At 38.7% G+C, this 137854-nt stretch overlaps 19 protein-coding genes, 3 non-coding genes and 1 pseudogene across 38 annotated transcripts in view; 10 read left to right on the plus strand and 13 right to left on the minus strand.

The window, feature by feature from the left end:
• The first annotated feature begins 10648 nt into the window (after positions 1 to 10648).
• Positions 10649 to 13537, plus strand: LOC110764904 (Homeodomain-like superfamily protein). Of its 2 annotated transcripts, none has more exons than XM_021967951.2 (3): positions 10649 to 11597; positions 12127 to 12168; positions 12868 to 13537. In XM_021967951.2, the coding sequence occupies exons 1-3, from the start codon at positions 10898 to 10900 to the stop codon at positions 13143 to 13145; spliced, it is 1020 nt and encodes a 339-aa protein (XP_021823643.1). In that variant the 5' UTR covers positions 10649 to 10897; the 3' UTR covers positions 13146 to 13537. The 2 variants fall into 2 exon arrangements, with proteins under 2 accessions (XP_021823643.1, XP_021823642.1); XM_021967950.2 differs by having other exon boundaries at positions 10652 to 11597; positions 12859 to 13537.
• A 296-nt stretch (positions 13538 to 13833) lies between these two features.
• Positions 13834 to 15643, minus strand: LOC110764909 (uncharacterized). The gene is made up of 2 exons (XM_021967958.2): positions 15275 to 15643; positions 13834 to 14978 (listed from the first exon to the last, which is right to left on the minus strand). Exons 1-2 carry the CDS (start codon positions 15527 to 15529, stop codon positions 14070 to 14072), a joined length of 1164 nt encoding a protein of 387 aa, XP_021823650.1. The 5' UTR covers positions 15530 to 15643; the 3' UTR covers positions 13834 to 14069.
• Positions 15644 to 17725: 2082 nt separating this feature from the next.
• Positions 17726 to 18950, minus strand: LOC110764903 (uncharacterized). The gene has a single exon (XM_021967949.2). The coding sequence runs from the start codon at positions 18785 to 18787 to the stop codon at positions 18089 to 18091; it is 699 nt and encodes a 232-aa protein (XP_021823641.1). The 5' UTR covers positions 18788 to 18950; the 3' UTR covers positions 17726 to 18088.
• Positions 18951 to 21417: 2467 nt separating this feature from the next.
• Positions 21418 to 22584, minus strand: LOC110764900 (uncharacterized). Its single transcript, XM_021967946.2, has 2 exons — positions 22456 to 22584; positions 21418 to 22230 (listed from the first exon to the last, which is right to left on the minus strand). The coding sequence occupies exon 2, from the start codon at positions 22222 to 22224 to the stop codon at positions 21637 to 21639; it is 588 nt and encodes a 195-aa protein (XP_021823638.2). The 5' UTR covers positions 22225 to 22230; positions 22456 to 22584; the 3' UTR covers positions 21418 to 21636.
• Positions 22585 to 33945: 11361 nt separating this feature from the next.
• LOC110764907 (exopolygalacturonase pseudogene) lies at positions 33946 to 35172 on the plus strand (annotated as a pseudogene).
• Positions 35173 to 40370: 5198 nt separating this feature from the next.
• On the plus strand, positions 40371 to 48867 carry SFC (ARF GTPase-activating protein). Its single transcript, XM_088253358.1, has 19 exons — positions 40371 to 41179; positions 41923 to 41999; positions 42321 to 42421; positions 42710 to 42780; positions 43236 to 43298; positions 43407 to 43451; positions 43964 to 44029; positions 44137 to 44184; positions 44273 to 44368; positions 44449 to 44490; positions 44625 to 44840; positions 45001 to 45132; positions 45242 to 45466; positions 45589 to 45675; positions 45759 to 46094; positions 46708 to 46853; positions 46947 to 47040; positions 47691 to 48181; positions 48345 to 48867. The coding sequence occupies exons 1-19, from the start codon at positions 41135 to 41137 to the stop codon at positions 48457 to 48459; spliced, it is 2496 nt and encodes an 831-aa protein (XP_088109484.1). The 5' UTR covers positions 40371 to 41134; the 3' UTR covers positions 48460 to 48867.
• A 1287-nt stretch (positions 48868 to 50154) lies between these two features.
• CRN (Protein kinase superfamily protein) lies at positions 50155 to 53695 on the plus strand. The gene is made up of 3 exons (XM_021967953.2): positions 50155 to 52224; positions 52940 to 53256; positions 53333 to 53695. Exons 1-2 carry the CDS (start codon positions 51365 to 51367, stop codon positions 53247 to 53249), a joined length of 1170 nt encoding a protein of 389 aa, XP_021823645.1. The 5' UTR covers positions 50155 to 51364; the 3' UTR covers positions 53250 to 53256; positions 53333 to 53695.
• A 1964-nt stretch (positions 53696 to 55659) lies between these two features.
• Positions 55660 to 56533, plus strand: CCL (CCR-like protein). The gene is made up of 3 exons (XM_021967936.2): positions 55660 to 55950; positions 56048 to 56206; positions 56300 to 56533. The coding sequence occupies exons 1-3, from the start codon at positions 55757 to 55759 to the stop codon at positions 56373 to 56375; spliced, it is 429 nt and encodes a 142-aa protein (XP_021823628.2). The 5' UTR covers positions 55660 to 55756; the 3' UTR covers positions 56376 to 56533.
• A 23-nt stretch (positions 56534 to 56556) lies between these two features.
• On the minus strand, positions 56557 to 58369 carry LOC110764889 (tRNA dimethylallyltransferase). Its single transcript, XM_021967935.2, has 7 exons — positions 58081 to 58369; positions 57855 to 57990; positions 57701 to 57744; positions 57485 to 57595; positions 57311 to 57403; positions 57110 to 57216; positions 56557 to 56981 (listed from the first exon to the last, which is right to left on the minus strand). The coding sequence occupies exons 1-7, from the start codon at positions 58269 to 58271 to the stop codon at positions 56857 to 56859; spliced, it is 807 nt and encodes a 268-aa protein (XP_021823627.2). The 5' UTR covers positions 58272 to 58369; the 3' UTR covers positions 56557 to 56856.
• A 287-nt stretch (positions 58370 to 58656) lies between these two features.
• Positions 58657 to 62893, minus strand: AK-LYS1 (aspartate kinase 1). Its single transcript, XM_088253361.1, has 13 exons — positions 62292 to 62893; positions 62102 to 62184; positions 61969 to 62009; positions 61656 to 61810; positions 61354 to 61503; positions 61132 to 61227; positions 60758 to 60874; positions 60129 to 60248; positions 59913 to 60005; positions 59670 to 59786; positions 59254 to 59370; positions 59091 to 59153; positions 58657 to 59010 (listed from the first exon to the last, which is right to left on the minus strand). The coding sequence occupies exons 1-13, from the start codon at positions 62700 to 62702 to the stop codon at positions 58858 to 58860; spliced, it is 1716 nt and encodes a 571-aa protein (XP_088109487.1). The 5' UTR covers positions 62703 to 62893; the 3' UTR covers positions 58657 to 58857.
• A 125-nt stretch (positions 62894 to 63018) lies between these two features.
• Positions 63019 to 65880, plus strand: RARE1 (Pentatricopeptide repeat (PPR) superfamily protein). The gene has a single exon (XM_021967927.2). The coding sequence runs from the start codon at positions 63143 to 63145 to the stop codon at positions 65435 to 65437; it is 2295 nt and encodes a 764-aa protein (XP_021823619.2). The 5' UTR covers positions 63019 to 63142; the 3' UTR covers positions 65438 to 65880.
• Positions 65881 to 66357: 477 nt separating this feature from the next.
• On the plus strand, positions 66358 to 70181 carry LOC110764888 (protein NEOXANTHIN-DEFICIENT 1). 4 transcript variants are annotated; one of them, XM_088253381.1, is made up of 12 exons: positions 66358 to 66645; positions 66771 to 66933; positions 67011 to 67171; positions 67271 to 67354; positions 67596 to 67659; positions 67840 to 67886; positions 68290 to 68344; positions 68446 to 68484; positions 68688 to 68856; positions 69105 to 69168; positions 69265 to 69321; positions 69498 to 70181. In XM_088253381.1, the coding sequence occupies exons 3-12, from the start codon at positions 67131 to 67133 to the stop codon at positions 69736 to 69738; spliced, it is 861 nt and encodes a 286-aa protein (XP_088109507.1). In that variant the 5' UTR covers positions 66358 to 66645; positions 66771 to 66933; positions 67011 to 67130; the 3' UTR covers positions 69739 to 70181. The 4 variants fall into 4 exon arrangements, with proteins under 4 accessions (XP_088109507.1, XP_021823626.1, XP_021823625.1 ...); XM_021967933.2 differs by having other exon boundaries at positions 66360 to 66645; positions 67011 to 67175; XM_021967934.2 differs by lacking the exon at positions 66771 to 66933 and having other exon boundaries at positions 66359 to 66645.
• SCPL45 (serine carboxypeptidase-like 45) lies at positions 69960 to 72991 on the minus strand. 2 transcript variants are annotated; one of them, XM_021967929.2, is made up of 10 exons: positions 72552 to 72991; positions 72341 to 72442; positions 72147 to 72242; positions 71566 to 71658; positions 71400 to 71473; positions 71028 to 71309; positions 70811 to 70938; positions 70638 to 70730; positions 70411 to 70528; positions 69960 to 70310 (listed from the first exon to the last, which is right to left on the minus strand). In XM_021967929.2, exons 1-10 carry the CDS (start codon positions 72811 to 72813, stop codon positions 70161 to 70163), a joined length of 1398 nt encoding a protein of 465 aa, XP_021823621.1. In that variant the 5' UTR covers positions 72814 to 72991; the 3' UTR covers positions 69960 to 70160. The 2 variants fall into 2 exon arrangements, with proteins under 2 accessions (XP_021823621.1, XP_021823622.1); XM_021967930.2 differs by having other exon boundaries at positions 70811 to 70935; positions 72552 to 72981.
• A 4299-nt stretch (positions 72992 to 77290) lies between these two features.
• On the minus strand, positions 77291 to 82857 carry LOC110764897 (myosin). Of its 2 annotated transcripts, none has more exons than XM_021967942.2 (17): positions 82310 to 82857; positions 81649 to 81815; positions 81133 to 81208; positions 80953 to 80994; positions 80798 to 80860; positions 80659 to 80708; positions 80541 to 80568; positions 80261 to 80335; positions 80027 to 80137; positions 79836 to 79896; positions 79453 to 79569; positions 79215 to 79336; positions 78983 to 79052; positions 78832 to 78873; positions 78462 to 78502; positions 77933 to 78059; positions 77291 to 77600 (listed from the first exon to the last, which is right to left on the minus strand). In XM_021967942.2, exons 1-17 carry the CDS (start codon positions 82676 to 82678, stop codon positions 77479 to 77481), a joined length of 1683 nt encoding a protein of 560 aa, XP_021823634.1. In that variant the 5' UTR covers positions 82679 to 82857; the 3' UTR covers positions 77291 to 77478. The 2 variants fall into 2 exon arrangements, with proteins under 2 accessions (XP_021823634.1, XP_021823633.1); XM_021967941.2 differs by having other exon boundaries at positions 81649 to 81824; positions 82310 to 82855.
• Positions 82858 to 84040: 1183 nt separating this feature from the next.
• On the minus strand, positions 84041 to 86144 carry LOC110764908 (protein NETWORKED 3B-like). Its single transcript, XM_021967957.2, has 2 exons — positions 85143 to 86144; positions 84041 to 84764 (listed from the first exon to the last, which is right to left on the minus strand). The coding sequence occupies exons 1-2, from the start codon at positions 85249 to 85251 to the stop codon at positions 84190 to 84192; spliced, it is 684 nt and encodes a 227-aa protein (XP_021823649.2). The 5' UTR covers positions 85252 to 86144; the 3' UTR covers positions 84041 to 84189.
• Positions 86145 to 86284: 140 nt separating this feature from the next.
• CPL3 (C-terminal domain phosphatase-like 3) lies at positions 86285 to 92365 on the minus strand. Its single transcript, XM_021967940.2, has 9 exons — positions 91347 to 92365; positions 89800 to 91230; positions 88927 to 89508; positions 88680 to 88826; positions 88317 to 88585; positions 88106 to 88217; positions 87724 to 87981; positions 87241 to 87287; positions 86285 to 87139 (listed from the first exon to the last, which is right to left on the minus strand). Exons 1-9 carry the CDS (start codon positions 92025 to 92027, stop codon positions 87076 to 87078), a joined length of 3591 nt encoding a protein of 1196 aa, XP_021823632.2. The 5' UTR covers positions 92028 to 92365; the 3' UTR covers positions 86285 to 87075.
• A 2148-nt stretch (positions 92366 to 94513) lies between these two features.
• LOC110764901 (uncharacterized) lies at positions 94514 to 96221 on the plus strand. Its single transcript, XM_021967948.2, has 7 exons — positions 94514 to 94774; positions 94882 to 95046; positions 95138 to 95203; positions 95293 to 95361; positions 95479 to 95568; positions 95655 to 95810; positions 95894 to 96221. Exons 1-7 carry the CDS (start codon positions 94763 to 94765, stop codon positions 95957 to 95959), a joined length of 624 nt encoding a protein of 207 aa, XP_021823640.1. The 5' UTR covers positions 94514 to 94762; the 3' UTR covers positions 95960 to 96221.
• Positions 96222 to 96714: 493 nt separating this feature from the next.
• Positions 96715 to 96787, minus strand: TRNAK-CUU (transfer RNA lysine (anticodon CUU)). Its single transcript has one exon. It is a non-coding gene; the product is annotated as a tRNA-Lys (tRNA).
• Positions 96788 to 96898: 111 nt separating this feature from the next.
• On the minus strand, positions 96899 to 96971 carry TRNAK-CUU (transfer RNA lysine (anticodon CUU)). The gene has a single exon. It is a non-coding gene; the product is annotated as a tRNA-Lys (tRNA).
• Positions 96972 to 97082: 111 nt separating this feature from the next.
• Positions 97083 to 97155, minus strand: TRNAK-CUU (transfer RNA lysine (anticodon CUU)). The gene has a single exon. It is a non-coding gene; the product is annotated as a tRNA-Lys (tRNA).
• Positions 97156 to 97183: 28 nt separating this feature from the next.
• Positions 97184 to 100454, minus strand: LOC148297739 (uncharacterized). Its single transcript, XM_088247603.1, has 6 exons — positions 100029 to 100454; positions 98676 to 98765; positions 98381 to 98481; positions 98242 to 98288; positions 97937 to 98013; positions 97184 to 97856 (listed from the first exon to the last, which is right to left on the minus strand). Exons 1-6 carry the CDS (start codon positions 100314 to 100316, stop codon positions 97329 to 97331), a joined length of 1131 nt encoding a protein of 376 aa, XP_088103729.1. The 5' UTR covers positions 100317 to 100454; the 3' UTR covers positions 97184 to 97328.
• Positions 100455 to 114557: 14103 nt separating this feature from the next.
• LOC148297740 (uncharacterized) lies at positions 114558 to 116294 on the plus strand. Its single transcript, XM_088248066.1, has one exon. The coding sequence runs from the start codon at positions 114558 to 114560 to the stop codon at positions 116292 to 116294; it is 1737 nt and encodes a 578-aa protein (XP_088104192.1).
• Positions 116295 to 128466: 12172 nt separating this feature from the next.
• Positions 128467 to 137854, plus strand: part of LOC110760202 (putative disease resistance protein At1g50180) — a 9814-nt gene continuing 426 nt past the window's right edge. The window contains exons 1-8 of one of the 11 annotated variants that reach the window (XM_088247562.1): positions 128467 to 129009; positions 129211 to 129266; positions 131741 to 132814; positions 134749 to 136517; positions 136822 to 137100; positions 137318 to 137429; positions 137558 to 137643; positions 137839 to 137854. The exon at positions 137839 to 137854 is cut by the window's right edge and continues 426 nt beyond it. In XM_088247562.1, coding sequence (XP_088103688.1) covers positions 131773 to 132814; positions 134749 to 136517 — 2811 coding nt within the window. In that variant the 5' untranslated portion in view covers positions 128467 to 129009; positions 129211 to 129266; positions 131741 to 131772 and the 3' untranslated portion in view covers positions 136822 to 137100; positions 137318 to 137429; positions 137558 to 137643; positions 137839 to 137854. Of the gene's footprint in view, positions 129010 to 129210; positions 129267 to 131740; positions 132815 to 134748; positions 136518 to 136821; positions 137208 to 137317; positions 137430 to 137557 lie in introns of all 11 variants that reach the window. The other 10 variants (XM_088247555.1, XM_088247561.1, XM_088247558.1 and 7 more) reach the window with 10 other exon arrangements.

Genomic DNA, 137854 nt, shown 5'->3' on the forward strand with positions numbered 1-137854 from the left:
TGTACACTTCTTCTTGTAGTTCACCATGTAAGAATGCATTTTTTACATCAAATTGTCTTAGGGTCCAATCTAGGTTTACTGCTAAAGACATCAAAACTTTGACAGTATTAATCTTAGTCACAGGTGTAAACGTATCATGATAATCAACTCCATACGTCTGAGTGAACCTTTTAGCTACTAATCTTGCCTTGTACCTCTCCACAATACCATCTGCATTATATTTAACTATAAACACCCCTCTGCATCCCACAGACTTCGTTCCCTTTGCACTCAGGAGATAACCTGTGATCAGACACATAATGGGCAATAGAATATCTTGCTTTGCCTTTTGGTGAGTAACGATCTGGTGGAACCCAACGATTCCTTCTATATGGTAAAATATAAGATTTATCTGCAGTAGAAATAGAAGTACTTACCCCAAGAATATCCATGGGGGCTTGATTAGGTACTATTGGAGAAGCATGAGGAATCAGTTCAACAGCATTAGTAAAAATAGCATATTCACCAAGGAAGCAAGCTCAATTGGTTCAGCCAAACTAGTAGTTTCGACCAACTCATAGTTTCGCCCAAAGTAGTAGGCTCAATTGGTTCCACCATTTCTCCCCCTTGTATTAAACCATCCAACACCACTTCTCCTTATAAATCTAGCCAGTCATGTCCTGCACTACTAGTCTCCCCTTGGAGGACATGCTCGGGCATATCAGAGAAGAACAGTTCATTCTCAATGAAGGTAATACCATAGAGACATACAAACGTCGGGTAGCAGGATGGTAGAACCAATTGCCTTTTTAGTGAGGAAACATAGAAAGACATAGTGGAGAGCACAAGGATCCACCTTACTCCTCTGATTCTGATGGAGGTGAACATAAACGACACAACCAAACACTTTTGGAGACAGAGTCAACATAAAAGAGACATAGACATGATGGGTCAGTACTTGCATAGCAGTTCGGAAATCTAGAACTCATAAAAGTAGACGATTCAAGAGATAGACTGCATAGGTAAGAACATCCATCCAGAACCGCTTTGGAACTGACGCACCAAGCAGCAAAGCACGAGCAATGGCAAAGATCTGCCCATTTTTACGTTCATCTACCTCATTATGTTGTGGTGTCTAAGGGCAAGTAGTCTCATGGAGTGGACACCCTTAGTGTGAAAAAATTGGGATAAACCCGAATTTACTATTATCTATCATTATCATATCGAAAAACCTTGATATGGAGCATAAATTGAGTTTGAATCATCTGGTAGAAACGCTGGAAGATAACGACCATGTCACTTTTTTTTTTCATCTCATATAACCACATCATACGAGTGCAATCATCCACAAATAACACAAACCAGCGAACACCCAAGGCAATAAAAAGAGGGGAATGTCCCTAAACATCATAATGAACTAAATAAAATGCCATAAGGCGTTTATTACAACTCCGAGGATATGATACCAGATGAATCTTAGCTAAAATACAAGTCTGACATTGGAAAGCAGACTCGTTGACACCACTAAATAATCTAGGAAACAAATGCCTTAAATATCCAAAGGAGGCATGACCAAATGAGTGATGTAGCAACCAAATCTAGCGATGTAGAGAAGTTTCGGCGCTACTAGCACGAATAACCCGACTAGTTGCCATGTCATCCACATAATAAAGGCCCCCTTTTTTAGTACCATGACCAAAGATCTCCCAAGTCTGGTTATCCTATAGTAAGACAACCGACGGATAAATCAGTACAACACAATTTAACTGCTCAGTAACATGTGGCACGTATAATAAATTGCTAGACAAAGATGGAACCAGTAGCACTTTGTCCAATGATAAAGTATGTGTCAAGTGTATAGAACCATTCCTCATGACAGGAGCAGCATAATTATTAGCAGTCAGAACATGATTGCAATGAGGCGGGATAGTAGTAGAGAATAAATCAGAATTATATATCATATGGTCAGTAGCTCCTGAATCAATAATCCAACATGTATCATGTGCATCATGAGCAAGGGTGGCAGCCAAGTGGCCTTGCCTAATAGTGACGTCGGCTATAGAGGTCGTAGTGTCAGCCACATGTGCTTTGATGCCTAGTTGTTCTTTTTTAAGTGCCTCAGTTCTTTTTCCCAATCTGAAATCCCATGCAATGCCCAGCAGGTGTTTATAGTATGCATTTTATTACCACAGTGACCACACTTTAGTTTGTCTTTTTTTTTTTTTTTTTTTTTTTTTTTTGTAGAAGTCATTCGACAAGGCGGAACAACAAAAGAGCTAGACCTTGAAGGTCGAGAAACCAGAGCAGTGTTTTTGGAAGCAAACACAACAACAAATTCCCCAGTCTTGGTACCAGATCCAAGCATAGTAATATGACGTTGAGCTTCTCGACATACCATAAAAACCACTTTCTCAATACCTGGAACCTTATCACTCTGTAGAATATCACTGCGAACCTCATCATAAGTATCATCAAGGCCATGCAAAAAATCATACACACGATCGGCCATAATAGTAGCCTGAAAAGTTTTCATATCATTAGCACACTTCATTTGAAAGGGACATCTCTTGTCCAATTCAAGCCAGATTGCCTTAAGTTCGGCAAAATAGGCGGATATGGGACGACCCCCTTGCTTGAGACGAGTAGCCTGGCACCGTAGTTCATGGAGCTGAGATATGTTAGGGCCATCATAAAATATCTAATTAACAGCATCCCAAATATCCTTGGAATGTAGGTAGAGTATGAAACATATTCAACAAACTGGGTTCCATAGTTCGCATCATCCAACTTTTCACAATAGCATCAACAATTTTCCACTTCCCAAATGGTGGATCTTGGGAATCTGGGGCATCAGTGTTGGCAATAAGGTAACCCAATTTGCCTTGTGTAGTAGCATGGAGTTCTATCATCGAAGCCCATATCTCATAATTGGATCCATTCAATTTGAATCTCATACGTATATTGGTGGACGATTTAGTAGGAACCGTCACAATAGGGGTAGGAGAAGCAGTAGGTGAAGTAGAATCAGAAGCATGTGAAGGAATAAAGGCATCAAAATGTGGCATGGTGATGGATAGCGGCGGCGATGGAGGCTAGACGGCTGCAACGCAAAGAAGACGGCGACAAGGTAGTAGGTGCCGGCAGTAGGCTAAGTGTATAATGCAGCGGGTATTGTTTAGGGTTAGGGGTTTTTTATGTTGTGGAGTCAAAACCCGCTCTGATACTAACTCAAAAGTAATTAGGGATAAACTGATATGTTTATTCTTTTCTCAATGAGTGATATATGTACTACATACATAGTGAGAATTCAAACACGTGAACTCAAATGCAGAGGTAACTGCTCTTAGAGCATCCACAATCATGCTCTCTATTTTTTATTTAAAATTTAGCTAAAAACATATAAAAGTTATTTTAGGAGCTCCCTATAAAATTTAAACTCCAATCATTCTCTCTAGTTTAGGGAGTCATAAATGTTATAACTCTTTTTTAATTGGTCAATCTCTATTAAAAAAATAATATAAAAAAGGCCAAATGTCACTTTTGGTCCCTGTAGTTTGGCACTTCAACCACTTTTGACCCTGTAATTTCAATTCTGTCAATTTTGCCATTGTAGTTTCGTATTTGTAGCAATTCAAGGACATGTTAGTATTCTTGTCAATTTCTTTAACGATGCAAGGGGCAATTTCGTCAACCCAAAACCTTTGAGTGTAAAAGCTTGTCTGAAATTCTCCCCATTTCATATTAGGGCTCGAAATTCAACCACTAATCCTAATTTTTGAAGAACCCTAAATCCAAATGACCAATTTCAAGCCCCAATATGAAATTAGGTGAGTTTCAAACAAGCTTCTATGCTCAAGGATTTTGGGTTGACGAAATTACCCCTTGCACTATAAAAGAAATTGACAGGAATACTAACTTGTCCTTGAATTGCTACAAATACAAAACTACAGTGTCAAAATTTACGGAATTGAAACTGCATGGTCAAAAGTGGTTGAAGTGCCAAACTACAGGGACCAAAAGTGACTTTTAGCCTATAAAAAATAGTTAGCATTAATTAAAGGTTTGAAATACTCATTAAATTATATGGAGCCACTATGAATTCTTTCTCTCTCCTCAGATTTAGGAGCTCCTAGGCCCCTTTTGGTTCATAAAAAAGGAAGCTTGGAGATGGGAAATCAATTGCTTTCCCATGTTTGGTAAGTCAAGCATGGGAAATCGTTGCCTGGCATATGGGAAAGTAGGGGGGAAAGTGAAGCCATTCTCCTTGGGTTTTACTTTCCCTTCTCATGGGAAAGTAAGGTCAACATTAAATGCACATTTTTTCTGACTAATTTGTCCTAACTAATAATTTATAATTACAATGTTATCCAACAACTATTGGTATTCTTTTTTGTTTTTTTAATTATATTTCTTAAAATCCTCCCAGCAACATTCTATTTCCCCAGAACGTATTTCTCATAACTCTGTTTACACAAGGAAGGCAAAACTTCAACCTCACCAAAGTTTTCACATTCTCATCCTCAGAGCAACTTCAAACAAGGTGGGTATTATACTTCGATTCATCACCCAATATTTTCCATTTTTATTTTTCTTCTTCCTTTTTCTTTCCCACTTGAGCACCCAAATATTCAATAAATTGACTTGAGTTCTTGGTCAGTTGGATTATTTGATGTCTTTCTACTTTTTCTTTTTCTTTTTCTAGGTTTAACATGTATTTTGCTCTAATACACCGTCTGAAATTTTGGTTGAACTAAGACTAGATGTTGATATCTCACACATATATCTCTCACACCATATGAATATTGAGGGAAAGTTGCAATCTCTCTAAGCTCACTTGTATCAATTACAAGTTGTGTTAAATACGGCACTCTCTCACCAACTAAAGAGCAAATTCTTTTTTATTTGCATACAACCAAAAATAGCTACAATCAATCAAGAGATTATAGAGACAGAGAAAAAAAATTAAAGAGAGTGGCTTGGTATTTGCTATTTCCTATTGTGAGTGGAGTAGTGGGTGTCTATGAAAAAGAGAGGAATTTTTTTATATTTGGTGTCTATTACTTGTTTCATTTTAAAGCCTAAGCTACATACCCAAATCACACTAATAAACTTTGCTTAGTTATGGCTTGATGTTTTTATGTTAGTTTTGTTATTTGGGTTCCTTATTGATTGAGGGTATTCCTTTCTTACTATAATTGATTATGTTATTAATGGTTATTATGCAGTTATAACGCGTATAAAATTGTCAAAGAGGAAAATGACTCTTCTAATGTTGGACTCTATTATGTGTTTGTCTAATATCATGATCATATTATACATTATAATGTATATCATTGTAGAAAGGCATTATAGAAAGTACCTCTAAACAAAATGAACAGATTTTTCATATTTTTAACAGGGGTACAATTGGAAAACTAAACAAAATTTGTTTTCCACTCCTACTCAAAACAAACATGGGAAATGAAATAAAGTGATATTTCCGAGTTACTTTCCCAATATTACCAAATATAGGAAAGGAATTACCATTTCTCATCCCTTGGTAAATGACTTGGGAAATGATTTCCCATCAAATCCGTTCCGTGAACCAAACGGAGCCCTAGAGGTCTCCCTATTTTAGGATGTGGATAAGGAACATGGTTAGAGTTGTATTTTTTCAATTCCTCCCTAAAATTTGTTTAAGAAGATAGTTTAGGGAGCTGATTGTGGATGCTCTTACCACTTAAGCTACAAGCCTTTTGCAAATGTTTTGACATAGTTGCAAGGATGGTATGAACATGCTCATTTCTCTTATGTGGGCAAAGTCAATAATAACCTAACCTATGAATGAGAGCATATCTAGTTTTGTTTAGTATTGGTAATTTAGTTTGTCCGCCACTCCAAGACCCTGTAGTTTAGACTTGGAGGAGGTCAAGTGGGTGATCACAGAAAAGTAAAACGTGATTATGCGTAAGAGAAAAGAAAACCAATCTTAGATTAGACTTTGGTTAGGATCGATGCCCTTTTGATAAAGATAAGCTATAATCTAGGTGCCCTTACTTTTGTACCCAAATTTTTCATTCATACCCTGTATTATGTGATGTCAGGAATATTGGGAATTTGTTTGTAATTTTATTTATTCCATGTATTAATTAATGGAGTGAGTATCAAATGATTAAGCTCTTTATTTAACTGTTGATAAAGCAAAGACAACCTTTTTTGACTTGCGACTCTTTCCCTCTGGTGGACACCACAAAATCCCGAACCAAATCAAATGAGAGTTCATGGGTTTGAGGAAATTACATATATATCAATGTGAACCGTATAATAAATTGTATCTAACGTTGATTATTTGCTATTTTCTTTTGTAGCAAGATCATCTCGGAATCTTTTATAACGTCCTAAAAAACAATCAATTATGTCGATAAATGAGATCGAAGTTGAAGAAAATTAAATAGAACGTCGTGAGATTATTAATGTGACATCTTCAACATATCACAAATTAATATGAGAAAGAATATTAATTTATCCTATAGGAATCTTTAGCCTTGTGTGTACTAAACAATTAGGTTCTTCTTTAAATTAATTTTATAACTCCAAAGCAAAAGAAAACAATCACAAATTGTCACATTCGACCGAGTTTGAGTCAAAATGACTAATGTTATTAACTGTGCCATAAGTTATAATAAGTCCATATTTTTATCATTTTTCTTCTTTTGGCCTTTTAAACCAGATGGTCAAACAATGAACTATTTTTACCCAACCCTTCATCCTCAAGAAAGAAGGAATGTTGGTCCATTTTTAAACCCATCAATTTGATTGATGGCTTTGAGTATTTCTTTATTGAATCCCTCTAAACACATGCTATACAGCTTTGCATATAAAACTAAACCTATTGAAGTAAAGTACCCGTTAGTGTAGTGATTTGGTGTAATTGTTCTCCCAGAAAAAGTTTTGGGTTCGAATCCTAGCATCCGTGTAATGTGTGTGAATTTAATATGTTATCGCCCCTCTCAATAAGAGAGATTTTCATATAAATTAAAAAGTGAATTGCGTGTGCGGAAATTTTATTCTTTGTTTGAGAGAAATAAAAAGTTTGCAAAGTAGGCGGTAGGAAATCGACACGTGTTTTTTTAATTATGTCTCATTACCCACCTAATATCGTATCCTATATGTGCGATTAATTGTTGAAAGGGATAAAATGAGGCTGTCATGGTCCATGGGAATCCCATTGAAGTTTGACATGCTACCAAATGCTGATATTCTTTCAGGTTTTCAAAACTATATGCCACCTTTTGTTGGTTCCCACTTGGCTATTTGTAAATTGTAAATTGTTATTAGGTTTTCAGAAATTCTACCAAATAAAATAAGCCATATGATATGATATGATGCATGGGACTCGAAGCCCGTCGTTATACAGATGGAACAGAGTCGAAAAATTGCATCCCTATAAGTCAATGACTCATCTACTTTTGTATTTGTTTATAGTTTTATAGCGCTTTCTATAACTAACTGTTTTAATAAATGATAAGGTTTTGATAAGGTTTTTCAAATTAGTAATATCAGGTGATTTCTAAGAAGTTAGTATCTGTCATGGGGATGAGTCAAAGATGAAAAGATTTTAGTAATAAATATCACTTCATTTTTCTCTTCTTTATACTGTTAGAAATAACAATCTTAAGGGAACGGTGGTACTTTATCAGTGGTTAGGTTTCTGCTTTCGTTTTATGATTAAGCAAGTAAGGCTACTCAGTTAGTCTGATGACCGAACCCGTATGTATATTGTTTTAGTCAAGAAAATTACGTTGTGTGTTTGAGATTGTAGCAAATTTTATCGTCAAGTGGAATTAGGTTAATTTCTTAATCTCTGGTGATCGATCGATCGATCGGATCTCATTCGTTGTAGCTGTCAAGACTCAAGCTGGTATTTTAGTCATTGGGTGATGTAAAATGACGCAATTGTCACCCTACGTATTTTGACATGCTGAAAAGACCTGGTTAATTTGTGGGAAACTTTGTTAATCAATTTTCTGCACTGATGTGGAAGCCACTTTCCAACTGTATACCTGAGATGTGATCAATTCCAGTACGCCCCAAAGCCACGCGTTTTGTTATCTCGAATTCCTTTTACGACACGGTAGCTGTCATCTGTTATTGACGCACTCTAAGAAAATATTCATTTTACCCTTTTAATGTTGTAAAACACATAAAGAAGGATTTTCATTTTTTATTTCTAAGGGAAATTTTAGTCCATGAATGTAACATCTTTACATACATGATGTTACTAATCTATTCATATAAGAATAAGTATATATATATTTTAATTCTATAACTTAAAATACAAATGTTTTTCTATACGTGAATTAGCAATACATACTATAATATCGTCATATGATGATACTAATTCACTCATATAAGAATAAGTGTATATTTATTAATATTATAACTTTAAAATACAAATAGTTTTCACCCACGAATTAACAACACATACTATAACATAGTCATTTGATGGTACTAATTTACTCATATAAGACAAGTGTATATTTATTAAGGGTGCTGATTTTTCCACTCTCTTTTTGTTCACTTACACTTATTTTTGTTTTTTTTAAATACTTTTTACTATAACAAAAAAAGGGAGTGTAAGTGGACAAAAGAGGAGTAGGAATATAAAATTTCGAACAAAGAGAGTGTAAATGGACAAAAGAGTAAAACTTGAGATACAGAAGGTTTTGCCAATGAACGGTCTAACCCAGTGGAAAATGGTATTAACTTGTAAACTAGTAGTTTTAGGCTTAAACCACCATGACACTTTGACTGTGTGTGGGAGCCCCTCCTTCCTAACTTTGACAAAAATACAAACGGTTTCCCACATATTTGAATTAGCAACACCACATGAAGATGTTACGATATCAAACTAAAGTCTCTTTTTAAGAGACACCTCATGTGTGGGAAGTCATTAATATATGTAATTAATTACCCTTAAATTATGAATGCAAAACGCATGAAATTTTTCTATTAATTATTTGTTGTCAATATGATTATTGAATAAAAGTGAGACCAAAGGATAGAATTTCATGGATTTTGATAGAAAATGCATGTGAGAGCAACTAGTAATGAGTCCATGCAGAGACGCCCTTCGCGTGCTACAAGAATACCAAAAATTGGCAGGCCTTGGCATAATAGGGATCGGCCTTTTGTCCCCACTACATCACACCCAGAATATGACCCCGTGCTAACCAACCAACCACCCCTCTCTCTCTCTCTCTCTCTCTCTCTCTCTCTCTAATTACAATCCCTAATCTCTCTTTATAAGCTTCATATTATGATTTTTTTTAATGGTGTGTTTATTAATTAGAAATTGGAATTCTCGTGAATTGAATTCCACCTATAGAATATTCCTGCATTTACTTCATATCAAAGAATTAAAAAAATAAGTGGAGCCCACACAAAATTAAGAATTGAATTCCTGATTTTGGAGGAATTTAATTCTTGGATGAGAGGTGGTATTTTAATTCTTGGATAACTAACCCATTAGGAATTTATTTTTTTTACCCATTATATCCTCATACAATTTTAAAAATTCCAAATTTGTCATCTACTTTAACCCAACAACGAGGACATTTTAGTAATTAGTATCACTTCTATCTCAATTACATATAATTTAGTAAACAACTTCAATAGAAATCCAGAATCTAATTCTCCTCAATTCAATTCATCCTTAATTCAATTACGGATTAGTAAACATATGGCATATGATTACTATGTTCCTAATCCTCTATTAAAACTTAATAGAAAAAAAAATTGATTTGATTATTAGAGAGAGAAAGATGCATGTTTAGTAGTAGGAGGAGAGAAAAAGGTAGTGATTAATTAGTGGTACCCTCTTCAAATTTTTGTCCAAACTCTACACAACAAAAAAAGAAGAAGAAAATAAAAAAGTGGCTTTAATATTGGAGGGGCCATCCATTATCATAAGCATTAGCGATTAAGTAAAGATTAGGGCAAATGATTCAATGGGATAAGACTCTAAGGGAGGTTGAGAACGAAAGGAGAGGTGGAGAAAATTTTACTTAAGTGGTAGGGTAGGATGCCCTTATCACCTTCTTAGCCTCTATATTCCACACCATGGATTGGAATTGTCATTAGCCACTTTCTTTATAATTGTAACCCCCCCAAATATTTATACACATATTCCAACTCTTCTAAATCAAAATCCCATGAATTTGTTTTATATTAAAACTTTGACCAAAGCTTTTCAGAAACATGCCCCCCCAAAAAAATAAAAAAAATTTCAAGCAAAGGTAATGAAAACAAATTTTAAAAAAGGAGAAACAAAAAGGATAAAGATGGACCCCCAAAAAACGCGTTTTATACCATATTTTACACAAAAGAAAATGACCCATATGCACACAAAAAAGATTTTTAGAGTGGTTGTAATGCAAAAGAGTGCCCTTAGAGATTCCATGGTCCAAGACAAAGCAATTAGGGTTAATTAACCCTTGTATGGTAAGAAATTAAAGAAAAAAACAAATCCCATTGATTAAGATTTAAAATAAAAAAGATATGGCCTTCCCAAATTAATTATAGCTAAAACAACCTTAACAAGGGGTTAAGGGTCAATAGCTGTTATATTATAGCAGTAAAAAACAGAGAAAACCCCACCACACTCTCATAATAAACCAACAAAAGCCCTCAAAACTTCTCCCCCCTTTTCCTTTTCTTTTTCTCTCTTCCTCTTTCTCTCTCTCTCTCTCTCTCTCTCTCTCATCTCCTCCCTAATTGTTTTAGGTAGAGAGACTAAGAGAGATATGAGCTAACCCCTCATTCCTCTTAAACGGCGTAAGAGGGAACCTTTCCCCCAAAACGCCGTTTACTTTCAACGTAAAATCACCATTAAGTCACGTGCGTTTACTCTTTTCCGTTTCAATTTTTATCGTTATTTATGCTCATGGCCTTGGAGCAACAGGTCAGCCTGAACCCCGTTGACGGCGAAACTAACGGCGTTGACGGCCGCCACCCCACGTCAGCGGAGACCGGAGATGACGCCAGCAAGGCGCCGAGGCTGCCACGCTGGACGCGGCAGGAGATTCTCGTCCTCATAAACGGGAAGAGGTACGCCGAGAGTCGGGGCGGGGGGCGGACCCCGAGGTCGGACTTCGGGTCGGGTCAGGCGGAGCCGAAATGGGCCGCGGTCTCGACGTACTGCAAGAAGCACGGGGTGAACCGGGGACCGGTCCAGTGCCGGAAGCGGTGGAGCAATTTGGCGGGGGACTTCAAGAAGATCAGGGAGTGGGAGGTGCAGAGGAAGGACGAAACGGAGTCGTTTTGGGTGATGAGGAACGACCTGAGGAGAGAGAGGAAGTTGCCGGGGTTTTTCGATAAGGAGGTTTATGATATAATGGAGGCGGTTCCGGGTGCTCCGATTTCGCTCGCTCTACCGGGTCCGAGCCGGGTGGAGTCCGAGGAGGTGAAGGAGGAGGGGATGGCTGAGGAGGCTGAGAACTTGTTTGATAGTATACAGAGGCCCACGGAGGACGGGTTGTTTTCCGACGATGAGTCGGGCCGGAGCCCTGATAAGGAAGTCCGGTTCAAGGAGGGTCCGGGGAGTACCACGGTGATTTCAGGTCCTTTTCCAATATCAGGTAATTCATAATTCAATTGACTCTAGCAACAGAAAAAAAAAAGATGTGAACTTTGGGTGGAAATTTCAAAATATGGTTACAAGTTGGCGCATTTCATTTGGGTTTTGTGGAATATCTTTGGTGTTTGAAATTTTTTATTTTTCGGTTGAAAAATAAGATTTTTGGGGAGTGAGTGATGAGTGATGGTACAGAGTTGGTGATAGAATTTCAAATGGGGACGTTAGCTGAGTCTTTTTCTTCAGTTGTTTTCTTATTGAAGGATGCTTTTTGGGGATTTGGTGAAGCAGGGCCTTGGTGGTGTCTGCTGTGCTCAAAAGTTATTATAATTTGTGGTGGGGTGGGGGTGGGGGTCAGGGTGGGGTGAAAAATCAAAGAGACTGTCTTTCTACGAATTTGGAGTCGTGGATTGGTTTAGTGCTCTTGAGGCTTGGGTTTTAGGGGGCAAATTGACAGGGAATGCGTATTTGTCTGTCTGTTGGAGACTGTTGCTGATCTTTCAAATGTCTTTTTGTTGTGTTATGATTAACAGAGAAGCAGTACAAACCAATACCTCAAGGATGCCAAGGACAAGGTACTGTTGTCTGCCTCAACCCTTTATATTACTGATTGTTTGCCATAAAAGAGAAAATTAGTAGATGAGTCGTAAAACTAATTATCATAGTTATGACTATGTTCTAAAACAATTGAAAATGAAATGACCATCTCATCAAACATCCTTGGATTAAATCTGAGATATATCTACATATATTGCCAATTTTTTGTCAACTTTGCCCATCACAATCTTTTGTTGTGGGTTGAATTGAACTTGCCCTAGAAGGCACTTACAATTTACAGGCTCAAATTCATGGTAGATACCCACTTTAACATATTATACTTGAACAAGAATATTTGAACAAATTTAAGGTATCTTCCATGTCAAAAGGAATATATCAGGGGCTGGTATTGAAAATCTGTCGTCATCTGCTTCCAAGTTTCTTTTCTTTAAGCTTTCCACCAAGAATCTGTTAAGAATATCATGCCAGGGATACAGTTTATCATCCTATTGAGCTTAGTTGAGGGTTTAATTGAACAAGTACTTAGTTTGAGTAACACTGGTAGATATGCCCCCAGAACTTAAGCTTTCCTACATTTCTAAGTTGAAATAATTCAAAGTTTAAAGTGGTGTCTAAATCCACCATAGTTCAGCATCTTGGCCGAATGTCTGGGTTGGGCGATTTCTAGATGGAAACTTTATGTGGTCAATTAACATTACCACCTGCAGGTGCAGCAGACCAAAAAGAGCCAGCTTCAATACCTGAGATTGGATCTACTTCTCAAGACCGGAAGCGGAAACGTTTTACAATAGATGTAGACGAGGAAACATCCAATATGCAGAATCAGTTGATTGATGTCATGGAAAGGAATGGCAAAGTGCTGTCTGACTATCTCCATGCTCAGAATTCCCATTCGCAACTCGATCGGGAGCAGAGGAAAGAGCATTCTGATAGCTTAATTGCTGTTCTTAATAAGCTTGCAGATGCTTTTATGAGAATCGCTGAGAAATTGTAGCAGACAAGCAACAACAAATCAGTGTACATAGACAAGTCATCTTCAAGACCCCATAGATGTTAGCAGAGGCTGAGAATTGGTGGATTAAATTTGATCATTCATATCGTGGGATGACAGCATTCAGTAGGGCATTTACAAATCACACCTGTTATTCCACTTTTTATTAAAATTTAATTTTCTTCTATTTGTCTTTTTGGTGTACGCCACCCTTGTGGCATATTGCCCCATTATATTTGTAGAGTCTATACACAGATAAGGTTTAGAAATTTCAAAGAGTTAGCACATTTCTGCTGCTTTTCTTTCATATATGCCCAGCTCACATGGAATTTTCATGTTAGAATGTCTTTGTGACTGTACAGACTCTTGATATCAATAAAAAGCATACTTAGTTATTTGGGACCTCTACTTGTCTTTGTCATTAAAACATTGCATTCCAATACATCAAGTATAATTACGGTATAATTTTTTTGAGACAACATTATAAATTTCCGTCTGACATATTTGAAATGCAATATTTAGTGCATTGTGGTAAATAAATCGAATCCCTCCTCTTCAATGGATTGTATCCAAGGCCTTAAATGTGATTTAACATCAAAATAAGGTAAACAAAGCATATGTACAGCCTTATACAGTGAACTTGAATTTCATAATGAAATATGAAATCGAAACGGGAATGGGAAAAATTCCATACACACCAATTCAGTGAGATTGATATTTGAAACGAAAACCTTATCAAATGAAGCATTCTTACACACTCTCATACACTATGTTGGATAACCCATAATTTCACAAAGGTTAAGTCATGAGGGTACTTGATTATGTGGTTTTAAGTTGACGAAACATTGATCAGGAGAAACCAGTAAAAACAAATCAAACAAAGAAATTTCAACCCAGCAATGCAGACTATCTGAATCTCAGAAAACATCAAGAATCGGACTCATCCGATATTGATTTGGTTCGATACTTCCGACCAGGTGTCTCTAAACAACCACTAAAATCTGCTGGGTTTGGTGCCGACCCTTCTTCCTCCACTGCACTATCTTCACTTTGGACTTCAACAGCTGCAATGCCAACAGGGAAGCTTGCTCGGTTTAAGGACTGCTTGCTGTCATCTTCATTGTCTTGCTTCATATTGTTGATATCGTTTACTGCATTACCATCTCCTGTCTTTTTCTTTGAAACAAAGGTCACAGACTTGGGCAGTTGAGCTGAAGCATCCTCCATCTCTGATCTTGAATCTGTATTTGAACTCTTAGGCTGACTAAGGTAGTCCATACAAGCTCGGGTGTTGCCATCTTCATCAACTTCAGTTGTTGTATCAAAGCTATACCGTGTATACTTGGAAGGATTCACTAAATAATCAGGAACCCCAGAAGCATTTGGAGCCAACCCAGAACCATTGTCTGAATCCATTCCATTTACATCAGAAGAGCCCATATCAAAGTCTTCAAGTATTTCTGGTGACTCTTCAGAATCACAATGAGTTACACAACCAGGATTAAACCTGACACGTTTCTGCGCCTTCACAACCGAGGTATTGTCTTTCCTTTTCAATATAGACTTTGGCTGGCCACCATCTTCAGGTGATTTAACAAGCTGCTCTTTAACTTGTGAAGCAGAAGCCACAGGAGAATTCAATTTTCCAGCTTCAGCATCATCCTCTTTCAGCCTAAGTCTTGCAGCCAGAAAATTGGCACGTGGATCTTTATTGCTACCATGAAGCACATTGTGAGAATTTAAATAAGACCCATGATGGGTAACCTCATTCATGAACAATCGGTCACCAAGACCTTCTGTGCCCGCAGCCACTTTGTCATATTCATCTTCCTCTTCCTGCAACCAGTAGGAAACAATTTAGAGGACCATAATAATAGTTTAAAGAGAAAGAATATTAATTGGATAGTTTCTTGAATCAATTAGCAAAAAAGTACAAGAATTCCAACATATTCTTCTGATTGGGACCAAGTTCTAGTGTTCTTGACCAAAATACACGAAACCCATTACAAAATAAAGCACTTAGGCTATCAATTTCCATAAATAATGTATGTGTGAGTGTGACAATTACTTCTTATAGCTCAATTTTTCTAATGAATTATCAAATATCTTTAAAAATAAAATAAAAAACTAACCTCGTAATCCAGAGTGGGATCCAAGCCTATCGAAGCTCTGATTCCCCATTCGTCTTCCAAAAACGACGATGAACACGGCGTTTGGTCCCTGTCAGATGAGTCGGCGTCCGTACCGCGTCTCCATTCTCTGCGCTCGACCTCGTCGCCGGTGACGGACCAGGGAGAGGATTGCACTTGCAGAGACGAAGTGGTCGAGGTCGACGAAGGGAGCGATCCGAAAACCTTCTCTGCCCGGACTCTGAAGCTGTCGTCCATCGATTTTGAGGATTTGATTCTGTATCTGTGTAAGAATTTCACTATTTTGAGGCTTTTATGCAACCATAACCCGTTATCATATGGGAAACGGAGGAGGCAAAAGGCACCGCCCCCTGAATTTTTTAATTCTTGTTTCTTTTCCTGGTCTTTCCTGGTTTGGGCCAGATGAGATATATTGGATTGGCTCCTTGGAGACCTTGTTCATCTAATGGGCCCAAAAGGTTTAATTTGATCCTCAAAACTAGGCTTGGATATTTAAACTGCCAAATCAACGTACCGACCCAACTGGATCGGTTGGTTCGGTTTTTTAACTTTTTATTTGTTAAGAATCGAATTAAATCAGCCAAGTTGGTCCAATTTACGATTCAAAGAATCTCACAATGTCGTTTCGAACGAAACGAACTGACTTTCATAAATGACCCAAAAATTGGTGCCAAGGGAAGTCAAACCACATTCATCGGTACCATGAGATATGCAAGCGAGCCCTTAATGCATGTAAGACTCGCAAAACACATGATACTACTTCATTGAATAAGAATTGTGTCCTGGTTTTATATTTTTCCAAATAATCCTAGTTGAATAAGGAATGTGTCGTATAAAAACACTTTCATCTAGAGTTTGGGTGAACAATTAGGATTTGGACTGCACTGCACATATAAGAGCAAGTCCAGCGGACAGCCTAGCCCAAGGCTGGGGGAAAAAAAAAAAAAGGTTGTTCCAGCTGACAGCCCAGGCCTGGGGGAGGTGTGGGACCCACCAACTCGGGCTGGCCCGAAGGCAGCTTCCGCCCGAGGTCCAAAACGAGGGCGGTGACGTCACGCTCAACGTCAGGCTGACGTCAAGCACGCGGGGTCAACCTCTGGAAGCCACGTGGCACGCCCCAGCGCTCCGATTTGCTTCTACAGCCTTCATCCAATGGCTGGCGTTTTTTCAGCAATAAAATTATGAAAAAAAATTGAAATTTTTAAATAAAAAATACTTTAAAATTCTGATTTTTTTTCCTATAAATACCCTTCACTTTCAACACCAATTCTCATACATTTTATTCTACTTCTACTATTACTCAACATTTTATTCACTCTTCACTCAACATTTTCATCTCTTTCACCTTGTATTTTTATTTCTTATTTTTATGGCTTCTTCTATTGAAATTCATCCGAAATTTGAACTCAAAAATCTTATCCAGAAATTTTATCCGATTATGAATAGTCTTGACATATAGGAACCCGGAAATCTTATCCGAAAATATTATCCAAATTAATTATTGAGGTAAAAAAATTTGTGAAAAAAACAAAAAAATGAATAGTAATTGCCCTTAGCCATGGCAACGGGTGGAAACACAAAATATACTATTTGCAAGGGCAACCACTATTCACATGAATAGTGGCTGCTCTAGCTCCCCCCTTGCCATGGCTAAGGGCAAATGGGTGGAGTTGCTCTAAGAGTCTCCAATACCTATCCTGCTTCTTTGCCTGTAAGCAATTCGAATTCCAAGTAAGCAAGCGTGGCGATTTCATAAGCAGACATGTCCCGATGAGGCTCTCCTGCCAACCTCTGCAACGACCCTTGTGCAAAATTCAATATGTGCAATGATATTTTTTATGGGCCCCTATAGTCCAATGAGACGAGCAACAAAAGTAAAGACGTGCAACAGTTAGGATCTTAATTAGCTAAAAAGTACTCCAACGAGAAAGGACAGTAGAAATGGAAATATTTTTGCCACTTTAACCCAAGATATATGCTTATCAACCTTCTTAATACTAGACACGTGTTGAAAATAGTGATGAGCATACACCTTGGGTTAGAAAGTGATGAGCAAAAATGCAGCTGATCAAATGTGATTTAACAGCAAAAGAAGCTAAATGGATGGAGATTCTACCTATGCATGAAATGATACTATACCTTAATTGTTATCACTACTAGACTCACTAAACCTTAGGGTTTAAGGAGATTAGGGGTTTGGGTTTGAAACCTAAACAGTAGTCACTAAACCTTGATTCTGTCATGAAATATATAAAAACCAAGCATTCTCACACAAATGCACAGGCTGATATCCACACACAATTGCAATCGGATTATAATATTTGAAAAGAAAACTTCCACGGGATGAATCAAGCAAGCATTCTCAACAACAATTGTCTTTGTCTGATAACCCATACATATATAATTCCACAAATAAAGCTCTAGGGAAGGGAACAGAGTTAAGTCTTAAGTGGCACAACACACAAAAACAGGGCTCATAGGCCAACACAAATGAAAACATTGATTTTGTTAATTATGATGACAACGCATGATATAAGTTTTGAAATTTCTAACCAACCCAGAAGCTTGTTTGGTTAACCAAAACATTGAGAGAGTTTAATTTCCAAAATCATGTTATAAGCTCTGTATATACAATCCTTGGGCAACCCAACTCCAAGAAGCTTGTTTTGAAAAAAGAAAAAGAAAAGAAAAACACAAAACAGCTAAGGAAACTCCAAAATAAATAATCTAAGGGTTGCCACTGTCAATGCCCTTGATCTTTGCTTGCAGATATTGCATCCCACTGCCAGCACCTGATTAGAGCAAGGGATGGACATTGCCTCTTGCAAAAACCATAATAAGTAACGGTATTAAAGCCACCAACCAGTTCAAATGGGCGTCGACGTCCCCGGCCTTCACTTGCATCTGCAGGAGCTTCTCCACCAACTCTCTAGCTAGCAGCTGATTGCCTCGAACTTGTCCGATTCCGGCTTCTGTAGGGAACCGGAGGAGAAGGTGGTAAGTAGACGATACTCCCCGCAGTGCGCTTAACCCCGGTATGCCAAAAATGGCGTCGTATGCTGCAAAGGAGTAGCTCACATGCACCCAGAAGTCCACCATGACCGTGCTCGATCTCGGCTCGTCCCCAATCGTCACCGGGAGAGCTATTATCCCCAAAAACGACTTAGGGTCTACATAATCACGGGGAATCTCCACCTTCTCCACGTCTCTCTCTGTAAAACCTAATCGCTTTAAAGCGTGGAAGAAAAGAACGTTGGCTGAAGCGCCGTTGGCCACGAGAATCTTGTCCAGTCTTGTAGAGTTTGCGACGGTCATGGAGACCACAAGGCGGTCGTGGTGAGGTACTTCAATTCCCCTGAGGTCTTCGTCCGTGAAGGTGATTGTGTTGCTCTGTGGGCCGTCGTTGTCGCTTTGTTTTCCATGGAGCACCGGAAGCTTGCATAAAAATAATGAAAGGGAGAGTAGAAAAAGAAGTGTTTCGGCCTCCTTCTTCATGTCTGCTGACGAATTCAAAATGTGCTGCCGGGACCACTGGCCATTGAAATGGAGAGAAAAATGTGCGGCCAGGACCACTGGCCCCTTTGAGTGTTCTTTATAAAGGACTCACAAAGAGAAGCCCTAAATTTTGGCACGAGCGAACCGCGTGGGTCGTCCGTCGAACGAACGACGCCCAACTGCACGTCCGTACAGGGCGTTTTGAAGTTTGATCGTGCAAACTGCAGGAGGATAAAGCAAAAAACCGCGCCTAATTAATTGGAATATTTGAGTTTTATATCTTTTTCCTGCGCAGTTTTTTGGTAATTTTGAGATTTGGGCTTCTGATTTAGAGTATGTAGTCCGCAAACAACAGACTTAATAGGCCCAAATATTTCTTTTTGTTTTTTGGACGATGGGCCCAAATATTTCTTTGTTCTTCTCCGATGGCGCTAACAAAAATTGGAGTCTAAAGTCAATGTAACGACACTTTTTTTTTTCTTCCAGGAAAATCAAAATTTATTAAAAGGAAGTACTGGAGGTCCAAATATATTAGTAAATCAATTTTGGTCATTTATTTTCGTGGATAACATATAGTTAGTAACTTTTTGTGTTACATATGTCCACCATTGTAATTTATAGGTGATGTGACTGATACCGACTGGACAAGGTCTTACTAATGAAATATCTTTTATATTACTGATTGTATACAATTATGTGTTTATTTAATATGTGATCGAAGAGATACAAACGTAATTGTATAAGATTGAGTTCAGTGAGAGAGAAGACTATTGAATAGTATTCATGCATGGGCGGATCTACGTGTGGGCTAAAATGGGCTCCAACCCAGTACTAAATTTTTAGATTATTCAACTTAGGCTAAGTTGTCTACGGCTAAACTAGGTAAATCAAAAATTAGCCCACCTCTGTATGTAGAAATAAGTCCACCTCTGTATAAATCCCAATCGTTGGATTAACTAGAATCCATGTGATGCAACTTTGGAGCCCGTGTGATGCATTTTTATAATAAAAATAAATACTTTTTCATAATAAAAATAAATACTTTTTCATATAATAAATGTTGTTGATATGTGGTCATGTTGGCCTCATCACCTCCCAAAGCAAGGCCGCGTGTGCTACATAAAGGTAAATATAATATATTGTTTAGTATAAAGATAAATGATAATTTCTTCTTTGTTATGCTCCATTTTGTCTGTTGCAACTCATTGTTTTCCTTTAAATTGCTTTTTTTAATTTATGAAAACAATTAAATTGTTCATTGGAGATTGAAGATACAAATATAAGCATGAGGTTCTGGTTTTTTTCTATGAACCTTTTTCTTTATAATTTTATTTTTGTTGCTACAATCTTTCTTCACCTCAATCCATATTGTTATAATGGTATTATAGCCCATCTCAATAATTTTATAATTTCTCATATCTTTCTTTCAATTTCTACTTTCTAAAGCTTCGTTATGCAATTTGGGCACGAAGCCTTTACTAAAATTTTGAACTTATCAATTTCTCTGAGATTCTTTTGTGTTCTTTTCTGAATTTATGGTTCTTTTAAGTTACTTTTGCTTCCAAAAACTTGGCTTATCTGATGATGTTATGATGGTTAACCATAATTATATGGGGGAAAAACACAACCACCGTTATAATAGATATCCCAAAAAAAAAATTTAGCCCATTCCTATAAAAATTCCTAGCCATTGAATTCATGCAAAGCCAAGATCATATTGCCATAACACATCTAGGTGATTTACCATACAAAGGGCCAATTTAGGTTCAATGGACATATTATATATTCTTCAAATCCAAATATATTAGAGTCAGTTCCTTCCGATATATTATCGCTGCTATATAGTGGTCTTAAGTGAAACTATAATGACAACTGGGTTGCTGGATTTTCAGCTAAATTATATGGTATATTGGTGAAGTTCTATGTGCTGAGTTGTGGGCACTGTTGAATTGTTTAAAGTTAGCCTTGAGCCTTAACATTGATAGTGTAATTTCTAAGATCATGTTATAAGTTCTATTGTATACAATTGTTGGGCACACCAACTCCAAGAACCTTGAGATGGTTTTGAAAAACGAAATACAAAACAAATAGGCTAAATTGTAGCAATGGTCCCTAAACTATACCCCTAGTTATATTTTCGTCCCTAAACTCCCAAAATAGTTGCTGTCATCCTCGAATTATCAGTTAATTAGCTAAAAGCACTTCAATTAGAAAGGGCAGTAGAAATGCTAGCTTCATGATCATGAAGATGAAGCCTTAATTTGTCTCTCCTTGGACATTGAGAGTGAAATAAACAGATACCAAATCAAGTAGCTGATCATCTACAGCCTTAATGTGATTAAACAGCAAGAGAGAAGCTAAATGGATGGAGATTCTACCTATGCATTAGATGATGCATGCTACCTTTGTATCACTACTATAGACTCACTAAACCTTAGGGTTTAAGGAGAGTAGGGGTTTGGGGTTGAAACCCAACCAATAGTCACTAAACCTTGATTCTGTCATGAAATATATAAAAACCAAGAGTAGGAAGAATCCAACATGCACAAGCATCCACACACAAATGAAATGAGATTAATATTTGAAAAGAAAAACTTCCACAGGATCAAGAAAGCATTCTCAACAAACTATTGTCTGATAACCCATATATAATTCCACAAATAAAGCTCTAGGGAACATAGTTAAGTCGTAAGTGGCACAATACACAAAAACAGGGTTCACAAAAAAGCAGGGTTTAGGCCAACACAAATGAAAACATTGATTTAGTTAATTAAGATGACAACATATGATATGAGTTTTGAAATTTCTAACCAACCAAGAAAGTGTGTTTTTGTAACTTCATAACAGAGTTATGGTCTTTCCACCTTGACTGATTTGGTTCCAGCGGTTCCTTGAGAGGCCTTGCGCTCTGCAAGTTCCTGGAGAGCCTTCTCACACTCTCTAGCCTTCTTCTGATCTCCTCTGACTTCTCCAACTCCAGCATCTGTATGGAAGCGGAGAAAAAGATGGTATGTTGATATAATTGCTTCCAATGCTTTCAGCCCTCTGTATCCAAAGATGATGTCATACACTGAAGGACAGTCCACAACCATAAAATCCACCATGAATGTACGGACTCTTGGGGGCCTATCACCAGCTGTGACAGGGAGAGTGATTGTTCCAATACTTTCAGTCTTTTCCCCATAGTTTCCCATAACAGTCTGTTTAACGGGAAGAATATCGTTCCGGCTGAGCCCCAAGACTTTCTCCAGAGTGGAAAGGTAAAGAAGACAAGGTCCAAAGCCAGAGGAGACAAAGATCTTGTCCACCTTAGCGTTTGCCACCATCATGGAAACAACAAGTGCATCGTTGTGAGGGAGTTCAACTCCCTTCAAGTCCTCATCTGAAAACGTTATGCCGTCGAAATCTACTTCACTAAAATGCTTAGAACCAGACATGATCACCTGCTTCTTGAAATGAAAAATACCATATCTAAGACCAAGATGTACACACTAAAATTCTCCTAGATGAAAAACCATGATCAAAATAGGCATCAAATTCTAAGACTGAGAGCAAAACTCACACGGTTCCAAAACACCACGGTTATATTTTATCTGACAATATAGAGCTAATACAGAGGCATAAATTAAACTGGTTAATAGCAAAGAAGCTGCATAGTATTTTCATACCTTGGGAGCTTGAGCTTGAGCTTGCCTGCAGTGATGAAAAAAATGGAGAGAAAAATATGCCGCCAGGGCCACTGGCCCTTGAAAGTTCTTTATAAAGGACTCACAAAGCCCTAAAATTTGGCACGAGCTAACCGTGTGGGTCGTGCTTGTTGTTCAATGCCCGTCGAACGAACGACACCCAACTGCACGTCCGTACAGGGCGTTTTGAAGTTTGATCGTGCAAACTGCAGGATAAAGCAAAGAACCGCGCCTTCTGGAATATTTTAGTTTTATATCTAAATTCTAAAGGAGTTTATACTCTATAGGCCTAGTTCTTTTGATGGGCCCTACAGTCCAATAACAACAGACTTAACGAGCCCAAATATTTTTGCCATTTTTCGATAGTGCTAACAAATATGGTCAGTTATCTGTCGGATTTAAACTAACAGTTGCGCCAATAGCAATTGTAAGTGAAATTGTAGTACTAGAATGAGGCTTTGTTCTCTCTCCTCCCTCCAAAACGTCCCCTCCAAATAATAGTTCGCTTTTTTCAATTATAAGGCCTTTATTTTTTTATTTTTTTATCTCCTTTGATATTCTCTTTGAGAAAGAACACTGAAGAGCGCCCCTCTAATTCCCTTTTTTCTTTTCAGTTTTTTGGCTTGCTCATTCAGGGGAAACAAACCAATCTATTCTCCTAAATAGCGCATGTACTAGTACTACTGTAATTTGATTTTATATTTTCATCTTTGTGGTTTGGTCTTTTTGGTCCGAACATTCGTCAATTCTTGAGCAACGTCAAAACTGGCTTTGAGTTGGAAACTGGTGACCGCGACCTTTATGGTTCAGTTTTCTTGGTTTTGAAATCCTTGAGCATGATCAAAACTGGGGTTGAGGAAGTCAAAACTTTTTGGGGTTGACGTTTAGATCTAAATGGGTGACATTGTCATTTTTTGAAATTTTGAAGTTCGAAATTACTTACGAGGTAAGTGATATATTGTATTTGTCAATTTTAGTATTGGGCATTAGCACGAGTTACATTAGTTTTTTAAATAGAGATTGACCAATTAAAAAAGAGTCATTGCATTTATGACTCTCTAGAGTATAATTGAAGTTTAAATTTTATAGAGAGCTCCTAAAATAACTTTTATATGTTTTTAGCTAAAATTTAACTAAAAAATAAAGAGCATAATTGTGGATGCTCTAAAGCGTCATATTTCAATTCATATGATGTAGAAAGATAACAGACTACAAAATCCCTCACCATAGCAATCTCAGTATATATTGATTCGATCAAATTTCAAAAACTTAATTAATTAATGAACACAACAACATATACCGGGTTATTCTCTTCAGTCACCCGTTAAAGTTATGGAATTAAATTGATAGGCTGGAAGGTAGTATGGGGCTGCTAAAGTTGCAATGCATATATCTGAGAGCAAAGCATCTAGGCTGGGTTTTTTTTCAACTAAAATCATGACCAACTTATATATACAAAATCAAAAATTAATTATATATATATATATATATGATTTCGAATTAAGAGATAATTAATAAACAAACTTGATAGTTGGAGAAAATAACTGCATAATGTCGCTTTATATCAAAAGTTGGGATTACAACGTTAGTCAATGTGTCGAGCAAATGCTTGTCTTCTAGTTTTTCCTTCAATAGTTTATGTAAATACATCATATTTGGGTCCTCCTAAATGTTTCAAATAATGTGCGATATTGACGAAAAGAGAGCTGTTGTACAAGGAATATGGTATGCATACGAAAAGTACATAATACAACAATGTGGTCTCTATGTGAACAATTAACTGTACCTAGATTGGGGGGAACTTTTAGGGCCGTGTTCGAGATAAAAAGAGAGGTTATCTTCAGCAATATACAAGGGACGATTATTTCATTTGTGGTCGTAAGCATGGCTGCCACAAGACCACCTGTGCTCGCCCCTGCAACCACATGAAAATAATCTGCGAGTCTTACATGCTTACCATCCAGCTTTGGCATATAGCCAACAAGTAAAGCAAAAATTAGTCGTGTTAGATACACCAACTGTGAGAAGTGCGGCAAACTTTCTAGCTAGGAGTAGCACCACGTGATGATGTGACTAATCCACTCATATTGTAATAGGCATATTTATTTATCTATACTATATGCTCCATAACATATAAATCTTGTGTTACACATGTCAGTATATTATATCCTAGAACGTCTTATAGCATGCTATCAACTAACAAAAATACAAATTAGACTAATATATTTTAATGAATGAAACATTGTTTGGTCAACAAAGTCTGGTACCACTACTACAAAAATTGAAATAGACGACGGGGAAACGCCGTCGTATTTTTCTTTTTCAAATCGTCGTTAAATCGACAGTCGTCTTTTTGAAAGTCAAACTACGACGGTAATTCACCGTCGTCTATTATATGTAAAAACGACGGTTTTTAAAAGAACCGTCGTCTATTATATGTAAAAACGACGGTTTATAAAAGAACCGTCGTCTATTACATGTAAAGGCGACACTTTTTCTGAAAAAACCGTCGTTATTGAATGTAAAGACGACACTTTTTTTTGTAGAACCGTCGTCTATTAAATATAAAGACGACACTTTTTCTGAAAAAACCGTCGTCTATTTAATGTAAAGACGACACTTTTTCTTAAAAAACCGTCGTCTATTTAAATGTAAAGACGACACTTTTTCTGAAAAAACCGTCGTCTATTTAATGTAAAGACAACACTTTTTCTGGAAAAACCGTCGTCTATTTAAATGTAAGGACGACACTTTTTCTGAAAAAACCGTCGTCTATTTAAATGTAAAGATGACACTTTTTCTGAAAAAACCGTGGTTTATTATATCCAAAGACGTCTATTAAATCTAAAAAAGACGGTTTTGTTCCAAAAAATCACCGTTTATTATCTGTAAAAATGATGTACTAATTTCATTTTAGATATCCTAAAAAATTATTTCTTTCATAAAACTTGAAGATTCAATTGTAATTACATTGTTTACCAATCTTGATTCCTACTATATCCATACAAAATACCATATTTATAACATTATAACCTATAATTACAAAATACCATATCCAAAGCATTAACCTATGGTTGTTGTATCTTCCACAATTTGTACTTGTTCTCCACATTCAGCTGTCATCTTGGAGTAGTGTTCTAAGTCATCTTGGTCAAATGGATCTTATATTCTTCTAAGTTGTCATCTTGGCCTTTGAGCTACACTTGATATAAGTTGCAGCACCTATTTGCCATGTCATCTTACCTGAGCAATCAAAAACCACAATAAGATTACATTATCTTGCTGTCATTTTAACTAACAAAAAATATGCATAAGCTTATGCAGGAAAAGTTCATTTGTAACACAATACAGAAGAACATTTTGACTAACTTAGAGTTTCTTTTGTGACGTGGATGGCGAGCTCACCAAGAGGGCGCGATGGAGATCTGTCATCGAACCTCAAGCGACATCGAAGACCAAATCTGATGTTCTAGGATTTTCCCATCTCGCAAGGTCTCTAGATATGTTTTGCAGGACATCGTCGTCGTTGACTATGAATATGGCGTCGATGGCGGCTAGTGATGACTGATTCGAAGAACGATGGCGTTGATGGCGTCGCTGCGTCGATGGCGTTGACGGCGTCGCTGCTTCGATGGCGTCGATGGCTGGTAGGTACGTATGAGGAGTAGAAAGGTGAGAGATGGAGTGTTTCAGATAGCTCAGGAGGGTTTCAAGAAGAGAGGAGCTCATGAGGTTTCAAGGAGGGAGAGATAAAGTTTTCAGAGACGGGGGAAAATCTGAAAATTTGTCGAGCGCGAATTCACTTAAGTGGCTTTTTTTTAGCGTGTTTTAAAAGACGACGCTTGTTAATGAGAGATAAGGTTTTCAAAGACGGGGGAAAATTTGAAAATCGAGCGCGAATTCACTTAAGCGGCCTTTTTTTAGCGTGTTTTAAAAGACGACGCTTTTTTATTAAAAAAAATCGTCATCTTTACATATAATAGACGACCCTTTTAAAAAAAAAACCGTCATCTTTACATATAATAGACGACCCTTTTCATAAAAAACCGTCGTCTTTACATAATCCGTCATTCGTTTGTTTTAAAATTAAGTCGTTTATTATGATTTACAACGTCTTTAATTTCTTAATGCCGACGTGTTTTGTGGGTTTTATTAATAATATTTTATTCTATTTAATTCGAAATATTCATAATAAATTTAAAATAAATCCAAAAAATGCAACGTCAACTCCTATGAAGTCATTGAGATATTTTCTTCCCCCTTAAGCTTTAAAAAATTAAGTTTGAGTTATACAAATTTAAAATTACCACCAAAAAGAAAAATATTTTCATGAGTCACAACATCACTTATACTTTAATGGTTTAGGGTTTAGGGTTTAGGGGGATAAAGGTTTATTTTTGGGGTTTAGGGTTTATGGTTAATATATATTAGGCCGTAAAACCATAATCCCTTTTCTAAAATTATTTAAACATATATATATATATATATATATATATATATAATTTAGGGTTTATATTTTATGGTTTAGGGTTTAGGGTTTAGGGTATAGATGTAATAAGCGTCATGTTTATTTATATTGTTAACGACGGTTTTTTTGTTTTCCGTCGATGATTATCGAAGAGCGCATTTCTAAACCATGATTTCTTTAAAATGACGTTGTACACACATAAAAACGTCATAGTTTTTTAAAAAGCGACGTAAAAGGTTTTTCAAACGACGCTATTTTTCAAACCGTCGTCTTTACATATAATAGACAACCCTTTTTATTAAAAAACCGTCGTCTTTACTTTATAATAGACGACCCTTTTTATAAAAAACCGTCGTCTTTACATATAATAGACGACCCTTTTTTATAAAAAAAACCGTCGTCTTTATATATAATAGACGACCCTTTTTATAAAAAAAACCGTCGTCTTTACATATAATAGACGACCCTTTTTATAAAAAAACCGTCGTCTTTACTTATAATAGACGACCCTTTTTATAAAAAAACCGTCGTCTTTACTTCATAATAGACGACCCTTTTTATATGAAAACCGTCGTCTTTACATATAATAGACGACCCTTTTTATAAAAAACCGTCGTCTTTACTTCATAATAGACGACCTTTTTTATATGAAAACCGTCGTCTTTACATATAATAGACGACCCTTTTTATATGAAAACCGTCGTCTTTACTTCATAATAGACGACCTTTTTTATATGAAAACCGTCGTCTTTACATATAATAGACGACCCTTTTTATATGAAAACCGTCGTCTTTACCTCATAATAGACGACCCTTTTTATAAAAAAACCGTCATCTTTACATATAATAGACGACAGTTCTTTCAAAACAACCATGTCTTTACCAAAAAAAGGACACTTGATTTTTAAAAGACGACGCTTGTCATACCTGCTGTCGTTGTTTTTTGGTCATATTTTAACTCTAAAGAAAAGCTTTTTAATAAAACGACGCTTTTTTATTTGTGTGCGTCGTTATAAAAAAATTCTCAACAGTATCTCCATTTTTTAGTTGTTTAAGTCACTTATCCACGACAGTTTTTTGTTACCATCGTCTTTTTAAAAACAACGACGGTTTTTTGTTCTACCGTCGTCTTTTTCTGGTCGTCTTTTGCCCTTTTTGTAGTAGTGTACTCTATATTGCTCATAATTAATAATCTTGCTAAACATATATAGAGTTCTGATTTTGATCTTTTTACCTGAAGCTCAGACTCTAGGAACTTGAGTAATCCCTCTTATTCCACCTCTCTTTCTTTCTCAATGTTGCCATGTATCTCTTTCTCTCTCGCTCATTCAACTCTCTCTCCTCCAATGCATATCCAGAGGTTCTAGGTATTGATTTTAACTTTATTTTCGTTTCGGTGTAATTTGGGGTTGAATCTTGGTGAGTTTTACTCGATCTATTAAGTTTTATATGGTTCATGTTTTTATTTTTTTTAGATGCTCTTGATTTGGGGGTGCTAGGTATTGTTATTATACATACATATATAGTCCCCCTTCTATTGAGGGATCAATCAAATAATTTTATTTGGAGACACCTTTTAGGGTCCCCACCGTCTATTTTTCAAGTATTTATTCATAGATCATCCTTGCAAAAAATCATTAAGGAATTTAGTTAGGACCAACAAAATAGACGAACGGTGCTTTAAGCAAAGACTATAATAACAACCATCTAATTGAGTGGTTAAATGATTTCGACTTTAAGTTATTTTCGTAGAAATTATCTTATTTGAGGGATCTCCCAACTGAAGCTCTTTGTGTGTGTGTGTGTGTGTGTGTGTGTGTATATATATATATAGTCCCCTTCTATTGAGGGATCCCTCAATTAATTTTATTTTAGGGACACCCTTTAGGGTCCCCTATGAATTTTTTTTCAACAATCCAAACCATCTATTTTTTAAGTCTACATTCATAGATCATTCTTGCAAAAAATTAGATAAATCGGAAACCGTTTCGACATCTAATTGTGTCCCTACAAAATCAATGAATACAGTGCTTCAAGAAAGTACTAAAATTTCAATAATTCAATGGAGTGGTCAAATGTTATCGGATTCAAGTGATTTTTTTGTAGAGATGATCTTTGAATGAATATCTACAAAATAGATGGTTTGGATTAGTGAAATACAATATGGAGTGGGCCCTACAAGGTGTCCCTCAATAAAAGCTCATTGTGACGTCCGAACATTATTACCATGCGGACTCCATGTATTTTTGACCACCCCTACCTCATTTTCTCTTTGTTTACAATGGTGCCAGCACAATAATAATGGGCAGACGTCCGCATGAGAGAATAAATGTGTGTGTATATATATATATATATTCAGTTTGTCTGATAATCTTCAATTAATACAATGGAAGGATCAAAATAAAGCTGGCATACTAATCCCAGCTTCAATTGACCAAGCATGGGGAGAAAGAATGCCCTCTTGTTGGCAGCAGGGGGGCTTCCACATAGGGGCAAGAGGGTCAATTGACCCCTACAAGCCTGGAATCCGCCATTGGAGGCGAAGATGTTGACCCTTGCAAATTGCCCACAAACTGCTTGATGAAATACTCAGAGGGCGCAGCACACCAGCACAGCAGATTACCTTATTTCCATTTTCAACATTTAAGTAAATGGTTTTGTCATTTTACTTTCATTTATTTTTATATTACTCCATTTACTTAAGTTTACAATGTAAATAAGGAAGTAACCCCCATTTGGATTCAAATAAAAATACTAGAAAATCAAATTCCCACCAAATCAAAATACGAAAAATCGGTTTTAGTGCAAAATACGATTTAGGCTAAAAATGATGGCTCATTGAGTCAATATATACTTCATACTAAAATCTCATAAAATCAAGTTTTCTTACACTTCAACACAAAAACCCTTCTATTACGTCTGATTTGCGTCATGGAAGGCATTTAATGACGCGGATCAGGCATCGTAACCCGCGTCTTTGAAAAGGGGGGTCATGGAAACTTTTTCAAAACACGACGTCTGTTTCGTGTCATGGAATGGGGTTTCAATGACAGGGATGGCGTGTCGTGGAAACTTTTTCAAAACACATCTGTTCTGCGTCCTGAAATGAGGTTTCAACTACGCAAATCGTGTGTCATCCTCTTGTCTCCATGACGCGAGCTCGATGTCATGGATGAGGTTTTGATGACGTCAATTAGGCATCATGAAGAATATGACGTTTTATTTGACGTTGTCTTTTAGGACTTTACATGACGCAGAGAACGCGTCATTGAACTTAACGACGTTCATAAGACATCATTGAAATATTTTTCATGACACAAATCAGACATCATATATATCTCTTTCATCATTTTAATTCTACAAAAAGAAATTAATATATAGAAGCAAAATTGAAGACATAAAGGCTAATATACTTAAATTAATATTACTCAAAATGATTCTATTACATCATGACATGTTTAAAAATTGTCTTTTAAGTTTAACTAATCCCACAAAGTCAATCCTATGAAGTTTGAGAAAATTTAATACTTGCACTGTCCAAAACAAAGTAGACATCCAAAAAGATGAGCCCCATGATAGTTTGAGAGGAAGTGATGCTTCATGTCCAAAAGAAGGTGTAAATGGTACAAAAATAATTACAACCACCATTACCTGCATTAAAACAAAAGATCAGAAATTGGGAATGAAGGTCTAGAAATTACAAGTATGCATGAATGAGAATGATCCAAGTGTGTAAATTCTTGGTCCAAATGGGAAATTTCATTGCATAGAAATGTCTTGCCAAACCAAATGCCAAATAAAACAAAAGGAATAAGAGAATCCAACAAAACTAATTTTAAGGACCAAAAATTCGTGAATGAAGTCTGACCAAGAACCCAGAAAAAGAAAGAAAAAAAAGATAAGAAAAAGGTTTAAGCACAGGGAGGGATGGCACAAGAGACTAAACAATGAGTTCACAAAGAATATATCTAACTTGCCCATTCTTTGTTTATTTGTGGTAACTTTTTTCTCACTGTCAAAGACATACTTCCAAACCTCAGCATACAACAGTATATGCTATCTTCTTCCTTAAGCTGATTTTTCGAGGTTCACTGCTAATCTTCTTCCTTAAGCAAACGACATGCTCAATGCTACAAAATAGATTTTAGATGCTCATGTTTGTCAACCTAAAGGCATGATATCTACTCTTTAAATTATTGATTTCCCTAAGCAACAAGTTAGGCATGGGTATCTACACTAACTCTTTTCATTCTTTAAGTGTTTAGCATGGTATCTACTAAGTTGCACTTTAAGAACGCATAACACAATGGAAATCGACAAACACACAACTCCTAGAATATGGTATCTATTCTAGTTATTCATGATGATTAGTTTCAAGAACTTATAACTAGTTCTTTTGTTACTCTCTCACAGGCACAAGACTCGGTCATCTAAATTTACCTATGTAACAAGCTCAATACACATCATGCATATGGTGATCAAGCATAAGATAACGTATGTAAAGAGTAAAATATAATTTGAAATTAATCAATTAAGCATCACAAAAGTAGTTTACAATAAATGCATATTGAAACCCTTAAAGAAACATGATTAGGGCTTCAATCAAACCCTAACTAAAGTACTTAGTTACCCATAATTTAAATAGACAGCAAGAACATACAAAACAGAAAATAAAAAGAGGAAGAAGATAGCTCTTTGATGATGTGTTGGTCAACCAGAGTGATTGGATGACGCCTTGACGTTCCTCCTTCCTTCCTAAGCCTTTAAGACCTTGGAACCTTGAAGGATGGAGGAGAATGGGATGGTGTGGCTGCCCTCTTCTTCTCCTTTCATTTTTTTATTTTTAAGACTCAAAAATCAGCTCCCTCTCGCACAGCAGCCGCCTTTTTTTTTTTTCTCAAAAAAGTTTGTTGCTCCTTGTATTCTCCATGTTTTTATTCAGACATATAAACGCTTGGGAAATAGGAATATTCCTCATTGGCCCAATTGATGTGATTTGGGCATCAAAACTTGGACTTCATAAAAGATTGCAGATTCTCGCGCAGCCCAAACTACATGTACTAAAACCACCATAACTTCCTCTAGAAAAATGATATTCACGAACCGTAAAATTCCCCAGAAAATAGACATCTGTAGCTTTCCAAGAATATGTGGCTCCGCTTCTAGTTCTTCCTGAGTCAGTACAGTATAATCCGTGAACTTGACTGATCTGCACAGGCCTTTCAAACTCAACTTTCTCTTTTTAGCTAATTTTCCACCATTTGCTTGTGATTGACTAACAAAGTAATAAAAGAATGTAAAACCTATATAAAAGAGTAAAACAAATATGTAAACATGGAGAAATATCATAGATAAATGTCGAATTTATGAGCACATCATGTGTAAAGAATAAAAACCGCCAAAAATTATCTTGAGAAAATGATTATTCCAAAAAAACCATTTTTCATACTTAGCCAATATTTTCACATAAAATAATTTTTCATGTATGATATGAATGCATGAAGGGACCTAAGGTCAATCTAGATAAAAAGCCTTAGATGTTCAATCGACAAAGAGTTTTACAAGAATAACCTAACTCTTACGTATTGAAGAAATATTTGCTTGAATAAGCTCCCCTTAAGACAGTACTCATAAGGGTCCAAAGTTTGAGAGCTAGAGCTCAAAATAAATGCAGATAAAGCCCAAAATCAAAACGACGACAGACCTCAAAAATGACTTAAATGCCTTAAAATGAGCAAGATTGCGCTAATATATGCCAGCTCTTATGTAGAATAGGATGGGATGCCTTAGGAGGTGAAGAGGATTGTGCTAATTTTTTGGTTTATTATCACATTCTTAGAGATATTTCTGGTTTATTGCAGTGTATGTCTATTATTTGAAGTTGATGCAGTTCTCTTTGATAATGAACATGAGTATTTTGTATGGTTTTATCTATTAACTACGAATTAGAATATTATCATTTCATTTTGATGGGTTTATTTTATATAGAATTTTTTTAACCTTTTACACGTTGACCCCCGGAATGAAAATTCCTAGATCCACCACTGGTTGGCATCGGACTGGTTGTAGGCCAAGAAAAGTATATAGAGTAGAAACTGATGCATTATCTGGACAATGATGAATTAGTGAATGAATGTATGTTTTAACACAAGCAATTTATTTGCAAAGATTAAATATATTAGTATTTTATAGCCCATAACATGTGAAGGTATCTAACCGAAGAAAAAAGACCGGTACATGCACCACAAAATCAAAAAAATCAAAGAACACAACAATTTATCTTTACTACTTTCCACTTCGTTAACCCAGCAGAGGTAGCACAGGCAAGAGCTTTCGTCACGCGAGTAATGGTGGGCTTGACATTAGAACATTGAGAGGTAAGAGGGCCTTTGTTTCCATTGTAGGTGAGATCAATGTCACCGGTAGATAGTAAGCAAAACCTTTGGATTATAAGAAAAATAAAAAGAGTATGGTCAAAAATAGATGAACTAACCACCACAATGGTGCAAATGGATTATTTAAGCTAAGTAGATGAATTAAAGTTGTTAAGATGAGGCACTTTCTAGTTTGACGATATTAGAAAAAGTATAGATATCGATGGGCCAATAGTTTAAGCATGGTCTTTTCCTGTTGATCTTGTTAACTCTATCCAGGTATGTATGCATGGTTTTGGTCCTCCTTTTCTAGAAATTTTAAGTGATATATATGTTCATATATTGTGTGGTGTTGAGGAGGACAACAATATTACAAACAGCTTAGCACGTTCTAGATAGAGATTTGGTGATGAACATTCTTAAGGCTAAACAGCTTACTAATTAAAGGATATATAGTTGAACTAGAATGCAACTTCGTATAAAAATAGTTAGTGATTGGTTGGATAGTTTGATGGTGTTAAGCCTTCCCAACCAGACTATAAATTGGCCTCAACTCAAAATGAAGCTCCATCATCCTTCCAAAGAAAAAAAAAACCGAGAACAAAATAACAAAGTGGAAGGAAAATCAAGATGGCTATGAAATTAAGTTTCTTGGCAATACTTTTGTTCTTATTGTTAGCATCTACAGCTAAAGCTCATCCTAGTGTGTTTGACGTGACGAGTGCAACATACGGTGCAAAGCCTGGCTCCGATGTTAGTAAGGCCTTGGCCAAGGCTTGGAGTGATGCATGTGCATCGCCATCAACGAGTAAAGTTGTTGTTCCGAGCGGGACATACAAGTTAAAAGAAGCAACTTTCAGAGGCCCTTGTAAGGCTCCTATTGAGATGCAAGTTCAAGGCACATTGCAGGCTCCAGCAGACGCTGGCCAACTCACAAGACCAGATACTTGGGTTGGTTTTCAGTACATTGACATGCTCACCTTATCAGGTGGTGGGACTTTTGATGGCCAAGGAGCACTTGCTTGGAGTCAAAATGATTGCCACAAAAACAAAAATTGCAAACCGATTCCCATTAATCTGAGGTTCGAATTCATCACCAATTCCAGAGTTCAGGACATAACTTCACTTAACAGTAAAAATTTCCACATGCATGTTTTCCGGTGCAACCATACTACATTTCAACATCTTACCATCACAGCACCTGACGAGAGCATAAACACAGATGGAATCCATATCGGGGCTTCGACTGGTATCAACATTACTCATGCAAAGATTGGAACTGGGGATGATTGTGTTTCTATTGGTGATGACTCCCACCAAATCACAGTGACTGATGTTACTTGTGGACCAGGCCATGGAATAAGCATTGGAAGCCTTGGAAGATATAAGGAAGAAAAGGATGTGACCGGGATCATAGTTAAGAACTGCACCCTGACTAATACGCAGAATGGTGTGAGAATCAAAACATGGCCAGATTCTCCTTCCCCTAGCACTGCCTCAGATATACACTATGAGGATATTATCATGGTTAATGTCAGTAACCCTATCCTCATAGACCAATTGTACTGTCCATATACTCGGTGTGACCAAAAGCCTTCGTCAAAAGTTAAGATCAACAATGTCAGCTTCAAGAACATTAAGGGCTCATCTTTCACTCCACTTGCAGTCAAGCTTGTATGTAGTAGGGGCGTACCGTGTGAGAATGTGGACTTGGCTGGCATTAATCTCACCTACGGTGGAGACCAAGGCCCTCTTACCTCTCTGTGTTCTAATGTGAAGCCCACAATTACTGGCATGATAAAGGCTCTTGGTTGTGCTACATCGTCCTTGGCACCTCTTCCTTTATCCAAGAAGTAGAAAGTACTAATTAATGTTCTCTATACATAAATTGTTGTGCTCTACTTTGCTTTTGTGCTACATGTTCTCTCCATTGTATCAAGATAAATAAATAAATAACATGTAGAACATGTACAAAGGAGAGAAGCATTAGTCCGGAGCAATTAACATGGAGATGGTTTCGAAAAACGAAATAGAAAACAAAACTGGGAGAATTAAACAACACTCCAAACAAATAATACTTAGGGTTGCCACAGAGAGCCTACAAGGGATGGACATTTTCGACCAAAACAAAAACAAAAAGGAACAAGGGATGGACATAATTGTCTGTAATTGCAAAAACCGAAAAATATAAACGGTATTAAAAACATCAACCAAGAAAAACAGTTGTAACAACGGGCCTCAATGTCCCTTGCGATTTCGAATAATAGAAGGGAGAGTCAAAGAAGTGCTGTGGCCTTCTTCATCATGTCTGCTTACGAATTCAGAAGGGCTCGTTTGCTTATATATATGCAGTACGAAACGAATTGTTCTCCAAGTAAAACCAGAAAGTAAATCCAACCCTCAGCTTGTACACAAATCATAGACAATATTAGGCCCAAATTTTAGAATAAATAAGTAAAAATATGAGGCCCAAATTTTGTACACAAATCATGTCTACGTTAATGCAAAAATTAGATGTCACCTTCCGAACTTTTTAATTTATGATTATTGGTCGAGTGAGGTGACCTTTGGTGCGCATGCTTTTGTTTTGGTAGAATATTTATATGTGGCCAAAACGAAAATATTGTTCTGGTTGATAAGAATTTGGGAACCCAAACATGGCTGGAGAGAATACGACCTCCCATACCTTTACTGAAGCAGCCTAATAATTCTGGTTTTGGTTTTGGAGTTTTGCAAAGAGACTCTTCTGCCAAAAAAAATTGAATAAGGACAATGAGACTCTTTGGTTGGTTCCGTAGAATTGGCTCAATAACATAATAGGCGGGCCGCTGAGATTTGAGATGGCTCTTCATCTAGTCCATGAACGACAAGTGAGGGATTCTTAGGACCCCATCCGGCCATATTAAAGGGGCTCAAATAGTTCGAAAGTTAGCGATGCATAGGAGAAGTTATTCGGTGACACACTAAGAGCACTTCCCCACTCATTTGTTTTTGTAAGGGTGGTTATTGTTCACATAAACAGTATCTGCCCTAACAATATATTTTTTGTTTTTTCAACCATTGTCATAGCAACTCAAGAGTTATTACTATTCACATGGGATTCATTTTATTTATATGTATGAGACTAATAAATAAATAAATTGCTAGGTATGTAATTTTTCTTCTTCTTTTTTCAATTTTTTTCTTCACTGACGTCAATGCCCTCAGGCAACAACTCGAGTTGTTCTTGCCTTCGGGCCTGCTCAGTCTTGATGGAGCCCACCATCTGCTCAAGCTGGATTTGATAGCTGGAGAGTGTTTTTGGAGCCCAGGGGGCCTTTTGCCCTGGCAATTCCAACCGGTGGAAATTCTCTAATGGTCACTTTATTGCATGGTGTTATAGCCCCTTATGTTATAACATGTGTTTTATTTATAATTTTTTTTTCAAAATAATAAATCTAACATGAGTTGATAACACTATATGACCTGTGACAATCGTATACAACAACTTTTTGATGCATTCAATTTGATATTGGGAAGGTGGTCTAGACCACCTATTAAAAAAAAAGTTGGTTTAAAAACTAAAACATATTTAATCAATGTCATCATCTCAAGGAAGATATGCAGCTAGAGGCGAAGGCAAATTGAAATATTACAGCCTGATTAGGCGGGGATTAGTAGTTTAAGGTTTGAAAGCAACTTGTTGAACATATTCATGTATATATAAGAGAAGAAAAAGCAACACAATGTTTCACTTTAGTTCCTTCTTCATATGGGATGTCCCTGTCTGTCGGTGCTTTAGCTTCTCTTTCACTTCTTTTGCTTATTTTTCTTCTCCTTTCTTTTTCATTTCAATTTATGTGCATCGATCCATTGGCTTTTGAGTGTACATCCTCAGGTATTGGTTGTCACTGAATGCATCACACGTGTTTAAATTTAAATTCTGGCTCCTCCTCCTCCAAAAGAAGATGATTCTTGGATCATGTTGCACTGTGTATGTTCTTTTGTTAGCCGAGCAATATTGCTATAAATTGGGCGACAGTAAAAGTTTAAGAGACGTTAACGAGAAATGTTAAGAACAGTCGTGCATATGAATGCGTTTGATATGCATGCGATTGAAAATCACCTCCTCATTCATGCGCAGATGAGCGAATTCACTTTTCCAAGCGTAAGCAACGTTCAATTAATAATTTTATCAAAGTCGAAAAAGATAATGCACTATGATGTATTGTACTAACCTAGCCTTACATCTATATAATAATTCAAGGGGGCAATGATCAGCGCACTACATGACTACCAAGTCTATAAAACTTGCTGCTCCTCGGCAACTTTCTGCCTGTGTAATTGTACAAAAAAGATTCTCTAAACCCTTGTGTCATATTGCACATGGCTTGGTAAAACTCAATTGTTTTGTCCACCCGTACAAAGTGGTCAGTTTTATTTCACATTCAGTCATTTTGTTAAAGTATTAATCAAAATGCAGAGAAAATAATAATATTACTGGAATATTTAATTGTAAATGAACACTAAAGTGACGGCAACTTCACCTATACGAAGAAAAAGAATGGCAAAATGGTCAAAAAGAGGCCATAGTCGTGATCGTAAAGTTAAAAAGTACTTCCATTTCGATTCTTCTTTTTACGAAGAAAATTGCCATCCACTGTGGAAAAAAGCATATACTCACAACTAACTTCTGCAAGTGCTTCTCCAAATAATTTTCATGGCTGCTTACTTTTCTGCCGCACCTTATCTGACCGGAAGGGTTATTGTTAATATTGATGTGGGTTTTGATAGAGAAATTAATAGATGATGCAATTCCTAAAGAGTGTTTCTATTTCCACCCACCTGTTCTATTTTCTCATCCACCTTATTTTCAAAATTTTAAAGACAAATTTACCCATTTGTAAAATGACTTCTAAGGACAAAAACCTCAACCCATCACAAACTTTCTCCATACCATGGAGGGATATACCCAAATGTAGTGCCGAATCCCAAAGCAACAACACCAACGCCTACTGCACAGGTGACAGTGATCCTTAGAAAGGCTTGGAACATCTTTCTGTTACTCAGTAGGTGCCTTGCCTGCCTAACCCAATCTAAGAAGTAAAATACATGCCAACACCCCCACACACCACCAAAATAAAATGAATAAAGAAAGAAGTAAATGAATCGGGGTAAGTTAATTCACACCATATACACTGAACAGAAGAGGAAACACACAGTACAATTCATATAATTGATAAAGAGTAAATTGAATGTGCATGGAAAAGCAAACCTGCATAAAGAAGAAGACGCCCATCGCAACCATATGCTAGCCAGACTGCACCAAAACGTAAAGCAGAATCAAGCTGATTATAAACGACAACCTCCCCAACCAGATATTCCAGCTTGGGTTATGGGTTAATAATCTGATTTGATCGCTTGATTTTTGCAATTTTTTTTTTGTCTCTCTCGAAGAACTTAAAGTATTTCATTGATTCTTGTTAAACCCACAAGTGATCCACGTTGGTGGCAGGAGGAGATGGGGGAGGTGGGTCATCGATGAGGGAAGTTTGTGCTGGTTTTTTATTTTTATTTTTATTTATTTATAAGTTTCAAGTTTTTTTGCTTGAATTAATAATTAAAGGACATTTTAGGAAAATTGGTGGGTGGAAAAATAGGATTGTGTTTTTTCAAATCTATATAGTGGGTGAGAAAATAAGGTAGGTGGAAATAACAGCACTCTTTCTAAATGACATACATGTATTTCTTACTAATCAAGCTGCAGTTAATTACCAAAAGCAACGCATTTTGTGCAGCAATTTATGCCATCATATTTTGTTTCATCAAAGGTAAATCCTTCTTCTGGTCTCCTGTAAGCCTACAACCCTACAAACCCTAGCTAATCCTCAAACATTTTTTTTTCTTCTTGTTGGGATAAAAAAAGACCATGATGAAATGTTTTATTTTATTTTTGGATTCACTTAGGTGCCAAATGGAAAACTTTGAACCTACCACCCTTGGCAAAAAATAAACCACACACAAATATATATACCAATCGGAAAAGTCTCTGCGTTGGCAGCTATTGGTTATCATATTCCTTATCGACACGTTTGGCTTGCTTAGCTGCCTTCTTTTGCAACAAGAGCTGCTAGTTGGGATTCCTTATCTGTTGGTTGTCATTGTGGCTTTGTGTTGTAATTTTCCTTACCTTATCCACAAAGAAGAAGAAAAATCGAAAAAGTCTCTATTAACTACATAAAGGACTTGTATGATACATATTTAAAAATATTCAACCCGCTAACATATCTGATGAATGACTAAGATTAAAATTCATTAACTAGTTTGTAGCAAAAATCATTATTAAAAAACTCCCTGTGTTCATCTTGCGTCGCCAATATAACAAATGTTCTTATCACACATTTTCAATTTCATAGATTTTAAATTGACGATAAAAGAAGATAGGTGATATGTTGCTTGTACTCTAATGTTGTACAGGAAAGCGTGGTCAGTCGGAGCGTTAGCCGGGAATATTTTCCAGCCCATATAAGGACCACATCACTGGTCCATGAGTCACCTGAGAAAAAAAAAATCAATTTTATTTTATTTTTCCAATTTCCCCAAAATTTTAGATCTGAGAAAAAAAGAGTGATTTTCGTTGTCTGATATTTTATTATTGGTAATTGCATAACACTTTTATTAAATACTATTGTAATGTTTTGTTTTCTGCTTACTGTTCGAAAGACCAGTCCAGTGTTGTCTGTCGGGCATGGATATGGAGGGAAATTTCACGGCGGGCCCCACCTCAATGAAGTGCCCATAGTGTGCTTGACAGAAGCATCTCTCAGATTGAGTGTCCAATCCCCACGCTCCTCAACTGCCAGCCTTAGAGCGTTTCAGCAACGGACTTCCATCGGGGGCCGCTGGATCCAAACGACGAGTCGTCCTTACAAATTTCAAACGACGCGCGGAGAAGGTTGCGTTGGGACGACCAGTCGTCCTCGTTTCTCGTACCCCTGTAAAGTTAACTACTGTCAGAGAGAGAGACGGTGAGAGAGTCGCAGAAAACTGTTGGAAGAGAATACAAGGGCCCGAAACGACGTCGTCGTCCCCATGGGCTGCTGATTCTTCTCATTCTTTCCCAACAAGTAACAAGGAAGTCAAATCCCCGCAAATAAAAGCAGAGAGATAAAAAGAGAAAGTGAAAGAAAGCGAGAAAAAAAGGAAAGAGAAGGGCTTTTTGGGGAAGGAGGTGTTATTTCTCGCATTTATCAAAGAGAGGTTTTTGGGTTTGTCTGTCTCTTTCGACATTCTCAGGTTTAATGAAATTGCCAAGAGACTGAGTTTCTCAGTGCTCTAAATCTTAATCTTAATTAGTTTAGTGTTAATTAAGTGGGTGTGGCGCTAAGCTTAACCAAAAGGGCTCAAAGCCTCATGAAAATGTTTTCTTGCCTCTTTCTTTCTTAGGGTTCCTTCCTTCTCACTCCCTCTGTCTTTCTCTCTCTTGTTTTTGTTTGGGGTGGGCCGTACTGCTACTTCTAGGGTTTTGAAGCTGAAACAAAAATAGTAAAAAAGGAAAAATAGAAAAAAGAGTTTGGAGGCTCTGTAGCTTTGGAAGTGGGGGGTTGAAATCCATGCAGCTGGAGCTGAATCAGCTGATGATATAGATGCTGGGGTTTGTTTGGATGTGATTTCTACTGGGTTTTGCTTAATCGTGGGTTTTGGTAGATTGGAGCAAAATCTAAAATGTGCAAGATCTTGATGAACGAGGTTAAGTGCTTAGAATCAGCGAAGATGGAGTATTGTCTTAGTGCTTATTGATATTTCTTGGCAAGTTGGAAGAGAAATCGCGCTCTTAAACATGCATTTCACAAAGCTCGATGACTCTCCTATGTTCCGCAAGCAGGTTTTCTCTTTCTCTATCTCTCTCTGCCGTTTGGCTGCTTATATCTCTCTTTGTTTGCGTGGTTTGGTTATCACATTTTGTTCCTCATTCCAATGCCATGTTTGGCCGCTGAGAAATTCCGGAAGAGAAACTAAAGTTTGGCCATTGGCACAAATGCCATCTGCCATATCCCTTAAATTGCTGAATTATTTAGCATTTGCCAGTTGTATAATTTGAAATGAATTGATGTGAGTTATGCAAGTTAAAGTTGAAAAGGTTTTAGTTTGCTCCTGTTGTTTCTGAGTTGCAAGACAGTCCAACCTAATTTGTTTTTTCAATAATATGTCTCTGTTTAAATTCCACCGATTTCACATTCTGTAGAAGAACAGAGGGTTAGTTAGTTGTATTTGTATTTGTATTCTCTGCAGAGGGCTGAAAATATGAAGCTTTGCAAAGATGTGTGTGTTATAGTTCCCTGACTTCTTAAATCTGCTTATACCCTGCTCGGGGTTTATATTACGCAGGCTCTGAAAATGTAGAGTGTAGCGAATGTTAAATAGCACCCCCCCTTCCCCTTCTTATCGTATTTACTTTGTGATGCTTGTGAATAATGTTGCTATCTCCATTCCTGTCACTGCATTCTGTTATATCCATTATATGTGGGCAGTGAACTTTTGCTATCAGATGTTCATGACATAAACATAATTACTAGTTATGGACTTTGCTGCGGTATGTAGTCATTGATAATTCTTTTGGTGGAGCAGATACTGTGCATGGAGGAAAATGCTGAATCATTGAGGGAGAGAAGTTTAAGGTTTTACAAAGGATGCCGAAAATACACGTATGTCTACAAATAACTGTTCGACGGAATTTTTTGACTTTGCCAATTGTTGTGTATTCAATTACATTGCTGATGATATAAAATGTAAATTTCATTGGCACCATAAAAGACTTGACCACTTAGTAACTTATGCTTTTTGCACTTCCTATAACTCTAAAAAATGCAGAGCATATGAAAATTCGATATTTAACATACATGTTGTCAGGTGGTTTTGGATCTTCCTTATCTTGTTTTTGCTGGATGGAATCAACCTTTGCTAAACATGTTTTGTTTGTCAGGGAATTACTTAAAGTTTTTTTTTCTTTTTGTTTTTGCTTGCAGTGAAGGACTTGGGGAAGCATATGATGGGGACATTGCTTTTGCTAGTGCCCTAGAAACTTTTGGCGGGGGGCATAATGATCCAATTAGTGTGGCTTTTGGAGGTATGTCAATTTGTCATCATAAAGAGTATCAAACATTGGTGATTTTCTTTTCCAGTTGCTTCATTGGTGGGTGCATTGGGGTCACCCAAGTGCACCCAATTCTTTTCCATTCTGACCAAATTTGAACTATAATCTTTTATTTGTTATCAGGATTTTGTGTGTTAGCCAAAAGAAAATTAAACAAAAAGGAAAAAAATTCATAGATAGTGCATGTTGTTGAAACGACTATTAGAAGCAGGTATAAGCTGCTTTTGGCATTTATTAATTGGCTCCTGTCTTCTTCTCTAGGCCCTGTTATGACCAAATTTACGATAGCACTGAGAGAAATTGGGACATACAAGGAAGTTCTTCGATCTCAGGTGATAACTTTGTTTTATCTGTTGCTGCAAGCTAAAGGCTTCCTTCTGTTTTTGCAATCACAATATTTTGGCTGCTGTTCCCAGAATATCAATTCAATATGCTGTTTGAGAGATGTTCGTTATTAGTTGAAATGGTTTCTTCTCAATTTAGGCTTGTGAAGAATTCCATTTTGAAGCTTGATATCATTTCCATCTTTTGAAGTTTTTGCTTTACTATGATGAGGCTTTACTTGAGCAAAAGTAACTCTAACTGCATACATGTTATGGCTGACAGAACACATTGTGGCGTATGCAGTCACAGGGAGTTTAATATGCTTTAGATTCCCTAGTCAAATGGCTTTCCATGATCCTTTTTTTGTAGCTCTCTGTGTTCGTTGCCTGTTGGATTAGCAGTTTATTTTATGTCATGCATAATGTCAAGCTATTGTATAACCTGTTTTTCCTCTCCTTTACAGGTTGAGCTTATGCTAAATGACAGACTGTTACAATTTGTGAATATTGATTTGCATGAGGTCAAGGTATTGTGAAAAATTCCTGCATCAGGCGATTTAGGTTTATCTCTTTGTTTTTGTCAGTATCATTTGTGTCTTGTAGTTAGCGTTGAATGGAGTATTGTCTTTGTGCAGGAGGCCCGGAAACGTTTTGACAAGGCTAGCCTTATTTATGACCAGGTGTGTGCTGCAGATCCTAAATTAATTTCCTTCTTTTGTTGAAGGAACTTCCATGCATTTAGTGACTATTTTCTCATGTGTTGAATTTAGAAAATAGAATGATCTGTTCCAGTAAAATATTGCTAGCATTTTTTTTAATAATAAATGCAGGATCTCCTGCAACTGTAGAAAGATTTTTATTTTATTTTTCATGTTCTAATCAAGTCTGAGGTATCTTGAAAGATAGTTCTGTAGGTTAGTTGAAATCTAGTAGAACCACACCAGATTCATTTGTATTTTTTGGGAACTTGTTTGGGAGAGATTTATTGGTGTAATTTCTTCCTGTATCTTTGATTTGTTAGAGCTTGCCTTTTTCTATATTTTTTTTTGCAGTTGTATATAACAACCTTGTTTTTCATAATTTAATCTGGGATTTGAATCATTGATAGATCTTGCAGCTAATTTGGGATTAATAAGACTCTTTGAAATTAATTGAGTATGTCATACGTAGTTTGATACTTATGTTACCGCAGGCTCGCGAGAAATTTCTCTCATTGAGAAAAGGCACAAAGAACGATGTAGCTTCCATGCTAGAGGAGGTACTATGCAGTGCAAACTCTAATTATATTTGTTAATATATGTTCTTATCTATGGCATTGAAAATTATCCATTCTTTACATTCTAATACAGCTTAGAGATATTGCAGGAACTTCATAATGCAAGGTCTACGTTTGAGCAAGCTCGTTTTTGTCTGGTAAGTTTCTTGAAGCTGTCCTTTTCAAAATCAATGATTTCATGTAATTGAAACATTGGCGTTATGATTTGGACCTTTTTATTTGCAGGTGACTGCTCTTTCTAATGTTGAAGCAAAAAAGAGGTTTGAATTTCTGGAAGCGGTCAGTGGAACAATGGATGCACATCTTCGTTACTTCAAACAGGTGAATTGGAAGCCAGGTTTTCTGTCCTTTTCACATGCTTTATCACTAGTTTGTTGACCTTAAAGCTTTTTCATGTGTAGGGTTATGAGTTGTTGCATCAAATGGAGCCATATATTAATCAGGTTTGTTATAAATGTGTATGTTAGTGTAATATTTAAGCCAAATCTAAATCATATTTGAGATTCTTATATTCCTAACTTTTCTATTCTGTTTGTAATGAGAATAATTGAAAATTTGACCTCTTATTATTTCATAGGTCTTGACTTATGCTCAACAATCAAGAGAAAGATCCAACTATGAACAGGCAGCTCTTAACGAAAGGATGCAAGAATACAAAAGACAGGTTGATCGGGAGAGTAGGTGGTCTTCCAATGGTTCTAATGGATCTCCTAATGGAGACGGGATACAAGCCATTGGTAGAAGTTCACATAAAATGATAGAGGCCGTTATGCAGTCTGCTGCAAAGGGAAAGGTTTGAAGAAGCTTTTTTTTTTTTTTTTTCCCCAGTTATTGCCTAATTTATTTCCCCAGTTTTCCCCAGTTATTGCCTAATTTTTTTTCCCCAGTTATTGCTTTTGTTTCATGTCTACATTTAATACTACAGACAGAATATAACAGTAATCAATAATCAGGTTCAAACCATTAGGCAAGGTTATCTCTCAAAACGTTCCTCGAACTTGAGGGGTGACTGGAAAAGAAGGTTTTTTGTTCTTGATAGCCGAGGAATGCTTTATTACTATCGAAAACAATGCAGTAAACCATCTGTAAGTAATTTTTACAAGAAAGAAGTTAGGATGCAGAAGGCTTAAAGTTTGTCCCGGGCTTGATTTTTAATATCAATGTTTTGTTACTGTGTTTGTCTATAACTTGTAGGGGTCTGGTAGCCAACTTTCTGGTCAGAGGAATAGTTCTGAACTTGGTTCTGGACTTCTGAGTCGGTGGCTTTCTTCTCATTATCATGGTGGAGTGCACGATGAGAAATCTGTTGCTCATCACACAGTGAATCTTCTTACATCAACTATCAAAGTTGATGCTGACCAGTCAGATCTGAGGTTTTGTTTCAGGATCATTTCACCGACAAAGAACTATACTTTGCAGGTTCGATTCAGTGTAGCTGTCCCTTGTGAGCTTGGATTTAATTTTATGTTATGGCGAATATGTGATGGTTATTTGTATATAGGGGTTCCTGCAATGATATTTATTTATGCTTGTCAGTGCAGGCAGAGAGTGCACTTGATCAAATGGATTGGATTGAGAAGATAACAGGGGTTATTGCTTCATTACTTAGCTCTCAGGCTCCTGAGAGGGTAATTATTGTGAAGTTTTGCATGATTATGATGCCATTGATTTTCATAGTCGCTTTGATGATTTTTGTCCAATTCCTTTTCAGTTTCTGCCTGCTAGTCCCATGGGAAGCCATCGTCGTTCAGCCAGTGAGAGTAGTTCATTTGAGAGTTCTGATTTTGATCACACTGGAGTCGAAGAACTTGCATCTGAGAGGAGTCTTCCTACTGCACATTCTGACCGCCCATTGAGAAGCTCACAACAGCAACGGTCTTCTTTAAAAAGTGAAAAGACAATCGACATGCTACGACGAGTATGTGGGAATGATAAGTGTGCTGATTGTGGTGCCCCAGAGCCAGATTGGGCATCATTAAATCTTGGTGTTCTCGTTTGCATAGAATGTTCTGGTGTTCATCGTAATCTTGGTGTACATATCTCAAAGGTAATCATTCTATTTTCTTAGTCTTTTTACATGTTACATCTGTGAGCCGTGCACTCTTAAAAAAGTGTTGTGTAGGCATGCCTATCAAATAACTATTATGTTATTTCCTCTACTTTTTTACACGTACTATCTCAAATATTTATAGAGTAGGAATCTAAAGAACCTTCCTCGTATGATTTTTACTAATGTGGTTGTTTTTAACTGACCAGTAATGTGGTTTACTTTTCTAAAGGCAATAAGAATAGTTTGAGATATTTTTTTCTAAGAAATGACTCACATGTTAACTTGGAATGTGTAAACTGTCCAATAATATTTTAAAATCTTTTTTCTGAGATTCTCTCCTCTGACCATGAATTCGGTGTACAATTACAGGATAATTCAATAATTGTTCACATGATGACTTGGTAAAGTGGAAACTATTATTTGCTGGAAATTACTGAATTTTGTTTTGGTTTGTATGTTATATGGACTGTAATATCTTCATAGGAACTTTTTTGTTTATAACTGGGTAAAGTGTCCATGGGAATGATATATGTACCGGTCCTATAAAAAAATGATATATGTATCAGTTGCTCATTTTTGCAACTTTTTTTCTTGGTGACTTTTACTGCAGGTAAGGTCTCTTACACTGGATGTCAAAGCGTGGGAGCCTTCTGTTATAAATTTGTTTCAGTCTTTGGGTAATGCCTTTGCCAACTCGGTCTGGGAGGAACTTTTGCAATCAAGAAATGCTTTTCAGGTTGATCTTATATCCACAGGGTAGGGATTCTTTGTTACAACTCTTTCGAGTATCGTATATGTTTCATCTTTACTTGACTGTTGTGAGCATTCACTGCAATTCTTCTGGTGAAGGTCATACAAGTCTGATAAAAAACAGCTAGTTTTTATCAGCAAACCCACTCAGAGTGATTCTATACCAGTAAAGGAGAAATTCATTCATGCAAAGGTATGTCCCTTGCTGTTGCTAATTGGATGACTTGAAAACAGAAGGAATTGCTCTCCTTTTTTAAATTTAAATTATGATGGATAATGTGTGAATATGATCTAGATAAGTTGATACATCAAGACATTAGAATTTTTTTGGTCTAATGGCTAAGATTGCAAGTATTACATACTAAGTTGATAGGGAAGCAATTCCTTTTCTGAAAAAAAAAAAAAAAAAATTGATAGGGAAGCAATAGTTTTAGAACATCAGCCCAATCTAAAGAACACGTATTTTCTAATATTAAAGACAGAAATTTTGTCTAGAATATATTTTGATTAGCTCTAAGATGTGGAGAGTAGTTTGAGATTTTGAAACCTTATCAGCTTATTGGAATACTTGTTATCCTCTTGTTTATCGCTTTTAGGTGATCATGGTTTAGGCATCTTGCAAGAAGGGCTGTACGTAGTGTATAAAGGCATAACCTCATTGTTCCTCCATAATGTGGATGAGGCTAGCTTGAATTCATCGTAGTTCTCACAATACCAATGATTTGAGAACCAATTTTTATCAACTTTATTATATATGAGTGTTCTCGAAGATCTCCTATGCTACCTGATGTTATTCAGACTACAGAAATGTGGAACTAAATGTTTATTTTATTTCGATCATAGTATGCAGAAAAGCTTTTTGTTCGGAAGCCAAAAGATGCACAATATACTCATTTGATAGCACAACAGATTTGGGAGGGTGTTCGTGCTAATGACAAGAAAGCTGTATATTGTCACATCGTTAATTCTGAACCAGATTTGAATGCGGTGTATGAGCAAGCATCATGTGCCTCTTCATTAACCCTTGCCAAAGTAATGCTGATGCATGAGCAGACTAGCCTTGACCAAACCTCTAGCTGCTTAGCTGGGGATTCATTGGACAGGTCGTCTCCTAGCTCTTCAAACTTGAGTGGTACAAGTGAAGGCCATGCTGTGGAAGATCTAGATGGGTGCACTCTTCTTCACCTTGCTTGTGAAACTGCAGACATTGGAATGCTTGAACTCCTCTTACAGTATGGAGCAAATGTGAATGCGACTGATTCAAGAGGTCAAACACCACTTGACCGTTGTATTCTCAGAGGCAGAAACACATTCGCAAAGTTGCTTCTTTCAAGGTGACTATTGTCTTATGGTTAGATTTGCTGTTTTTCAAAACACATTTATTACATCTTTCCCAATTTCTGCATATTTAACTAATTAGCCGTCAATTTCTTTTAAATGCTTCATTTTTACCTCTTATGTATGATTCACTACTGAGGGGTTCGACTGCATCTGCAGGGGAGCTGATCCACGAGCATTAAATGGGGATGGTAAAACGCCCCTTGAGCTGGCAGTCGAGTCAAACTTTGATGATGGTGAGGTCCTTGCTATATTATCAGAATCCAATGGATGACACTATCGAATTAGCAACCATCCGAAGAAAACGGCATGGATGCTGGATAATTTTCGTTAAAAGAAACAAAAGGTATCGCATTTGTATAATTATAGTTCATAAATTTGAAAGCTTGTTCTCCTTTGAATGAAATGGCACAAAGTGTTTTGTGGGTTTCAAGAGTGGTAGAATGGCGTGCCTGCCCCATGGGGGCACCGTTGCAAAATGTCTTCCAGGGTTGTAATTTAAAATGGCTCCCGTGGTCTGAGCTGAAAGGCATCTGGTAGCTTTCAGCCAAGGGCTCTGTAATGTGTTGTCTTTTGTTTATTCAGTTTTCTGCTTCCTTTTGGGTGAAGCTGTGAGGATTTAGTTTAGGCCATTGTGTATTTGTACATTGATTTCTTTTAGTGAAGCTTTTGGTTGTTGTAACTCTTTTGACTGAACAAACTTCCAACCAACCCTATGTTATTCCAGTTTAAAGATTCCGAAGGGGGAAAGAGGAGAAAAGAGGGAGAAGATGAAAGTAATACCCCAAAAAGAAAGCAAAAAATTTCCCGGAAATTGATGACTTGTGATGCTTTTCTTTGCAAGGAAGGATATTTATGATATGGAGGCAAGAAATATTTATCTGGGTTTGATTTTGTGTAAAAGAGTTGCTTAATCATATTTGTGAAAACAAAAGAAAAAATAAATAAATATGATGATCTTCAATCATCTAATCTTATCCACGTCAGACTAAGATACAAAGATCTGAAATGACGAAAAGACTGCACTGACATATCTTTTGATGGGTCAAGCCTGTGCAGCGGAGCCTATGATGTTACGCTCCCTTGTCATGGCATGGCATGTCAGTCAAATGTAGCAGAGCCCATCACGTAAGACACAACAGACAGCTTGGTCTGCGGGTCTCCCTGCAAGTCAAAGGGCTACTGAATCAAGCACTATATTTACGCAAAATGTCGTTCGCCCATTTTACAACTTTGATAATCCTCGTAGCATCATTTATGTCATTTTATCTTTCTAGTTTTAAATCGCTCGCAATGCATAATAAATTTGTCAAATTCCTTCCAATATCGTTCAAAATACCCTCCACACTTACTATGTTCCGAAATTAAAAGAAAATTTGTACGTATCTTTAAATATAAGTGGTATAATCAAACCTCATAGATCAAAATGAAAAATCCAACAAATACAAGAACTAAAAGTGATTTTATGCCATTGAAAAAAGAAGAAGGTAATGTTATGCCTTTTATTTACTTATTTACTTATTTCAAGTAATTTAGATAGAAAAAAAATGAAGCAGGTGATTGATGGTGCTGACTCAACTGCCATGAATAACTCCGTTGATTTATGAAACACAAGATGATTAAAAAAATGTTTTCTCATTTCAATTTTCAAGACCTACTTTATTTTTTGTTTTTGTTTTTTTTTTGAAAAGCCATCCATGCTTCCTGTTGGGCCTGAAAAGGCAAAGGCCCACACGTGCACGCGTGTTGGTGTTTCGCTCGTCCCGAGACCCATCGATTCTTTAGAACCACCGGAAAGCGGAAACCAGACCAACCACGAACGACTGGAACGACCCCAGCGAACGTGTAAAAGATAATATTCCATTTTCATCCCCCCAAAAATTAATAATTATATTCCAAAGCATCAGTTTATTTAAATTTTTGTTGTTGTTGGGAATTACTTTAATTAATTTAAACAACAAACAAACCAAAAGCGCAAAAAAGAAAAACACTTTACTAATCAGCATTTGGCTAATCTGTAATCTCCCCCATCTATTTTTTATATAATCGGAATAAATTCCAGCGGTGGTTCCTTCTCAACGGTTGGGATCTCTTCCCGGACCAGCCAACGGCGGATATGTATTTGGCGTTGCTCGGGCTTGTCTCACACAGTTCGATGTTTCGCTTTCGGCCCTCGTGATAGCGACACAGTGCCAACGTGGCGCAGTGGACCCCGGGGCTTGGTAGTCTGAAAGGCGGGAAGCCCAGTTTTGTCCTCCGCATGAGAGAGAAAGAAAAGCAAAAAGAGCCAGAGAAAGTGTGTGTAAAATGTACCTCTCCTCTCAGACACACACAGAGAGAGAGAGAGAGAGAGAGAGAGAGAGAAATACAGTGAGAGAGGTAGGGAGTTTTGTTTGTATTTTTGAATTTTCTTACAAGGGACGATAATAATAGTGGTAGCCAGAGGCAGGAAGAGTACCGGGTTGTTGTTGTATTGTATACTTGTGTAGTTTGTGAAGAAAAGGACTTGCTTTGTTTGGTGAGACTCTGTGTGTGACTGTCTCTAACTTTGACTCGGCAAAGTTTTAAAACTTGCCCTTTCTTTTCTTCTTGTCATTTTTGGCAAGCATTTTGGGTCTTCTAAGTTCTTCAATTTCTGTGTCTCTGCTAATGAGTAGTGGGGGTTTGTTTTTGTTATTTGTTTTTTGGGCATGTTGAAGGGGTGTAAATGAGGGGCTTGAAGAGAAAAAGATGCGAATCGGTGACGAAATGATTCTTTGCGTCTTTCTTCTGAGGATTTTTGCGTCAAAAAATTCGATTTTTATCTGATATTCTCCTCTTTCATGTGCCCCTTGAAGCTTCTCTCATGGGTTCTCCCCGCACTTTTCCCCACTACTTCAAGCATTTCTAGACTGGGTTGCATTTTCTGCGTCTCCAAGCTCCATGGAGGCTAAAGCCTTGAGAAAAACAAAGCAAAAATTTGAGCTTTTGACGCCAAAGCAGCTGCTACTCTGAGTTTGTGTGGTCAATACTCAAGAAAGATTTGAGCTTTAAGATTGGTTTTGTTTATTTTCATCTGGGTTATTTAACTTCAAGCTCTTGGTTTGCCTACTATATGTAACATGTGGGTTTCAGTTCAGCTTTTCTGAGCCTTTGCTCTCACTGTCTTGCTTTTGAGATTTGTGGCTTTCTACTCTCTAATGGATAGAAGAAGTACTTCAAAATTGAACAGTAGGCTTACTAGGCTTCTCCTTTTGCTATTCATATTCTGCTTTCGCCAAGAAACTGTGCAGTGCCAAGAAACTGACCCTCCATCGCCGTCAAAGCAGCCCCACTTCAAGAACCAGCTTCAAAGAATCATTCTCAGCATTGTGTTGGGAGTAGTGACAGGACTAATTTGTGCCCTTCTCACTGCTTTCTTGGTCCGCTGCTTTCTCCGCTACATTAGCAGAACCCCAATTCTAAAAGGCCCTGTCATATTTTCTCCGAAAATCGATCCCAAGACGCTCCAATTGGCATTAACTAATGAAAACCAGTTACTGGGTTCTAGCCCAAATGGCAAGTACTACAGGACTGTTCTTGAAAATGGGCTTATCATTGCAGTCAAGCAGCTTGGACCCTTTTCCGAGTGTAGCTCGCCAGAGTCTCAGAGCAAGTCGGTGAAGAGGCGAATACAGCAGGAGCTTGAAGTTCTTGCTGGCCTGAGGCATAGGCATTTGATGAGCCTGAGGGCTTATGTTCGTGAACACGATAGGTTCTCTTTGGTTTATGATTTTGTGCCCAATGGGAGCCTAGAGGATGCTATGAATAGAGTTAGAGAAAACCAGTTGCAGCTTGGTTGGGAAGTTCGGCTTCGGGTTGCAGTTGGGGTGATTAAGGGGCTTCAGTATCTTCACTCGTATGTTCCTCAGATTATGCACTACAACTTAAAGCCTACAAATGTTATGTTGGATTCGGAGTTTGAACCAAGATTGGGAGATTATGGGTTGGCCAAGCTTACTCCTTATTTGGATGGAGCAACATCTGGCTACAGCGCTCCAGAGTGTTTCCAGAATGGCAGGTACACATATCAAACTTTGATAATATCCAAACTTGGTAATGTTTCGTTTTGTACAATTACTATGCTATTCTGTTGAGGAAGCCATATTGATATATTTGTGGAACTTGTAATTGGGTTTAATGATATTTGTGCACAGTTCCTACTAATTTTCTTGCTTTTACAATACTTATCAGGAGTTTGGTATTCCACATCACAAATGTTTAGTCTGGGGCAGGATTGGATTATGTCTGCTTCCTTTTAATTTCCATTAGCCATTTAGCTTCTTCTTTTTCAAATGTCTCGCTCTCCTGCACAAGGTGATGGATACTCGAAGCGCACGGCCAATACAGGGGTGTGTGTTTTGTGGGTGGGATTGAAATCCCACACGCTTTGTCGCACTTTTTTTCGCCCCTGTATGGAATTCTGAAAGTTTCCCTTGGAGCTGGATTATTCTCATATTGTTAAGATATAAGGCTTTGTAGAACTTCAGAATATTGATGGTTTATTGATGTTTGCCTTAACTTTGATGCTATGGGGTTTTATATGTAGCAGTTGTGTTATACTGACTAGCTTGTAGTATAGAAACAAAAAAGAGAAATCCCCCCCCCCCCCCCCCCCCCCCCTTAGAAAGGAAGAGTGAATGGAAAGAACAATTACCAACAGTGGATAATTTCTTTTTCCTTACTGAAAACGGATATACTCTTAACACTAAAGGCATTATATTCAATTTTGACAGGTACAGTGATAAGAGCGACATTTTCAGCTTTGGGATGATATTGGGTGTTTTATTAACTGGTAGAGACCCAACTGACCCCTTCTTTGGGGAAGCAGCTAGTGGTGGAAGTTTAGGACGGTGGCTGCGGCACTTGCAGCAAGCCGGGGAGGCACGGGAAGCATTAGATAAGAGTATAATAGGGGAAGAGGGGGAGGAAGATGAGATGTTGATGGCAGTGAGAATTGCTGTTGTATGCCTATCAGATTTGCCAGCAGAGAGACCCTCAAGTGATGAGCTTGTTCACATGCTAACCCAACTGCACAGTTTTTGAATCAGATGTAAGTATTTTGTTGAGTTGAAGCTTCTATTTCTGTAGATTTTGGGGAACTAGACTTCAGAAATGTTTGCTTTCAGGTTTTGGTCTGCAATCTGCACGTCTTTTCAAATTGTAAGCTTCCCTGTTGTAATGTATGTACATTGACTGTGGTGAAGAAGTCAAGGAAATTTCTAACTTTGGAGTAAGTATGAGCAGATAACCCATGTGGGGCCCATCTCTATTATTGTGTTTTTCACCTCCTGATGGTAGGGATTTGCTGGCTATCTTTTTCCGGACATTACTTTTTTCAAAATCACGGGTCTTTTCAACCTGTGAAGTTGGACTATTCTCTACATGCCTGCTTCAATAACCATTCTGTGTGGATGTGCAATCTGTGAAAAACCTCCATGTCCATTTGCTATTTTCAACCAATTATATTATATCATGCTGAATAGTTACAATGCGTGGCGGAACGTGATTGGTTGGAAATATCAAAATAGTGCTATCTCAGTGATATACAATTCTTTTTTGGTACGTTAATGTTCTTGTAGGCATGGATTCAAATTCTAAGGTGGATGCAACCAAGTAACACGCAGTCTACATAATATTTCATAAAAGAATCAAATAGCAATATGAGTATTTTAATAACCTTGCTTATTGGATTAATAATTCTTTTTAAAGGTTCCTTTTACTTTCTTGCTGTGATCCCCATCCCCATGGTTCTATTTTGGAAGATGTAAAAGCCATTATTGGTTGAGTTTGTCTCTCCTAAAGTGTGTCACAAATTGTATCCACATGTGATGTACATGACTAGGAAGCAAGAAGAGACTGGAAAAAGCATGTGGTGGGGATACTGAGAAACCAGGCAGCTCATGCAATTTGGGCCCAAAATTAGCATGCTTGAAAAGAAAAAAGAAAAAAGAAAAAAAGCGAGTTAAAAAGCATGGGAGGGATTAGAAAAGATGACCTAACCACTTCCAGCTGTGACTGTAAGTAGAACCCAACCTTCCATTCTTTTAATTATTAAGAGCATCCGCAATGGGCTCCTTAAACCACCTCCTTAGATAAATTTTAGGGAGGAATTTTAAAAATGCAACTCCAACCATGCTTCCTATCCACCTCCTAAAATAGGGAGTCTTCTAGGAGCTCCTAAATCTGAGGAGAGAGAAAGGACTCCTAGTGGCTCCCTATAATTTAATGCTTAGTTATTTAATGAGTATTTCAAACCTTTATTTAATGCTAACTATTTTTTATTTTATTTTTTAATAGAGATGGACCAATCAAAAAAGAGTTATAGCATTTATGATTCTCTAAATTAGGGAGTATGGTTGGAGTTGAAATTTTTTAGAGAGCTCCTAAAATAGCTTTCTTATATTTTTAGCTAAATTTTAGCTAAGAAATAGAGAGCATCATTGTAGATGCTCTAAGAGCATTAATAATGGGCTTTCTAAACTACATTTTAAGACAAATTTTAGGGAGGAATTGAAAAAATACAACTTCAACCAGGCTCTCTATCTACCTCCTAAAATAGAAAGACCTCTAGGAGCTCATAAATTTGAGGAGAGAGAAATAACTCTTAGTGGTTCTCTATAATTTAATGCACCTTTATTTAATGAATATTTCAAACCTTTAATTAATGATAATTATTTTTTAAAAGAGATGAACCTATTAAAAATGAGTTATAGCATTTATGACTCCCTAAACTAGAGAGTACGATTGAAGTTTAAATTTTATAGAGCTCCTAAAATAACTTTTATATGTTTTTAGCTAAAATTTAATAAAAAAAATAGAGTATGATTGTGGATGCTCTGAGAGAGAGAGAGAAAGAGAGAGAGATATATTATTATTATTATTATTAAGAGAAAATTATTTAAAGGATAAGAATTCTTTTTCTTCTCAACAGATGAGAAATCCCCCAAGTCACAAGGTGAGGGTGGGAGAAAGACTTCCATGAAACGGAGATAAAACCATTTTTCTATTTTTGGGTCCCAATCAATAACACTATGATATGCGGGATAACACTTCCACATGACATATCATTATTGGCAGGAGATAGCAAAATAGTGCTATTTCTATTGCAACTAAATTTTTTTTGAGGGTCAGGGGTATAGTTTGTTAGCTTTTTGGACCTTGGGCTTCATGTTATATACAAAAACTACTGTTGGGAAAAATTGCAATTGTTTGGGCCGGAAGGTGTTTGCTTTGTCTCACTTTGGGCTGTGGGTGAAATATCAAAGAAAGACAAAAACTGGAGTTGGAAAACGGCGTGTGGGAGAAAAATCCAAGTATGAGCATCTCTCAATCCATTCATTTAGTTTTGTTTTTGTGGACGAAATCTAAATCCATTTAGTTCACCACCAAATTCCCATTCAAGCAGAAAGCTAACATCTTATCCGGTCTCAAAAAATCTATGCTACCTTATCCAATATCCATCCAAGTCATTGCCCGGGCTGATATATTGTAGTGGTGAGCTTTTGCCCCTCTTAACTCGAGCAAATCAAAACCAACTTACTTCCAACAAAATGCAGGCCATTCTACATCTCCCACCACCATATGTATCACCCCTTGCCCTTGCAACACCCACCACCACCAAGTCCCTTGCCTTGCCATGCAGCTCCTCCATTCCAAGGCTACTAAAATCCCCAAGGTGCCCCCCACTCAAGGCAGCCAATGTCACAGAAGACCCTTCTGCTGTTGATTACAGCTCCATCACTTCGTAAGTCAATACCATTCTCAGCTCTTTCTTCTGATTGATCTTAATATTCTGATCAATTGTTTGCTCAAGCATAAGCATTAATTTGTGAAATTTACAGTGTTTTTCCAGCAGAGGCTTGCGACACAATCGGAGGAGAAGCTTGTGATGTCGAAATGTATCCTGAGGTGAAGCTCAAACCAGAAGACAGGGACAACACAGCCAAGACTACTTCTGAGCAGTTGGATAGAGATTATCTGGAGTATGACAGCCCCAAGACGTAAGATGAATAATCTTTTATTGGTTTGAGGTCTGTAATTTTGTGTTTTCTTTTTGATTGCCTAAAATGGTTTTATCTTGATGATTGCTGCAGGGTCTTTCCTGGAGAGGCTTGTGATGATCTGGGAGGAGAATTTTGCGAGCCTGAGTATCAGAGAGGGGTTCACTAGGCGCTCCATGAGATCTTTTCTTCTCTTCTCAGCTCTATTGTTGACTAATAATTTTGTGAATAATTACTAATTGGAAGGGTAGCTGGCAATGTTCTTGAATAATAAATAATGAACATGAACATGTAAGAATAGCCCAGTTGGGAAATTCTAGTTGCAAATTCTGATCTTCACAATTTTCTTTGCTTCAATATTTGAAAAACTCTGAATCAGGGATGCTACCTACAACTCCAAAACCAGATAATTGATGAATCAAGTATATTCTCCAATGATTAGAACTAAGAAAAGATTTGTTTCTTGAAATTTGAAATGCTATTTACTGATCATATCAAGTTTCAGAGCTTGCACATCACACAGTTCTAAGGGTTTCTACAGAAACTCACATTATGAACAAGAACAATGAAGCAGATATTAACACTGACATGTTTAGGCATCAAATGTCGCAGAGCTTCGAGTAATTTTGAGCCTAAATTCGATACACCTACTATTCACTCGCTTCAGTGATCTCCTCCAGAAAAAGATACTGGAGAGCAATGGAATACTTAGCAGTCTTTGTTCTTCTCCCTGAATTGCTATAGTCTTTTAGAACAAACGATCCAGAGCCATCACCTTCAGCACACACACAAACACCCAATTATAATATGTTGCAAAGATCATATACCCAAAAAAAATAAGAACACTTATTCTACAATTCCATATAAAATTATAATGCATAACCGTCCCATTGCTAAAAAAACCTTGAATTGTAAAAATGGTTGTGACCCATCTTTTGTAGATGAAGAGCAACCTTGGGGAGTCTCCATGGTGTGTATCAGACAGCAGAAGCTTGCAAGGACTCGTTTCACTACCATGAAAAATTAAAGCTTACCATACTATTTTTGTTACTAAACAGAGCAAATTAAGTCACTAATTATAATTAAAAATGGTTAATTACTCACTTGGCATGAACCATGGCATTGTGACATAAAGCTAGTGTCCGAACCATTGCTAAGTCTCTTCCACGTGGGTTACCATATCTTTCTTGGCAGCTCCTTTAATTGCAAGTAAAAAAATTAAATTAAATTAAATGAACAGATTGACACAAGTGAAGAAGAAAAGAAGAAAGGAAATACCTTTCGTCAAAGAAATCTCCAAAATCATCAATAACAACTGCCACAGGAATTGTGTCGTGCAGGTGAAATGCAGCAAAGTACTTCTTAATTCCTTCATCATCATCCACATACCTATAAAGATGAAAACTTGTCTCAAAAATCCCATTATACATCATCATTCTTCATTTCATTCTTTAGAAGTGTCATGATCAAGAAAGCTTCAAAGGGTAAACGCACTTCATTTGTATGCGTTGAAATGTCTCAGAGGATGAATCAACGCCCTGAAAATGTTTAACACAGAAAAATGGCTTTTGGGTACTGAAATATTTCAAATAATAAATAGATTTTTTTATTAAAAAAGAAAAAGAAAAAAAAGAAAGAGAAGAGGTACCTGGGACAGATAGGGGGGCTTGGCCTCTAACTTGCGGCGGTTGCAAATGAACATCACTTTACCATTAGTATTGCCATGGTGGGCCTCCTCCATTGCGGAGTTGAATGCAAACTGGAATATTAAGGAGGTTTTTCCGCTGCAAAAAAACAAAGATACAAAGCAATAAGAGAGAGAGAGAGAGAGAGAGAGAGAGAGAGAGAGAGATGTAAAGTTGAATTTTGAATACCAGGAAGGAGGGCCAGAGAGAAGCATAACAGGGTGGGATTGGCTGTTTTGTTGGAGGTCCATTTGCCTCACTGAGAAAAATCTCTGTACCATGGTTGAGCTGAAGCCAGAAGCAACAATATCAACAGTCAGATGGAAATTTATACTTGGTTGGTCCAAATCACAAAAACCCGGGCCTAACAAAAAACCCATCTTGGTTTTTACCGGCGTGCCTTTTTCTGTGTTTTTTTTTTCTTCTTTTCATGAACAATAATCTAGTTGGCGCCAAAAAAATTATTATTTCTAAGGTCTATTTTCAATAGAGGCACCCACAATAATTTTGAACCCTCCAGTTAGAAATATATTATTTTGCTAAGGTCTAGTATATGGATTTTAGCTCTTAGTTTCACTTATATATGCGTTTTTGTTCCTGCAAATATATTTGAAATTAATTATGCGTTGCCTACTATTACAGTGAATTTCAAAATCTACTCTAACTAATATAAATATTGCATAATAGTCGAAAGCACACTGCGGACTATCGAAAGAGTAGCCAATCTCCAAAAAGTTAGACCAGTGTAAATTGCTCTGCAAGACATACTCAATGGGAAGTATATAAGCATAGCATAAAACCTTGAATTTCCAGTTCATTTCAGCAAAAGGAAAAAGAAAAAAGAAAAACAACTTCTTAAGAAATTCGGATGGAGGTGACTCATAAGTCTGCAACTACAGTTACAAGAAAAAGGGCCTAAATCAGCAAAGAAAATTGTGTTCATAAGATTACATTGGCTCAGAATCATCATGTTTCTATTGGCAATAGCGCGGCAGACCCATTTCCAAATCCAGATTCCAGTACTACCACCAACAGGTCATCGCTCTCAAAAAAGGCATGGTGAAGGGCCTTGACACATTTTTCAGCTTCACTATCATTTACTATCAATGAGATGTTTACCTGATTTATAACAAATCAATTATTAGACAGCAAAGAAAAATAATGAATGAGTGAAATATTATGAGTTATAACTGAGAGACCTTCGATGCCCCTTGCGAGATCATTTGGACATTGACTTGATTGGTTCGAAGAACATGAAATGCCTGCGAGAAGGAAAGCCAACTATATGAGATAAGAAAGAAGAGGAAAAGAAAACATCTCTTCTGGACAAATTCTAGAACATTGCAGAGGCAAACATAACACCTTCTCTAGTATCAATGAAGAATACTGAACATTCCCTATGAGTGAGATGATTGATCTACGCTGCAGAAGATTCACGAATGCAATTTTTTCAAGTTCTTCCTCCATCTTGTCAAGTTCCTGTTACATATGTCACCAATTTGTACGCATTCAGAAAATTAGAAATAGCACAGACAAATCTTTCAACTAGTGATGTATCAGTGTTGGCTCCTAACTAACACGAACGTCGAGACTGACAATGAATATCTATTGTCTATGAGTTTCGCACCGTGTATCTTTATGTATTTTACATTGTGCATCCTTACAAAAGGATGCCTCTTATTCACTGGGACATTGAAAAGGTATACACAGCTTTAAAAGAATTACAACTAAGAAAAACAAATAAATCCTACATGAAGAACATAAGATTGTATGCTTGCCTGCTGAATTAGTTCTCTACTCCAAAACTTTGATGGATCCAATGTCAAAGATAAACTGACTTCACTTGTTGCAACAACATCCACAGAAATGCCCAAATCTTCAAAGGTTGAGAACACCTATTTGGATGATGAATCCCACCGTAGGGGGGGCATCATGACAATTACAATCAGAAATTCCAAAACCAGAAAAGCAATATGGCAACAACTGCAAAAACAAAACCAAGGAAACAAAGAGTTTCTCACCTTTGCGAGGAAGCCAACTTGACCAAGCATGCGTGTACTGACAATATCCAACAGGGTGACATTTTGCTTCAGAACTATGCTGGTTAGAACAGCCTGAAGTTGATTTCAAGGGATAGATTGGGGTAAAAATAAAAGATCAAGAATGTTTGAATTCTTACACACATTTCAATTCTCAAGAAAAAAAATAAAAAAAAGAGAAGATAAAGCTGCCCAAACCTTGCTCATATCTCTTGTTTTAGTGATGAGGGTACCAGGAGCTTTAGGGTTATAAGAGTTCTTGACCCTAACGGGAATCTCGCCATCTCTAGCTGGTCTCATGGATTGTGGATGTAGAACCTGCGCAATTGTCAGTGCAATTATATTTATCTTTCTACCTAAGTGCTCTATTTCTACTACCGATGCTAAATGGCTAGCTCTCATCAAGACTCCATCTATATTTCGTCATACAAATTACTAGATGAATGCTTTGTCTGTATAATCACAATTATAAAAGAAAAAAAGTGGGGCTCATCATCTGAATAAAAGATGCTCATGAATTGAATACAAATATTGCTTTAGTGGAAGTCTTAGTCCACAAACTTAGTCCAAAGCACTTCATGGATGGGATGGGAGTCTAATGCGCACTTCATGGATGGGAGTCCAAAGCCCACTTTATACCCATCTATAAATACTTGGAAAAAAAAACTCTGCAGTATCCCTTCATTATGTTAACTCTCTGTCTCTAGCCATAGGTTCTCTCATAAACACATGCTGCAGAGATAATATTAAGACTAAAATTTCAACCAACTGGTTGAGTCCTCTAATTAGAAAATAACATCTAAACTGCAAGAGTAAACAGAATCTACCTGAGCACCAAAATATGCAAGCTCAGCTGCCTCATCGAAAGTCAAAAAGGGAACAGGTTCCGCATCAGGACATATACTAGGATCACAGGTCAAAACACCATCAACATCCTTCCACACCTGTTAAAACTGTTAAATTAGCTTCTATATGTGTTCGCCTAATAAATTCAAAATGAATACTAGCATACAGTTCCTGTTAATTAGAAAAAGAAATGCACAAAATCTCCAATAAAATGCTAGCCATGTTAGCTACATCAATAAAATAACAGACAACCATCAGCATGCAATCAGAATAAACACAAGTGATGAATGCAAGCATGATAGGGTGCATATCTACATGAGTTCTGTTGTTACATACATTCAGAGCCTAATCTCACCTGAACTTCTCGCAAGCCTAGGGATTTACCAATGGTTGTCGCTGTTAAATCACTACCACCCCTACCCAGGGTAGTAACTGCACAAGATTTTGAGCCCTGCAATCAATAAAACAGATGTAATGTTGAAAGCCCAGCCACTATATATTAATTTCATCAGAAACTGAGACTTCAAATCAAACATGTGAGCACGAATTTGATTGGGCGGCTAGCCAGGGGAAAGACCTTTCCGAGAAAACCAGTAACAACGGGAATTGCAGGATCACTAATCCAATCATCATTTAATCTTTTAGCAACGGATGGGTAAGTTCCTTCCAAGATGTCAGCATTGGTGAAGTCATCTGTTGTTATGAAACCAATGTCAAATGCATCATACTGCAGTACATTAATAGCAACCATCATCAAGAAAAGATCTTAAGTGGCTACTAACAAAGAGAGTAACGATGTACTAGAGAAAATAATCCAAAAGAATCTGAAGAAAGAAAATAATGTCAAATGCATATTTTCAAAAGATGGAGTATACATACTTGGCGTGCCTTAACACCAATATTATTTAGATAAGCTGCAAAGATCCTTGTGGACATGCACTCTCCGAATGAAACTAGATAGTCTCTTGTGCGGAGAGTTAACTCTTTCATCATAGCTATTCCCTTCAGCAGTTGCTCTAGTTCTTCCAAGTGTGCTGCAACATGTCCCAGGGAAAAAAAGGGCAAATACCCAAAGTTTCCAATTAACAACTGATACCTTATTAATAAAATTAAAACAATTCAACACACCAAATGAGGAAATTCAGACATAAAAAAAAATATATATATTCATCCTTTCACTTAAAGTTCTTACCAGAAATAACGGAGCTATCAATTCCAAGTTCTCTAACAGTCCTGAGCAAATGCAATCACACAGTTTTTAACAACAGCTCTAAGGCACAATTGAAAAAGAAAATGAGAAAGAAAAAGGAAAATGATGAGTTAACCTGAGATGCAGTTGTTTTATAAAGCTCAATTCTTCAATTTCTGACGCATTCGAGACCCCACAACTGACAGCCTTCTCCCCAGCCTATGCATACATTATACATAAATCACAGCCATTCAATCGCATTATAATTAAGCAATCAAATCACACAATTAAATAACTTAATTAGATAATAATGAAAAGTTCATTACAAGTAAGAGGTTGTTAGTGGTCTTCCCCATGGCAGAGAGCACAACAACAGGCTTTTCATCAGGAAAACTGACAATGAGTTGAGCAATCTCTCTTATCCTCTCCGCCGATGCCAACGACGATCCTCCGAACTTCATCACGCACGTGAATGGTGCTGCATCAGAGCCATGGCTCTCTGTTGCTTCCTCTTCTTCTTCTTCTTCTTCTTCTCCTCTAAGCACAGCTTCAATTTTTTTCTTCTCGCTGTTACCTCTCAAGCTACTGCCCTTACATGCATTTTCCATTGCCGCATGGAATGATCGTGATGGTGAGGCCACTGAAGAGAGCCATGGCTTGCTCGACAAGTGTGAGAGTCTTGGAGTTCGTGAGTAGCAGGGAATTCTAACCCCGTGGAAATGCAATGCAGCCTCCATTTGCTTTTATGACTCTGTACCGGAGTTGCTTCGACGAATTACCAAATTCAGGGTTTCTGGTTTATTGGATTTTCATTTGTTTTCGGAGTTGCTTCGACGAATTACCAAATTCAGGGTTTCTGGTTTATTGGATTTTCATTTGTTTTCCAGACTCTTCCAGGCAACCAAACGCGTGAGTGAAATTTCTGTATCGGGAACGAAGGGTAGGCAAAAGGGGAAAACGCCCATCATCCACTACCGCGTTTTTCGTTTACATCTTTTTACCCTAATGGATACGGTGTCGTTTGTTTGTCCTTACTTCTTATAGAAATGGAAAATTACCATTAAGCCTTCAAAAAGACTATCGACACTCAGACGGGTCTGCAACAAAGTTTGAACAAAGTAACGAAATCCTAAACTTGTGAAGTAGAGATTTTTTTGAATCAAAAGCTTAATTTTGAATGTCTTCTTCTTTGACAGTCCAATGTTCTTTGCTACCTTCCTGCGCTTTACATCATCATGATCAGACTCCATCTACAAAAGCTGCAAACTTTGCTCAAATTCCTTCGTGGGTCTCTCTCAAATTCACCGCTCCTTCGATCAATACCAGCCAAATAGAAAGTGGTCAAGTCGAAAATGTGCACTTGGTTTCTCTATCTAAGCAAGGGAAGCTCAAAGAAGCTCGTGACTTTCTCAAGCACATGAACGAAGCAGGTGTCTCCGTCAGTCCTCAATCTTATAAATGCCTCTTTGAAAAGTGTGGATTAATGGGTTCCTTATCAGATGGAAAATTTGTGCACGATTGGTTGCGAAAAACAATTAAGAGCCCACCTGAATTTCTTGAGAATGATGCTCTTCAGATGTATTGCGATTGTGGGAGTTTATCAGATGCACAGAAAATGTTTGATGAGATGCTTCACAAGAATTTGGTTTCTTGGGTTATAATTATATCCGCTTATGCGCAAAAGGGTATTTTGAAGAGAGCTATTTTGATGTTTTCGCATATGCTAGAGTCTGGGATTAGACCGAACTCCTCTATTTTTACGAGCCTCTTAAGGTCCTTGACTGAGCATTCGCTTTTAGAGCTTGGCAAACAGATACATTCTTATTTGATAAGAACAGGGATGAATAGTAATGTTTCGATTGACACGTCAATTGCAAACATGTATGTGAAGTGTGGATGGTTAGAGGGTGCTAAGCTGGTTTTTGATAGGATGGCTGACAAGAATGCTGTGGTTTGGACTGGGTTGATGGTGGGCTATACTGAAGATGAGAAACTGGAGGAGGTTCTAGAATTGTTTGCTGAGATGGTTAGGAAAAGTGTAGAAGTGGATGATTTTGTGTTTTCGATCATTCTTAAGGCATGTGCTGGTTTGGAGGACCTGATTATGGGAAGGCAAATCCATGGTTATAGTGTTAAACTTGGGTTGGATTCTGAGGTTTCTGTAGGAACTCCTCTAGTGGACTTCTATGTCAAATGTGCGAACTTTGAATCTGCTTGCCGAGCGTTTGAGAGAATACATGAACCAAATGATGTTTCATGGAGTGCTATAATCTCAGGCTACTGCCAGAGTGGGAAATTTGAGGAGTGTGTCAAGATTTTTCAGTCTTTAATTCGTAAAGGTGTTACTTTAAATTCATTCGTATATACGAGCATTTTTCAAGCGTGTTCTGCAATTGCAGATGTAAATTTGGGCACTCAAGTTCATGCTGATGCGATAAAAAGAGGGCTGGTTGCATTGTTGCATGGAGCCAGTGCAATGATTACGATGTACTCAAAATGTGGCAGATTGGACTTTGCCTATCGAGCATTTGAATCGATAGGTAAACCTGATACTGTGGCCTGGACTTCTATAATTAGCGGTTATGCTTATCACGGCAATGCCTCTGAAGCTCTTAGGCTTTTCCATAGAATGCAGGATTCTGGTGTAAGGCCAAATTCAGTAACGTTTATAGCAGTTTTAACTGCTTGCAGCCATTCAGGTTTGGTCACAGAAGGAAAGCAGTATTTGGATTCAATGAGCTGTGTATATGATGTAGAACCAACCATCGATCATTACGATTGTATGATTGATGTATACTCTCGTGCTGGGCTACTACAAGAGGCACTTGAACTAATAAAGGGTATGCCGTTTGAACCCGATGCAATGAGCTGGAAAAGTTTGTTGGGGGGATGTTGGATACATCGAAATCTCGAGGTCGGGAAGTTTGCAGCTGAGAACCTCCTCCAGTTGGACCCAGAGGATACTGCTAGTTACATAATCATGTTTAATTTGTATGCTTCATCTGGAAAATGGGAAGAAGCCGCAGTTTTTAGAAGAATGATGGCTGAAAGGAACTTGAGAAAAGAAATAGGATGCAGCTGGATCACTGTCAAGGGGGAAAAGCACCGGTTTATAGTGGGTGATCAACACCATCCTCAAATAGAGCAAATATACTCAAAACTGAAGGAGCTGAGCATTTCTTTCAGGGAGGCTGAAGATTCCCTTCTAACTGAAGAGGATGTATTGAATGGTTTTCCTGAGAGGAGAGAACAGCTTCTTGACCATAGTGAGAGACTTGCTATAGCTTTTGGGCTCATATCCACACCAAGTAATGTCCCAATTGTGGTTTTCAAGAACATCAGGGCCTGCAAAGATTGCCATGAATTTGCAAAACATGTTTCTGTGGTAACAGGGCGTGCAATTGTTGTGAGAGATTCTAGTAGATTTCATCACTTTGAGTTGGGGGAGTGTTCTTGTAGAGATTATTGGTAACTTCTGCAATCTCACTACCCAATGGAGATTTGGGCATGACACTTTTTTTCTGGAAGCCTAGGCCACAAGTGGGGCTGGTCTTCCTCTAGCCACCATTGCATGTGAGTACACACGTGTCTGTGTATGACAAGCTTGTTACTTACTGCTTCTTGCCATGTGTCTCATTCTGGTTGCTGCTGCATCAAAAGGAAGCCCAAGTCACCTCCAAGTGCATGGGGACGAACAGAAGCGATACCCAATAATACGGAGGATTGGTGCAGTCGGTGGTGATAATAGTAGTTTTTTTTTACTGCCTCTTGCAATAATTTAGTGGGGGCTAAAGTGACAATAAGTGTGTTGATCCTGTTGACACGTCTATGTATGAGAATCTCAAGATTTTGTGTGAAGAAACCACTGGCAAAGCGAGCGCAGCAAGAGATATTATTTCTTTCTGCTTTTTTTTAGTGGGTCTCTAAACCAGCATCACCATAGAAGAAAACCTTCATTTGACAAATGGACTGGACACTAAGGGAAAGTAAATATCTAGACACTTAAACATATATTAAGAATTCCAACTTCGCCAAAGTGTATTAGAATATGAGTTTTTAAAGTTGTTAAATATCAAGTTTTTATGACATTGAAAAATTAAAAAGGATGCACAAGAAACAGGATAATAATGGAGTTGGGATCCAGGAAATCTGCTTAGATCTAAAGAATTAAGAAACAGAAACAAACAAAAACCCACCTCCTATGATTGCATCATCATTCATCACTTGGATAATTTTTATGAAAAATAAACCATATACGAAAGAGAAAGAAACAAGGTACTTTTGATGGCAGTTGGCAATTTGCGGTTTGAGGGTAATGGTTTGGTACTTTATGGTATTATGGGTAATTGTTATTTTCAGTTGGCGCCAAATAAAATCTGGTGGTTTTGGACAAATCCTATCCACAAATCCACTCCTACTATGGCAACTCATGTATCAGCTAAGCCAGCCAATCCCTGTCATCTCTGCTGGTTTCTCTCCCCTCCTTAAATTAAATTCCCTCTTTCACCCACTCTCACTCCAACTAATTGTTTTCTTTCTGTTGCCTTCTGGGTTTCATCTCTCTTTCCATAACTCAAGTGAAAAAAAGCCTTTGCTTGCCTGCTTGCTTTCTTCTTCTCATTCTCAGGAAGATGGGCTTTTTTATGTGCAGCTTTTCTTGGTTGGCTTCATTTCTTTAAGGTGAGCAATACATTTGTATTCCTTTTTTCAAAGTCTGGTGCTTTTGATCTTCTCATGGTTTTCTGAATTCTGCATGTCTTGAAGATTTAATCAATTGCGTTTAACAATACTTGATTTTTTCGAAGTTTCAAACTTGCTTCTTGAACATCAAATAAATAAGAGAAGTGCTCCCACCCCTACAATTCAAGAATGTATGTGCTAGAGAACAGGGCAAAATCACAACATGACTGAGACAATCTCTGCACTATCTAACAAAACAGGGCAAATGATATTTGTTAGCACCATGAGGTGCATATGCCCTTTGTATTTTCATTATGTCACAAAAAATCTTCTGTGTTTCTAATAAAAGATGCAATTTTGTTTAGGAGCTTCCTGGATGCAATTTAAATTACATGATCTTCTATATCTTCAAAGTTTCAAACTTGCTTCTGGATAAAGCACCTTTGTTGAAGTAGTCTAAAGTTCATGGCTATTGGACAAACGAAATGTTCCTCGAGCTTTGGAAAGCCTCCATGGATATTCAAAGGCAGGTAAGTGTCCAACAACACTTAGGGGTTTTTTCGCATTTTGTTCCCAATCATGAAAAAGGACTCTGCTGACTGATTGCCCTGGTTTTTCTAATCAGTGCGTTGTATCAACTCCATCTTGTCAAGGCAGCAACTGTTCGTGCATGCATCCCAAAAGAGTTCAGATTAGTTGAAGCATTTGGGTTAGTATACTTAGTAACATTGTTGCTTAAATGATTGAGAGCGGTACAGGAGCATAATGTGAGAGCACTACATATTTAGTAATAAGACCTTGTCCATATGTTTGCTTTCCCAACCTAAATAGATTTGTTGGTTTCTCATCACTTTTATATGTTGATCCAGATATTAGCCTCCCATAACGGGTTCATATGTTTCGTGGTGTTTTAAGAATTTGATTACCAAACATGTGTTTACACTTTGCAGGTATACTCTTGGTGGCTTCTTTCTTGCCAACTATGATGACAGTCCAGCTGGAGTCTTTGATGAGGTTCATATCTTCATACTTTTTTGGCCTTGATACAAAAAGTCAATATATCAGTTTTTTTCTCATTACCTGGTTTATTGTAGGAGTGATCCATGTTAGCTTTAGCAAAGATGTGGAAAAGAATAATTTTCAAGTTTATTCAACCAGTCACTAACTGGACTGCGTTTGTTTTCTCCCTCCCAGCTCGTTGTAATTGCTGGACTTGTATGGAGCCCACCAACATCTTGCGCGTATGTTTCCTTCAACCTTATCTTTCTTCATAATAAGATGAAGAGCATACAATCTTGTTAGGCAACAATACCCCAATTCCTAAACTATCTAAAGCAACAAAAACAAAGTTACTTCAACCATCTAAAGCACCTTATTTTCTCAACTGGACTGAATAATATCTCAACGAACTTATTCCCCTCTTTAGATGAGTTATGTGGCTACCAATTGAGTTATATCTTCTTCTTTTTCTTCTTTTTTTATTTTCTTTTGTGTCAGTTGTGACATTGTGAAAGGGTATTTAGACTTGGTATCTAAATAATTACTTTGTTCTTGTTTTGAAATATAGATGAAATAAAACTGTTGTGGAAACATTGGTTATGAAGTACTTAAACAGAAGCAGTTTGACTTGTTTTTGTCAAACAGATGGGCAGCGAAGGTGCTTGTGAATAGTGATGAAGCTTGTGATCATGGACGAAAGGTGGGAGGCTGCATAAGCATAAGGCATTTTGCAATAGAGCTAGTCACAATTTCTTATTGTTCATCTATAGTTCTTATGTTGCTTGTAGTCGCTTCTTGCAGGAAGTGGGGCTTCCAAGTCAAGTTGCAAGGTTTTCTAAGGTACCCTTGAATGCTCATTTTTCGTCAGCTTGCATAAAATATTGAAGTTACCCTGCTTTTATACGCTTCTGCAGATAGCAAACTCTTGATACTTAAGGTGGACTAGGGATGCATTTTTCACCTACATTAAGTATTCGGGAAATCATTTACTGTTTCCTTAGTCGTCCATATGTAGTATGTAATGTGTTTTCTGCATAATGCAGACAATTACAGCAGTTTCAGGGAAATCAAAGAGCAAAAATACTGGATTTCTAAATGCAATTGGCATGAATGCTCTTTTCTGTGAACCAAGAGATTGTATGGATGTTCAAGTGACTGAAATCAACGATCCAACTGTAAAAGATTTCTGTAATATCAACCTTACCACTTTTGGTAAGTTTGTTAATCTGAACATCTGATTTGTAGAGTGGCAACTTCATCAATTTTCTATTGAAAACATCCCTCTCGGCATTGTTGTCATAGCTTTTCTACATAACAAAGATAATAGAGCAGGGAGTTTTCATCTTAGAGAGGAAAACATAAGTTCATAACTCCATGTTTGGATTTTTTTCTTCTGTAGTTTTCATTCTTCTGCTTGATTTAATCATCGATGTTCCTAATTACGAGTTTGGTGTTGGCAGTGCCTGAGTCAAATATTGGCAACTGGATGGGGCCAGCGATCAAAATGTCACTTCCGAGTTTTAGGTAAGTTTCTCCCTTGGTTTCTGTTTTGTGCATGCTCCCTATGCTATTACAGTTCGTTTTTTCCCTTATGTATTTCCTTGTGCTGTCAAATTGCAGCGGCCGTACAGAATATTATCCCAACCTTCTCAAGTACTCTTGCCAGATTGAGTGCAGGTTTCCTTTTTTTCAGTTTCATTTACCATTTTATGTTCATCAAGCTTCATTAATGTTAAACTCGTTTCCACCAAACTCGAGTGACAACTTGGTATTGGGAAAATGTGTTATTTTTCCTTGGTTTACATGGATTTCCAACATATGATTGTTAGTTTGCTTCTGATTAAATTCTGTAGGGTGCGAGCAGTGCATCCAGCAAAGGTATCAGGACCATCTTCGATGCCAAAGAGCGAGGCAGAACGATCTTCAGAAATCCATCACGCGACAGAAGAATTCATGGATAATGGCAAGAACCTATGTGTAGCTGTGATGTCATCAAAGCCTATATTGGCATTAGAGTTCAGTTGTATGAAAATGCAGGTTGAAGCTCCAGTTGTAGTTCCCAACAGCTTTAACAACTCTCTAGCAACCTCTTGATTGTGTTATCTGTTATAATATTCAAAATAATTTCTTCTGGCTTGCTGGGATTTCAACAGTAAGAATTTAGTCTCAGCTTCTTGCAACTTTGAGTAGGACATCAACTTGTTGTCAATAGAACATCTTGCATCTAAGCTTCACGTATTCACTTGGATTTATCGAACAGACCATTGAAACAGATCAATTATTTGAAACTATTTTACAAATATGGAAACTTGAGATTTGCCAAAAGCACTCCCTTCTTTTCTTTTCTTTTTTCTTCAAGTGTTTACAAAAAATTTCTACTTTCCATAGCATGGACAACCCCCCGTGTAACATGTTACAAATAACAAACAAATGCAATTTTCATGCTCGGATGATTGAACCTTGGCAATCAAATTTCTTACATTCTCAATCTGGACCCAATCTAACTGATCAGTAGATCAGAATACTTCGGGTAGAGGTCGGCCCTCCAAAAATGACCTGAACAATACAAGTGATCTCTCCGGCTGTGAGAATGGTGCTTCATGTGATGCTCCTCTAATGGTGGCAAAGGAAAGCATATTACCATAAGCTTGAGTCCACCCACCAACCTACAGGTAAGGAAAAAAGAAGCATCATTTAACACTTTTTAAGTTCCAAACAGAAGCACCTGAAAGTCATCAAATTTTGGTAATCTCAAATAAGAGTCACCTGCTGCCCCTCAAACCAGACTCTATAAGGCACGGTGGTATTTAGTCCTAATTGCTCAGCAAGTCCATGAACTAATGTTCTACTTCCTGTCAATGGGATAACAGAATCTTGGTCTCCACTGAAAGTTTACAAGAAAGTAAGTCAACTGCAACCACCTTTAGAAAATAGAGAATGTTTTTATGTTGTGTGAAATACATAAAATACTTATAAAGGTAAGAGGCATCTACCTGTAAACCAAGACCGGTATTCCTGCTTTGATGAGTTTGCCCACGATTGTGATTGTTGGTATCTCCACATCCAACAGCTGATAATCCAGTATGCTGTCATGAACACAGAAGATGATTTAAGCAAAATACTACTTTGAGATGCAGTCAAAAGTATATCTGGTGAAGAGAATTACTTGCTGCAAACTGCCCATTGACGAACGCCAACAAGTCGAGCGTGCAGTGCCTTCTGCACGTCTGGCCTGTTCAGATAATTAACTATTTCATCCTCCACGCATACATCTATTGCCTCAGTAACTTGCTGCTAGAATGAACAAGTTAAAACAATTAGAAGATGGATACGAACTTGTTGAAAATGAATCAAAATTTCAGGTTGCAATAGATGGTTTTCACCTGGGGAAGGAGGACTTTGGATTGGGAGAACACAGATGATATACAAACATCAAGAGTGACATCATACTTGTCAACAAATTTACTGGTTTCTCTGCTCACTTGGCTCATCACCCTTGAACAAATAGGTGAAACCGAGCCTCTGTAATATTCACTCACATAACGTGAGTAGTTACAAACAGAAGTGAACATTTTGTATGTTGAATCTGATATCAATCCATGAGACCAAAAGAACTCAGCTCTTGAGTTGAAGTCAGTGGTATATTCTAGGACTGGGTTACCCAACTGCAAAGAGAACAAAAATTTTAGACCAAAATCGAGGGGGAGAAAGCACAAGAAACCCAAAGGTGGTAATTTTGAGATTTTATCACTCACCGCAATTCCTTTCAAATTGAATTGATACTCCTTATATTGGAGCATGAGTTCTGCAAGCTGGGGAACATAGTGACCTGGATATAAATAGGGAAAATAAAATCAATAATTCCATCTCTTATTATATCCTTGATTAAGAAGTAAGCAATTGTCAGGAACAAGATGATACCAGCATAGCTTTCCCCTGTAATAAACAAGCTTCTATTTTTATATTGTGGGAATTTTTCAAACCACTTTTGCAAGAACAGCAGATTGTCCCTGGCTGTAGATAACAAGGACAAAGTTCAGAAATCATAGATGGCCTGTAAAGGTGAACTTTTGTCAACTCAGAAGGAAAAATACAAAACATCAACAGTGCGCATCACACATGGCATATCTGTAAAGTGAGTGAACTAAGAAAAAATTATAGTGCAAGGCCATCGTGAAATATTATTTTGAATCTTTGGTGTAAAAAGAAATGAAAAGATTTCTAATGGAACTTTGGTGAATAAAAAAAAGAATATTTTCTTCTCTTTTCTTTTTGGGAAAAAAACAAAGGAAAATGATAGGAAGACAAGTTGACTTGAAATTCAGTACACAAATTGTGTTTCTTCTGCTGTTTTTAAACAATTTGCGGAAGGGTTTTTCTTTCTTATCTAGCAGGACCTCTACTTGCTAAAAAAATTAGAAATTTCAAATGCAGTGAATTACAGTGAATGTAAATAAAATTTCAATTAACAGAAATTGAAGAATCAAATTGGTGAGGCGTGCCTGTGATGTGGTCATTTACAGCCTCATAAGAAGAAGTATCCGTTGAATAAGAGAACCCCACTCCAATTGGTGTCTCCAAGTAAAGCATGTTTGCTTCTGCAAATCAATGAGCATGTTAAACAATCAGCAGCATTGTATTGTTTTGAAACTACCCAGTAATGAATTGAAGAAAATCAAAAGGAGCATTATTTTACCTCTGTTCCAGCTATGTTCATTTCTAACCAATACCTCTCCGCTAGGCCTAAATGGCCCATTCTCAGAAAACGCTCCAACTCCCAGAGAAGAGCAACCAGGACCTGAAATCACAAACCATCAAGACCCAGAAAGATTTCATTTTTTTCAAAACCCAGTTAAAAAAATATATTAAAAGGAGAGAAAATTGAGTTTTGAGTAAGAAGTAGGGACCTCCATTGAGCCAGAGGACAAGAGGCTTGGAAGCTGGATCTATTTCTGCTTCAGCAAAGTAATAGAACAGAGCTCTCTGTTTCTTCTCATCAACGGTCACATAACCCGAATACTGCTGGAACCCGACTTGGGGTTGACCCGGCAACAGAGAAATTCTATCAAGCTCAGAAAGAGAAGCTCGTGCTTTCATGGAAGAAGAAGTTATGTGGAGCAAAACCAGAGCCACTACAATGGTCTTCCATGGTAGAGAAAGAGAAGTCATCGGTTCAGTAGAAAGAAAGAGCAAAGAGCCTAGAGCCTAGAGAGAAAGAAAGATTCAGCTCAGCTGAAATGCTGCCCAGAGTGGGGGCACTATATAAAGAAAAAAGAGGGGAGATCTTGTTTTTTGTAATTATTATTATTTGAAACTTTTGTCCCATCAGAGACTTTGGACCTGAAAGAGATGAATGCGATCATGTGAGAGACTCATGCTGGCCTTTCTCCTTGGTGTGATCCGGTCACTCTTTCTCTCTCTCTCTCTCCTTGCCTTTGGGGGGTGATGACTTGGCTGAGTCAGCAAATGGGGTGTTACTGTTGCTGAAAATGAAAAGAGAGAATGTGCTTTTTAAGACACTGTATTAATTCACAGATCGTTCAGAAGTACTGTATTTGTCTGTTTTGTGTTTGGCTAATAAGTTCTCCAAAATCTACAACAGACGCTGCAATTGGATTCACTGCACTAAAAACTCTGTTCCATTCTGATTTTTTTTATACCTAAAAAATATTTAATTAATCTGTTCCACACTCCATAGAAGGGAAAAGAAGCTCTAGGGGGATGACTTTTTATTCTCCTCACTATACAGCTGAATGTGACATCCAACCAGTGTAATAATGTCTCCAAAGAATTTTCCTCCTAGCCAACAAGGTAAGCAATTGTAGCTAAGTGATTTGATTTCCCTTCTCCCAATATTGCTCGTATACATAAACAAAGTAACAAACTTTTTTATTTCTTGCAACTTGTACACGAAAGAAATATGGTGTGGAAATTTGGAAGCATGACTTGGTGAAGGTCAATGCACGCCATGCCAGTAGCAAAGACATGGTTTTTGAAAAGAAAAACTTGTAAAAACCCGTGATCTGGGTTGAATTTTAAGATAACATTTTGCATCAAAAATTCCAAACTCTAATTACGGTTTATTGGCTAATAATCCAAATATAGTAAACTATTTTATTAAATTATTACGCGTGTGCCGCAGCACTCGGCTGCAGCAGGCTGCTCACTGGGCACCTGTTTTCCATGGTTTTGTTTATGAAACTGCGAAATACGACAAAAACATATTCCGTTATTCCATGTCCTGTTTTCTTCTCACTTCTCAGCTAGCTGAGGTAAGGTCTCAATCTTGCTTGGGACAACACACACAATTACATCCTAATCCCCATGCAAATTTTTGTTTGTGTTATCAGCAAACAAAATATACTTGCTTGTGGCATCTCTGCCATTTTGGGTCACTTTTTTTATTTTTATGTTTAAGAATGAAAAGTGTCTGTGCTAGCTTTAGTTGGGAAATGTGCCTAAAATGGAAGTGCAGCAATGAGCATAAGGCATTGTGTGATATTTTTCTGTGAGTCTTGAAATGGAAGCATGGTTTCACTTTTCTATTCAGCTTTTTTTTTTCCTTAGAGGAATTGATGGGTTTCTTTTCATTATATTTTACTTCGTTTGTATGGGGAAAAGCTGATTAGCTTTTGAATTGGTAATATCTCTTTTTTTTTTTTCATATTGGATTAGATTAGACACGCATGCTAGAACCCATACATGTTGGTTTCATATTTGATTTGGTTTCTGTGTGTGGAAATGACAATGGGTTGAGGTTTGAGCCTCTTTTCCTCTAGTATGAAGGTTTCAGTTCTGATTCATTCTAATACTTACAAAGTTACTTTACGATAAGTCTAGAAGCGGTTTGTTTCAGCAAAAATATGTATAGAAAGTCAGAATTCCGTGAAGAATTGGGTAAGCTCTGAAAAGTCAGAAAAACTTTTAACTTGACAAAATGGAAGAATTATTGACACAAGTGAAAACAAGAAAAAAGACATTGAGACTTTGAAACTCTTTTCTCTGTGTGTGTTTGTGTGGTGATGATGGGGTCAAGAGGGTAATGATTTTCACTCGAGCATGTTGGAGAAAACATTTCATTTCGTACCTGCCAAAACATGCTACATGATTTTGCTTTTTATTTTTTTTTAACCAAGCTAGGCCACCCACACCATTTTGTTTGGACAAAAGGCAAAACCTATCGAAAGGTCCTGCCTTGCCACCCACACCATGCCATGCCTACAATTTTTTTCATCTTGGAAACCTCCTCCTCCCACCACATTGCCTTTTGCTTTTTTGCAGTCCCATCTCAACTAACTTCCATAGCAACTTTCACAACTGGAAAGAAGAAAAAAAAAGTGTTTTTTAGAAGAGAAGAGAGTTCCAACTCCAAGTCTTCCTCCTGAGTTCCTAATCCAAAGAATAATGCAAGCCAATATAATGATTTCAATGTAATAATTATGGGGAAAACCATGATATAGAAACGTCCAATTGTAGGGTAATCTCGTTTGAATTTCAAGGTGAGTTTGCCAAATGTGTAATACTTTAATATAGTGGATGAAGATTCTAAATAAATGTAAAACAGGTAGGTGTGTGTATAGATAAGGGTCCCCCTATGTCACAAAATAGAAAGGGAAAAACTGATAGATATTGGGTCAAAATCACCTTTAGAATTCTGGTGTCTTTTCTCTTCTTTATTTACTTTCCTATGCGCACCTTTTCACCAAAAGAATCCCTTCTTTTTTTTTTGCTGGGGGTGTACACCAAGAAGGCCATGGCCACGGGCCACTATTATATTCACATGCCCCCATCCATCTTCTGTAAGTTTTAGATATCTCTCCTTGTTTGGTTTCATGTTTGCTCAGTTGCCCATGCTCTTGTGGTAAGTTTTATGTTTGGCCCTACAATATTTTAGTTACAGGCCTTCAACAAAACCTGCTGCGCGTGCTAAGTGCTATGGACCGCATGACAGAGACAGAGACCACAGAGAGAGAGAGAGAGAGAGAGAGAGAGAGAGAGAGAGAGAGAGAGAGAGAGCGTAGATGAGATTGTGGGGTTTGGATTCTAAAGCCTCCCAACGGCCATTTTACAATGTTCCATCTATGAGATGACAAAACCAATTTTATTCGTTATTCTTTCTTAGGACCAGTAATTAAAGTGAATGGTTAGGTAACGTTAACTTAGAGCTAGAAAATAACTAAGTAGCTCAATGAAGAACGTTACTGTGGGAGCAAATATTTTCGTCTCCAATCAGAGCACGCCACGTGGAAAAGAAGATTATCCCGTAAATTGATTAATTAAACCAATTTATTTGGTTAATTAATTAATTGGGATAATATCTTAATTATAGGGTATTATCTTATAATTAATAAAGATAATATCATTAAATCAGATATTATCTTTATTTAAAAGAGATAATATCATTAATTCGGATATTATCACAATAAGGGGATATTATCTGATAATTAATTATCAGATATTATCATAATAAAGAGATGTAATCGAGTCCGACTCAATCTCTACGAAACCCTAGCCCCGAGGCTACGAAACCCTAGCCCCGAGGCTCCTATAAATAGATGACTTCAGTCATCATTCAAGGTACATCTAAACTGACATCAGAAACCCGACTTCAGAAACCCTACTTCTAAACCTAGCTCCAGAACCCGAGAAAATACCCGAAGCTCTCTCTCCCTCTCCACTCTCCATATTTTCTCCACACAGCTCCGACCACCACACACGGCTCCGGCCACCCGGTTCACACCATACAAACTCCGTACCCTTCGCTTAGCTATTGTTTTCCTACAAACACTTGAACTAACTTAGGCATCGGAGGGCCTTTGGCCAACACCCCCCGGGTGTGGTCTATTTACTCCAATCTGTTTTACAGGAATCGAGAAGGAGAGAGAAGGAAGATCGAAGGTTCGAGGATTTAGAAGCGAATATTCTCCCGTGAGATTATTTGCACAAACAGTTACCATCAGTGGTCAATTTGTGCGTGTAGGTGAATTCTGACTGTCGATGCATTGGTACGGGTGTAGGTGAATTCTGATTGTCGATGCATTGGTAGGGGTCTTATTCTTGGACAATATTTGTCCTCATGCCAAAACCATTTCACAGGCCATTACGTCCAGTTCAGTTATCTTTCGTATAATTTCAATGCAGAACGGTAAATTTTGAACATAAATTGTGAAAATATTGCAATGGCAATATTCAACTGCCTCCACCTTAAGTCGCAAAGTCTTTGAGAGTATGTGGGGAAAAAGATGTCAATGGTCAACTTTCCAGACTCGTCTCAAACCAGAAAGAGCCGTTAAAGATAGTGGACTTTACATTATGGGCCATTCTTATATAGCGCTTCAAAAACAGAGAGAGGACAACCTAAATGATCCAAGTTTCAAACAAATATCCACAGATTGTTGATATTGTTTCATTTATCAAATGTTGGAAATGATAATCTTGGTGGTATTATCTCTTTTAGGAGAACCCCATGCTGCGAGGTTGCCAATAATCATAGTAGATATTAGATACAATTTTAGATTAGCTCCAATGATATCAGAACTCAAATCAGAAGGTAAAATAAAAGGCATATTTGAGATTCGATTTTGTACAATTGTAATGAACACTGACAGTAACAGAGTCCCTTTGAAAGCACAAATTTTAAAAAATAAAATAAAAAAATAAAAAAGGGTACCCCTCGATTGTGAATAGATGTGTTGATAACCGGAGCCCCGTGTCGGGCAGAAGTTCAGATGAAAAATACTTCAACACCAATTAACACAAAAAAATAAAGTCAAAGGAAAAATACATACAACCGCACATACATCTAAAAGATCTTTACTATCAAGCATAGCTTCTTCACCGTGGAGCGGATTTCTGTGCAATAGGCGTGGAAGGGTCTTGATCGATTGCCTTGCGGGATTCTTCCCACAGCCGATGCTCAATTCCCAATTTCCTGAGTTCCATCAGCCCTTCCTCGACTGATAAAAAGAACTCATATAAGCAAAACTACAACACTGCCATATTGAATCTCAAATAGAATGCATTGATTTTGTGTGCAAGGACCACGTGTGCTGATAAGAGAAATACAAAGAATCTATTGTTCCTAAGATTTTTTCTTGAAGGATTTACGCAAGGGAATTTCAAAGAGCACCATTGAGTATGCAAGACCAGAGAAAATCCCCAATAGGAAACAGAAATATAAAAAATGAGAACTAAAATTGATGTTCAGACAATTTTCTTCCAAGATAGCAACTCCACCATCGTTAAACTCAGTGAAACACAAAATTCTTGCCAGCAAACTAAAACTCACCATCAACAGCGTCATGTGATGTGGGTGAATGTCTACTGCGGTTAATCCAAAACTGAACTCTTTCTTTGGCAATCTCCTCCTCTATACCATGAACTTTGGCTCTTCTCCAAAAATAAGTAAGCCATGCCTATGACAGTTGGATATATTCAAAATAATTGCATTAACATGATATAGATAACTTGTCCTTGTGAAAAACAAATGCATAGGCAAATATGTTGATTGTACTAAAGGAAAAATAATGACTATTAAGTTTGAAGATTATGATACGAGACTACTTGAACCATGTGATATAAACCATATTATTAAGTTGGCTATAATTCAAATGCCTGTGTCAGTTGACTAACAAACCGGTATATTTCTAATTAATAGGCTAGAAACCATATTATTAAGAAGTTCAGCATTTTAAGTGCACATATAATTTCGTACATACAACTGAAGATGTACATTTAACAACATACATATGCACAAATAAGCATTTTCCAAAATCAATAAGATGCAAAGACAAATAACTCAAACTGAAATTTCAAACCTCCTTAAAAAGTACATCCTCAGACTCCTCTGGACTCAACTCTGCAAGAAAACAACAATATATGTATCACATTCATATCATTACGACAAACAATTATGGAATTCTATCAATCATAAAATAATGACATATAAACTGAAGAACTTGTTGATTAGGATCACACAATGCTTAAAAAAGGAAAGAATTAATGACTGTCAGGACACGGTTTCTGGTTAATGCATATCTTGTCAAGCTAATTTGATAAGATGCTGATGTATGATGAATTTTCCCTATTCCATAATTTAGTAACAGTTTCAAAGTTTATTTTTTCTTGTCAAATATGGTAAATTATGGATCACCTTACAATTCAATATCTGAAAAAAGAATGACGTACCAATAGCCTCCATAAACTTTGGGTCAGCAGGTGATTTGATATCTGATAACAACATTATGTATCAAAACACAATAGGAATGTTGGATGATAGCAAACATCGGAAGAAAAGGGAACCACACATGCCAACATGTTATAGAAATACAATGCATACCTGAAAAGGATAGCCGAGTAGAGTTTGGACGCCGTTGCTGGGCCAATGCAAGCACTATAGCCTCCTCAACCTTCGTTGTAGCAACATCATTAATTAACCACAGAAAAAAGAAAAAGCAGCAGATTAACGAAGAAGCAACAATTGAGCAAATGGTGTTCCTGAGTTGGAAAATGACATCAGAAAAAACAATATATAATAATAAAATAAGATGAGCAATGGATTAGAATGGAACCTTCAAGGAAGCAAGCTCCTTCAATCCCATTTCAACTGCAAGCATACTCTCAATGTTTCCTTCTCCAGTTAAATCATTTAAGTCTTGAACAAGTTTGTTTCTCTTCTCAAGATCATCATAACCTGTTCAACATAAGAATTAGAGCCTGCAATAAGTCCAATGAAATTTTCCTGTCACTGAAGAAAAGAAAACAAATATATATACTAACAGAAAAAACTCAGTTATGATGATTACTAGCCTTTTTCCCAGGATTCCTCCTTAGCCTTTTGTCCTGCAGAAATGACAACCTCAAATGGAAGAGGAGCTAGTGATGACCAGTATTCGTACTTAGTTACTGCAATATCTGCACAAATACCTACAAGGCATAACAGAAATTGTTTAAAGTTGAACCAAATGATGATACGCGAGTATCATAAAAACCTATTGTGCAAGCAAAAGCTTTGACAACTTAAGAGATTGCTCTCTTTTCATTTTGTTTCCTATAGAACAAAATGCAAGCAAAAGCAAACAAAAACCAAATATCAATGAGTAATTAATTGTCGGAATTAATTTTAAAAGAAATAAACATATAAAAGTACTATGAGTTCCTTTCTATATGCTAGAAATTATGACATAGCATACCATGCATTGCAGCTAAGCCCCAATTGCGTGCAAGCCAACACCTCTTGAGAACTACTTCTTCCTGAAGTACAGATATACCAAATAATGAATCCCCAGAAGGCTACTAATATGCTGTATGCAAAAGTACATATACTGAATAATTAATCACCAGATGACTATTAATAGCTCCATGCAACTATGCATACACATACCATTTCTTCCTGAGTCAATATCATTCTTTGTGTCATTAGTTGTAGGGATTTCACTTCAGATTCAGCTCCATCAAGTTGTTGCATAACAACTGCACTTGCTTCTTTTGCTTTCTGATTCAAACAAGAAACTACACTATCAAATTGCATGCCACATTTATATTTGGTTATGCATCAGACTTGGATTTAGCAATTCCTTTTAGCAGATTGACAATGCCAGCATGGTAGCACAAGTACCTCGACTTCAGACCGAAGAGATGCAGCCTCTGTATCTACCTCATCCTTTGACAGTTTTGCATCTTTAAATGCAACCTATAACAATATAAAAAAACTCATTAGACGGTCTTCCTTAAAAAAAAACAAACACAAATTAATGCACATTCTGGTTTAGTAAACTCACGGTAGACCTTAGATAAAAGCAAAAAATTTCCACTCATATAGTGACCTATGAACAATTGTAAGTTGATTGACTCGTATTTAAGGTAAGATAAAGAGCATCTTAAGTTTACTTAATTACCTCTTTTTGTCGCAAGGCAGCTTCCTTTCTGCAAAGCATGGACAGATAATGTCAGTGTCACCAAAGAAAAATGAGAAGGAAAGGTGCATGCATGAAAATTATTTGAACTTTAGTTCACCTGCTCAAGAATTTAGCATCCAAAGACACACCTTCTCCAAACCCAGCAACCTGAAAACTCAAAAATATAGCAAATTCGTAATTAATGATAAGCACACTCTTATACATTATGCAGCACACCATGATAGCAAAACAATTACCTGCTTTTCAAGTTCCCTAACTCTAGCATCGGCTTCATCACATCTCTCTTCTTCCTGTCTGAGCTGTAAGATAAATTCCAGAATGGAATAAATTACAGATAGATTAAATTGAACTAATTACTTAGTTAAGAAAATACAAGGACAAAATCTTGCACCTTATCAAGAATATTCTCATGCTCTTCTTGTAGTATATCGAGCTGCAGGGTAAATAGTTATTCCAAATACAACTTCAAGGATAGGAAATAGAAAATGACATCCTTATTTATCTTAAAGAGGATACAAATGACGCATATCCAGTGCATTTAAACTCAAATGCATGTAATTCATGTGCATACTTCATCACGAAGTGCAGAAGCCTCTCGATGATCTCCCGAATCTTTTGCTTTGAAATGTCCTATTTCTGATAAGAATCTGCAATTCATGCCCACCCATTATATCCAGTATTCTTAATCATATAAACTATGTCAGTCAAGCTAACACAAAATATGTATTTAACAGAATTAGTGTTAATTGCAAGGATTGGCTCTGGTAGAAACAGAATAGGTACATAAAACAATTCAAATTATATTAGTTAGTCCGCGTGTGTGAGTGTGTGGGGTTATATCAAGCCTTAAAAATGACCTTATTAGCAAAACATTGGGCTGCTTACATAGTATGCATGCATTCAAAAGCTTGAAAAAGAATGACAATGAAAACTAAGGTAAATTATGAGATGAGCAAAAACACTAGTAGAATGCAAAGAAAGTATCCTATAGCCTATTCCTACACCTTTTAGATACATGTAGTAGATAGTAATGGCAGACCTTCAACTGTTCAATTATATAAATGACATGAGAAAGAAGATTATTTACCGATTCTCTTTTTTCCTATTATTGGTGGGAGGGTCCAATGGTGGCATGGAAGTTGCAGTCCTAAGTGATGTTCTATTGGGTGGTGCCAATGGAGGCGCTGCACGGAGAGACATTGATGGCCTTCCAGTTGATGTTGAGCGAACCTGTGGAGTTTCCTCTACAGAGTTCTGTGCTAACTAATCAAATATCAGAAAAGGCAATCAGCCCTCCACATTGAAAGCCAAACCTCCCCAACCATTCAAATCACCAGTTCATTGACACACATCCCTTCCAAAACCAACCCAAAAAAAGGGCTTAGCCGGTTAAACTCACAGTCAATCAACTATTGGACTCAGTAAAATCCTCTGAAGCCAGAAAAGATCCTTAATTTCTCAAAAAGAAACTAAACTCAAAAAAAAGATTTATCATATTTAAACTCAAGAGCAGAATTTGACATAATTGAGAGTAAATCAGAATACAAAGAGCAATGTGGCACCAGAACTTTCAAGTACAAAGAGGAACTAAAATCCACATTATGTTCTTCTGCCTCAAAAACTCAAGCTTTCACTTCAACCAACTCATTTAACTACTAATTAATTACTATACCACAGACAAATTTCAATTTTGAAAATCTCAGGTGAAAGAAAAATACACACACATAATTGAGAGCTCAAAGATTTACCGCCGCGGGCGAAGGCGATCTAGTAGTGGTCCTGGAAGACGGAGCCACAGGCTTAGCACCAGGACTATTGACATTTCTAGACAGAGAGAGTGGCGGCGGAGCACTGTATCGAAATCCGAGGTCGTCCTCTTCGTCGTCGTCGTCGTCGGCGGTCTGAGAGGCCATGACCTGAGCGAGGCGCTGAGCCGCGGCCTTGGCGGCAAAGTTCTGAGTGCGTTTGATGTTGGAGATGCCGCTGGCGGAGGATGACCGCGCGTGGTGACCACGCACCGGAGACATCGCCGGAGATGTGGCGCCGCCGAGAGTGGTGCTAGACTCGCTCGTCCATTGGCGGGCGTAGACCGGGCTGTCGGTTCGTCTCCGGTCCATATAGTGTCAGTTAGTTAGTTAAATATAAATATAGGCAAAGGGCGCCTAGATCGTCGGTTTGCAGAAACGTAGACAGGAAGGCTCCAAGTTCGGAGCTTTAAGCTTAGACTGAGGAGAGAGAGGGATTTTTTGGGTTTCCTTCGACAGACCGCTGCTGTCTGTAAACTCTACTAGACGCTAGTGAGTTGATGCTTTTTTTTTTTTTTGTCCAAGTGTGATTTTGGTAAAACTAGAGTAAATAAGGGTGATTAATTATGGTAATGTTGGGATTGATTTTGGAAATCATGATAATCCAAGTGTGATTTTGGTAAAACTAAAGTAAATAAGGGTGATTAATTATGGTAATGTTGGGATTGATTTTGGAAATCATGATAATTAGATTGAATATGCAGTTTTATGTTTGGTTTGGAATTTGAGATATTAACAACCTAATTAGGTTCAAGTTCAATAGTGGAAATCATGATAATTAGCAAATGAAGAAGTACTATTATAAATTTCAGTCCGAAAAAAAAAAACATAGGATTAATTACATTTTAGCAATTTTTTTTGGTCGTCTAATAACATTTTACCAGCCTTTAGCCAGTCTGATTTAGTTTGATTTTTCATTTTTATTTTTTGAATTTCAATATGACCGATTTTAGAAATCAATTCATAATATCAAAACAATGAGTGACTGCCGAATCCAAACTGTCTTTTTTTTCAATTACCGTAGTCTTTGCACCTAATTTTCGTCCTCAAATTTTCCTTCCCTTCAATTCTTCTTAGCTACCACCACCAACTAAAATTTGAGATCTCCCTCCCTCTTCAATTGTCTTTCTCATCGCTATTGTCGTTGTCATCGCTATCATTTGAAAATCTCTTTTCTTCTCATCACATCTCAAACTGTGGAAACTAAACTGAACTCATTTATTAGCGTATTGACAATGATCAATATCTACTATTAGCAATTAGGCTCAATCTATAAAATTGGCTTATCGATATAATTGATCTTGAGCAAAATATTGACCAGATTATAAGAGACTTGTAGCTCAAATTTGAACTTAACGGTGAAGTGAATCTTAGATGAGAATTCACCTTAGCAAAGTGAAAAAGAAAGCCAATTGGACTCCCCTCTAGTACTAGCTAGTACTATACTCCTCTAGTTATAAACCAAAAATACCACAAAGGCCGCCCGAAATCAAGAAACAGATCTAAGCCGCAGCAATCGAGGGTCTACGAAAGAAAGCAAACAAGGAAATGTACAAGAAGCCCCGTACCGTAGGAAAACATCAACAAGAGATTAAAACAAACGCGGCAAAAGCATATCAAAAGTTAACCACTACGAGTAGATTTTGAGTTTGAGTATAACACCGTCACATAGTGTTAGTAATATCTAAGAAATAAAATTTTCGGTAAGGTTAACATTCAAATTTACTAAGAAGCTTCATTCTTTTTGGTCAAATACTAAGAACCTTCATATGTATGATGATAATAGATAATGTATGTTTAAAATTGAAAAGTTATCCAGTTAATCATGACCAAGAGCCAGTGCATCCAGTGAGCCTTCCAAGGAAAGAAGGCCCTTTGGACTTGGACCTTGAAAACTGAGATTGGTTTTGCCTTTTGAGATCATCAGCCTTTTGTCCTGCCAGAGGACTCTTCTTCAACCTTTTGTTCTCATCGCTCAGCTTCTGAATTGTTTCATTCTGGTACTTGTTTCTCCTTATCAACTCAGCCTGCTGCTGAATATTTTCCTCTATGAGTTCTGAGATCTTTTCGTCCCACATTTTCTCACCATCGGATTCTTCATAGGATTCTTGGTCTGTCTGAACCTGTGTCTTCAAAGCCTTGACTTCCTTTTCGCACTTGTGGATGGTTTGGACTTTCAAGGAGTGTAAGGAAGAAAATGATCTCAGATGGGAGGCTTGAATTAGTTCAGACCTAAGCTGATCATACTTCTCAGCGAGCGAACGGTGCGACTTGTAGAAGTCTTCTAGCAAGTTTATCAGCGTAGGTTTTCTTTTGTAGAACATCTCAGCCCTCTTTGCAAATGAATCTCCATCTTCTTCTATAATATTTAGCATGAGCTTAGTCTTCTCGTTCAAATCTGCAAAAATATATCACATCTCTGTATGGTTAGAATTCACTCCTTCATTTGGGTGACATATCATGTAACTCAAATCAAAATCTCACTCAATAATCCTGCTATTAGAATGTGAATATTACGCTCCCCACGGTTGATAAACGGGGCAAGATCAAACGGATATGATGAGCCATGCACATTTGCACCATGAAGAACTGAATTTTAAGCATGCAAGAAATCATCCAAATAAAAGATTCTAATGTAAATCTAGAGAAGGGAGGAAACAAAGAAAATATTCTGTGTGCATAATGTAACAAATCAAACGTGCAAAAACTAATGAATTTAATTGGGGTGGGGTGGTGGAAACCCTAGCCTAGATGAGGAAGATGAAAAGGTAGAAACCTGAGAGAGTGGCTTCAAGCCACTGAGATTGATGGGGATGATTATGGCTATCCCACCACCATGAAAAAGAGGCAGCCTGGTCTTCTATGTTCGTCTCTATTGAACCCATCGTCTTCTACACAATAAAACCTTCTCCCTCCGCTGAGGTTTTGTTTCTGCTGGGGGCACTATATATATATATATGCGCTATATATGAAACCCTGTTTCTTTGAATCTGTATTGACTTATAACACTCTCTGTCAATATTATCCTGATTTTCAGGACTTCAAAAAAAATAAAAAATCCCTCTAAAATACGACAACTTAATAGCGTTGAATCTTTAGAAACCCTCTAACTTCCTGTGGGCGCAAACTGTTCTTGAGTTTGAGTTTGAATTTAAACAGTCTTCTATGATTTAGAAAATGTTTCATAAGTTAAATTCATCCTTTAACAAATAAATGCATTATACGTGCGTTTTAAAAAAAAATGTATTTTGTTAGAAATTTGACATATATATATTTATATTGAATCAAACTTGATAATGCTTGAAATTAATTTGGAATAATCAATGGGTTTTGATTTTGAACGAAATTGACAAGTCTCGAGAAGTTTTTGTTATTTTTAGAATTTAATTTATCGCATTAAATGTGAATCCCTTAGATTGCCACTGCCAATTTAAATGTAGATTCTTGAGAATTTAATGGCCCGTTAGAATAGAATGTGAGGTGATTGGGGATCACATAAAATAGACAAGAGGTTGATCTTCACATCCCTACTGATTTGATGCTAATTTCACTTTCCTCCTCATCCCAAGCTCAGCTCGGGTCCACAGGTTTGGTCTCAATGGGAATTTATTATTTTCTTTGGGTTTCTCACCAACCAAACAAGATTTAGGCAACCCATTGGGTTAACTTTTCTATTCAGGTAAACCAGGCGGAAGTCCCCTACGAGTGACAAAAGTGGTAATCTCATTGAATTCTTGACAACTACTCATCTTAAAAAGCCTTATAGAACTTCAGCAGTCAGCATCTTTCAAAATTGGTTGGGATTAGAATCAGTACCCATGTAGGCTAGCTGAGCCTCTGGGCAGAAAACAAAACCCCAAAAAAATGAAAAAAGAAAAGCATTCACGTAGGATATTCTTGCCTACAGATATTGAAAAAGATAAAAAAGCTAATTCAGGCAGAAATTCTTTCATTGGATAATTTGTGTATTAAAATTCGTTTATTCTGGGTGTTTTCTTTTTGGAAAATTTAATTAGGTGGGATGCAATAGTTAAATGAAAAGTTAGCTCAACCAGGCAACCATCACAAACCAGCCCGGTCATTTCCCCCCCAAATGACCCGACTATATATCCAAGTACTTGCCTCATTCCTCCCTTGCTAGCCCCCCACCCCAATATACAGTTTTCTATCCCCACATTTCTCTTCATGCCGTTGTCATCATCTACTGTAATTTACCTCCAAGTTCCAACCAGCATCACTTAGGTTTGTCTCTGGATTTCAATCTCTTATTTTACGTTTTGGATCTCGAAAACTTGCATTTTGTACACAATCCTTGTTCCCCCAAGTGACTGGGATTTGTCAGGCAAGCACTCCCTTATTCAATAGGGAAACTCCTAATTTGATAGGGAAACAATCCTCAACGCCCAACCAGAACCACCAAGCTCAACCAGAGTTTCCCCACCTCATTCCTCTTCTGGAGATACAATCCAGCATGAAGGCAAACTTTGGGAGCTCAAGGTTGATTCCCACGCTTAAGAAAACTGGCAGGCAATTTAATGTGCAACTGCCACTTCATGGGAGGAAAATGTGAATCAAAACAGGGCCAAGCAGGGTCAGACTTAGGCTTGGCTGTTCCCAGCATGACCTAAGGGGTTGTTCCATCCCGGGGGTGATTCTTGAATCTCTGTTAATCAGTTTTAGTTTATCAAAAGGGTTAGGGTGGTGAATGTTTATGGTTTAATGGCAAAATCTTGCTCATTTGCCCTCCGATACAGCAAAGCTGATGCTTCCACCCTGGTTCATAACGGAAAAGAAAGGGCAAAAAACATGTCAAATTCCAAAATCCAAGGAAATGAAAAATAAACAAATAAATAAGCAAAGGTCTAATCTCTCACCAGCCAGGATGGACAACATATTTTCCAGAAGAAAGAGCCCAATTCACCTGATCAAAACAATTAATGTCATGCCTCAACTCAAAAGAAAGCAGAACAGGGGGAAGAAGGGAAAACACTGAAATAATATTTCTAAATAGTTCCTTTTTTTCTTCTTTCCCAATTCACCTGATCAAAACAATTAATGTCATGCCTCAACTCGAAAGAAAGCAGAACAGGGGGAAGAAGGGAAAACACTGAAATAATATTTCTAAATAGTTCCTTTTTTTTTTCTTTTTCTTTCCCTTTTTAGGGTTTTTTGGGAAGAGGCAACGTAGTTTTGGGTTATTCTTCTCTCTCTCTCTTTCTTTCTTTCTTTCTTTCTTTCTTTCAGTTATCGACAGTGAGGCTCGGTATACCTCACATAAGATATCTAAATAATCCCCTTAAATAATATTTCAAGTCTTAGTAGTTGGTTCCAAAGGCAGAGCTTATGAGAAACAGTACCTTGTCCGTCCCAAGGGAATTGGCAACTACATGGGTGACCTGGTCATCTATCTGGTTGGTACACACAGCACCAAACTGCTCAGCTGTCTGCCACAGAGGATGTAGGTGAGGTTTGACCTCACCAACTGGAAAGACCCTGCTAAATACTATACGACATCCGGCCAAAATCTTCCGTTGCTCAGAGGCTAGAATATTTCTAACATCTGCTTCATCTAGGGAGGAATGGGAGAAAAAGAGCTGATGTATCTTCTCAATAACCTATAGCCAAAACAACAGATAATTATGTATCCTCTTAAAAAACCAAGAGAAGAAAATGAACAGATAATCAAGCAGAAAGATGTCCAATTATTTGCAATCTCAAATAGTTTAACAGCATCCTCACCGCCAATGAGGATGCCAAAGTCCCATCTTCTTGTCTCTCATCATGATCAATCTCAAGAAGAGAAGGACCTAGAAGGCCAAATTGTCGTCTGCTACAAGGAAAGTAGGTATACCTGCAAAATAACAATACATAAGCACTGGGTAACAAGGAAAGCAGGCCAATCAAAACACAAAGACAGTAAAGTTTATATCATAAATCAAGGAATGCTTACCGTTCTACAACTATCAAGTTCAGTTTGTTATGTGGCCAGACCCTCACAGAATCATCTATAATTACAACAGCTGATTCCATACCCAAAACTCCTTCAAGATCCTTACTCTTGGGAACCCTCTCATCACCATCTTCAGGATCCCCATCATCGCCTCTAGAAATAACTCGTCCAGCAAAAAGGGCCCCGGTTGGATCTAGCACTTTTGCCATTTCCGTAGCATATAGCTTGTTCCCCATTGTGTAAAGATGCAACTCAAAAAGTTGACTAGCCTGATGTCCAAAGAGGCAACGCAATGATTGCTCCACTTTCAAATAAACCATAAAATCATAATTTATGTCAGCATAAAATTATATTCAAAATTACCTTCTCTAAAAAATTCCAGATCCCAGGCCGCAATTTGGTCCACATTCCCATATGATGAAATCGGAAGAGATGTCGCTGTGGTTTTTCACGATCCTGTTCTTCTTTCTTTCTCAAAATCTCATCATGTACTGGATCTACTTCAACAAACTGAAAAGGATAGACTAAGTTATAACAAAATTATAGAGGAAATATCCCTTTAGAATAACAGGCCACAAAAGACCAACTCCATACATCAACAAGACACTACCTTAGCTGAATTAAGAAGTGTATGATCTAGATCTAGGACAAGGCAGAGCTTGTGTGCTGCAAACATTTTCTTCTGTTCTTCTATCCTCCTTGCTCTCTCTCTCTGGATTGCAGCTTTTTGCTGGTCATCATATCCTTCAAACAGATGTTCAACATCTCCCCACATGACCGGTGAACGAGAGGGACCTGCTGCAGCTGCTTCAGAAGCAGAAATACTTTCCGGACGCTGCTCCTCAGCTTTCAGATCTATTCTCTCTGGCTTGATTGGAACTGGTTGGGAAGAAACACCCTGAGAAGCTATTGCTGGACTTGTTGATACATTAGAAACAGACATAATATCAGCAATATTTTTCAGATTCTTTGTGAATTGACGAGTAATGTCAGGGGCATCTAATGATTGTGCAGTCACTAGCTTCTTATCCGCCTGACCATTCAGATTATCCTTATTCCCCTGGATGCTCGACAATGGGGGTACAATATTTCTGAACTGCTCATGTCCCAAACTCCCACTCTTTTGAAGTGCATTACCATGGAGAGCACGGCGAGGGTCGCGGGGTTTCATGCGGACTTTTCCGGACTCATCCTGCAAAAGTTGTAAATTATTAAAAATGTGAGGAGTTTCTGCATTACTTGTAATGGGACTCATGAATAAATATAGCAAACAAAGAAATCTAACAAACCTCCCACAGAAAAAAATAAAAAATAAAAAATAAAAGTTTACTGCTGAAGAAATTATTCTAAAAATCATATCTATCGAGTTAAAACAAAAGAAACTGGAATAATCAAAGAGATCATCAAAAGTAGGAAAAAATTGCAAAGGAAGCACATGCTTAGCTCAATCTAGCTGGGAAAAGGGATATAACTAAGTACTCACCATGAGAGCTTTTTGTGAACTAACGGGAAGTGTTCCTTCAGGTGTCTGCAAAATCCCTGAGGTCTTTGAAGGAACATTCCCTAATGCAGTTGATACCAGTATTGAACTTGAGCTTGTAGGATGCGTCATACTTTTTGGAGGATCAGCAGACTTCTGCTGGGCTTCTGCAGCTAACCTTTGTTGTTGTCCCATCTTAAGTAAGTTTAACAGCATGGTTGGGTTCACAACGATATCTTTTAATAATGCAGGCAGGGAAGCCGTGCTTGCACCCATCAACGACACATGCTCATTTGCACTGTTTGGGCCATTGGTGTTGCCATCAACAGTACTAGGACTACTTAAAACCTTAACCACTTTTCTGGGATCAATTTCTGCATTCTCCACAGTCTGGTTCTTGCTATTTAAATGAGGTCCAACGCCACCAATGTCCTCCAACCAGCCACCACTTCCAGAAGCAGTTTTTGCATCCCCAACAATCCCTGAGTTTTCCAATGCATTCCTTTGCCTTTTTAATGCAGGACCATCAAATCTAGACTCCTCCGGGGGTTTTTGCTTTCTTGAGCTTAACGTTATAACAGAATCCACTTTAGGTGCACTATGCACTACTGTCGAGGGTTGTTGGTTAAGATTCAAGGCACCCATATCAGAATTGGCAAATCGAAGCCTCGGGTCTCTACTCTTAGCTGAAGCTTTTATGGTCATACTAGGCTCAGAATTCGGAAGGGCAGCACTTTTAGCAGTAGCCCGTCCTTGCATGCTGGAGCTACCCACAGCGGTGGGGGAAGGAGAAACAATTTTCTGTCCTGAAATAGGAGGACACGAAGTTCTTAAATTGCTAGCAGAAGAACTAGAAACCTCTCCACCAGTATCATCATCCCCGTTACCACCGTCTTCTGAAGGGGTTGGACTTGGAAGTCTTTCACTCATGAGAAAAGAACTCCGATTAAACTTTTGTTGATAGGAAGATACAGCTTTAAGAGCTTCAGTTTCGTAAGAAGGCAACCTAAAATCTTCTGCATTCAGCGCCACCCTAGCGGTAGCTGTATCTGACGCTGATTTTACCATCCCATCAGCAACAACCAATGTGTTCTGAACAGGAAAACGTGAAGGGGCTTCTCGTGTGGGCGAAGGAAGGCTATCTGCATCATGATCCTTGTGAAGGTCCAACAGGGGAAGCAGGACCCCTCTACCCTTTAAACTAGACACTCCTGGTCTTGGAACATCAGACAACATAATTGTATTATTATGAACCACAGCAGAGTCTGAAGCAAAATTAGCTGAAGAAGTGAGTGCATGACTGGCATTTACAGCTGAAGCATCAGAATCCTTATTATTAACCTCATCAATAATCTGCATCTCATTCTCTTTAATACCAGCTTTAGTTCTGGCTAAAACATCAGGGAAATCTACAGAGGATATCATCACCCCTATCTGAGAAAAAAAAAAATATAAACCATGTCAATACTTTCTGAAATATCAACAATTATCCTAAACTGATTACGCTAAAACAGCTAAAAGTTCCTGAGCTCAATTAAATAAAAGCTCACCTCTTTCATCTGCTCAGGGGCAAAAAGAGGAGGATCATTCTTCAAATCAGTCACTGAACTATCGATGTTCATATTATTGGAATTCAAAACACCATCTTTGGCTTCGCCAGACGCAGCGTTTTCGTTTTCTGCAGGCTCCGAATCCAAATCAATCTCACCCTCCTCCAACTCCCCTTCTTCCTTCTCAACATCCATTTCATCACCACTATCAACAATCACCACTTTATCCACTTCCTTCGCATTGCTCCTATCTTCTCTACTAGAAGAATTCACAGACAGCGAAGACGACGATCGCTTCAACTTCTCTTCGGAACCAACATCCATTGCAAAGAGCTCATTGAGAGGTTTATTCTGTACGGCCTGAGCCCAAGCGAGGTTAGCCAACCCGGAACCATAGCCCCGAAATCCAGGGTAGTTGTAGAGGTCGCGCATCGTCCAAACCCTAGAAGCATCTCCACCATTAGATTTGGATTCCATGGGAGGAACCTTAGCTTCCTGCTTCTCCTGCTTAACAAAATCTTCTTCACTGATCTCCTCCACTGAAGTTGAATCGGAAATTTCACCTTCTTCTACATCTTCAACAACTTTGGCACTCTCATCTTTGCCCATCAGACCCCCTAGGGTTTCTTCGATTTCTTTGAAATTGTTCCACCCAGTACAATTAGATCCAGCAACGACCATGTAAATTATTCAACTTTTACGAACACCCGAAAAGAATTTTCACAAAGTATTTATACAATCTCTTACAAAATTGAATTTTTAGGGTTTATTTTTTGTTCTTTTATCTTTTTTCTCTTCCAGAGATCTGAATATTAGCGCGGTAAATTAGATTGGATTAGAAGAAACAGAAAGAAGAGAAGAAGGATTGAATTTTTGTGTGGAAACTTCGGTTTCAGATCTGTTTGGCAGAGTTTTGAGATCGCGATCTTGGGGATTATTTACGCTTCGGATCGAGAAGAGAAAAAATAAAAGAAATACATAAAAAAAAAAAAGAGGAAAGACGATGAGAGAGTAAAGAACGGGGGGATGAGGAGGGAGGAGTTTATAAGGACGAGGGAATCTAGCACACGGAAGAGTTTGAATCTGAGCCGTACACGTCATGAATCCGAAAAAGATACAGAGGGCCCTGGTGAGCTTTTTAATGACAAAAGCCATTTACCCCATTACGAAAGGAATTGGTAATTTAGTTGTGGTGGTGGAAGTTTTGTTTGTAATTTGACTCGTTTGTGGCTCATGACCTGGACTTTTGGATGGACGGGCCGCCCGAACACTATTTCCCTTTTTTTCTTCCTTTTTTGCCCTCCTCTCAAGTCTGAAATTTCATGTGAATAGTTCAAAAGCCATCAATCCGTTGATGCAAATTGCAACCACTCCTTGTCACATCCTCAAATATTTGGCTCATTTTACCTTTAATTGCTTTAATTTTCTCAAAAAGTAATAGAAATTAAAGAAAAATAATAAAGCTCTCCATCAACGACCATGTAAATTATAATTATTACCAAGTCTTTTAGTGGTACGATTTTTATTTAAATATGATGCGGTAAGTTATTTATGAGTCATAATTCAATAATGACCTAAATTCGATAGTTTGTACTAATTAGATTTCTATCCAAATAAGATGTCGATTGAGCATATATATATATATAGTTGACAAAAAAAAAAGCATATATATATATATATATATATATTTTTTTTTTTTCTTAAATAACGATTTGAATTCGGAGTTCTTCCAACAAAGTAGAGGTTTATAAATAATTTTTGAATAATAATTTTTTATGTTGTTTAAGAAACTTAACAAAAAATAAAAGCTCATGCCGGATTTCTTACACATTGTTTTTTCTTTCTTTTTAATAATAATTTATGCTCAATAAAAGGTTGGTCTGTTCACTATAAAAAAAAAGTGTCAACAATTACCATTATGTCACCAAATTTGGTGATTGTTGTGAGGGTTACTAAAGGCTTTAATCACATTTTTTGACTTTTTTGGTGACTAAAAAGGCTTTTAGTCACCTCTTTTGCTTTTTTTTAGTGACTAAAGGCTCCAGTAACCCCCACAACAGTTACCAAATATCACCAAATAATAGTAATTGTTGACAATTTTTTTTTGCAGTGGTTGTTAGGTAGCCATTGTAAAGCCACTGCCAAACGGGCATGCACAGTGCATCCCTAAAACGAAAGGCCATTTTGACTGAGAATTCAACATGTTCAACCACTAACACCCCCACTTGGACGAGTGCGTAATAAAAGACATAAATAGTGCCAATAAATATTAAAGAAAATTCGACATTCCTGAATTGATGTTTGCTCTGCTTTTTCAGCACCATCATTTTCCTCCCATCATATTGAATTAACTCTAGCATTGATAACAATTGGTGTAGCAAACCCGAATGGGGGCAAACAAAGCCTTGCCAAGAATTTCAATTTCAAGGACAAAATGGAAAATATAAATGGACTAAACCACACCAACTAATAGTGATGCAGATGTGGGTGAGGTCAATTGATCAATACAATATTCTCGCTCGCTCTTTTGCGCTTAAGTTCGATCCTCTCTCCGTATATTAGAATAGCTTAAATTATCGCTTTATCAAAGAAAGCAATGAATTTATGGAGTTTCAAAAGGCCTATGAATTAACCTCGAGAGCATATAGAACTTCTCTGATAGAAATGTAATAGCCATAGTTAAGAAATAAACAAATGGGGTCTATATTATTGGGCTGATGACCAATGGGCTATTGGAGTCGTGAGTTGGAAAGAAGTAGTACCATCTCAATCCAAAAAAAAAAAAGATAACCAAAAAAAAAACTGAAAGTGACAGAGAGAGAAATAAGCTTATTGTTGGAGTTTGGACAGAGCCATGAACAAGAATCAAGATTTTACATGATGAGCTCCTTTCTCTTTCAGACTTTCTCTCTCTCATCCTTAAACAAGGCCCACTCTAGCTACACCCAATGCATCCATCATGAAGAACCAGACCCATCTACTTTACAATTCAAACCCAAGTACTGAAATGGCAGCCTTTTGTTGGCCTTTTGTCAATATCTCCTCCCCTGATGCTCTTGGTTCGTCTTTCGTGCCCCAACAGCCAAGAAATTGTCTAGCTTATTTTGGGAAATAAAGCAACCATCTATATCACCGCCTATTTCTCTCCAATTATATATCTCAGATGGGAGAAAACACTTCAGGAGATTCCCCTGCATGCCCAAATGCATGAAACCTTATTAATTAATAAACAGAGCTTCTTAAAAGTAGTTCTTGTGGAAATTGGAATGGTCACTTTCACAGTACAGAGACTCATCATCCTTCATTGTTGAAAGTCTTAAAACTTGAAAGTTCAAACATATATGTGGTGGTGGGGTGGTGATCAGGATTGATTGAGGCTGTTCCAAAAAACCCAAGTGGATAAAAAGAGGAAGAAAATGCTTTCTCAGGTACCTTACATGCATTTTATGTTGCATTTGATGAACTGGGTTTTTTTTCCCTCACTATTTGGGTGGTTTTATTTGCTTGTTTTTTTGCGTCGGTTAATCTTGGTTAGGAAGAAGGAGAGCGCAAAGGGAAGAAACAGAGGAAGCAGAATGGGAGTGAAGCAAAGAAACACAGAAAAGTTGCTGCTGCTTCTGCTGAAGGGGTCCAAAGAGATGGCGTCCGTGTGAAAGCACGAAGGGGTGAAGCAACTGACAGTCACAGCCTTGCTGAAAGGGTATTTGCAATTGCAAGTCCTTTCATCCATCTCCTATATTTCTCTTAAAAAGAACAGAAAATTGATGCAATTCTCAAATGGTTGTTTCCAGGCAAGAAGAGAGAAAATCAGTGAGAGAATGAAACTTTTGCAGTCTCTTGTTCCTGGTTGTGATCAGGTACTGATAAATAATTTAGTTCATGTTCTGTATTTGTTACTTTACAGCTAATCTTAGTTTAAAACTTTTGCTTTACGTCATGATTATAGATAACTGGCAAGGCTCATGTACTGGATGAGATCATCAAATATGTTCATTTACTACAGAATCAAGTTGAGGTAATACATTACTAATTTTACTTAGTACCAACATTAATTAAGAAAGCAGAACTAGGAGCAGCTTGCTTTGTTATTATTATGATCCAGTAAGTAACCACAGCCTCTTTCCTTGCTCAGTGCCTTGCAGCAAAGCTTGCTTTTGTGGATGCCATGCTATATGATGACTGTGAGCTGAACCCAAGTACAAATCCATGTGCTTCAGATCAGGTAGCTTCATGGAAGCTTAACATAACTACATTTATAATCTCCTTTTAACTGTACTAATTCCAACAACATAAACATAATTCCCCCAGAGACTATGTTGCTTGGAACCTCCATTGCCGTTTGTGCTAGAGCCTCCTCCTAGCTCCGTCCAGTTCCGGTGTTTGGCAGACGCTGCACCGCCGGGTACTTTGGATTCCTTATTACTCACAGAGGATCAGAAAGCCAGCTTAATCCCTCAGGCTCAGGTAGTAGTAACACTTAATAAATTGATGAGGAAAGTTCATGCAAACAAAGACTGGAATTAATAATTAAAAATAAACATTTTCAGGATGGTGGAAGCTTTGAGGAAATTGGAAAGCAGCCTGCTGGATTAGACCACTCGTGCACCTTCTAAGCTTGTATCAAATTAGGAAAAAGGTCCTTTCTTATGTCATTTTCTGAATCTTTTTCATTACAGGCAACCAGGAAAAAGAAAGAAAATAGAGGAAAAGCAACTGCATTAAACTTGGCCAGTGTCCTCTACCCATTCTGCTGAAAATAAATGAGGAGCATCACCTGCCCCTTTTTTCATATTGTCATTAATTAGCCTGCGTTGTAGAGAATGTTGGTTTTCCCTTGACTTTCTGCATTTTGAAATTGAGATATCGATTGCAAGTTATTGTTATTTTCTTATAATGAATCAACCACTTTACAGTGACAACATTGATATGTCACTGTTGTCATGTGGCAGAAGTGCATGTGTCATGTGTGTTTCTTTACTACCTCAACAGCTACGTGTCATGAGACGGAAACTCTAAAAGTTTGACGTCAATGCCCAAAGGTTCATCTGTGGTTGTATGTAGACCTTTCACTGAGACACTGACCAATTTGTTGCCAGCAGATATGGTAAGTAATTAGATGGTGACTGGTTAAGCAATGAGCTCAGCAATTTTCCAGACTTTTGTAAAATGTTGACAAATCTTTTTACTCGTGGAGCTTTCAAAGTGACCCAATAATTGAAATGATAATTCACCACACGGATTGGGTTGTAGGGTACAAATGGGTTCTGTCCATTGAGTCAATAAAAGGGTCAAAACCCAAAGAAACCAGCACTACACAACTCTGGCACAAAAAGAGTAGCCAAAAATTTGAACAGAAAAACCACAATTTCGCCCACCGTGGGGCTCGAACCCACGACCACAAGGTTAAGAGCCTTGCGCTCTACCAACTGAGCTAGACGGGCACGGTGCTTGTTCTCTCAATTGAGCCAATAAAACCATTCAAAACCCAAAGAAATCTCAACTCTGGCCCAAAAAAGATAAGTCAGAATTTAAAACAGAAACAAAAGTAATTTCGCCCACCGTGGGGCTCGAACCCACGACCACAAGGTTAAGAGCCTTGCGCTCTACCAACTGAGCTAGACGGGCACAGTGCTTGTGTTCTCAATTGAGCCAATAAAACCATCAAAACCCAAAGAAATCACAACTCTGGCCCAAAAAAAGAGTAGCCAGAATTTAAAACAGAAATAAACATAACTTCGCCCACCGTGGGGCTCGAACCCACGACCACAAGGTTAAGAGCCTTGCGCTCTACCAACTGAGCTAGACGGGCCGGTTGACTTACAATTCGACCCCACTTTATATAAAATAAAAAAAAGAGAAATTATTCATCACATATATATACTCCAACAACAACAACATAGAACCAAAGAAAAAGAAAAAACTACAAAGTAGCATTATAACAAAACCTAGTCTTGATTCATACGCGATGATTACATGAGAGTTTCAGTCGAAGATAGAGAAATTAATGGACTCAAACTCAATACTTGGTGATCGTCCATGATGTCCATAGAACGGCTCCATTTGTTCCACTCTGAAACCGAAAAACTCGTCGACCGGGTGGTCGTAAGTGTAATTGGTGCCGGAATCACTAGAACAGAGCAGCGGAGGAATAAAAAACCGATCAATATCCTTATCCAAAGATGGAAACGCTATTGCATCAACGTCAATGTTCTCATTAGCCTCTGTTGTTTGATGATCGAAAGTTGGAAAACTCATTGCATCCGCCATATCCATGTTCACATTAATGTTGTCCTCCTCCTCCATCTCTGTTGTTTGAAGACGATCTCCCACAGCTGGCACAGCGGACATTTCAGCTGCTCCGATGACATCCAGCAAATTACTAGGGTTTGCATCCATAACGCCGGAGACGACCTGCGAATGATCAAAAGGTGGTCTTGGGTTCAAGGTAAGGGTGGTCTGTGTGGTTGGATAAGTTATTTCTCGCATAGCGTCCCTTTTAGCTCGGAGAACCTGGAGAAAAGTTAAAACTAATTAACAAGAAATTAATTTATAATTAGTTACTAAGCTGTGGTGTATATGTAAACACTTACATATGATCCGCGCCAGTCATCTTTAAAAAGAAAAAGGGAATCCCCCACACCTAGATTATGTATCTCAATTAAGCTCCCTAAAAAATGATAGTTAATTAATCAGAACATAATTTTGCAAAGAATCCACTAGTGTAGTGGTTTAGAGTGATCGTTCTATCAAAAAAGGTTTAGGTTCGAGTTCTAGCATTCATGCAGTGTATGTGAATTTAATACATTATCGCCTCTTTTAATAAGTAAAAAGTCAAAACATAATTCTCAAATTTAAAGATGTGAAATTATGCAATTAAGTTGGAGATTGGGCTCACTCTTATTATCAAATAAGTACATTCGGCTGGTGTTGTTGGGCCAATACCTGTGAAAAAGATCACATAATATAGATAGCTTGTAATTTAAATCAAAGCAAAAAAATAAAATAAAAATAGTAGGACTTGGCTTAATGGGAACCTGAACTTGAAAGTCCAAACATGCATAAAGTCCATGTCGTCCAAATGCATCCAGAGTCCATCTCTTCCTTGCAGGACAGGAAAATGGACTTCTGCTTCTCTCTAAAGCAATATGTTCATATATAAGTTGCAGCACTGAAACTGAATGTTTGGAAAGCAATATGTTCATATATAGGTTCTGTTCATAAACTTTTATATATATTGTGTCTCATGTGTATATATGTTACATTGTTTCTGATCACATGAAATCATTAAGCCATCTAATTAGTTAACTTAGACTAGTGAAGTGCTCAAACCTTTGGTATAACAATGCGTCCAGTTGAGCTTACATCACTATTTTGTAATTTTTTCTCAAATAATAATCTCATCAGCCCTGGATTGAATACCTAATCAATACGCACATATGTCAATTAATAATGATAGAAATAAGCAAAATGATATTTAAATGTGTGCATAATTAGTATGGTTTGTACATATAATGTGGCTATTTGATCATTATAAACATTAGACCATGTGGCATGCTTGTTTTTTCTTTTTCAAATGTAACTCACTCACGATAGAGGGATGTAATATCTCCAAGGTTATTAATTGGTGAAAATTAGTTTTAAATCAAAGGGTTATCTTAAATTATAAATGACATAGAACAATTAATTTGCTCAAAAGATATATAGAGATATGTTCGAAAGATAAACGACAACAATCAAAGTGACATAAGATACAAAATAATTGATGTGGACTCAGACGTTATTCTAATTTAAATGGTAAGATCATTATCATGTTATTGACACTCGGCACAAAATAATTTGTGAATATAGTGTGAAAACAATATATATGTGTGTATTTTCCCTAACTTACCTTAGTTATCATACAATTGACACGATACATAAAATAATTTGTGAAGATTTTGAAACAATATATGCGCGAAAGTGATATCAAATTAACGGTATTACCTAACTTACAATACGTAGATGCCAACGTGCCTTTGTGAACATACATGCAGGGAAAGCGTTACATGTACATATGTAGTAAGAAACTTTGCTAAATTATCACAACAGGAGTTCGATGTAAGATTAGCATTAATTTGTTGTGATTTTAATGGTAATGAAACCAACAGAAGCATATATGACATCTACAACAGTGCAAACAACCATAAATATGATCAAAGTACCCCTTTGATTCTTGGGCCCTACTTTCGGAAAGGAGAAACGAAAGATGATTTAACCAAAGCTATGTCGAATAGCTCTTCAGCTGAGTACTCTATCATAGATCTTAGCTAGGTTATAATAATTTAACAATCAAAACAAAAAGAATCTGATATATAATTTCAGATCAGAAGGGAAAAGGAATTAATTCGGGAAATCATATCAGAAAATTAATAAGTATAAAAAAGTCAGGGACTAAATTCATATCGGAGACATGACATACAATTAAACAGAAATTATATGAAGAGATTAGGGGGAAAACCATAGAGACATCATCTAAAAGTTTATCAGCCATGAGAGAAACCCTAAGTCCAGCTGTGTAAAACAAAAAAACAAAAATCAGTCTTTGAGAGAAAAACCCATATATCGAGACTGAAACACATAGATCGCTACATATATGATTAAAAATAGCCACAAGATTATCAAAAGAGAAGGATCTAAGCTTACACGGGGCGGTGGAGATGGAGGAGGATGAATAGGGAGACGTAGCGGGCGAGCAGGTGGTTGGTAAACTAGCGGGCAATCTCTCGGCCTTCTCTGACATGGATATCGTCTCTGCGGCCCACTTCTACCTCCCTGGCTCTCCGAAGACCTCGAAGAAGAAGAAGAACAAGCGCATTTGCTGCTTGCTTCAGGATGAATATCACTCTGGTTCCCCATCACAATCTGCTTGTCAGCTGCCTTGCCTCTCACTGCTGCTGCTGCAACCTCAGTCTCCTTGGAAACACCGGCCATTTTTGGGTCCTTTTAATTAATTAATTCTCAATAATATTTAGTAACGCTCGCTCCCACAAACACTCACACACACACACACGCTGCTCTCTCTCTCTCTCTCTCTCTCTGTGCATCCGTAGTATGAGGTGCGCTAGCTGGGTGGTGATATGCAGGGGAGGGTGAGGTCTGCTTTATGAAAAGAGGGAAGAAGGTCTCCTAGCTGGAATTGTCAGTTTCTGGGAATGCGAAGATTAGTGTACGCCAAGGGGCCTTGCTGACTGACGCTCGGCAATCACCAAATATTTGAGTGACAACGTTTACTCACATAAAGCCGGGGAAAGTACTCGTCACCACCACTCTCTCATTTTTCCTTAATTACTCTCTCTTAATAATATTTTCTATATTATATATGATTTAATTATAACGTCCATTTCTATATATATACACATATTTTGGGGTCGGTTCATGGAATCTAGCTAAATCCTAATTCCCATGCCACAGTTGAGCTTGCAACCTGCAGCCCGCATTCAATTTTCCCGTTGAAGTTTTTTGTTTTTTGTTTTTTTGTTAACATGGGTTCGGTTTGATCGGTTTGTACATAAAATTAAATATTTATATATATAATTAAATGTAATTTGCTTCCTTGTATATACTTAAGTGTTTATGTTTTTGGAGGAGGAAGAAAATGCAGACAATAAAAGGGTCTAGACGGTAGGGAAAAAGAGGGATAGGGTATATATGGCTTGAGGGGATTGAGAAGGAATTGGATAGATGGGTGGAAAGGAATTGGGAAGAACTTAAAAGTAGGGAACAGGTGTTGCTCAACTTCTCAGAAGGTAGACACGATATCAAGGGTGCAAGCAGAGGAAGGTAGCTTCCAAATTCCAGAGAATCCTTTGGAAACGTGATCTTTATGCCTATTTGCTTGCACCACCGTCTTCTTGCACTCAACAACCACAGTTTTGTACGTTTCTTCTTTCTAAAAAACCAAAAAGAAAAAAATAAGAAAATTACAATGATTAAAGCCCAGCTCATAAGCAATGTGGGCCAGCTAAAGCCATTCACCACTTCATAACCCAATTGGTTTTGGGTTGACGGCCCAAGGCAGGCCTGAAAGTTTGAGTGCAAAGAGGAGATCAAATCCAATCCAACGGTGCAGATATTTTTTACTTAGTTTCTTCTACTTGTAGTTTTTGTTGATGCAACACAACTTTTTCATCTCTCAAATTTGCGATCCCTTTGCTTCTTGCATTTGTTGCTTGCTATGGATACTGAAAATAATATAGAAATGGATTTATTTTGGAGAATTATAAATGTATTCTAACTTGAAGTTTTTTTTGTCATACAAACAATATTAAGGTGGAGAAATTGAACTTAAGACCTCAGGTCTCAAGGTAAAATGCTCTTAACCACTTTAACTCCAAACCCTTTTATTCTCGATTATACATTGCTCAAGTGATAGGGTTGTTATAAAAAATAAAAAAAATCTTTGAGGTCGTTTATTTGTTGTATTCAACAAAGCTTCATATAAATTTTTGTTTTTTTTTAAAACTAATGAAAAATGAGGAATTCGACATTGTTACATATTTCAACATTATAGAAAGAAATATCACTAAACTAACCTAGTTGGTGCAAAGCTTTGTGATAAATATGTATCTCCATAATTTGATCTCCCCGCGTGGCTTTGTATTGTAGTTTGAATGAATGAATTGGAAAGGTTCAACTGCTCATAGCTATTGTGACGAGATTGGGGTTTTGACACAAAGTGAGCTAGAACCCGATGTAACTTTTACTTTATTGGTAAAAGAGTCATTTAGTGACAGGACCGCCCCATGGAATCCCCTTGAAATCCATGATGAACCCTATTTCCCGTCCGATACCTACCCAATGCTGGACCTACTTTACTAAAACGTCCTAAAGCCCTAGCTTGAAGGGATAAACAAATCGACTTCTGCCGAAACTTCGGCAGAGTCTCCCCTGAAAAATGAACTTTTCCCAAATTTTCCACCTGTCAAAACAGCAAAGAAAAATCCCAACATGCAGCACACACCACAATTAAGACTATTAAAACGGGCTTCACGCCCTCTACCCAAACTCAAACGGACAAACAGAGCAACTAAAGATTTAAGTTTACAACCTGAGGAAAAGAGAGTAAAGAGAAGTAAAGGAAAAGTTCCTACAGAGTGGACAGCCGCGATGCCTCGATGTGGTGGTCTCGACCTCGGATATCTAGGATATGGGGGGCACAAAACAAAAAGTGTGAGTGGACGAAAATAAGCTTTAAACAAAAGTGACCCCCTCCGTTCTAGAAAATAATGTCAAAACACTAAGCTACGAAATCCTTTTGTATATGTACATATATAACATTCGATACTTGAAAATAGTTCAATTCAGTATACTTATATCAAAATATACGATAGAGAAATCCATTTAATTAATACTCCTCAATTTCTTAGAAAACACCAACTTATACATTTAGTCCTTATTGTAAAACCATATAATCGAAACTTCCAAAATAATTCCATTAATATAAAATATAATCACATAAACAAAATAACTCCTTTCTCCCACAACCATACCTTTTCTTAGGCATATGCTTGCAAACATATAAAATTCCAAGTATTTCCAAATAACCCAACTCAAATCCAAACCTCATTCAAAGATCCATACATGTGCAGAGCACTCTAAATGCACATGAGTACGTAATTAATATGAACTCGTGGGTACGACCTCGTTCTTATCTTACTATACTACTAATTGGCCAGTACAATTGCGCGTGACACAACACCCCGACATGTCTACTAAAGGTAAATCCTCGTCAGAAGCAGCCACAACCATGGTTTGAAGATGAAAACAATGAGGCTCATGGCTTTCCCTTATGGGAGGATGTGCCTGATGTTGCGAAGAAAGTACCCCTTGAACTTCAATCATCTCAACTTGAGCAGAGGCTTGCAGTGCAAAACGAGAAGGATTGGCAGGGCCAATATAAGTCACTATATTAAATGCTGACGACGTACTTGCCACGTGAGTCTCTTTATTTTGGGTGATGTCCACCTACAAGACGAAAAGAGAATATGGATGAGTCATAAGATATTAACAGTAAAATATAGCATGCACAAAATCAAAATAAATACAAAGAATAAAGTATTTTTTATACCAATTCGACGTTATGTGGCGTGGAGGTTGTAGCATCATGGAGAAATCCAAGGGGCCGTTCAAGCAGAGTGGTTCCTCCAAAGGGTGGTCCAAGTCGACTAGCCCATCATCGGGCGTATTTGTCACAAGCTCACCAACGATTTTCCCATCACTCGACCATCTGCATGATCAACCGATATGTCGTCAATGGGTGCCTCACTCCTTTACATATGTGCAAATTCAATTCTATTGCCTTCATCATTGAGCTCGGGAGTACTTGAAGTACTTGTATTTCCAAGACGGGAGCCCCGACACTTACGGTCCGAAGGAGCTCCCTTGCATTTCCTCTTCTTCAAAGAAGCGCCTGCATGGTAACAAACGAATTAAATATAGGCTTATTTGTGTACATGCCTCATGTGCTTTCAAAGTTGTCTCAAATTACCACCTGTGCTTTGAAACGTCTCAAAATACCCCATACACTTTTAAAAACTGTCTCACGTTACCCGTTTTGTTAGTATTAAGAGACGTTCCGTTACGTGGTGTAGGCCCCACTTCTTTTAAATCGCTTAACAATGGAGAGTAAGGGTTATTCAGTTTCAGAAAAGGGGAAATTGAGTGAGAAGAGGGCTAGGATTAAGAAGAGGGCTAGGGTTATTCATTTCATTGCTCATCCACTATGAAATTTGCAGAGCATGGCTGTAGTGACGATACCCTCGGAGCCGCTTGATGAAACCTTGGAGCTCGGGCTGCTTCACGTCTCCCCCTTCAACCCGCCATTGATGGAGCTCGGGCTGCTTCATGGCTCCCCCGTCAACCTGCCATTGATGGAGCTCGAGTTGCTTCATGTCTTGCCCTTCAACCTGCCATTGATGGAGCACTAGCAGAATGGAATCCCTAGGGTTTCGAATCTACCAAACCCTGCTGTGCAGAAGCTCAACTGGGGGTGATGAGGAGGAGGGTAGCACCTCAGTGGAGTAGAATAGTGCACCAAAAATCCTAGACAGATTTTCATAAACCCTAGCCCTCTTCTCCCAATTTCCCCTTCTCACCCAATTTCCCCTTTTATGAAACTGAATAACCCTTATTCTCTATTGTTAAGTGATTTAAAAGAAGGGGGGCCCACACCATGTAACGGAACGTCTCTTAATACTGACGGAACGAGTAACGTGAGACAGTTTTTAAAAGTGTAGGGGGTATTTTGAGACATTTCAAAGCACAAATGGTAATCTAAGACAACTTTGAAAGCACAGGGGGCATGTACATAAATAAGCCTTAAATATATATATATATATATATATATATATATACACATTACTGTAAGCAAAATGTAGGTACTTGGAGTTTTCGGTGCTAACCTGGAACTGATGCGATCGGCTCCTTAGCATGCTCAGGGCTGTCGGGAGGAGAAGGTTTCTTCCTGGGAGGACCAATCGCTACCACTTTGGGTTTGAACTTCCTTTGTCTCTTGGAAGAACGCTTCTCATTCACACCATGTTTGGCTACTGATTTTTGCGGCACATTGCTTCTTCTTCCATCATGCAATGATTGTTAACGTGGCCTTTTTCCCAACTCGGGGAACCTCCCAACAATTTTTCCATCCTTAGAAGTAAAGGCAAAATTTCGCTTCTCATTAAGCACAATAGCTTTCTCTTCCGATATCAGTCTTCGGTGATATTAATGGAAGGGAGTAGCCTCTGTGGTGAACTCGCATGAAACCGACTAAAATAGGCGAAGCAACGATTCCAATAAACACGGTGGCTTTTTGAACAGCCACTAACCTTCTTGCCAGTCAAAGCAAGGGCAAATAGTCTACCATCATTTGGCACCCTCACTCCAATCCAAAAGACCTTGTGCATTTCAAGTGGATAGTGAAAGTCGGGTCTTGCCAGAACATCTTTATTATAGTCTAAAATATCGATAATATCGACGAAATATCAAAGATATTATCCTTTTTTCGGGTCACGAATATTTCGGAACGTATCCATGCATATATTGTATAAATATTGATAATATCGACGAAATATCGAGGATATTATTATTTTTTTGGGTCATGGATATTTCGGAACGTATCCATACACATATTGTATAAATATCGATAATATCTGAAAATATCGATGTCGATAATTTCGCTCACACTTCAGCAATGTTTTGTCAAAATATCGCTGTAATATCGAAAATATCAATGTAATGGAAAAAAGGAAAAAAAAAACACAAAGCACACATGTAAAGGGTATTCGAACCCCTGCCATCTCTCCTCTATTATATTACATATAACATATAGAATTTTTAATAAACAACTTATAATTTAAGTTAAAATTTCCTCTAAAACAAATTAGACATGACTCAATTAGAAATATTTAGCTCTAAACATGCAATTATTTATACATTTGTATTTTCTACTTCGGCCCCCCCAACTTTACAATTCTAGCTTCGCCCCTGAAAATACGCAAAGGGGAACTCTATGTGGTACTAAGTCACTCTGTATCTTACCATACAATGTATAAAGTGTAAAATATTGTAGTAAATCATTATATATAAATGATTATGGTCTGTTTAATCTTCTTTCATTAATTATTACATATTTTCTACACTCACAGTGTTTGTCAGCTCGCTACATAATCAACTTTAATAAGTTAAACCCATCATGTAATGCATTTCCTTCCATTTTTTTTTGGTGATAAACTAAAAGATAATTGACTAAATAAACATTCTCCAAAGTTTCAATAAAAATTTCTGTGGTTTTTATTCAATTTTTATCGATATCGATAATATCCCGATATTTCCATTGAAATTTCCGTGTTTTTGGACTATCGATATTTCCGATACCATCAATATTTTAGATCTTGACCTTGATCAAGCCCAAATTGTCGTCTAACCCGATGAGTCTAGTAATGAACAGACACCTCGGAATGATCATCACTAAATGTAAACAACGGGAGGCCTGCCATATTCAAACCCTTTGGGTACCTTGGTATAGGGGCGAAAGACGAAATGTTGAATATCATGTAATAACTCAAGGAAGTTTTGGCATTTCCTTTGCTTTCTCCTAAACCACCGAGAAATCAAAGGAGGCATATCTGGCACGTATAAATCATTACTAGTACGAACAAATAGTCTAGTTTGTGAATAGGGCAGCGGGCGCACGTCCAAACCATTAATGTGCTCCCATAGAAACAATTGCAAAAAGCTTGAATTAAGAAAACTCTCCACTGCCATGGTTCCAGCTACTCCTTTCTTATTAGAGACAAAGCAATACCCATCCCTTTATTCCAGGGGGAACATCCCATATTGGGGAACATTCCATATTGTGGAACATCCCATATTTTAATGCATAGATTTAGGGGATATGTTAGGAATATGTGAGACATCACTCACGTGCTTGACTTATGTGCACAACACTTTTGTATAAATATTGGTTATTGTGAATACAACATCATCGAAGTTTTTATCTCCATTCTTCTTCATGGTATCAGAGCTTCACCTGGAGTAATAATATTTCTTTTCTTCATCTTCCAATACCTTCCTCTTCTTCTTCTCCAATATTCAATCTATTAATCCTCTTTTCATATGGCGTCCACTTCTTCTACTCTTTCTTTTCCCATCACAAACATATCAAATCATATTTCTGTAAAACTAGATTCAGAGAACTATCTCCTGTGGCGTGACCAGTTTATGCCTCTGCTCCTTTGCAATAATCTACTTGGCTATGTAGATGGCTCCACACCTGCACCACCACAATCAGTGACAGACAAAACTACACAAAAGGAAGAAATCAATCTGGACTACAAGATTTGGATGAAAACCGATCAGTTTCTCTTAAGTTGTATAAAGGCAACTCTTTCCCCTGGAACTAGTGCTCATGTTCTTGGTTTACACACTTCGAAGCTAGTCTGGGATTCTCTTCAAACTCTTTTCCAACAACAATCTCAAGCCCGTATTGATTATCTTCGTGACCGTCTTCAAAGTATTAAGAAAGGTACATATTCTGCAGAAGAATACATTGCTGAAATTAAGGGGATTGCTGATAAACTTGCTGCTATTAATCATTCTGTCTCTGATTCTGAGCTTGTAACCCGCACTCTTAATGGGCTGCAACATGAACCAAATTATTTACCGTTTGTTTATGCAATTGAAAACCGGGAGAAACCACCATCTTTTGATGATTTGCGGGCACGCCTGCTTGTGCACGAGCAGAGAGTTAATGCACTACTTTCACATCAATCCTCTACAATTGCTTCTGCTGGTTCTCAAACAAATGAAGTTGCTCTTTCTACTCGCAACAACAACTCTGCACAGAGGTTTGACAACGGTAGTGGTAGTCAATACCGTCGTGGTGGTTTTGGAAATCGTGGAAATGGTTATCGCGGTGGACGTGGCAATCATAATGGCGGATATAGCACTGGTCGTGGCAATGGACGTAATTATAGTCGTGGCTTTGATCGAGCATTTGATCGTGGTTTTCGCAATCGTCGCATGATTTGTCAACTTTGTCACACTGAGGGACATGCTGCTGATACTTGCAGTTCTTATTCTCGCCGTGAAAATCAAAATAATTATGGTCACCAAGCATCTCTTTCTTCAAACTTTGCTAGTATGCACTTAGGTCCATACACCTCTAATGACTCATTCACTGAGAATGTATCTCCTCATTGGCTGGCAGATTCAGGAACAACTAGTCATATGACACATATTCCAGGGGTGATTCAAAACCCAATGGCTCATGCAGGCAACAATCAAGTTTATGTGGGTAACGGAAATTCTCTTCCTATTAAACATACGGGTGATGGTATTCTTCCAACTCCATCTCATTCATTATTATTGAAAAATATTTTGCATGTTCCTGGCATCAAAGAGAATCTATTGTCTGTTGCAAAATTTACTCGTGATAACAATTGTGTTTTCTTGTTATTCCCATGGGGTTATGTGATCAAGGACCTGCGTACTCAGAAGACACTCATGGAAGGTCCAGTTAAAGGAAATCTGTATCCCATTCCTATAGGTCATGGTGAGCAATCTGGTTTTCCCAATCAAGTTTCCAGAAATAAAGAGGTAGCTGCGGTTTGCTCTAATACAGATTCCAGAACTCTGTGGCACAGACGCTTGGGGCATCCTTCATCTCCTGTCATGTCTAAACTTCCAATAGATAAGGATTTTTCAAAGTCTGCTTGGCCCTCAGTTTGTGAAGCCTGTCAGATTGGCAAAAGCCGACGATTACCATTTGCTTTATCTACTAGAACAAGCTCTGTTATTTTTGATCTCATTCACTGTGACATTTGGGGACCTTCACCCCAATCTAGTGTTTCCGGCTTTCGTTATTATATAATTTTTATTGATGATTTCAGTCGTTACACATGGTTATATCCTATGAAAGCTAAGTCAGACAGTATCAGTTGCTTCCAACATTTTAAGTTAATGAGTCAGAATTTATTCAACGCTAAAATTCGCTTTTTCCAATGTGATGGGGCTAAGGAACTTGTTCAAGGGGTTTTTAAGAATTATTTGGATGATTGTGGAATTTCTCAACGAATTTCATGTCCTCATACACCTCAACAAAATGGTAAAGAAAGTGCACCTGATCTAGCAAGTGATACAAGTACCCCAAGAACATGGGGGCTAACGGAATCGCGTCGCCCCGCGTGATTGCCAGTGCTAAAGGAAACACTCTCTCATGTATGAAATCTGTGGAGAAATCACAAAACACAAACTTTCTGAGCCATAAGGATACGAATGCATGAAGACTACTGGGATGCCTTTTGTCTTTATCACCAAAATGTCTTACCCAGTTACTGAATCGAAAAGATTGCTTACCTATAGCACCCTTTTGAAGAATCTCAAGCTTTTCTTTGCCTTTCTTTGATTACCAACAATAGGAGGACGAAGAATATTTACCACATCTTCTAGTGTAGGAGTGAATTCCCCCCATGAACATATGAAAGTGTGTGTTTCCGTGCTCCATCTCCTGATTACAAGGCGAAGTAGCTGCATTTCCAAATGGATCTCACATCGTTTGGATACGAAAATGGCATCTAACACCTCAGTTCTTCGCAAGGTATCTCATTTAATCAGATCCTCTAACTCATGCTCGACCCATTATGACCAGCCCCCAGTGGTGTCGCAGGGGTATTGAAAAAATATAGGGACCGCCGGAAACATGCCTCCTTCTATGCAACACCTAGAGATGGACTTGAGATCTATAATGGGAGCTACCTTCGCCGCTGGCTCTTCATCTATAAGTGGACCTTTGCAAAGGTTATTAGATGACGGAGAGGGGGTCATCCCCTCCTTAAGCCATCATCTAGGGAGAACAAGTTATCTTTCATCACTGGTGGCGACCTAGGCAAGATGTCGGAACCCATTAAAATATACCTTGTGAATTCCTACAAGCAGGACAAGAAATAATGGTAAGACTAAAACTCAGGGCATGATAAGATTCATCAAGAGAAAGGATATGCTAAATTCTCAAACAAAAGGAACATGCTAAGCAAAACTTATACATAAGCTTTCCAACCACTCTAGCTGGAACAACACACCTTTAGAAAATCACTAGAAATCAAGTTTACAACTAGCAAATCCCAAACTTTCCTGATTAGAAATAGACATGTCAAGCTCATTTTCTCAAAAATTTCGTTGCATTTAGAGCTAGGGAAGCCTGCCAAATAGATTCCTGAAACAGGCCATGTAGCAGAAACTGCACAATTCCAGCACCTTAAACCCTTACTTTGAAATTACACAAAAAATTCATTTTTGCTTCAACTGACATAGGACCAATTCCAACATAACCATTGAGAAGTCTAGTCTTAGGTGTCAAAAGCTCCATTTCATATTCAAAGGACAAAATTTCGAAAGGTCAGAGAACATCCCATAAGATACTTTGAGACTTTTTCTCAAACACTTAGCATGCATGAATTAAGTAAGCTTGTGGGAGGTTTGTTTATCACCAAGTTAAAACCCTAAATCAGAAGCTCAAACTAATTCACGAATTCTGGGAAATACAGAGGAACTCAAGCATTTAAGCATAGAAAACAAGCATGCAACAAAGGAATCAACATCAATTTATGATCATACTTAAGAAAATGAAGACATGGAACACTGCAATGGTTGAATGATCCTCAATTTTGGATATATTATAAATAACACAAATTCAAGCAGATTTCATGAAGTAAGCACAATCATCCGAGCATCAGAAATTAAAAACAAGTGAAGAAACTAAATTTGCAGGCACTCACCAGCAATGGATGAACACAGAAGTTGCAGACCAACTTTGAGGCTTCAGAAAAAATCCAAAAATTCTCAAATGCTTACAGGATCTATTACTCGAGAAGATGAACAACTTTCATCAAGGAAGGTTTCTGATATGAGCTTCCAAAATATGACTTCTGTATTGATGAATAGTAGCCACATGTTTCAATCTTGAAGAGAGAAGAAGAGTTGAAGGAGAAGAAGGAAAATGAAAGGCACATGCACATGCTGAGATAATAAAAAAAACTTGGGAAAGCTTGCAAATTGCAAAATAGTTAAGCTCCTAACCCACCTTATCAATATTGTAAGCCTTTCTATTATCACATTCTCATGTTTTATTGTCATAAAACAAACAAGTAAAAGAAGGCACTCCACTTGTGAGAAGTTGCATATAGTTTTTCCTATCTTTAAGTTAGCACTTCCTTTTAGAGCCATTGAGTTTTGATTTCCTTACAAACTTTTTCCACGCTACAATTATTATATGGTTGCATTATTATAATCATTTTTGCATTACTTTGATTACACTTGTTGTCATGCTTGGTGCATATAAAAATTTAATGCCACCACCACCTTTGCATGTACATAACGAAATAATAACTTATATTTATCCTTGTTATTTTCACTTTATCATTGTTACATTTGGTGCATTATAGCCACAAGCATGACAATATCATCTTAACCAAAGAAAAGGAGGGTCGCGTGTGATCGTCATACGCAAGCCACTTTATGCATTATATTTATCACTGTTGTGCGGAAACACCCTTTGATCTTGTTCTCAATGGACTATGTAACAAACCCCCACAACTCACAAGGATGAATGAAACACTCACACACTTAGAAAAATAAGTAAGCACACAAAGAACATAGAGATTTATAGAAGTTCAACAACTAATTGCCTACATCCTCATGGTGATCCCCTTGAGAAAATTGACTAATGAAAGGTAGGTTACAACCTTGGTTTACAAAGAAACCCCTTTGAACTCTCTGTTTCCCTCCCCAAGCTCTCTTTTTCTCTCTCACCCCTTTACTTAAACCCTTGATGCTCTTGTGGACTCTCTCACTTAGTTTTCCCTCCTTGATTTCTAGACTTACAAGACTCCCACTCTCAGCTCTCCCTCTTGTTTCTGATTGCTCTTAAAAACACCTTGGACTCCCAGCTCTCTCTATTTGTTGATCCTAATTGTATTCTTTGCACTTCGTACTTAAATAGACACTATAAGGAGCCTCTCTTCAGCTGCTACTTCACTTGCTAGTCACCCTCATCAAGCCCTTGGAATGAGAAGTCTTCACACCAGCCACCTTCATTAATGTCCTTGGGATGGGAAGCCATGCATCTAGAGCTACAACAACATGCTGGAAGTCACCCCTAGAGCTATTACAAATCAGTTCCCCCCTTTTGAAACTAATTCCTAACCCCTAAAATAACTCACAAGCTTCCAAACAAACTCATTGATTTTGGGATTACAAAACTATTTGGAATGGGAACTGAAAACATGTGAAAAACAAAGCCAAAACTGAATGAAACTAATTGCATTCTGGTTTGCAATTTCCAACTGTCAGTTTGTCAATTGTATTCTTGTTTGCAATTTCCAACTGTCTGTTTATCAATTGCATTCGGTTTTGCAATTTCCAACTGTCTTTTGTTAATTGCATTCTTTCTTTTACATCTTAGGTGAGCCAATTTTCACAACATTCACTTCAAATTTTGTATTGTTACTCAGCATGCATTCCTGTCTCATGCATACTATCAAATGATAGTCACATGGGTTATTTGAATCATCCTCAACGTTAAAGGCTTTGGGTAAGATATTATTTCGAAACACTACAGAAAGAAAAGAAACGGTCACCTACTATGGCTTTCTGTTTTGGGGCTGAAATTGATTATTTGGTCCATTTTAGGTACCTTTCATGGCCCCAATAATCAAGGGGGCTAACGTTAAGGCCCAAAAAAATCTTAAGAAAACCCATGCATATTTTAAAGCCCAATGCACTATCATGCTATAAAAGCAGCCTAACCGATGTGGGAGCCAAATTAAATCAGAACCCTAATTCCTTCTATTTGGGGATAATTTGACCTAATTGGGAATTTCTAAACCTAATTAGGAGTTACTCAATTTAATTGGGGGTTATCCAATTAAATGAGGAATTACCTAATTATGTTGGAAATTAACCTACCTACCACCATTAGGGATTTGATTAATTCCCTAATTATCAAATCCCTAAATACACCAACTCCACCAACCTCACCTACCACAATTAGGGATTTGATTAATTCCCTAATTAATCAAATCCATAAATGTACCAACCTCACCTACCTCACCAACCACACCAACCTCACCAACCTCGTCAAGGCCCCCTATAAATACTTGGCCACGCACAAGGATGAGGTACGTCAGAATTTCTACTCAAACTCTAGAGAGCTCTTCCCTTCACAAATCCTAGCCACCTCCTCTCTCTCTCTCTCTCTCTCTCTCTCTCTCTCTCTCTCTCTCTCTCTCTCTCTTTTACATAAGGCTCCGGCCGCCCGGTTTTCACCACACATATATATCTCCGTACCCTATTTAGCTATTGATTTTTCCCTAAATCAATTGAACTAACTTAGGCATCGGAGGGCCTTTGGCCAACACCCCCCGGGTGTGGTCTTCTTATCCAATTTATTTTGCAGGGAGAAAGAGGCGGCGAAGAAGAAAGGGGAATCTTTCAACGGAATATTCTCATGGGAGGAAATTTGCTCCCACAAATTGGTGCTTTCATTGAGAGCACGAGTTATACTCAAAGCGTGCTCTAAATCCATTTTCCACACTTTTCCAATCCACCGAAGCCTTCCAAACAACCATGGTTGGAAGCAAGAAGACGAGAGGCAAAACCGCCGCGATGGCAAAATCCGCGACGGCTCATAGCCACTCCACCCATGATCCCGCGATCGACATGGTGGCACCACCACCTCTCACCACCGCGCCGGCCACCGCCGTCACCCAAGGCCCCGTGGCCGGATCTAGCCACCCTCATGGCACCACCGCCGAGCATGGTGGAACCTCCCATCAAGGTGGGCTCATTACCACCGCCGACTTAGGCCCAATCTTGGAACAACTTCAAGCATTCCCTCCATTGCCTCCACGCTCGACACACGCTCCTGCGCACACCTCCCATGAAATCCTAGCCCGTATGCAGTTGGGCTCCACACACTTCTCTCCTCCCGATCCACGAAGTCAAGCAGACCTTAATCTGAGAGTTGACCAACTAGCCCAGAGAATGGACGACCAAAGTAATTTGATGAGGCAGCTCCTCAACCAAATCAATCTAGTTCAAAATCTTGGCCTTGGACAACTGGGCGAAGAGAGAAGGATTGACGAACGCGCCGATAGGCAGCTCGATGGGTACCAAGCAGGTCGAGCAGGAGCAAGCAGACAAGGAGAGGGACAACAACGTGATCAGTTTGCCAACATGTCACAAGCATCCGCAAGCCACACTCAGAGCAATGTGCGTGAAAGGTTGGGCCCACAACCTGACATCCGCGCCCGACTGGGCCCGCAGGGAAATGTTCTTCAAAGGTTAAGCTCCCAGGGACGTCAACCTGACACCCATCGCAATGTGGACCGTGAAGAGAGGCGCTCCGCTGACCACTCACAGAGGAACATTCATGAAAGGCTAGGCTCCCAGGGACGTCAACCTGATAACTTTCGCAATGTGGATCACGAGGAAAGGCGCTCCGTCGCTCAGTCTCGAAGAGTCGGTTCTCATCGACAAGTTGCAGAGAACCCTTCGCAGGCGCAGTCCACCAATACGCCGCCCAGGCAACACAGCTGAGAAAATCGAACCTTGCGAGTCAATGAGGAAGTTAATCAGCGTCGCCTAAATCGCGAAGGTCGCCAACATAACCAACTAGCAATGCGTGCGGAAGACGTTGAGAAGCTTGTGAATGACCGACTTCGAGACTTGAGGACTGGCGGGAACTTCGAAGATGCACTACGCCAGGAGATAGACCAGGCAAATTCTACGCCTTTCACTGCCGAGATTGAGCAGGCTGCTCCCCCGAAGCGATTCTCGACGCCTTCGTTTACCCACTTCAAAGGGGACTCCGATCCCGAAAGTCACCTAAAATACTTCAAAAATGTCATGATCCTTCACAAGACCGACGACGCATTGATGTGCAAGGTGTTTGTAATGACCTTGCGAGGAGCAGCCCAAGACTGGTTCCACACTCTACCATCCGGGTCAATCAGCAGCTTCAAGGAGCTGGCTTACGTCTTCACCAAAGAATACATCTCTTACCGGATGATTAAGAAGAACCCGGACCATCTGTTCAACCTACGCAAGAAGTCCGACGAATCCCTTCGAGACTACATCAAAAGATTTAAAGCAGAAAAGGCCAACATTGTGGGGTGTGACGACCGAATCGCGTCCTCTGCTTTCAAGAAAGGCCTTCCAGCTGAACACGACTTATACCGCGAGCTGACTATCGCTCCCAGCCAAACTCTGGCAGAGGTCTTCGCGACCGCGGAACGCTATGCGCTTTGGGATGATGATCGAATCGCCGCAAAGAAGTCTACTAAGCAGGAAGACCAGCCGTCTAAGAGGGCAGGCCAAAGGAGCGAAGGGTTTAGCAACAAAAACAAGGACAAACGCAGGTCACACCCACAAGGGGACGCTATGGCAGGAGAGAACTACACAAAGTTCTCCATCCCCATACATCAAATCTTAGCCCAAGTGAAAGACAAACCTTGGGTAAAAAGACCACCACCCTTGAGAGGAGATCCAGATAAGAGGGATACCAGGAAATACTGTGCCTTTCATGGGACGAACGGGCACACTACAAACAACTGCTTTGCCTGGAAGACGCATCTTGAAGAACTAGTGAGAGAAGGTCACTGCACGGAATTCATTGCAAAGCAGGCCATCCAGCAAATTGAAGACCGTGACACCGCCAAGGAACCACCTCAGAAAGTCATAAGAATTAACACAATCCTGGCCGACTCTGAGGAGTCTGGATTGACAAGCAAAGAAAAGAAAAGGAAAATCAAACAGGCCACTATGATCTCCCAAATCACGACCGACCTTCTACCAGCAGAAGACGACCCTGTGATCGGCTTCCAGAAGAAAGACCTGATCGGTCTCGACATGCCACATAACGACGCCCTTGTTATTAGCATTCAAGTCGCTCAAGCCATGGTCGACCGAATCCATGCAGACGAGGGCAGCGCAGCTAATATCTTGCAACTGGCAGTCATTCAACAGATGGGCTTGGAAGCAAAGATCAACAAAACAGCCAGATCGTTGACTGGCTTTAATGGTGCAACAACAGTTACCGTGGGCACAATAGACCTTGACGTCCATTCCCCACCTGTAATAAGCTCACAAACATTCATGGTCATTGATGAAGTCTCACCCTACAATGGCATCCTGGGCAGACCATGGATTGGCAAAATCAACGCCATCACCTCTGCCACACATCAGAAAATTCGCTACCCAATTCATGGGGGCGGTGTCGGCCAGATCAACAGCGACCAGGCAATGGCGAGGAAATGTTCGGCTCAAGGGCTGAAGAAAAGCAAGATAACACAATTCCTCCCTGTGAATCAGGCAGATCTAAAGGAAGTTGGACAAGCGAATATCGCTCCTTTATAGCAATTAAAGGGTCAGGACCAAGCCGAGGGAATCTATCCAGGATCTCCCCAGAAGAAGGATGGAAACCCGAAGAGGACGTTGAGCTAATACCCTTGGATCCTGACCAGCCAGACAGAAAAGCGCGGATCGGCTCGCGCCTAAGCCCAGACGAGAAGGTGGAGATCACCACCTTCCTCCAGAATAACAAAGACATGTTTGCATGGTCGCCATCTGACATGCCTGGCATCGACCCAAACATTATCTGCCACTGGCTCCACTTCAACCCTGCTAGCAAGCCAGTGGCGCAGAAGAGACGCAACTTCGCTCCCGAGAGGGTCGCAATCATTGAAGCCGAGATCGACAAACTCCTAGCGGCCGGCTTCATCGAAGAAGTCTCCTACTCAGAGTGGCTGGCCAACGTTGTTCTGGTGGCAAAACAAGAAAAGGGGAAATGGAGAGTTTGCGTCGATTACACCGACCTCAACAAAGCATGCCCTAAAGACAACTTCCCGTTGCCGAGAATTGACCAACTCGTGGATTCCACCTCCGGCAATGAGTTGCTCAACTTCATGGACGCCTACTCTGGTTATAATCAAATCCTGATGCACGAGGATGACAGGGCAAAAACCTCTTTCATCATCGAGAGAGGGACCTACTGCTACAAGGTTATGCCTTTTGGTCTAAAGAATGCCGGAGTAACCTACCAAAGACTTATGAATAAAATCTTCAAGGAACAGATCGGCAAAACAATGGAGGTCTACGTGGACGACATGCTGGTCAAAGCTCCTAAGCGTGCAGATCACATCAAAAACCTCGCTGAGGCATTCAGCCTGCTCCGCCAATATCGCATGAAGCTGAATCCAAGTAAATGCACGTTTGGGGTATCGTCCGGCCGATTCCTGGGATACCTAGTCACGCAACGAGGCATCGAGGCACATCCACGCCAAATTAAGGCTATTCTCGAGATGAAGTCACCTTCCGCAATGAAGGAAATACAAAGTCTGACGGGCAGAGCAGCGGCCCTTAACCGATTCCTCTCTAGATCTACCGACAAGTGCAGACCATTCTTCAAAGCCTTGAAGAAATGGCAAAGAGACAAATGGGATGAGGAGTGCGAAATAGCTTTCCAAAATCTAAAGACTTACCTCACTTCACCTCCCCTGCTCTCAAAACCAGTTCCTGGTGAGGACTTGTTTGTGTACCTGGCAGTGTCCAACTCAGCCGTTAGCTCAGCTCTCATCCGAGAAGAACTGGGGGCCCAACATCCGGTATTCTACACTTCAAAAGCTCTCCTCAATGCAGAGACTCGCTATCCGAAATTGGAAAAGCTCATTTTGGCCCTTGCAGTTTCCGCAAGAAAGTTGCGACCTTACTATCAAGCTCATCAAGTCATCGTCATGACTGACTCTCCTTTGAGATCAATCCTCCATAGCCCTGATGCTTCTCAACGACTAAGCCAGTATGACCTCCTCTACCGGCCAGTATGACCTCCTCTACCGGCCAAAAACCGCAATAAAAGCCCAGGCCTTAGCAGACTTTGTGGCAGAATTCACCCCATCAGCCGGTGAAGAAAAACTGGTCAATAGTAAAAAGGAAAGGTCAAAAGCAGATGGTACCTCTGCCGAACCTGGCCAACCTATAGACATGTGGCAATTACGTGTAGACGGAGCGTCAAACCAAAAAGGAGCAGGAGCAGGTGTCGTCATCATCACCCCAGATGGAACCCTAGTGGAGCAAGCCATCACGCTTGGTTTCCCGGCCTCGAACAACGAGGCAGAATACGAGGCATTACTCGCTGGCCTGCGCTTGGCGAAGGAGCTAGCAATCAAGAAGCTAGCCATCTACTCGGATTCCCAGTTGATCACGAGTCAAGCGTCAGGTGAATACATGGCGAAGCACCCAAGGATGATCTTGTACCTTGACAAAGTCCAAGAGCTATTGAAGGCGTTCCCAACCTTCACCATCCAACAGGTACCACGGGCAGAGAACGCGCATGCAGATGCTCTGGAAAGCTTAGGATCAGCGCTGGATACCCAGTTCAGACGCTCCATCCCGGTCGAACACCTTGACCGGCCAAGCATCGAAGAAATAGAGCCAGTCAACACAATACAAATCAACGAGGACCCCAGCTGGCAAGACCCCATCATCGACTACTTGATGAATGGAAATCTGCCAACGGACAAGACCGAAGCCAGAAAGGTCCAGCAGAAGGCCGCGAGGTACTACATACACGACAACAAGCTCATTCGCAGATCATACTCCGGCCCTCATCTCACCTGCATAAAGTATCCTCAAACACTTGAGGTTCTATGTAAAATTCACGACGGCGAATGTGGCAATCACTCTGGGGGCAGATCACTCGCCCAGAAGGCTCTAAATATAGGCTACTTCTGGCCTACCATGCGCCACGACTCCACCGAATATGTCAAGAAATGTGATCGCTGCCAGCGATACAAGCCAATTCCTAACTTGCCTGCCGAAGTCTACCATCCGCAAAACAGTCCCTGGCCATTCATGCAATGGGTCATTGACCTAGTGGGTCCCTTGCCACCAGCGCTTGCCAAGAAAGACATGATGATCGTTGCCACCGACTACTTTACTAAATGGATTGAGGCCGAAGCTCTAGCCTCTACCAAAGAAACCGATGTAGAACGATTCATTTGGAGAAACATCATCTGCCGGTTTGGCTGCCCACAGTCACTAGTAACCGACAATGGCTCACAATTCATCGGCAAGCACATCACCGCCTTCTTCGCAAAATACAAGATCAAACAACACCTGTCCACCTCGAGGTATCCACAAGGAAACGGACAGGCCGAGGCATCTAACAAAGTCATATTGGACTGCTTGAAGAAAAGGCTAGAAGGCGCCGAAGGGAAATGGGTAGATGAACTCCCCGGAGTACTATGGGCTTATCGCACCACCAAACGAAGATCGACTGGCGAAACTCCATTCTCCCTCGCCTATGGGACGGAAGCGGTCATCCCTCCTCACATCACTGTCCCCTCCTTGAGCCTTGAGGTGAGCAGTGTTGATCAGAACTCTGAGCAGATGAGGCTCAACCTCGACTTGCTTGAAGGCGAACGAGAGAAAACTATTGTCCGGGTTGCTGCCTATCAACAACAGTTGAAGTCTTACTACGACAAAAGAGCAAAGATCAGACAGTTTCAACCAGGCGATCTCGTATTAAGAAAAGCTTTCATCACTGCACCGAGGCAAGGGTCAAAAAAGATGAATCCTAACTGGGAAGGCCCTTACGTAATCAGCCGGATTGGAGGCAGAGGAAGCTACACATTGGACACCATGGAAGGGAAGGAAATTCCACGACAATGGAATGCCTACCATCTCCAAAAATATTATCCATGACACTTCCTCCTGACTGCTCAGTCCCAAGCAGATGATTGAGCCATGCACACCTCTGAAGAAGAGAAGCAACCGTTAGAAGTTTCTGGTTTTTGTATTCAGTTATCTCCATTCTCGAATAAAGGCACTGTAATCTTATTATGAATATCAATATAAGTTCAGTTTCCCATTCTAGAGTGTCACATCTGCTTACTCATTCCAGAACATCTCCATATAAGTCGCCCATAAGTAGCGTCCTTCGGGAGACGCAGGGCGACGACCAGAAGCGTCCTTCGGGAGACGCAGCCCCCAAAAAAGCGTCCTAAGGGAGACGCAGGGTGCGCCAGGAATTTCTTAAAAGGAGGTCTCCATGCCTCCTGCGGGAAGTATCCAGGTTCCTATCCGTTTCCTAAGGGAGGCAGGATAGTCACATAAGTTGCCCATAAGCAGCGTCCTTCGGGAGACGCAGGGCGACGACCAGAAGCGTCCTTCGGGAGACGCAGCCCGCAAAAAAGCGTCCTAAGGGAGACGCAGGGCGCGCCAGGAATTTCTTAAAAGGAGGTCCCCATGCCTCCTGCGGGAAGTATCCAGGTTCCTATCCGTTTCCTAAGGGAGGCAGGATAGTCATATAGTTGTCCATAAGCAGCGTCCTTCGGGAGACGCAGGGCAACGACCAAAACATCCTACGGGATATGCAGAATACGCTCGGAGTCCCTCAAGGGGGACCCTGGCTCTCGCCAATTTCCTAAGGGAAAAGCATCCTACGGGATATGCAGAACACGCCCGGAGTCCTTCAAGGGGGACCCTGGCTCTCGCCAATTTCCTAAGGGAAAAGCATCATATAAAGCATCCTACGGGATATGCAGAACACGCCCGGAGTCCCTCAAGGGGGACCCTGGCTCTCGCCAATTTCCTAAGGGAAAAGCATCCTACGGGATATGCAGAATACGCCCGAAGTCCCTCAAGGGGGACCCTGGCTCTCGCCAATTTCCTAAGGGAAAAGCATCTTACGGGATATGCAGAACACGCCCGGAGTCCTTCAAGGGGGACCCTGGCCCTCGCCGATTTTCTAAGTGAAAACATCCTACGGGATATGTAGAACACGCCCGAAGCCCCCCAAGGGTGACCTCGGCACTCAGAAATCTCCAAAGGGAGATGCGCCATCAAAATACAGGCTGGTTACTCAAGCAGTCCACAAGCCAATATGCAAATTGAAGTTGAAAAAAATAAACTGAAATTTCCATATCAAGCAGACCAACCGGCCAAATTCAACAAAAGGAAGATGGTCGAATAAGACCAATTATTCTAAACAAGAAAGCAGACTACAAAAGCTGAAAAGAAATAAAGAAATCTTCATCTACTCCGATACGTTGGCGGGAGGTCCTTGATCTGCAGTCTCTTCGGCATCCGCCCGACCAGCCCTGCCTGCTCCACGACATCTGCCATTACATCCTCCTCAGCCGCATCCGCTCCAACTACCTTCTCTTCGGTTCCTCCTTGCACATGGGACAAGTCAGGGCAGAGCATCTCGATGTCTACATCTTCAATTGCATAAAGAGGAGCAGCCCCATCCACACAATGCAGGTAGCCCAACTTGTACGCATCTATGGTGGCTTCAGACTTGGATTTTTCAGCAGACTCGTGGTGAGCACGGAACCTAGCCAAGAGCTTATCATAGCTATGGGAGATGTCGGCATTCTTGCGCTCAAGGCGGAAGAAAGCATCTTTTCGACTGGCCAAATCAGCAGCAGAAGAACTGAGCTCAAAATCCTTCTCAGCAAGGGAACTTTTCAACTCTGATATCATCGCCCTCAAATCAGACGTCTTCTTCTCATAACGGACCTGTTCAGCAGAAAGCTTACTAACCAGCTCAACATTCTTCTTCTCCAGCTCGCTGAGCTGAGCAGAAGAGGGGGCAATAGCAGATGAGTTTCGGATAGTCTCAGCAGCAAAAATCACCCCTTTTTGAAGCAAGTGAAGTGACGCTTCCCTTTGTTTTTCCAAGGAGAGACTCGAAAAAGTGCCAAGATCACCGGCCTGACGGATGTGATCAACCAACTCAACACAAGAGGATGAGTTTGATAAGAAGTTCGTCTTGAGCAGATCAGACACGCATGCGTCCCCTACAGGGTGGGACTTATTCACCTTGGGATCGACTGCCGATGCTGAAGGAGAACCCTTTGCCAAGGCAGACGACTCTCTCATCCTCTTAGCTTCCGCCAACCTCGCCTGCAAAGGAGTCAATGATGCAGAACCAACTCCACGCTTGACTGCCCGTGCCTCAACAGCTGGACCATGAGCAAGTCTCTGCATTCGATCCCCATCCTTTGACTGATGCAGACGACTCGAACTTCGAAGAAGGACATCTGCATCTCTTTGGCGCTCGGCAGAACGGGATCGGGCACGAACTATCTCACGGCGCAGATCATGATTCTCACCAACCCTCTTGCCATCCGCGCCCACAAGATGTTGGTCCCGGGTAGATGACGATGGGACAGACCCCGCTTGAGTCTTCTCAGTAGAAGAGAGCCTCGGCTTCTTCCTCGATGGAGACGCATCCTTCACCCGTGAAGAAGTAGCTTCATGTCTTGAAGACCTGACGACAACCTTCTCCTTTGAAAGGGATTCGGCAGAGCACTCTTCTTGCCCGACAAGCAGATCATCAGGGTCAGGACCGATCTCTTTCCATCTCTCGACATCCTCGGCAGGGGGCAAACAGCCATCTTCCTCCCGATACTCGCTCAATAGCCAGCGCCACTCACGAAACTTTATAGGGATGTTCAAAGCACGACGAACCTTAGCCATATCAGGTCCAAGCTTCAGTTGCTTGCTGATGCTACTCGCTACAGGCAGAAGACAGGAGTTAGTCAGCCACATTTCAAGAAATTCAAATAAAGAGCAGATCAAGAATCACAAAAAAGCATACCATTGCAGTAGGTGATGGGGACAAGTGGGCCGTCACTGAAATCACCCTCCCATCGTCCGCTAACTTCCAACACGTCATCATGCCACACATGATCTCCTTGACTAAGACTGTCAAACAGCTTGGCCTTATAGATGCGAACTTGGGCATAGTCTTCGAAACGCCTCACTTGAAAAAAATAGAAGAACTCTCGCACTGTCAGCTCCAGTATGAAGAAACGACTCAGGTTTTCGAAACACTTGATCGCCCGGTAGACATTCGGGGTACACTGACTTGGGGCACATTCCATTGCGCAGAACACCTCTTTGAAAAGCCTTGACATCGGGAAGATGAAGCCCAAGGAAAAATAAAAAGGGCGGAAGGTGATGATCCTAGCATCAGGGTCATTCGCATCCACACAAGGCGTATTGTCTGCCCGAGATTTCACCAGCTTGACCTGCACGTCATCTGGAATGGCGGAAGCGTAAATGGCCCGCCACTTTTGGAACTGAGCCTCTGTCGTCACGCGGTGCAAGTTAGCCACAAACCTCTTGCTGTGCACCAAAGAGCCTCCCCACAAATACAAAGGTACTTGAGAGCTTTGAGACTTCTTACCACCTTCAGAAGACATGGTCAACAGGCAACTACAAGAAGAAAAGGAAATTCTATGAGTTAGAATACAAAAAAAATTCTACAAGTTAAAAAAAAAAAAAAAAAAAAAAAAAAAAAAAAAAAAAACAGAAAAAAGGAATTATTTCTTCAAGGGTTTAGGAGCAGCCCAGCCTGCCCCCTTCTCCAAAATAGTCAGCGCACAGCCCAGCAGCAGTCGCGGCCCAGATCGCGCCTCCAGCCCAGCACGCGTCAGCCAGGCCCGCTGACTCCACTTCAGCGCCTAGCCCAACACGAAGGCCCGCCTCGCACCTGGCCTGCTCGCCCCAAACCAGCCTGCTCGCCCAAGTCTCGCGAATGGCCCAACGCAAGCAGGCGCAGCCCACTCTCCATGCGAGGCCCGTCGTGTCCTTGCCCCAGCTCCAGCTCGTGGCCCGCAGCCATGCGAAGGCCCAGCGCACGCCAGCTCCAGCGCAAGGCCCAGCGCCTTCTCGCCCCAGCTCGAGCCCACTTTGCTCTCCAGGCCTGGCGCCCACCTGCCTCCATTTCAAAACCAGCGCACATAGGCTTGAACCGGCCAGCCCTTCCACGCACCTGCCAGACCTCCAGCAAAACACGCAGGCCCTAGCTTGCCTACCCATGAAGCTGCGCAACCTTTCCATGCTCCAATCACACCCCCTCGCAGCTCCATCAAGGCACGGTCCAAGCAGCCAGAAATCAGAACAAAAGAAAAAATACATAGCCCCAAGATGAATTACCTTGGGTGTGCGGCGCAGACAAAATCTCAAGAGGGCTAGAATAATTCTTCAAAAGAATTCTCTCTCACTAACGGAATTGGAGGGGCAGATTTTGGTGTGAAGAATAGCTGGGAAAATCCTCACATTTATAAAGATCAAAATTCCTTGACGCACAAGGGATTTTTCAGATTCTTTCCAAATTGGGTGTACATAAAATCGGCAAGTCAGACACCTCCTTTACTCGGAAGCCCAGGTCCGCAAAAAAGAAGGAAAGAAGAAAAGCCCAGTTACAGCTGGACAGCCTAACAGATGATCTACATCTCCTACATGCCACCACGCGCCATGCAGAAGCTGGGGGGCATTTGTGGGAGCCAAATTAAATCAGAACCCTAATTCCTTCTATTTGGGGATAATTTGACCTAATTGGGAATTTCTAAACCTAATTAGCAGTTACTCAATTTAATTGGGGGTTATCCAATTAAATGAGGAATTACCTAATTATGTTGGAAATTAACCTACCTACCACCATTAGGGATTTGATTAATTCCCTAATTATCAAATCCCTAAATACACCAACTCCACCAACCTCACCTACCACAATTAGGGATTTGATTAATTCCCTAATTAATCAAATCCATAAATGTACCAACCTCACCTACCTCACCAACCACACCAACCTCACCAACCTCGTCAAGGCCCCCTATAAATACTTGGCCACGCACAAGGATGAGGTACGTCAGAATTTCTACTCAAACTCTAGAGAGCTCTTCCCTTCACAAATCCTAGCCACCTCCTCTCTCTCTCTCTCTCTCTCTCTCTCTCTCTCTCTCTTTTACATAAGGCTCCGGCCGCCCGGTTTTCACCACACATATATATCTCCGTACCCTATTTAGCTATTGATTTTTCCCTAAATCAATTGAACTAACTTAGGCATCGGAGGGCCTTTGGCCAACACCCCCCGGGTGTGGTCTTCTTATCCAATTTATTTTGCAGGGAGAAAGAGGCGGCGAAGAAGAAAGGGGAATCTTTCAATGGAATATTCTCGTGGGAGGAAATTTGCTCCCACAACCGACACATACATGCCATGCCAAGTAAGGCTACAATTTGGCACGTGGGGAGGTGGTGGTATGAGTTTACCACTTTCACATGCAAACTTGTAAGAATTACAAAATTTCACAAGTGCAAGCCCACGTAGCCCACTGCATTGTCAAGCATCACCTAACACAAAGCTCGAGCCACTCCAATACAACATAGCCCAAGCACAAGCACACGATAACACGCGATGCTAAGCAACTTCCTTTTAGTGTCAAATCTCGCAACAAGCTTAAGTGGGCCCAAGCCACTTAATTACATGACTGGGGGAGTCATTAAATGGGTAAGCGGAGAGAAGAGTTGTCTCATCTATCCCGCCACCAACAACTACCCCTATCCTGTGTGAAGTCCCCATACAACAGCAAAACAAACATACGGCAGCAAAGCAAACTATACAACAACAAAACAAGCTATACGGCAGCAAAACAAACTACCCTATTTTTCTCGTAGAAACCAACTACCCGACACCTAGAATAACTCCTCACATGGCAGCTACATAGAATGAAGAAGTCATGTCACCTCAGCTGGGAGGCAAAACGACCAAAAGGAAACGACCACCTCGAAGCCAGAGGAGCAGGACAGACCGGCTTGATACTAGAGTGCACACGTGTGGGGAAGTGAGCTCGCAAGGCATATAAAAAGGAAGAGGATCCACAACTGGAAACCCCAAAAAAACCCTAAGCTTTATCCATTCCAAACCTAGAAAACCAGACTTAACCTTTTTCCTGTGATTAGATCCTTCCAAACCTCAAATATCACCCCATCACCCATATTTTCTTGCAAGGTCTTTGTTCCAACCCAAGCAGCAAAAACCCTTACTCTCTCTCTTGCTAAACTTGTGGAAACTTAGCTCCCACATCACAAGCCTTTCAAGCCAAGCATAACTTTCTAGTTCTTTTACCAGAGTCATCACCTTTTTGGTGGGAAGAACCAAAGCATTCCTTGAGAATCCACATTTTCTCGGAGTGTTTTGGGGCCTTTTTTTCGAACTCAGGCAAAGGGGCATAACAATTAGCTCTTTACAGCAGCCCAATTTCGCATTGAGTTGTCATAACCAAAAAAGACCCCTACATTGATAAAGAAACCAAGCCTCAAGGAAAGGATGGAGTTATCAAGGATCAGGATAAACAAGCGGCTTCTACATTAGAGTGGATCCCCAAACATGTATTTGCAAGAAATGCAAGAAAGGCAAAGGTATATTGTGAACCTACTGATGAAGATATATTACGTGCTCCTTTTTCTCACAGGTTGTTGAGCTCCAAGAAAGATCAGTATGCCAAGGACATCCTAGAAACTTTTAGAAAAGTGCAAGTCAACATTCCTCTCTTAGATGTAATCAAGCAACTTCCAAGCTATGCAAAGTTTTTGAAGGACCTTTGTACCAACAAGAGGAAATTCAAACATCATGAAACTTTGCACTAACGGAAGAGGTTTTTGCTGTTTTGCAAAGGAAGCTCCCTCCCAAGTTAAAAGATCCAGGAAGTTTTACAATTCCTTGTGTTATTGGTGATAAAATGTTTGAACCCCGCCAAGCCCAAACGCTCTATGCTCTCTCTACAGAGACAGAAATGTTCCCTTTACTCTTACAATCCTCAGGTGAGAGATCTCAGGCAGTTTGCTCATAAGCTCAATGATTTTGATGCCTCTTAAGGTGCTTTCTTGGCTACTCTTGAAGAAATCTTACAACCATCCACTAGAGAAAATGCGCTTTTGATACTCAATAGCTTGAAGCCATGGCAGAAAACCCAAATTTTCTTCAATTAGGTGAAGGTCCAGAATTTGTTTCCCATTGATACAATATTCTACAATGTCACAATGCAGTCTTTGAGGTTTGGGAGGCAACTTCAACTTATTGATGAGCTGGCTGAGGATATTGGAAGCAATGAGATTGAACTTGATAACATTACATACTCCATTATAATTACTTGTGCTAAGAGGTCCAAGCTTTTTGACAAGGCAATGGAGTGGTTTGAGAGGATGTACAAGGCTGGTTTAATGCCTGATGAGGTGACTTACTCTGCTATTTTAGATGTTTATGCCAAATTGGGAAATGTTGAGGAGGTTCTTAGTTTATATGAGAGAGGGAGAGCTAGTGGGTGGAAACCAGACCATTGCATTTTCTGTCTTTGGTAAGATGTTTGGTGAGGCCGAGGACTATGATAGCATTAGGTATGTCTTGCAGGAAATGACTGCTCTTCGTGTGCAGCCTAATTTGGTTGTGCGGACTTGGCTGGTGATGGGGTGGGAGCTGCGATGGGGCTGGGGAGAGATCGCAGGAAGGGGGAAGTTGGGATTAGTGGTGATGGCTAGGGCTTGGGATGGTCGGGATTTATTTTATTTATTTATTTAAATTTATTTTAAATTTCGAATTTACCCTGAATTTGGATGGAAATTTAGATGGAATTTGAAAAAAAAATTGACGGTAGGCCCTCAGTTAGCGATTTTTAAACAATTGGAGTCCTTAATTTATCAAAAAAATTATGAAGAGGCTAAATTGACAATATGCAAATAGCTCAGGGGGCAAAACTATAGAAAACCCATAATTTTTTTTTCAGAAAAAAGAAGATTAAAACAAAAACAAAAACTGCATCCCTATCTCTGCCTCCCTATCCGTCTCTCCCTACCCCTCCCTTCCCCCTCCCCCTTCATCTCCCCATCTGCCCACATCCTCTTCTTCTTCTTCTTCTCTCTCTCTCTCTCTCTCTGTTTTTTTGTTTGTTTTTATTTTTTATTTTTAGTTTTTAATTTATTTACTATTTTATTTAATTGAACTCTTTTACGCCTAAATTTGACAATAATATTGACAGAATGTAACGGTAGGACTAGTGTGCCGATTAATAAAAAGTTGGTGAACCATTTAAACGAATAATTTAATTGAAGAACTAAAATGTAACTCGGGTATAAATTTGAAGACCATTTGAGTAAATAATCCTATTATAGTAATATATAGCCTTGCTTGTGCGTAACATGTCACAGATCTAAGGGCTGCCATGTGTCTTTGATATTCATCAACAAATGAGAAATCAAACAGAACAGTATTTAAATATTTGGTACGCATCTTAAATTAAAAATGAAGCAATTAAGTAGAACATCTACATCAATCCATTGAGAAAAGGACATAACGAAATAGAAAATTTAGGTCAATTAGTACTCCATAATCAAGTTGGAGCTTGCACTAGCTTTTATTAAATTATGAAAGGAAATGCACGGAGAAGATTATAAGATAATTATGTCCAGTCATTTAAGAGAATAGAATTGCAAGTTGCAATTGCTTTAACAAGTTAATTAGCTGTCATACAATTGAAACAAATAATAAGGATCGTGGTCGAAGACTAACAAAGTTGACTACGATTTGCATTCACTTTGGTTATCGGACTTCACATACAAAGAGGGAAGAGATTGTTTCCAGTGGTAAGAAATCTTATCAATCTGAAATACGAAAGAGAATCTGGTTCAGTTGTGAAGAGCCTGATTTATTATTCCTCACATCAATTTACAAGATGCAGACTATATTTATATACAAGTAATCTACATGTGGGTAGACAATTTAAGAATAAAATATTATATCACTAATCTGATAAATATTCTGCACCAGTCAAGACCACATGCAGTTGTTTTGGTCCAGCTCCATGTACATGCACAAGAATATTGTGTCTTCTCAACACTTCCCCGCAAAAACATCAGCTAACTGTTCAGTAGAAGGCAAGATTTGAACACGGCAAAAACATCAGCTAACTGTTCAGCAGAAGGCAAGATTTGAACACAGTGAGTGCCGGCGGCAATACGTTCCCGAACAAAGTGATATTTTCATATTTTCATATATACCTTTCGAAAACTAGTCCAAAAAAGAGCTAGATCCTTGCCTGCCTCTTCTTCTCCGTGTCTCAACCCTAGTTTTTTGGGGCTGCTTCTCAGCCTCCTGTTCAGATTTTGGCTAGATCTCCCACCGTTGGACCCTTGTTGTATGTGTTGTTGAAACTTTGGAGTTTGGTGGTAGATCTAGGTAGATCTCCTTTGGATCTATTTTATGTGGAGGTGTAGTTGTTGGATCTAGGTAGATCTTCCATCATATGGTTATCTTTTTCATTATATTTCGTTGAGAATACTAATGGGTTTTCAGTGTCTTTTATTTGATTGAATCAGTCTGGTTATCTTTTTTATCTCCAATTTTTTATATGATGGGTTTTCCATTTCTGCCTTTTGGATTAGTAATCTTTTTGATCTGATGGAACCATACCTCATCTTTGGTTTTCAGATTCTCGCTTCTCCCTGCCTTTCAATCTTACAAGGTTGTTTGCTCTTCCAATCAAGGTAATAATCTCAATCTATCCTTGATCTTTATTTTTATTTTTTTTATATAGCAATTTATGATTTCAGATTATGGGTTCCATCTGTATATTTTTCATGGTATCTTGTAATTTTGTTCTATATTTGAGAAGAGGAATTGGGTCTGATTGCTTCATCAACTATTTAGAGAGGAGTGCTTGTGGAGAACATTATAGCCGTGTTTGCAGAGAACATTATATAGTCTTTATGTATTTAATTTTTGGATTAACTACACTTTAGTCCTTGGAGGTTTAGTGTCAGTATCGAAATAGGCCCCAAGGTTTCAATTCAATCAATTTCATACCCGACATTTTCAAGTATTACCAATTTACACCCGCCGTTAAATTGACCGTCAAAGTCAGACGTTAAATGCTGATGTGGCAGTCGTGGGACCCACCTCATAACCAAACAGTAGTTAGAAAGAGACCAATATGGGACAAATAATATTAAAAAATTATTTATTTTTAAAGTTAATTAAAATCAATTATTTAAAACCAAAAAAAAAAAAACATAATTAAAAAACCCTTCAAACTCCCCACCCGTCAAACCCCAGCATCTCCACCACCATCCTTCTTCCTTCTTCTCTCCACCCATCAAACCCTAAATCCAAACCCAGCATCTCCACCACCCACCCTTCTTCTTCCTCCTCCTTATCTTTCAAAAAAACAATTTAATAAAATGAAATGAATATACTCAGAGCGTTATGCCTGGAAGATTTACGCATCAAGTTGGCACAGAATTTGTCTCCATCGTTCAACGAGTTTTTACTCAAAAATTCCATCATCTCTTCATATGCCTAAGGGTTGTAACTCTGCTCTGGGAATTTACTCTCCACGCAGCCCCGCCCCAGCCCCATCCCCTTTCCCTCCTCCTCTGAAATATCTCCGCCCCTCTTAGTCTCTCTCTCTCTCTCTCTTACATCTGGTTCGATCCAGTTATGCTAATACACCCATATTCCCACCACCAAGCCCCATACCCAGATATGCAAGTGGCTAGAAATTTCCGGGTGATTGGGAGGTGCGATGGGCAATCGGGAGGGGCAATCAGGAGGTGCGAATTTCTGGGCAATCGAGAGGTCTTTGTCGACCTCGAAAACCCAGGTGGTTGGGTCATCGTCAACCTTGAAAACTAAGCGACGTCATCGCGAACCCATATGCCGAATCTGCCATACGTCTCCGACGACGCGCAGATCTCCTCCTCAGATCTATTGGCTAGGGCTCTGGTATTGGTTGGGGCTAGGAGGAGAGGACTGAGGGAGAATGAGGTGGTGGGTGGTGGGTGAGGAACGAAGGTGGGGATGTTGGAAGAGAAGGAGGAGGAAGAAGAAGGATGGGTGGTGGAGATGCTGGGTTTGGATTTAGGGTTTGATGGGTGGAGAGATGAAGGAAGAGGAAGAAGGATGGGTGGTGAAGATCTGGGTTTGGATTTAGGTTTGACAATAGGGTTTTTTAAAATCAATATTATGTATTATTATTATTGATTTTAACAATATTATTGATTTTTAAAAGGTTAACTTTGGAATAATTATGTATTAAAAAGGTTAACAATAGGGTTTTTTAATTATGTTTTTTTTAAAAAAAAAAAAAATGATTTTAATTAACTTTAAAAATAAAGAATTTTTTAATATTATTTGTCCTATATTGGTCTTTTTCTAACTGCTGTTTGGTTATGAGGTGGGTCCCACGACTGCCACGTCAGCATTTAACGTCTGACTTTGACGGTCAATGTAACGGCGGGTGTAAATTGGTAATACTTTGAAATGTTGGGTATGAAATTGATTGAATTGAATCCTTGGGGCCCATTTCAATACTGACACTAAACCTCCAGGGACTAAAGTGTAGTTAATCCTTAATTTTTCATTTTCATTTGGGTCTATTGGTTGATTTTGAGTTATAGAAAAAAGAGATAAAAAACAGAGAACATAAAACTATTAGAAAAGTGTTGGTGGGAACATATGCTTCTAGTATTAAGTATATTATTAATTATAAAGATGAATTGGCACCTCAAAACGATGTCTTTTTATTTATTTATTTATTTATTTATAACAATTGTTGTTCACTTTGGCACGAATAAGTAATGGTGCCTTTTCAATAGGCACTTGCAAAGATTTAATAGTTTCTTATAATCAATGGAAACCTCAAATATCATATCCCAAGTTTGGAGCCATTCAACGTGGCTTGGCTTAACTTAAATGGCTTGTATCTTAAAAAGGTATATCTTTAATGGAAAATAGGGAAGGACTGAGCCAATAAATGGTACCCAATAAGCAATAGCAAACTCAAACTAGGATACTGATATAAAAATAGTCGCTGCATAGTCTCTATTGGTTAATGAAGACAATTTATTATCTCTAAAATCAACTTGGGGGACAAATTCGTAGTAGTGGCTAGTGTGTGTTTTTTTAGTAGTGATTGTGTTGTCTGATATAATGATTATGTCATGTGATGTCTTCTTCTCAGCAAGTTGTTTTCCTTGTGTGCTTGAAGAAAATATGACTGAAGCAGTAGTTTCCTTTGTGATTGAAAGACTTGGAGAATTCATCATCCAAGATGCGAAGTTCTTGTTTGGAGTCAGTGAAAAAGTTGAGTTTGCACAAACTGAGCTGCAACTCATGCAGGGTTTTCTGAAAGATGCAGATGTAAGGCAACAAGATGATGAAATGGTACGTGTTTGGGTTGCACAAATAAGAAAGGCTGCTTATGATCTAGAGGATGTCATAGAAATATTTATCTTGAGAGTGGCTACAAAGAAACAAGGAGGCATGAAGAATGTTCTGAAAAGGTTTGGTTGCGTGTTAAAGGAAGGAGTTGATCTTCACAAGATTGGGTCACAAATTGAGAATGTTACCACCCAACTTTCTAATTTGAGGTCAAGCTTGCAAACTTATAACATTAAGGAAATAAGGAACTCTAGAGGTGCCATTTCTTTGTATGAGAGGCAGCAGCAAGTAAGGCGAACTTATTCTCATATTATTGAACGTGATGTTGTTGGGTTAGAGAATAGTGCGGAAGAATTGGTCAGGCATTTGGTGAAGAAAGAATTTAGCCACCGAATTGTTTCTATCTGGGGTATGGGTGGTCTGGGAAAGACCACCCTTGCAAAACAAATTTATCGTCATAATAAAGTTAGACGCCATTTTGGTTGCTTTGTTTGGGTATGTATATCTCAACAATGCCAAGTGAGATCTGTTTGGGAAGAAATTTTAATTAAACTTATTTCTGCTACCACTGTGCAAAGAGAAGAAATTGCAAAACAGAAGGATAATGAAATAGCCAAGAGGATTTATCTTCTACAACAAAAAAGTAGATGTTTGGTAGTCCTTGACGATATTTGGAGCATCGAGGCATGGGAGTCACTGAAAGCTGCATTTCCATTGCATGGTGAGGAAACAGAAAGCAGAATATTACTCACCACTCGCAACAAAGAGGTAGCTTTACATTCAAATGGATTCATCCACCAACCTCACCCATTAAATAACGATGAAAGCTGGGAACTTTTTGAGAAGATAGCAATCTTTGGAAGAGAAGGCATAAGTATTCTCTCATCCCAATCTTTTGTCTCTACTTTAATTTCATATTTGTCAATTAAACGCAATAGATAAGAACTTTTCATATTCCATTCGACACTACATTTGAGAAAGACAAAAAAAATTGCTTCTATTTCCACCAACCTGTCTTATTTCCCCACTCAGCTTATCTTCCCACCCACCAGTTGAAAAAACACAATTCTATTTTTCCACCCACCATTATTCCTAAAATACCCTTTAATTATAATTTAGTACTAAATGATGAGATGACATATGTGGGACCCATCTTCTTAAACTTAAATTGATTATAATATTAATAAAACATTTTAAAAACTAATTAAAAATAAGAAAAAGATTTATAATATAAAAATGAAAACCCGAACGAGCTACTATTGTTTATAATATTAATAAATTGATTATAATAAAAATGGCTACCGTGCGGTGGAGGATGAGGGAGGATGGAGGAGGGTGGGGTATGTGTGATGTGCGGGAAGGGTTTTGATATTTTTTAAATAATATTTTTAGTTGTTTTTAATTAGTTTTAATGTTTAATGTTCTTTTTCCAAGTCTTTAGAAGTCATTTTATATAGGGGTAAATTTGGCTTTAAAATTTTGAAGACAAGATGGGCGGAGAAATAAGACAGGGGGAAATTAGAAACACTCAAAAAAAAAAAAACAATCATTTTTCAGACTTTGTGTTTTCCAAGCGTTAAGAACATTTTGTTTTTGGTGAACGATAAATGTTATATGATTATCTGGCAAATTACATAGCACACGGGATTCTTCATAAGAACTTTGCTGTAAGAACCTTATATTTTCTGTCTTATCTCCATATCGAATATTCTTAACTATAGCCATTTTCACTTTGGAAACAAACATTGAAACAAATTAACGCCACCAAATTGAAGTATAAACTCCCAGATTATAATTATAATTTTGTCATTTGTTAAAACAAGTTTATCAATAAATTATAGTTATTTAAGTATTGCTAATTATTTTTTATCGATAAAAGAGTACGGGTTTTGATTACCTTATCATTTAGAAAATGAAAAATGAATCTAATACTTGTCCGCTGAATCCATTTTTTTTTATTTTCGGGAAGTTAATGTTGTGCGAAAACACTTCAATACATTGTTGTTGATGGATTACGCAACTATCACACACAAGCCATGCAAAGATAAAGCACACACTCAAACTGAAAAGTAAACACACACACACACAAAGAACACAAGAATTTATAGAGGTTCGGCTTTGTGGTTACAATGAATAACCCCCTTTGCTCTCTCACAAACTCTAGCTCTCTTTTCTTGCACCCTTGGCTCAAACTCAATTTGATGCCTTAGTTTTCACACGTTATGAAAACCTAGCACTAAAGTGCTTATTTATAGTTCATAGGACTTAAGTACAAACCTAATAGTAATAGAAGACTTAACCTAGCTTAAATAGGCTAGCAAAATGCCAATCACGCCGAGCAGGAAAACATGCGATGACTGGTTTGCCCAATACTTGCGACCGGTCGGTTTGCACAGAACCTCCCAACTTCTCTCCAGCATCGCGACCTCTGCTCTCAGGATTATGTGACCGATTGTTTTTGAAAGAAGCGACTAGTCGCTTCTTGCTTCTCCTTCGTATTTTCGCATCTTTAAGTGAGCCAACTTCAAAAGTTAAAACCCATCTCAAAGTAATTTTTGTGTTCCAAGTTATTAAACTTGGTGCAATTTTCATTATATTAGTTTTGTCAATTATCTAGCATAAGTGTTTTATTTTCTTTTGTTGCTGATATATCTAGCATACGTTGAGTAAAATCATAAACTGATAGTGTAAAAATTGTTTGAAAAAAAATGAACATTTTATTTTAGACAAGCGATTAGTGTAAATTATTCACTTTTACAATGCAAAGTTGCTAATATAACAATGAATTTGGTGTTGATTATTTTTCAGCCTTAGAAGTTTCCACAAAGGTGAAAGAATTAGGAAAGAAAATGCTTCAACATTGTGTTGGCTTGCCATTAGCCATCATTGTGCTCGCAGGACTACTCGCCAGAAAGGACACAATTAATGAGTGGGAGACAGTACTTAAGAATGTTTATGCATACATAAGAAGAGGCAAAGATTGTGAACATGAAGTCATGGGTACATCGTGGGTGTTGTCGTTGAGTTATGATAACTTACCGTATTATTTAAAACCATGTTTTTTATATTTAGGTCATTTCCCTGAAGATTTTGAGATATCAGTAAAGAGATTGACTCAGTTATGGATGGCAGAAGGTCTTATATCCTCGGTGCAACAAAGACAAGGTTCAATGGAAACAATGGAGGAGATAGCTTTTAGTTACTTAAATGAATTAGTGCAAAGGTGTATGGTTCAAATTGGAGAACGGGGTTCAATTAGAAAGATTAAATCTTGTCGGCTTCATGATCTCATGCGAGACTTGTGCTTGTTGAAGGCAGAAGAGGAGAACTTTCTCCAAACTGTCAATTTGTTGCATAGGGAGACAATGCATGCTCTTCCTTCTCCCACGGTAACCAAAGCAACACTAAAAGGTAAGGTTCGAAGACTTGCCATCTATGTGGATGATAATGTTGATAAAATGGTTCCATCAAGATATGAAAGAGACGAATGCCTTAGATCTCTGTTATACTTCGGCCCAAGATACTGGATGCCAGAAAATAACAAGTTAGTGTCGCCACTATTCAAGGACTTCAAATTGCTTAGAGTTTTGAAGGTTGAAGGTATAGAGCTATTAGTAAAATTGCCTAATGAAATTGGGAATATGGTCCACTTGAGATTTTTAAGTCTAAGGCATAGTTTTATAAATTGGTTGCCATCGTCCTTAGGTAATTTGATATGTATGCAAACTCTGGATTTACGCATTAACGGAACGAATGTAGTTCCAGATGTATTTTGGATGATGGAACAACTGAGGCATTTGTATTTACCCTTTTATTACACCGCACGGGGTAAAAAACTTAGACTGGCCACTCTTCATGATTTGCAGACTCTACACCATGTTTCAAGCCTCTGCTGTGACCTGAACGATCTTACTCAGTTAACCAGTCTTAGAAAACTGGCCATACGAGTGACAAGCCCCTTGAAAAATTTGGAGAAAACCTTAAAATCTACCAGCAGCACACTTGATCGCATTCGATCTCTATTTGTGCACAACTTACTTGGAATTCATAGTGGTACGGAGGTTGCACAGATAGTGTTAAGTTGCCGTCATATAGACAAGCTAGATTTGAATGGGCGAACCGTAGAGTTACCGGACCTTCAACACTTTCCGAACCTCACTAAGTTAACACTGTGTCGCTGTGATCTCAAGGCCAACCAGATGGCCGTGCTAGAGAAGCAGCCAAATCTTAAAACTCTTTGCCTTATGGAGGAAACTTTTGAGGATGGATTAGACACATTGGTTTTCTCCAAAGGAAGCTTTCTTCAACTTGAATCTCTTTCCCTCATTTGCATGTACGAATTAAGGGACTTCACGGTGGAAGAAGGAGCCATGCCTAGCCTCCACCGATTGTGCATGCAACATTGCAGGGGATTGACGACACTTCCAGATGGGCTGAGACATATTACTACACTTTGGGAATTAAGCTTCACACAGATGTCTAGGACATTGCATAGTAGGCTTCAGGTTGGAGGAGATGATTTCTATAAAATCCAACACGTGCCTTCGATTGTATTTGCAAACATGGATGAGGACTAGGTACTTCTTAATTTCCGAGTGTGGTCGAGGTTAATTCATTTGTTGTGTAACGTGTTCTTCATTTTGCATCTTTGCGTCATTCTTTCATTTATTAATTTTCTTCTTTTTTATTGTTATACTGCAGTTGTTGGTTGTCTGTTTTGCTTGCTCTTTTTTCTGCTTTATTTTCCTGCTTCTGCTCTGATAACCTACCTTCCTCTCAAGTCCAAAACCAAACCAACTTCTTCAATTCAGTATCGTTATTTGTTATTTATTGAATTTTTTTTTCATAATGTCTCACAGATTCCTAAATTCAATAATGCAGAAAATCAAGAGAAGAAAATTTGTGAAGATCATCCAATTCAATTATGGCAGGCCATATCCGTAGAAGAAGCACCATATATGTTACATGCTTGATAGAGCGAAGGCTTTTCTTCAATAATAGACTACAGTTCATGTTGTATTATTGGTTTTGGAATGTGGAGGAGGCAGCAATGGTGATGATGATGAAGTTGAGGATGATGTAGATGTAAAGTGGAGATAAGAAGCAGCTTTTGAAAGAGGTCCAGAGCTGGGGAACAATGGAAACAGTGAGATTCAGAAGGTAAGGAATGATTGCCGCTTTGAAGAATACCGAAGTGGAGATTGTCCCTACACTAAGAATACCAAAGTGATTGCCACTTCATATATGTTAAATCTATTTCATAACAGGCATGTGTCTGGAAGCACATCAATATTCCTTCAATAAAATACTACAGTTCATGTTGTATTATTGGGTCTCACTTGTCGGAAAAAAATGCTGATTTTGTCTTATGCTGCAGCTGGGGCATAGCATTGAGAAAGGATGCAGAAGCTGACCAGACAAATTGTGCTGCATATACTTACTGCCGAAGATGATTATATGGAAATTGAATTACTGGTATGAGATTCTTGGTATGTCATAATGTCACATAATTATCGTAAAGTATTCTATCATAACTTGAAAGTAATGTATTTTTGTGTCCAAAGGATATTTGCAAATTTGTTCTCTTGTTCAAAAGTACTAATTCTATTTTTCTTAGGTGAGAAGTGAGGACATGTGAATATATACATCGGGGAAGCTAACCAGATGTTTAGAAAAGCATGTCAGATGATCAGTTTAATGGAAGTTAGTATATACTTGTGCCCTCAATACAGTGCAAATATATCTTTGTTTTGATTCTGTTCTCTTCATATGAATGTGCTGGGCTGCTTTGAGGTACTATATGTCAGGCTATTATGCTTCTGCTGTCTCCTTCGAATTATAAGGTCTTCATTATTTACTAATCTTCAAATCCCTGTGTTTCGGTGGATCCTGAGCCAGACTTCACGGAAAGAGC

This window comes from Prunus avium, chromosome 1 (genome assembly GCF_965620075.1).
Source record: "Prunus avium chromosome 1, drPruAviu1.hap1.1, whole genome shotgun sequence".
NCBI classification, from domain to species: Eukaryota; Viridiplantae; Streptophyta; class Magnoliopsida; order Rosales; family Rosaceae; genus Prunus; species Prunus avium.

Excerpts from the sequence above, each read along its gene's own strand:
- LOC110764904 (XM_021967950.2), top strand. The coding sequence starts at position 10,898 with ATGCTCATGGCCTTGGAGCAACAGGTCAGCCTGAACCCCGTTGACGGC. Across the intron at positions 11,598-12,126 it reads AGGTCCTTTTCCAATATCAG|AGAAGCAGTACAAACCAATA; the intron begins GTAATTCATAAT and ends TATGATTAACAG. Across the intron at positions 12,169-12,858 it reads TCAAGGATGCCAAGGACAAG|GTGCAGCAGACCAAAAAGAG; the intron begins GTACTGTTGTCT and ends TACCACCTGCAG.
- LOC110764909 (XM_021967958.2), bottom strand. The coding sequence starts at position 15,529 with ATGGACGACAGCTTCAGAGTCCGGGCAGAGAAGGTTTTCGGATCGCTC. Across the intron at positions 14,979-15,274 it reads ATCCCACTCTGGATTACGAG|GAAGAGGAAGATGAATATGA; the intron begins GTTAGTTTTTTA and ends TACTGGTTGCAG.
- LOC110764903 (XM_021967949.2), bottom strand. The coding sequence starts at position 18,787 with ATGAAGAAGGAGGCCGAAACACTTCTTTTTCTACTCTCCCTTTCATTA.
- LOC110764900 (XM_021967946.2), bottom strand. The coding sequence starts at position 22,224 with ATGTCTGGTTCTAAGCATTTTAGTGAAGTAGATTTCGACGGCATAACG.
- SFC (XM_088253358.1), top strand. The coding sequence starts at position 41,135 with ATGCATTTCACAAAGCTCGATGACTCTCCTATGTTCCGCAAGCAG. Across the intron at positions 42,000-42,320 it reads AAAGGATGCCGAAAATACAC|TGAAGGACTTGGGGAAGCAT; the intron begins GTATGTCTACAA and ends TTTTGCTTGCAG. Across the intron at positions 43,452-43,963 it reads CTAGCCTTATTTATGACCAG|GCTCGCGAGAAATTTCTCTC; the intron begins GTGTGTGCTGCA and ends ATGTTACCGCAG.
- CRN (XM_021967953.2), top strand. The coding sequence starts at position 51,365 with ATGGATAGAAGAAGTACTTCAAAATTGAACAGTAGGCTTACTAGGCTT. Across the intron at positions 52,225-52,939 it reads GAGTGTTTCCAGAATGGCAG|GTACAGTGATAAGAGCGACA; the intron begins GTACACATATCA and ends CAATTTTGACAG.
- CCL (XM_021967936.2), top strand. The coding sequence starts at position 55,757 with ATGCAGGCCATTCTACATCTCCCACCACCATATGTATCACCCCTTGCC. Across the intron at positions 55,951-56,047 it reads GATTACAGCTCCATCACTTC|TGTTTTTCCAGCAGAGGCTT; the intron begins GTAAGTCAATAC and ends TGAAATTTACAG. Across the intron at positions 56,207-56,299 it reads GAGTATGACAGCCCCAAGAC|GGTCTTTCCTGGAGAGGCTT; the intron begins GTAAGATGAATA and ends TGATTGCTGCAG.
- LOC110764889 (XM_021967935.2), bottom strand. The coding sequence starts at position 58,271 with ATGGGTTTTTTGTTAGGCCCGGGTTTTTGTGATTTGGACCAACCAAGT. Across the intron at positions 57,991-58,080 it reads CTCTCTGGCCCTCCTTCCTG|CGGAAAAACCTCCTTAATAT; the intron begins GTATTCAAAATT and ends GTTTTTTTGCAG. Across the intron at positions 57,745-57,854 it reads AGCCCCCCTATCTGTCCCAG|GGCGTTGATTCATCCTCTGA; the intron begins GTACCTCTTCTC and ends AAACATTTTCAG.
- AK-LYS1 (XM_088253361.1), bottom strand. The coding sequence starts at position 62,702 with ATGGAGGCTGCATTGCATTTCCACGGGGTTAGAATTCCCTGCTACTCA. Across the intron at positions 61,811-61,968 it reads TGATAGCTCCGTTATTTCTG|CACACTTGGAAGAACTAGAG; the intron begins GTAAGAACTTTA and ends GACATGTTGCAG. Across the intron at positions 60,006-60,128 it reads AAACAAGAGATATGAGCAAG|GCTGTTCTAACCAGCATAGT; the intron begins GTTTGGGCAGCT and ends AATCAACTTCAG.
- RARE1 (XM_021967927.2), top strand. The coding sequence starts at position 63,143 with ATGTCTTCTTCTTTGACAGTCCAATGTTCTTTGCTACCTTCCTGCGCT.
- LOC110764888 (XM_021967933.2), top strand. The coding sequence starts at position 67,111 with ATGGCTATTGGACAAACGAAATGTTCCTCGAGCTTTGGAAAGCCTCCA. Across the intron at positions 67,176-67,270 it reads CCATGGATATTCAAAGGCAG|TGCGTTGTATCAACTCCATC; the intron begins GTAAGTGTCCAA and ends TTTTCTAATCAG. Across the intron at positions 69,169-69,264 it reads ATGTCACTTCCGAGTTTTAG|CGGCCGTACAGAATATTATC; the intron begins GTAAGTTTCTCC and ends GTCAAATTGCAG.
- SCPL45 (XM_021967929.2), bottom strand. The coding sequence starts at position 72,813 with ATGACTTCTCTTTCTCTACCATGGAAGACCATTGTAGTGGCTCTGGTT. Across the intron at positions 71,659-72,146 it reads TGTAAATGACCACATCACAG|CCAGGGACAATCTGCTGTTC; the intron begins GCACGCCTCACC and ends TGTTATCTACAG. Across the intron at positions 70,731-70,810 it reads CAATGGGCAGTTTGCAGCAA|CATACTGGATTATCAGCTGT; the intron begins GTAATTCTCTTC and ends TGTTCATGACAG.
- LOC110764897 (XM_021967941.2), bottom strand. The coding sequence starts at position 82,678 with ATGGACCGGAGACGAACCGACAGCCCGGTCTACGCCCGCCAATGGACG. Across the intron at positions 80,995-81,132 it reads CTTCTGCACTTCGTGATGAA|CTCGATATACTACAAGAAGA; the intron begins GTATGCACATGA and ends TTTACCCTGCAG. Across the intron at positions 80,709-80,797 it reads TTAGGGAACTTGAAAAGCAG|GTTGCTGGGTTTGGAGAAGG; the intron begins GTAATTGTTTTG and ends TTGAGTTTTCAG.
- LOC110764908 (XM_021967957.2), bottom strand. The coding sequence starts at position 85,251 with ATGGGTTCAATAGAGACGAACATAGAAGACCAGGCTGCCTCTTTTTCA. Across the intron at positions 84,765-85,142 it reads GCTTGAAGCCACTCTCTCAG|ATTTGAACGAGAAGACTAAG; the intron begins GTTTCTACCTTT and ends ATATTTTTGCAG.
- CPL3 (XM_021967940.2), bottom strand. The coding sequence starts at position 92,027 with ATGGTCGTTGCTGGATCTAATTGTACTGGGTGGAACAATTTCAAAGAA. Across the intron at positions 88,218-88,316 it reads AACTTGATAGTTGTAGAACG|GTATACCTACTTTCCTTGTA; the intron begins GTAAGCATTCCT and ends GTTATTTTGCAG. Across the intron at positions 87,288-87,723 it reads ATTCCCTTGGGACGGACAAG|GTGAATTGGGCTCTTTCTTC; the intron begins GTACTGTTTCTC and ends TGTTTTGATCAG.
- LOC110764901 (XM_021967948.2), top strand. Across the intron at positions 95,362-95,478 it reads TACTACAGAATCAAGTTGAG|TGCCTTGCAGCAAAGCTTGC; the intron begins GTAATACATTAC and ends TTCCTTGCTCAG. Across the intron at positions 95,569-95,654 it reads ATCCATGTGCTTCAGATCAG|AGACTATGTTGCTTGGAACC; the intron begins GTAGCTTCATGG and ends TAATTCCCCCAG.
- LOC148297739 (XM_088247603.1), bottom strand. The coding sequence starts at position 100,316 with ATGGCCGGTGTTTCCAAGGAGACTGAGGTTGCAGCAGCAGCAGTGAGA. Across the intron at positions 98,289-98,380 it reads GTTTGGACTTTCAAGTTCAG|GTATTGGCCCAACAACACCA; the intron begins GTTCCCATTAAG and ends TCTTTTTCACAG. Across the intron at positions 97,857-97,936 it reads ATGACTGGCGCGGATCATAT|GTTCTCCGAGCTAAAAGGGA; the intron begins GTAAGTGTTTAC and ends ACTTTTCTCCAG.
- LOC148297740 (XM_088248066.1), top strand. The coding sequence starts at position 114,558 with ATGCGTGCGGAAGACGTTGAGAAGCTTGTGAATGACCGACTTCGAGAC.